This window comes from Lytechinus pictus, chromosome 15, assembly GCF_037042905.1.
Source record: "Lytechinus pictus isolate F3 Inbred chromosome 15, Lp3.0, whole genome shotgun sequence".
Classification (NCBI taxonomy): Eukaryota; Metazoa; Echinodermata; class Echinoidea; order Temnopleuroida; family Toxopneustidae; genus Lytechinus; species Lytechinus pictus.
Window position 1 is genome coordinate 16,609,309 of NC_087259.1, and position 144,179 is coordinate 16,753,487.

The 144,179-nt window shown below is 36.4% G+C and overlaps 4 protein-coding genes and 1 pseudogene across 10 annotated transcripts; 4 read left to right on the forward strand and 1 right to left on the reverse strand.

Moving 5' to 3' along the window:
• The first annotated feature begins 3,627 nt into the window (after positions 1-3,627).
• On the forward strand, positions 3,628-9,021 carry LOC135156760 (GTPase-activating protein and VPS9 domain-containing protein 1-like). The gene is made up of 3 exons (XM_064110005.1): positions 3,628-5,103; positions 7,493-7,624; positions 8,920-9,021. The coding sequence occupies exons 1-3, from the start codon at positions 3,964-3,966 to the stop codon at positions 9,019-9,021; spliced, it is 1,374 nt and encodes a 457-aa protein (XP_063966075.1). The 5' UTR covers positions 3,628-3,963.
• Positions 9,022-16,273: 7,252 nt separating this feature from the next.
• On the forward strand, positions 16,274-44,225 carry LOC129277822 (GTPase-activating protein and VPS9 domain-containing protein 1-like). Its single transcript, XM_064110006.1, has 17 exons — positions 16,274-16,297; positions 18,094-18,343; positions 21,358-21,551; positions 23,970-24,138; positions 24,958-25,185; positions 25,616-25,848; positions 26,539-26,715; positions 27,429-28,517; positions 29,228-29,309; positions 29,939-30,097; positions 31,838-31,960; positions 32,523-32,916; positions 33,668-33,802; positions 34,815-34,938; positions 35,594-35,660; positions 37,030-37,283; positions 37,904-44,225. Exons 1-17 carry the CDS (start codon positions 16,274-16,276, stop codon positions 38,204-38,206), a joined length of 4,005 nt encoding a protein of 1,334 aa, XP_063966076.1. The 3' UTR covers positions 38,207-44,225.
• Positions 44,226-45,641: 1,416 nt separating this feature from the next.
• Positions 45,642-57,584, reverse strand: LOC129277338 (homeobox protein EMX1-like). The gene is made up of 3 exons (XM_054913529.2): positions 56,665-57,584; positions 50,775-51,192; positions 45,642-46,966 (listed from the first exon to the last, which is right to left on the reverse strand). Exons 1-3 carry the CDS (start codon positions 56,819-56,821, stop codon positions 46,693-46,695), a joined length of 849 nt encoding a protein of 282 aa, XP_054769504.2. The 5' UTR covers positions 56,822-57,584; the 3' UTR covers positions 45,642-46,692.
• A 9,965-nt stretch (positions 57,585-67,549) lies between these two features.
• LOC129277823 (dynamin-1-like) lies at positions 67,550-120,415 on the forward strand. Of its 7 annotated transcripts, none has more exons than XM_054913997.2 (20): positions 67,550-67,798; positions 73,567-73,640; positions 76,173-76,322; positions 81,425-81,628; positions 81,928-82,026; positions 82,446-82,606; positions 83,654-83,796; positions 84,657-84,860; positions 86,865-87,003; positions 87,677-87,834; positions 90,784-90,832; positions 96,894-97,007; positions 98,376-98,488; positions 99,813-99,951; positions 100,762-100,911; positions 102,289-102,345; positions 103,366-103,538; positions 106,556-106,582; positions 109,505-109,669; positions 113,790-120,415. In XM_054913997.2, exons 1-20 carry the CDS (start codon positions 67,635-67,637, stop codon positions 113,860-113,862), a joined length of 2,556 nt encoding a protein of 851 aa, XP_054769972.1. In that variant the 5' UTR covers positions 67,550-67,634; the 3' UTR covers positions 113,863-120,415. The 7 variants fall into 7 exon arrangements, with proteins under 7 accessions (XP_054769972.1, XP_054769973.1, XP_054769970.1 ...); XM_054913998.2 differs by having other exon boundaries at positions 100,765-100,911; XM_054913995.2 differs by lacking the exon at positions 90,784-90,832 and adding an exon at positions 92,182-92,236.
• A 15,426-nt stretch (positions 120,416-135,841) lies between these two features.
• Positions 135,842-144,179, forward strand: part of LOC129278416 (uncharacterized) — a 20,179-nt pseudogene continuing 11,841 nt past the window's right edge.

Genomic DNA, 144,179 nt, shown 5'->3' on the forward strand with positions numbered 1-144,179 from the left:
ATGAGAATCTGCATTGACATCCTGTCCTTGATGGTGGCTGTGAGATCGAGTGTAATTGTAGTGTATTTTGGAGCAATGTTCACATGGGAATTCATATGTTTAACAAGGTCAGTTGTAAGATAAGATGTCAAATCATCTACATGTAATTGCGACCATTCGCCATCTTCATCATAAAGAATTAGCGAGTCCACATGCTGAGATTATGCAAAACTACAAAGTTAAAATACATGTACATGCCAAAGGTTGGGTGTTACTTTAATACATAATCAAAATGAATCACACTCTACAACTTTGGGTCACATACATGTAGGCGTATACGGGACACCTGCAACTTATAGTTTTTAACCAATTAACCCGTATTCTGAAGTCAGGTTTAAGTTTATTGGCCATGGTATATAACTCTATGCTAAAATTATGAGAAGCCAAAAATGTCAAGATTTTGTTTACATTGCAAACTTCTTTTGTTAATTTGCATTTGTTCTCCATGCCTTTAATTGTACATGTAATTGTATTAAAAGGATACTTCTCAAACACTTGTGCCTGATTTGAGTGCAAAATATAAAGCAGATGATTTCAACCAGCAGTCTCATAGACTTGTGTCATGTTTGGCTATCCATACATTTGTAGTTATACCACAACTTTAGACCAGATTTTGAATTAAATTCAAGTTCAGAATATGAGCCTATGGCCCGTATTCTGAAGTCAGGTTCAAGTTAGACCATGGTCTAACTCTGTACTAAAATTATGGAAAGCCAATAATGTCAAAATTTTGTTTACATTGCATGTTTCTTATGTGGTCTTTCCTAAGTTGTGAATGGTGAAGAAAGCTGTCTTAATTGTTCTTAAGAATGCTATTTATATGAGAGAAAAATGAGCGGATACATTGAAATTCTACTTTTAGAGATTTATGCCACTATTGGCTATCCATAGTTAAACCACAACTTTATACCAGAGTTATCTGAGTTCAGAATAAGGGCCATTGAGTCTAATTATCAGAACCAAAAATTGAAATGAATCAAATTTTACAAACTCACATGTGAACATTGCATATGATTTCCTCACGTGTGATTTCCTAGATATTATCTCAGGTTTATAAATATAATATTCTGTGGGTTAAGGGATTATTCAGAAGTGCTTCCTATTGTTCTATCATGTGACAGCTGTGTTATTTGTCCATGGGGCTTGCGTAATTGAATTGATTTCCAAACATTGGTGAAATAAAGTTTGGAAGCCTTTCTTGGTTCCTGTATGTTCAATACAGCCTAGCAATGGGCGAATTGTGACTGTATTACTGATACTTACAGTAGTTGCGTAAAACACAAGCTTGTAAACAGACGCAATAGTCTTCTAAATTCACAGATGCCCCTGAATTGGTAATTTATCATGAAGACAAGGGAAAATAAATCCTATATTGCTACTGGGCAAATAACATTTTACCTACTTTGTGCTCTGTTTCAGTATACTGGTATATAAAATATGTGCATGCACTTCAACTTTGTGTATAATACAATGTACATACATTGCCAGTCCTGTATTGATTTTGTTGACCTCGAATAGTGTGTTGATTACACAGCCCTTGAATATTGTTATTCTGCTCAGAACTCATTTAAAGTATATTTCATCAACTAATATTTTTGGAAGGATTTACTTAATAGGGTAAGTCATCCCCCCCAAAAAAATTAAAATAAATAAATAAATAAATGAATAAATAAATAAATAAATAAAATAAATAAATAAATAAACAAATAAATATATAAATAAAATAAGATTTAAAAAAAAAAAAAACCCTGCAGTTGATTGACCAGAGGGAAAAAATAATACACAACACTATTAAAAAATTCATCAAAATCAGATGTACAATATTAGAAGTGTGGCATTGTTAAATTTCACTTATTTTTCACAAGTGCAAGTGAGGGACCCTATGGTGTCATACATGTACAACCACTATTTATTTTGTGTTATAACCTGTATGATATTGATTTAATATTTCAATTATAAGGGATTTTATGATCAAATTAGCTCTTCACTAAATCATTATTGATTAATTTTAAAAATAGAGGAATAATATTTTGTTTTATATATTTTAAGAGAAAGAATTGAATTTTTTCATGTGATGTTAAAAAAAAAGGTATGGTGAGTGTGTGACTGTCCCACACCTCATCATCACTTTCACTTTTTCATTCCCTCCATGATGTGAATATCACTTGGAAAAGTTGTAACTTTCTTGTTTTTTATTAATTATACTTTAATATGTAGTGCTTAACACCTCTGTATTGATATCAGATGTGTCTCAAGCATTTATTTTTATTTTGTTCATGTTTTATTTATAAACATAATCGATAAAAACAGTGAAAAAATACACGGGGGCGTGGAGGGTACATGTAGTTCGGTTCAGTTAAAAAACTGCTTTACAACAAAGCCCTCCATAATAAAAGAACATAAACATGGTAAAATAAATAGCAGAACATAAACATGGTAAATGAATAGATAACCGAAAATGAATATGATGAAATAACATAAATCAAAGTCTGAAAACATAAGCAAAAACATAAATATAAACCATAATTACGTGCAGCTGCAAGTGGTATACACCCCCCCCCCCCCTCCCAGGGGTGTGAGAGTTCAGATTTTTTTGTTTTGATTTTCAGCTTAATTTCAGCTTATTTTTGACCTTCCTCTGTACAAAAAGTATGGGAGCTCTTTCTATTTCAGACTTTTTCAACACTCTTCAGCTTTTTTCAGATCTTTTTATTTGTGACCACTTACACCCCTGCCCTCCCAAACTGGGCCAGGTTGTAAAGTTAGAGCATGTGAAAGTTTTGCAAAGTTTTTTTTAGTTATTTAAAGGGACTTAGAGTTCTGTACAGACAATGGTAATTTATTGAATATAGAATTTGCAGTGAATGAGAATGATCTTTTTTTGTATTCAGATTTAGGGTATTGGTATTTGTAGACGATTTTGGGCGGAATGTCTAGTATTATAAACAATTGGTTATATGATAGATAATGGTTTCAAGTATGTTGGTGCAGAATCATTCCAAATTTTGTACATTAGAATACATGCAGCATAATATTAATAATATTGATAATCATACTTGCTTTATAATATAAGCATTTAGCACAGCTTACTTTATCAGAAGTCTCTATAAAGCATTCTACAATGAATGCAGCATGATTACCCTGGCTTTAGCATAATTGCTTTTGTGTGCTCAACGTTTTCAAGGAATAAATTCCTGCCAGATCCCCATTTACATGTACCTCACTTAGGTCGAGAATAGCACAATATGGATGAATTTCTTGCTGATGGAAATTCATGTAATGCCTGGAGTAGGATTTGAACCCATGACCCTTTCATAAAGAGAATCGATGGGAGTCAGAACAACTACTAAATGATGCCTCGATTATATCCAATTTTGATGAAACTGTCAGTGTTAAACTTTTTTAATTATTCAAGACATTCAACTAAACTTCTGTAGGATGGACTTGACCCTGAGTTACCTGTAGTTAAGGACTTTGTTTGGTGCTATTTCAGGTGGTTGTGGGTAAAAATAAAAAAACCTATCCCTTCCTGGCCTTTTTACAGAACTAATGAAGATTTATTCTGTTTTCATTTTGTCTCCTATTACAGAGCATCTTTTAAGTGTCGGCTGTTCTGACTTCAGCAAGAGATGACGTCACCTGATAATACACGCAGGCTAGTCACATGACTTCCATGTGGTAGCAAATCTAATAGAAACTGTCTTTATGTTACCCCCGTGCATGAACATTGAGGAGGAATAGTGCTTCTACATGTACTGTACGAGACTGTACAGTACAAACTTCCTGTGCAAAGCCAACGAAAATTGATATATAATGTAATCAAATGGCAATGAATGAAAGGTATTTGTGCAAACTTTGTACTTTGAAATCTTGATTGAGCTTGAGAGTTGTCAACAAAAACCGTATCCGATGACTTGATTAAAGATGGCAGTTACAATGAACAGCACCCTTGAGCTGCTGTCACTGGCCCAGCGGCTCAAGGAGGAGAGACTGTACATCCAGTCTGAGAAGAACCTGCTCCAGGGACTCCACGAGGAGGTAACCCAGACCTCGGACAAGCTCCACCGTGTAGCATGGATCACCCAACAACAGCGTCAGACCCTCAATAGCCTCGTCAGGGCCAGCTCCAACTCCCCTCCTGCTGCATGTTGCTATCGCGCCAATGCCCTGGAGCGGGTCGGTTTTGTCGATGGGTACAAGCAGCTCGGATTCCAGGATGCATTGTATGGGGATGTCCTGAACTATCTGAGAGAAAACCCATCAGTCATGGCCCAGATCCTGGCTCAAGGAGAGAAGACAAACACTGATAGGGCACCAGGGTTGGTACACTCTGTTATCTCTGGCATCTACGGAAATTGTGTCGTGGATGACGATGAGCAGCACTTCTTAATTTTCATTCAATCGCTCATGAAGCACCAGCTTGCAGAAAGTGATGATCCCCGTCGATTACTGAGGAGAGGGCGCTGCGCTTTCTCGATAGCTTTTAAAGTGTTCACAGAGGCTCTATTTAGTGGGAAATTGTACTTAACAGCTGCGTTACATGAACCTGTCATGGCTGTACTAATGAATGACGAAGTTTGCTTAGAAACGGACGTCCAAAAGGCGATGGACCACTTTTCCCCGGAGGAGAGGAAACAGCGATTTGGAACCCCAGGAACCCCCGCGTATGAACAAAGTGTCCAGAAACACATGAACGGCATAATGGACCAACTTGTGGGACTGTGTAACAAATTCATTGTTGGACTTCACAGTAACATCTACTGTTTCCCTCCTAGTCTTGATTGGATTATCAGCCAACTCCATAAGATTCTGGTAGATGCAGGTCAAGTGGACTCAGCCGATATCCGCATCATGTGTGCTGATCTGCTGTTGACGTGCTTCGTCGGACCTGCGATCATTGATCCTGAACCCTACGGCATCACATCGGACATCCTGGTGAGTGAGACCGCTCGGTTCAACTTGATGCAGGTTGCTCAGATCCTGCAGGGTCTGGCTCTCCAGACATCAACGACCAGCAAGGAATCCTCCGCTAGGGTACCAGATATCTACTCAAGGTTTCCAAAGGTGAGTCCAGGGCCCCATTTTATGAAAGTAGTAACATTGCCATCCAATGGTAACTTTTTAAAATGGAATCCTTGATTTTGATTTTGGCTGTTGAGCATCGTTACCATGGACCCAAAGTCAAATACTTCTCTTCATCAATATTCCAAGGATGGCTTGGCTGTGGAATTCACCCCCCCCCAACACATTCCAAATAGTGTGGACAGATTTAAGAATATAGTGTTAATTCATATTTAATTAGCTTGATGTAAGACCTTGTACTTTTAATTTAATTATGGTTTTTACGTGGCAGTCATGGGCCACTTTTCATCATTAATGATGGCAACATCAGGCCCAAAGAACAATCTAAAAAAAAAGGCAAAGCTACCATTTGGGTTCCTTTTATGCAACATCATCCTGCTGTGCAAATTCAGTTTATTGTAATTGTGATGAAAGATAATTTTACCAACTTGATATCAATTGAGAGGCAAATGTGTATCATCAAGTTCTTTGGCTATTAAACCCTTTCTGAGTCTGAACGGATGCATTTTAGATATTTTTCCAGCTTTTTGTATACACATGCCTATTTAAACTTCTAGGCCTACTCGTCACCCATGATATAGACAATATTTGTTTCTATGCGGTTTTTATCAAGTCATGAACTGTTTCCGCATGGTGATTATTGCACTTTTTTACACACATTTTCACACCATTATGAATGGCTGTTGATTGGAAATTAAGTTCTCCTATTCATTCAAAATTTAGATTTTAAATAGTCAAACCTTCAGAGAATTTTATTAATTTTCAAATTTTTTTCAAAAAAATCTATTGTTTCATTCAGTTCCACTTTATGATGTTAATAGCGAATCATGTGCACATATACCAAAGGCTTAAAAATAAACAAGAAATCAATGAAATAAAGAGAAGTTCAAAATTACACCATGCTCATGTACATGTACATGTATGTCATCAGCGAGGGGGAAAAATCAAAGTCACATGGTCTTTACTACATGTATATGTACAGTATGCCTCAGGGTGTTTTGGAATAGAATAAGAAACATTCATTTAAAATGTGCATTGAGGTTGTGCACATGCTCACTGTAGAAGTTATCAATTCTTCTTGATGATGTGGCATTTTATATTTCTCTCAATTTTTCCCCTGCTTTGCAACCCCTTTTTTTTATTTTAAAGCACATTCTTATAGGGATATATTAATGGAGAATGTTATTGTAACTGAGATTAACTTTACATTATTTTTAATAGTTCAATGTACATATAATTAATGTAAAGTTTAAGAAGGGTTAAATATACACAGACAACTTTATGGAATCAATCAAATTATGTTGAAATACAGTACAACTTTTATTTGTGCAATGCAAAGAATGAGGTACATGTTGACGTTGTTATACGCCATGTTTAAGAAAATGTTCTTCATTTTTCCAGTCAGCTCTTAAATTACCCTAGAACCACTTTAGTAAACACAGCAATTTTGCCAGATGCTCTGTTGCTAGGCAATGAGATCATCATCCTACGCCATCGGTCTGGGAAGAGTGTTTTCTTCAAATTCATGTTTAAAGGGGATAATAACAGGCAAACAGATCTTGAATTTGATATCTTACATGAACATGTACTTGTTTTTTATGGATATTTTGCCTTAATAAATGTACTGTTGCTCTCCATATTTTTCATTTGTCAATTTCGCTTCTCGATTACATGTACATTAAAAACATGTAGGCTAAAACCGCCACCAAATTTTTTAGTGTAATACTCAACCCTCTGACCCTATGAAATGGGGCTGACCGATCATAGTTTTGTATTCCACAACCAAAACATGTTGAAATTGAATATTGCACTTTAAAAGCTGAAGTCTTCAAAAAGTGAATACATGAAATATGGCTGCTGACAACTTAAAAAATGCTTGAGATCGCTTCCAATACCTCTGGTTGTTTTTTGTTAATGTGTGTATGTAAAGTTACCAACTGACCCTATTTTTATTTACAAATTTCATTAATTTTACAACTACACAACTCTTCTCTTTTTTCTGAGAGGGGGGGGGGGGGCCTTATGCTCATCTGTAGTCATCCTTCATTCAATAAGTAGATTAATGAATAAAATATTTTAGGGACCAGAACATGGCGTATGGAGGGGAGGGGGGGGGGGTCTAAACAGTTGCGAGAAAGAAAATCTCGCGAGTGAAAAAAATTTCTTTTGAACCAAATATTGAAAACTTTTAAAGAATTACATGTAAACCCATAAAAACATCCTGCATTTTACATATAATTCCTAAAACCGTATATCGTTTTCTTAAAGATTTTGGGGAAAGACACAGTAATACATGTATTGCTATGGATTTATATCAGGTAGTAATAGCATACGGTACATGTATTTATTCCATAATCTGTTTTATTTGAAGGGCTGCATGTCAAGCTACTTGGATGCATTGATTGATAACCTGAGCTCTTCTGACATACCGCCAATCACCAGTCAGCTCAGAGGAATGACAAGAAGTTCTACCTTCATTACAGAGACAGAGTTGCATAGCTTGGTGAGTACACCCCCTGTTCACTCTCCGGCCCAAATAGAAGGTTCCATGACATTTGCTCTGGCGACAATTGCTCCGCTATGAATTTTACGCACTAATCGAGTGACCACCTTCAACCTAATCCTTAACCTACAGCTGTATTAAACAAAACCCTATTACAATCCTAGCAGTACATGTACATCTTAGATGAAATTAAAGCCCGGATCAATTGTTGGAGGAGCAAAGGTCGTGTCACCAAATTCAGATAAGCAAGGTGGTTAAAATGGACTGCATGTACATGCATGTTGCAAGTCACTTGCCTATTTGTTTTTGCCTTGTACTGTACATGTACATGCACATCCCATTGACTTTATAGTAGTCTGCAATTTGACACTTTTAACCAACACCATGTCTAGAGTGAAGACTAGACTCCAAACTCTGACTGTGGAGCCAGCCACAGTACATAGTGAATCTAGTCTCACTTATTCAGACTCTGCATTGTGCACTATGCGGATTGGGAAACCAAGGGTCTGTGCCTGCAGCCTATTGACAAGCCAGTTCGTAGTTCCTTTCTGCGCATGAGCAAAAGATTCTACGCATGATCAGAGGAAGGTCATTTGTACTAAAGTGATATGGTGGTTTAAAATCTAATGAGATAAGCACCAACTTTGATGTCTTGATTTTTCATATATTCTTTTGAATTGTGGTTTTCATTTACATTCACAAAAAACAACAATGCGTCCACAAACGACTGGTATTTCACAGTTTGCCAAGTACATTACAGTGCAACATGCTATGATATGCATTCAAAGTAGGAATGCAACAAATACAGTACCTTCATAAAGTGTTCATCGGTGTGCTATTCTAATCACCTGGTCTATTTAATTTCTTCATCCTGCTATGTAAGGCAAGCTCACGTAATATCTCGCTTTGAAATCTGCCTATCATAATGAAAGAAATGAAAGGTCATTTGACCAAAATTGTCCATAAGGAACTACGAACTGGGCTCCGTAACACAAAGGTTTGCGATGAATCGCAAATATGAAAGAACCGCACTGATTGGTCCCTGGTCAGTATTTTAAACCGACTGCGCGTGTAACATTGATATTGATTGGTCAGTTCATTTAGCGATTGATCGCTAATCTTTGTGTTACGGAGCCCAGGTCTATTGACTTTGTTTGAGAAATATCGCTATATTACTTTAGCTACATAGGGCAATTTCTGAATGAGCCTTACAATGTATGTCAGTTTGCGATATATATGAATATTGTAGTTGCGATTTTTATTAAACAAATAATATTTGTTCTAGCATTCTGTAGATCTTTACTCCAATGAGGGCATACTGTCAAAAAGCCTCTGAATGGACACAGGTCGTGTGGTCCAGTGGTCAGAGCATTGGACTCGTAATCGCAAGGTTGTGAGTTCGAATCCCAACTCTGCCATTGTCTCCACTTTGATAAAAGGCCCGAGAGTGATATCTGTCGTCTACATGTATAACGTCAGCCACTATGACTGATTAACCTATACGTAAAATGTTTCCTAGGTAATTGGTTTGTATACCAGCTTGGCGTTTACCAGCAAAATGCTGTCCTACCGAGTTCCTACGGGAGTTACCACAAACAGAAACAAACAGAATTTTAATTTTAAACCCCAAATGAAGTAGTCAAATTTCAGTCGCACTAGTTCAGACCTTCATTTGTTCTGGGATATCACAGGGATCTCTTCTTTTAATTAAGTACATTACCATAGCCATACAGATGGACATGAGGACAAGACGTGGATGATTATGAAACCTCTGGCTCTTATTTAGCATTGGAAAGTTTCAATCACTTACAACCACTCACTGTGTTCTATTTTTATTTTTTTTTACTTTCATCTCTTTTGTAATTTTTCTGTCATTCAATGAGTTCTGAGATGCTGGGTCTTTCTTGAGAGGTTGAATAATACTTACATGTACATGTACCGGTACTTTCCCATTTACTATTAAAGATAAATTCCATTTGTGGGAACGATCTCAAAATAACTTTTTACAGAATTTAATATAATGATCACCAAAGTGTCTGTTTGTATGAATAAAAAATATGTGCCAAAGGATTCTGGAAGAAATTGTGTAATTGCTGAGAAATAAGCAAAATAAGCGCGGATTCGGTCACTTCCGTCGGGTCTTTATTCCAGCAATAATAATACACTGTCCCACGTGTGCCTATATATCTGTGTAGGCGATCTTCAGTGTGATCGATTTTTAGCTTTCACAAAGTTCAGTTTATGTAACTGTACCAGATCGAGATCCACGATGATATATCAATACTTTACCTTGGTTTTACAGACTTTCTCACGAAATCAGTATCAATACTTTACCTTGGTTTTACAGTCTTTCTCACGAAATCAGTACTGCAACTACGTTCATTTAGCTTTAAAATTGGCTTGATTGCCCTTCAAGATCATCTTGCTCCCGAAAGATATTGTTTCACCGAAAAGCGGGGATTTAATCAGTTTCGTTCTTTTTTATTCATACACGTAAAGTCCATGTGATTATTGGCACAGTACACATTTTCCCGGGGGGGGGGGGGGGCACTTACCATGCACAACCAAAAAAACATGTAAAAGGATGTCTTTTTCAAGATAGGGCACGTTACGTACGTAACGTAATAAGGGTGTCAAAAACACTAAAAGTAATGAAAAAAGGGTATCTATATCCAAGGCTCGACATTAGCGGTGGCCCGGGGCCACCAGAAATTCACCTCGGGCAACCATTATTGAAAAAATATTAAGTTTTGGTGGCCCGAATCGGGCAACCAATAATTCTCAGAATAGCGCAATTTTTCTCCCCATTTTGCACGCATATATCAACTTTCTACAGTTCAAATTGCAAGCCAGTTCGTCATGCGCCCTTTTTGTTGATCTACACACAAACACACACACAAAGTTGGCCTACCGCTATAGCATTAAGTAGCTTTTATCCAACCGGCCGCGCCGGCCGGCTGGCTTAAGCTTGAGCTTTGCATATGCTTGAAGCAGCTGTGCGCGCGTTAGCAGCCTATTCAGACTCAGGGAGCTGCAATACGAAATGTTGCTGCTAAGAAATCTTCCACAGAACTGTGAAAATCCAAGTCAAAGTCACATTTTACACCAATGAAATGCCCTTCTACAGACCTTTTTGCTAAAATCTGGTGTATCCTGATTATTTGCAAGCATTAAAAAGAGGAATCATGACCTCTCTTTTGACTCAAAAAGACCGATTTCCAAATGAAAATAATACACATAAAAACACATAGGTGAGTACATCACAGTCCCACATGTGCATTTGTATGTATGTTGTTACTTGGTTTCTTTCGAAGCTGTGTCTTTTCCGGTCTTTTCTAGCCAAAAATAAACAGACAGTTACTTTCATTCTTTCTTGTTTATAAATGACTTCTTAAACAACTCTTGAGAAAGTAAATACTTTGGGAGGGCATTTCATTAATATGAAATGTGAATTTTTCCAACATTTTGGCAAATTTAGGGAAGGAATTTTCTTACACTTTTTTTTGCCCTTTTATTATTTTCTTTCATTTTTTTTGACAGTGGTTAAACCATTTATACCCATTTATTAATTTTTAATGTTTTTCTTTATATTTTTCGGGCCACCAAACTTTAATATCGGGCCACCAAAAAAAATTATTTGAAGGTTTTGGTGGCCCGAACGGGCCACCACCAAAAAAAGTTAATGTGGAGCCTTGCTATATCACTAGGAAAGCTACGTGTTTAGGGTCATATTTGCGAGGGTAAAAAGACTAAATATAAAGGATATACTTTTTGCCCCAACAGTCAACACTATGTCCGATGAGTCCGATTTGCCCGAGGTGTTGGAGGTGGGGACGTACTAAGCCCCGATGATGTAGGTAAAGGTAAAACCGACATCCGTGACATTAAAACATCGCTGTACTTGTTTAGGGGTTCAATTCAGGGAATACTTGCCAAGGGTATCGTTTTGTTTCCAATACTTGTTAAGGGAAGGGTGTCACACGCCAATACTTGTTAAGGGGTGTATTTTCAGAGTATGAAAAATACTTGTTTTGGGTGCTTTTTAGGACCCCATGGTCGTGCATGGTATCCAATGTAGATCATTATTTTGATATTACGTAGTTTTCGATTAATACATGTACCTCTGTCACTATTGCTCTACAGCAGCTGGATGGCGAGCTGAAGACAGCCGTTTTATTCATTTTTATTCAAGCCACCTAAAAAAAACTGTAGCTGGTACAAAATAATGTTAAAACGGCTGTTTTCGACATGCCGTTTCGACATGCCGTAAGGCCGTCGTAGAGCCAATGTGACTGAGCTATCAATGAGATCATTATTGCTGAATTGTCTCTCCGATTGCAAAATGTTTCCCCTGCATGTCACAAAAATAATGTGACGCTCAATGGTTTTATGTATACATGTACATGTATTTGCTCGCTAGATGTAAAATTGCACCGCCAAGTTTACATGTAGGCTGGCTTATGCACGTCATGATGTCTTGGGACTAGCATAGAGTGGTTCCAGAGACAGGCTGCATCTGCACTGCAGTAGTGCCCTGGTCGTGCATTTAACGTCATTCTTGCATTCAAACAAGGAATGTCCATCATACATGTACATTGTAATTGGTCACCTGCTGTATAACGGTGACAATTTCCTTCCTCTTCCTGTCATATTTGACCAAACCCTTCATAGGTTTTGCAAACTACATGAAGGCCTACACATATCACCCTGTTCACATCCTGGGCCCCGTTTCACAAAGAGGTACGATTGATCTAATCAATCTCAACTCTATGGAAATCCATCTATACCACAATTTTTTTCTGCAGGAAATTTGCACAATCTCCTCGGTAAACAAAGAGAATCACACTGGATCTTCAAGAAAACGATTAATGTACATCATATCGAGAATTTTTTTTTATTAACAAACATGCATTTTATATGGTGACCTTGCTGGCCTTCCATAGTTGAGTTTGATCGGATCAATTGCAACTCTTTGTGAGACGGGGCCCTGGTAATCTGGAGCCACATCCACCAGGCTGTTTGTGTATAAAGATTTTTTTTAAAGAATATTACACATTTAGGACAAAAGTCCCAGATTTTATTTTAGTACAATATTTGGACATCATACACGAGCACTGAGAAGTGGGTGAACATTAAATCTTTTCAATATATAGTTCCCTTTTCCAGACTTTATGACGGCACATATGTAAACTGGCCTGGCTTCCAAAATTAACTATCAGATATTCAGATCATGTCTAGAACATGTTAAAAAATAATTGAGTAACATGTACAATGTACATTAAAGAACGAACCAGCCTATCAGATGGCCAAATAGAACATGGGCTATCAACATGTACATATACCTGTACATGACCCTATCTTGTGTGTAATTTATATCCCTGAATTCAATACTAAAGTCCCAAAATGAATGAAACTGACCAAAATCCTCATTGGAAATGCACCAAGATTGTCCTGTTTTTCTTGATTTTTAATACTTGAATAAATTACAGTGTATTGATCAGGGAATTGTTGGTCGTTCTTTCATTTCATGTACTCAAAGTTTGTTAAACGTGTTTTGGAGTTTTGGGGCTGTCTGAACAGGGGATTCTCACTAAAATTATTCCCTTTGTCTGAATACTCCCATGCATGTACAGTGTATGAATGTAAAATTTTATGGCCTGGTTTGAGTTCAGATCGAGTGAGATCTTTCGGATGTAGAGTTTCCTCTTCGTTCTTCCACCTTTACATCATGCACTAGTGAAGACAATGGGCATAGTCACTTCCCTTGAAATCAGATATGAATTTTCATTTTAGTACCCACTTGTATTTCTTCATTAAAGTTCAAGGGAAAGTCCACCCCAATAAAAAAGGTTATTTGAATCTTACGAGAAAAATCAAAGAAGCTTACAGCTGAAAATTTCTTCAAAAAATCGAAGGTTATACTAAAAATATAGTAAATTTAAAATTTGCATAATTTTGCAAAACATGAGGGAACAGATGACGTCACCCACTCACTATTTCTTTTGTATTCATTATACGAAATATATAAAATATTTCAATTTTCTCCTCATGATATTAAGGTAAATGAAGTTTGATTTCTTCCTGGACATGCTTTGATTACAAGTCTCCTTATCATCAAATCTACAATTCAAACAATAAAATACAAAAAAGTGATTGAATTAAGTGACATCATCGTCTCTCTCAGTTGCATACAGTAGTAGCAATGTGAGGACTGTGCTTATATAGTGCATACAGTGTACATATGAACATTTTACTTTACTTTGGATTTCAATTAAATTTTCAGCAATTTACATGTATGCTTGTTTGATTTGTCTTATTTTATTCAAATAATCTTTTGAGAGGTGAACTTGCCCTGTAATACTGCTGATATTTTTCCAAAAAAATAGAAAAAGTTTTGAAATACTTGCCTCTTTTAATTTGTCTGGACTGAGTTTGGAGTCTGTAGCGGGAGTGGCATTTGTGAAAATTTTCATGAATGATTTTCACTAACAACTGTCGTAAGTTTATTACTGAAATCCTTGTATCTGATTGGCTGAGAGCATATTTTCTAACGAAAATCACTGATTAGATGTTTCATGAATCATGGTGACTTTCACGGATAACTGTTATACTGAAATCCTTGCATCTGATTGGCTAAGAGCATATTTGCTAATGAAAAATCACTGATTAGATTCTTCATGATGGTGACTTTCACGGATAACTGTTATAAGTTACTGTGGGGAACTAGTTTGTACATTATTCAAGTTTATTGCAGTTTTGTTTGTTCATTTCAGTTTTGGTTACAAGTTCATTACTTTTAAGCCAGAGTTCACAGAGTTCGTTAACCCCTCTCTCATTTTCAGGACATTGCTCTACTCCAAAGTAACCCTAATTTACTTTCCCCTTTTCTTCAGTCTCCATCAGCATTCTTGCCTTTTATCCTCATTTATCTTTGTTATCCCCATCTCCTTTAGGGCCGTCTGCACCATCCCGAGTTTTCAAATTAGCGCGCTATTTCTGATCTGGCGAATTATCCTGATCTGAACAATCTCGAGATTATTTGCAATGGAGACGCAATTATCGCGCTAGTTCGTAGGATTAATCTCGAGATTGCAATCCCAAGTCAACTTGGGATTATTTGCAAAATAGCGCGCTATTTTACAAATTATCGTGCTAATTCGTAGGTGCAGACGCACTCGGGATTATTTATTCACGGCGTCAGACCATAATGCATCGATGCCTCGCTCGAGCAGGAATCACTCTTCTTGCGATGGTGGAGACGGGGTTTCTTGAATCTCGAGATTAATCACGAAGAGGGCCAATCGGGCTAAAATCTCGAGATTGAGCAAACTTGGGATGGTGCAGCACCGCCTTTTGTTACCCTCATCCATCGTTCATTCCTTGCATCCCACACTTGACCATTCCTTTTGTTATCACATTCCTTTATCTCTTGGTCCTCTCTTCAGCTATAGATGTTAATTACTCCCCTCTCTCTTGGTTGACTGAATCATGAATATTTATGTTGTAAGACTCCTTATGTGTGATTGGTTCTTATTCATGATGATGCGTTCCTTCTGTTATTGTCATCTTCCAAGTTAATTTGAATATGTATTGAAATCTAGTACCTTGTGCAAAGAAAGCCTAGAGAAGAAATGAAGAATAAAATATGCCCTGCCAAGCTCAGGCAGTTGAGCACAGACTTTCAAACCAGCAACATCTACATGTACCTCTTCATCTGTTCTTGTTCTGTGTTGGAAGAACCCGCGTATACTTAGCTCTAAATTAGAGCTAATAAAATATAAAATATAGCTCCTACATTACTGAAATCCTTGCATCTGATTGGCTGAGAGCATGTTTGTCAGTGTAAAATCATCGATTAGATGCTTCATGATGGTGACTTTCACGGATAAATGTTATAAAATACTGAAATCCTTGTATTGATTGGCTGAGAGCATGTTTGTCAGAGTAAAATCACTGATCAGAGCTTCATGATGGTGACTTTCACGGATAACTGTTATAAGTTACTGAAATTCTTGTATCTGATTAGCTGAGAGCATGTTTATTGGTGTAAATCACTGATGATGAAATGTACCTCAGAGTCAGACTGGAATCCTTTTTCCTTTCCTATCTTATACCTTCGTACCCCCCATGTCTTGGCAAAACAATGGGAAAAGTCACTTCCTGGTCCAAGTATAAACCTGCAGCTCTTGAAGCTGTTTTGAACGCCGCCGAGATACAAGTGTCATCGACTTCTCTCTTTAAAGGGCCAAGTTGAAAGGGTGTCTGCACTTCTTGAGTTTAGTGTATTTGAAAGTTCTGATGATAAAGGTGACTGTGTACATGTAAATTTGTGAGATTTATTTGGCTCATTCTTCGCTCTTCCCATTCTTTTCTTTTCTGTTCTTTTGTCCTTATCGCCCCATCTGCTTCTCCCCCTCTCCCTCTACATGTACCTCTCTCCCTCCCTTGCCCCTCCCTCTCTTGCCCCTCTCTCTCTCTTTCTCTTTCTCTCACTCTTCCCTCTTTAGCCTTTAGACAAGGCTTCATGTGTGTTATGATGTTTATATCATACGCCTAGTGCTGAAAAAAGAGTGACACGACATTATACTCTAGCGGCATTTGCTCCGGTCTTAACATTTCAGACGGCATATGGTTAGAGATAGGATTATAATGGTGTTTTTGGATCGGAACAATGTAAGGATTAGGATTTATTTAGTTTTGGAGGTTAGGTTTTATGTTTGGCTTAATGTGCAGAGCGAGAGCAAATGTCATGGAACCCAAAAAAAGACTGATCGCAAAAGGCTTGGTGAATGCAAGCTCAGCCACAGAGCTTTTATGAACCTGACTTTTTTTTGTTTCCGACTCGCAATTGAATCGCTAACTGAGAGGTAATGGCCAATCAATGAATGTATCGTTCGCATCGATGATCCCCGTACCACCGAAGCGAGCGTACCGGTACCATGACGTGATCAGCATGGATGGTGCAGATTGGCGCATCGCGGCATGCTCTTGAATAATTCATGTCAAGCAGTGAAAGCTAGAATTCAGAAACCCTCTCGACTGAAGTCGCTTGATGGTACATGTACGTTCACTCATGTCTCGCCAACTCTCTTCGACGGCCACTAGTCTCGTCTCAGCAACTACCTGGCAATAAACATTGCCTAGTCGTGAGGCCTTCTCAAAAGGCTACTGGCACTCACTCTCTTCTCTATCTCTCCCCCTCTCTCTTCCTCTCCCTCTCCTGACCTTTTCTTCTCATCTAGGCCAGCCATTCTTGCTGTAAATGACTCTGTATGTCTGATGACATAAACCTCAGATAGGGGATTTTTCGACATTCACCTTGAAAATGAAACAACTCTTCTTGACACAGCCAGGAAGGAAACCTCAAAATGGCTCTCAGCTGCTCCTCTATTCAGAGTTTAGGGAGAGGAAAAGGGGGTTGGGTACCTATGAGCAGTGCAATAAAAAACAGCTCTCAGTCTTGGCCCCTTTCACATTGTAATATTTATACTTTGGTTCTTTAAACCTGTCTTTTTTTACATCTCATTGATATTAGCTCGGGTGTGGCAGCCAACAATTAGGAATATGTCCGTATTATATATTTGAAGCAAAAGTAAATGAATTGATATAAAATGGGAAATTGATTTTTGGCTTTTGCAAGATGTAAACATTAATCCTTTAAGAGAAATGGCATGGTGTTCGGAAATACGAAATTTGATTTGTAAACATAACATGACGTCAACAATGAAAGACATTATAAGTTAATCCGTAGTAAAGAATTGCCATGTTTACTGTAAAACCTCTTGTTTGATGATGACAAGGTAATGTCTTGTATTACGCAGGGAATAATTTTGCTTTTTAATACCAAATTTGAATAGCATTTTTGGTCATAATAGAAAAGTGCTCTTTGGTCATGAGAGAAAAGCACTCAACTACAAAGTTTTGTATTAGAAATCTGCTTCTCAAAAGACTTGCTCAGTCTTTAATAAAAAAAAATGTGGAGTACATCTTGATGCGATTCCAGAAAAATTGGGAATATTCCCTGTTATGTGTCATTGAGTGAAATGAAACAGATTGAAATAACTTTAAATTTAATGAAATAACAGTGAGAAATGAGAGTATTAAAATGGAAATTGAAATGAAACCAAATAATGGCAATGCATTATTATTAATCAGAATGATATACACGTGTGGGACCAATATTCCTTCAACTAAAACCTTGTTTACCCTTTATTTTCTGATTTTTTTTTCTTTTAATAGAAGTATGTCTAATAGCAAAATGAAATGAGGATGAAAGGGGGGAGAAATGGAATGAAAGAGTAAAATAGAATAAAATGAGAGTAAATGAAATGGAATTGAAATAGATTAGAGGTTAAATGAAACAAGAATATATTGAAATGAAACTAGATTCTGAAAATACATTTTCAAAATAATTGTATTGTTCTGCCATACCATGCCAGCTAAAATCTCTTTCTTGCCTCTACTTTTAGATTTCCTATGTAAGAAATGTGCTCTCGGCTAACCCAGACCAAACACTCTTCAAAGAGCTAGAAGGTCACCTTGCCAGCTTGCCAGCCACCACCCCTCATGCTCCTTCAGGGGGGCAGAGGTCCACCCCTACCACCACCACCACTGGTCCTCAAGGTAGCCAGATCACCTCTCCCATAAAGCCGGGTATTCCCCCAGGGTCGTCATCCCCTAACCTGAGCGGTAGCTTCAAGGGGAATCTTGCTTCAATAGGTGAGTATGAAAGGGGTTGTAGAATAATAGATACTGAAAGCACAGAAATTTAAAGCGATTACCATGTAAAAGCGAATTATGCCAGAATTTATCATCTGGTATCGTCCCATCGTTATTGCTGCCATTTTGAAGTTTTAAACAAATATGGCTGCCATCATCAACGGGGACAATATTGTAACATTAGAAGCTAATAAATTCAAGCAAGAAAATTTAGAAATCCTGCACTTTTAGTCTTTTCCATACATGTACATGTAGTTCGAATTAAATTTTAATGTTTAAAATGTAATATTGTGAATATTCTGAATCTAATATGAATAGTAAAATGCATGAGATCTAAACTAGTTCAGATTTTCATTAATTTTTAAAATCCATGCAAAAAAAATACAGGGTTTGCAAAAATGACAGTTATAGCCTCCCTCTACATGTACTTAAAATATAGGACTTTAAGGCTCTTGGTAATAAATGATTTCTGTATAGAATTGATTACTAAACATCTACATGCATTGCTTGGCTTCAGGCCATGTCTGGCTAAATTTAGTATGGCTTTTCCGAATTCATGACATCGGAACTGAAATTCACCTTTGCAAGTATTTGCAAGTCAAAAGAAAAAATGAGGGAGAATGTTCATCCAGATCCTTTAATCTTGACATATTGCCAATAAAAGGAACGTAATGTATGATAATAAAGGTGACTTATTATTTGGAGGATATTTATAGGATGTTGTTCATAAATATGTTGTTTTAAGGTTTTTGGGACGTTGATAAGAACTCCCATTGTCATTTAATGATGCAAAACAAGGTCTATTAAGTTTCCATTGTTTGCTGTCTGTACCCTCACGGGTAAAACTAACTGAAATTATATGCATCGTCATAATGATTCTATAATAGTCATGACTTATTTCACATGATGTCATAATGATTTTATTATTATCGTGCCATTTTGAATGATGCCATGAGTTTATTGATCCAACTCTCTACTGCATGTTTTGCACAATTTTGGTTTATAGCACAAATCGTAAAGGAACATAAGTGGTTCGCAGGTTTAGTTTCGTACATCCAACGTTGCTATTAAAGCTATATAATAACTTAAGTGCGCCTTGTCTGAATGAGCCTCATCATGTTCATGGCTACATGTAAAGAGGTATCGTATTTTCAAGTGTCAGAATATATTCTTTACATGTTGGCTTTAAAGGAAAATATAACCTTTGGAACAAGATAGCTTGTGTGAAAACAGACAAATCAAAGAAACAGATCAACGAAAGTTTGAAAGAAATCAGACAAATAATGAGAAAGTTAAGAGCATTTGAATATTGAGATCACTAATGCTACATGGAGATCCTCCTCTTTGCAATGCAACAAAGATGTGTTATGTCACTTGTGAACAACTCTCCCTGTACTTTTTGTATATATTTCAGTTAAATTGCCTCTTGTATCACATCTATCAGTAGATCATGTGTTTTTTCTATAGGAGGGCATGTAATACAGATTTTCAAAGAATACATTATGGATTAAAGAGTTTGTATCACCATAAGAAAGAGCAAAAAGAGATATTTTGGGGGTATTTTATAGTCCACCAAAGGGAAAGTTGTTCACATGTGACATCACAATATTTGTCGCATTGCCAATGGGAGGATCTCCATAGCATTAGTGATCGCAATATTCGAATGCTCATAACTCTATCATATGTCTGTTTTTCTCAAATTTTCTTTGTTCTTATTCTTTGATTTTTCTGTATCCACACAAGTCCACATTTTCCAAAGGTTTCATTTCCCTTTAATAGATCAGTTTCATAATGATTAAAGGACAAGTCCACCCCAACAAAAAGTTGATTTGAAAAAAAGGAGAAAAATCCAACAAGCGAAACACTGAAAATTTCATCAAAATCGGATGTAAAATAAGAAAGTTATGACATTTAAAAGTTTCGCTTAATTTCACAAAACAGTTATATGCACATCCTGGTCAATATGCAAATTGGCAGACTGATGACGTCACCCACTCACTATTTCTTTTGTATGTTATTATATGAAATATGAAATATTCTGATTTTCTCCTCCTTGTCAAGTGAAACAAAGTTTTATTTCTCCCTGAACATGTGGAATTACCATTATTTTAACAGTTTATGGTTAAGTTAAGTTGGTCCTTATTGTCAAATCTGTAAAAATTGAAATATTGTATCATTCAAACAATAAAAAACAAAAGAAATAGTGAGTGATGGACATTATCGACTCTCTCATTTGCATATCGCTGAGTTGTGCATTCAACTGTTTTGTGAGAAATAAGCGAAACTTGAAAATGTCATAACTTTCTTACTTTACATCCGATTTCGATGAAATTTGCAGCGTTATGTTTGTTTGATTTTTCTCTATCGATTCAAATCAAAATTTTCTGGGGTGGACTTGACCTTTAAGTATACAGTTCAGTTTGATACTCTTCGCAGACTATGAGCCAAATTCACAAAGGGATTTATGAGATAAGCTGTGGTAAAACAAGCAGCGTCACGCAGCCAAGAAATTTATAATGCGTCCGTCAGTGTGAATAGTAATGTACATGTAGGCCTAAATGTAAAAATGTTAGCACTTCTTGAATTGAACTGTATTTTATTATTTTTATAAACATTGTCATCATAATTATCATAATTGTCATCTTTATCATCATCATCATCCGTCGTCATCATCGTCAACATCATCGTCATCATCATCACATCATGATTGGTTTATGTTGTTCACAGCAGGACCTGATGTAGAACTAGTACCAGAATCTGGGGCCCATTTCATAAAACTTATAACAAATTTGCAGCAAGAGTTTCAAATTTAATACTAAGATCATTCAATTTGATGTACAGTTTTTTTTTAATATGCCCTAATAGTAATACACTTGCTTTCTAGTGCTCGGGAATGTTGCATCATACATGTATACACAATTAAACAGTTACATGCACATGCCATTTGACAACAAAATTATTATATTTCATAATGACTAGAATCTTGAATTTGTTTAAAATTCTTTTCTGTCCAGTGTCGAGTAGTGTCGCCAAGAGGATGGGCAAGACAAGTGCGGTCAGTCCGCCTGGTGGTGGTGGTCAAGACGATGAGAGTCTGGAGATCATGGGTCAAGCTGAATGTGTAGTGGTCACTCAGCCAGAGGATGTATTGGTCATTGGTCTGAGTAATCAGGTCAATGAGTGTCCAGGGATGATGTCCGAGACAAAGGTTTGTTCTGATCATTTTTTTTTTTAATATCATTGGTAGGCTTCCTCCTAAACTAAATTTTATACCAATTGTGGTATTACATGTACATCTAAGAATACATGTAAGTTCAAATATTTCATTTCATTTATTTTCATATTTCTACATTAACATCTGATTCACATAAAAAGTAGCAACAATAATGCAAAACTATTAAATTATAAACAACTGAAGTATACAATAACAAACTGTAGTATATTGATACAATCAGTCGAAAATAAAGGAGAATGAAACTCTTGGATCAAGTTAGCTTTTGTGAAAGCAGAAAAATCAAAGAATAAGATCAACAAAAGTTTGAGTAAAACAGGACTAGCAATAGAAGAGTTATGAGCATTTGAATGTCGAGATCACTAATGCTATGGAGATCCTCCCATTGGCAATGCGACCAAGATCTATGATGTCACAGATGAACAACTCTCCCCTTTTGGACACTGAAAATATACCCCAAAACATCTCTTTTTGCTCATTCTAATCATATGACAAACGATTCATCAATGATATAATGTTGTGAAACCTCTGTACTTGTCCTCTCATAAACAGAACACCTCACCTTGTGATAGACTCTATAAAAGTGAAAATATAAGTGAAATAAATACTAAAGTAATGAGGGAGTTGTACGTGCGTGACATCACAGATCTTGGTCGCATTGCCAATGGGAGGATCTACATGTACATGGCATTAGTGATCTCAATATTCAAATGCTCATAACTTTTTTATTATTCATTCAATCTTCCTCAAACTTTCAACAATATGTTTCTTTGATTTTTCTCTTTGATATGGATTCAGCTGGTTTCAAGGGTTTCATTCTTCTTTAAGGTAAAAGCTTAATTTAAGTCAAAGAAATATGATGGGACCTACGTGAAAGCAAAGCAAGCTTTTAAAAATAGAATCCAATTAAACATAATCAAACATCTGCATGTATAATTAAACATATATACAAAAGGGGTCTGGTAGAAAAAGTGCAATTGCTGACAAATGGACAAAATAAACATAGCATTCTATCCAGATGCCATTCTTTTTCCAAGCAATAAATATAGTGTCCCATATGTGCTTATCTGTGTTGGTGATCTTTAGTGTGATCATGTCCAAGATTAGATTTCATATTTTGCAGAGTCAGTTTCATGCATAGTAACCAGATCTTGATTTATGATGATATGGTGACAATACACCGTGATAAAAGACTTGATAAATAATTGTTTGCTGCAACTACTTATACAGGTGAATAGCTTTAAAGGAAAATTTCGCCCTTTTTATCGAATAACTTGGTTTTGATTAGTACAGAATTATGAGATCAATTTATTGGTGAAGGTTTGAATGAAATCAAAGAATAAGAGAGTTATGATTTTTTTTTTAGTTTTTAATTTGTGGCATCATTATGCTAGCTCCACCATACATGTATATGAATTCCATTTATTTAATGGAACAAAAGTGATGAACAAGGTATTTTGCTTTATAGAAGGGTGTATATAATGGTACATGTATGTCTGATGATACTGCATATCCAATGCACTAACAGAAACACTTTCAAAATTGTGTGAAAATGCCATACTGTTGAATTTATATCACACCATATACTGTATGGAGGACCTGCTCGTTCAAAAACACTTGAAATCTGAAAGTCATAACTCTGAATATTTGATGGATTTTTTTTCAAACCTTCACCAATATTTTTATGCTTTTATTAAAACCAATTTTGTATTGTCAGGGTAAATTTCCCCTTTAATATAATTAATGAGGATAGCATTTTTATAAATATACATAATTCATTGGCTCCTGTTGCTGGAATTACTTTAATAACCACTTGTACATTTTTACGCGCACTTTCACTTTCAATCCCATGTACAGGTAAGTAAATAAGACTATGATTTATCTTTCTTCCGAAGGTAATGATCTATATAGTGGGCGTTATGATAAGGTAAAGAGTTTTCCTTATAGAATGGTAGAAAAAGAGACCAAAGTTCCCTGTACAAAATGAAGAGATACTAACCTGTGAATGCCAAAAAGAGCAGTATTTTTATTTGCACTGTTCAACGCTGCTACGTTTGATTATATCATACATGTACCTGTTGTGATGAATCCTTGGCTGCCTTTCAGGGAAAAATTACACCGCGGCTTGGGGCGATTATGCCCCAAAAATGGTCATAAGAGCCCCAGAAATGAAGGAAAGGATCCCCAGGAAATACCTATTCACTGCCAGGTTCAAGCTTGTCCAACAGATTTAGGCAGTTAAAAAAAATTGTGATAACAAATGATTTGTTGCCCGCGTCCTTTTAATTTGAATGCTTTTTGTAGCAAAAGCCGACATAAGCCAACAAAATCAGCATTGTGATACACCTCCCATAGTCCCTTTAAAAATAATCTTCATGTGGCTTTCCTGTGCAGGTTCTTAGTTCGCTACCCCAGAAGGCAAAGAAGACGAATTCCATCGACGCCTCTCAGATCCGGAGCGGTGGTAACCTGGCGTCCATCAGCGAGATGCCCGAGAAGCATCTGAGATTCTCAGCCGATGCGTCGGGGAACAGCGATAACATGATGGAGGCCATGTCTATAGGTATTGTGAGATGGCAAATCGGGTCCTGGGGAGTATTTCATAATCATACAGGCCTATATTCCGAGGTCTGGTTTTTATTTTCAACTCTGGTCTAAAGTTGTGGTTTTAATTATGGATAACCAATTGTGATTTATTAATCTCTGTAAAAATAGAGCTTCAGTATATCAGCCCACTTGACTCTCAGTTTGTACTTCAATGTCTGAGTAGGATGAATAATGGAGTTGTCTTCACCAGTGAAGAATTTGGAAAGAGCATGGTAAACATAGAAAACTGAAAATTTTGACATTTTTGGTTCCCCATAATTTAAGAGTTACATGTAGATCATGGTCTAAGTTACACCCTACTTTAGAATATGGGCCTTGTAGTCTGAAAATCTGACAGCTTACCTTCATTTTTGATTGGCTAAGAAACAGGGGTCCGACTGTTATCTATTCAAACTGTCGGATAATACCATATTCTTGCCAGTGCTAACAACACCCATAAAAATGATCCCTAAATGATTAGTTGAGAGTATATCTATTTTTTGCTTACACACAATTTTACTTTTGGTCAGCAATGAGGGGATTTCATGTAAGGAAAAAGTTTCCACATCATTGTTAATTCAACAAAATAATTATACATATCATTTTGTCCTCTATTTTATTGATTGCCCTACAATAAAACCTTTGAAACAGTCCAAACACCCTTCCAAAATGTGTTTGAACTCATTCATCCAGTCGTGCTTACTTTGAGAAATTAAATCAAAGAACTGAAAATCAATTTACTTGAAATTGTTCACCACAACTGGCATTTACCTTCACTTTTGATTTTGTTCATCAGGTGCATCCAATTCAGTCTACTCCATGGATCTAGAGGGGGAGAATGTCAGCAATCTGAGTGGACGGAACACCCCAAGGTCGGCCATCAGCATGGCCAGCAGCACTACGGAACACAACAGACCTGAAATCATTGACTCGACCCAGCTCCCAAACAATACAAACATCACAGACCAGTTTGGGAAGTTTGACATCGGCACCAACCTCCAAGATGTCAAGAATATGGTGCCAGGTGAAATATGATTGCGATGGTGGAGGGGGAAGGGGAGGGGGGTCAGGGAGAAAGGAGGAAAGGAAAAGGGAGGGAAAATTGGTTTTAGTTTGTTACATCTATCGCTATGGGGATCAAGCCTGTTACCATGGAACGTACCGTAACAACAAGGTTTCCATTCCTGTAGGTCCATTATGAAACAGGGTCGTGGTCTGGAAGTGATTGCATCATGTCTCCCATTCATTCCATCTCGTGCTACTCTAGTACTCATCTTTGAAACAAGATGGTATATATTCTTCTATGTTTTAACTTCCCTAACATAGCAGTCCCGTTCAGATGGTAGCACACTTAACCAACTTTAAAGGTTACACTCCTTCTTATAAGCAAAGTTGTATTAACTTTAACCCCGGTTTACTCAATCCCTACTGATTCAAACTCGCCCATTCCACAGAAACTTTCAGCGAGACGTGGAGCACGGACGTGATCGGCAGCGACACCTCGGAACCTCTCCCCAATGATCATCTCCAGGAGATAGCCGAGGAGGAGGCCAACCTTCAGGGAGCCACAGCTTCCTTCCTGGACGTCCATCCACCTCTCAATGATCCCCAGGAGACGGGCAGCGAGACCTGGAGCGTTGACGTCCTGCAGAGCGACTCGGAGCAAGTTGAAGATCGACTTCAAGAGGTGAGGCAGACGATGCTTTCAAGAATATTTCGGGAAATTCCTGTCATAGGGTAGAGATTGAAGATCGGCTTCAGCATACAAAAATGTAGATTGTGTTTGATGGTAACTTGGAACATTCCTTTGCTTATTTTGTAATTAAACACCTGGAGCATTGATATGCTTTAAAAAAGAACAGAGCTCATCAGAGATAACATCATCAGGTGAGTAATATAGAGTAAGACCAAAACAAATTTTCAGGAGATGATATTAACAGTTGCTTCTGGAGAAACCAGCTAAGAAAACAATCATAATGAAGCTCTACATATGGCCAACATCCACAGGTTCTTTCAGAATGATTCTAGACCAGTCCTTTGACAATGTAGGGATTTTCATGAAAAGTTTTTGTCAGGTATTGTCACCGACTTATTTGCTCTCAGGCGATCTGATGCAAGGTCTGCAGTAGCTTATAACTTCTGTCAGTGAAAGTCACTGAAAAGACTTTCATGAAACGGTCCACCGGATGTGTTTGTTCACACTCAGTATGATTGCACCACCTTGGTCCCATAAAAACCAAACTTAGCGATTGATCACGGGGCTGACTTCTACAATTGATCCTACATGATAATCAGTGCAATCAATCATAGAAACCAGCCCCACGATCAATCGCTAAGCTTTATGTTACGGGGCCCTGTACCCCTCTTTGTATTCCAGGTGGAAGATGGCCAGTTGGACTTGGCGGGTGTGATGACGGAGCACGAATCAGAGCAGCTCCTGGCTAAGGTTGGCACTGAGGCTGGTTCCAGGAGGAGCTCATCAGGAGAAAGCCATAGCGTCGGCAGGAGCTCCAGTAATGACAGCCCTAGCGTGGAGGAGTGTGCCAAGAAAGGGGTAAAGTCATAAACTGAAAGATGCTTCCTTTCCACCTATGGCTCCATGGCTTATTCTTTACCTTCTGGCTATTATTTTATTTGAATATGAATTTGAATTTGAATGATTGTCATTCAAACAAGCTGATTCAACAGACGAATTCAAATCCATGTTAAAAACCTTTTTTTTTTTTTTAATAGCCTTTTCCCTTAGCATCATAGCCCCTCAACTGTCTACAGTCTACTGTGAACTATACATGTATTACTTAAATTTTTTTGCTGAAATTCCTTCTCTAATTGTATTTTTCTTAAGCACTTTATAGAGACATGTTTGTGAGTAGCGCTGTACGAATACTGTAAATTATTATTATTGTATTCCAATGCTAATCCTAATTTCAAGTATGAATTTCGTAGTCAAACATTCTTACATATAAACCTTTTGCCTATTAAAGAATTTAGTAGTTAATTAATATAGCAATCTAGATACAGTTGAAGAGCTAATGAAATTATATAGCTAATTTGTAAATGCAATACAGATTTTCTATAATCAGAGGACGTTGCCCCAGGAATTACTACTGCTACTATTAGTAGCAATTGACTCTTATCTAAACTTTACCATTATTCAAGTTGTTAAATCTGTATTGAGTCCTTATTTGTTGTTTATTTTACGTGAACTGCAGGATGTTTATATTCTTGACTTATTAAAAGTTAAGTGGTTTTCATCATGTCATACAGGCAAACCTATCACTGGAGTCAACTAGTTCTAAGCTGGCTAATCTGTTTCCATCCGATGACATCACCTCAGGTCATCCACAGCGTCCTAGAGATCCTGCCATGTATGACCGGTCGGACAAGCCACCGACCATCCCTGCCCGACCACCTAAAACACTCCCAACGGCCAATATAGGAGGGTCTTATGATGCCATCCACACTGCCGGATATCCTGTCCAGAGGAATGGACATGGCCCAGACCTGACCAAGAGCACAAAGTCCTTGTCTGCTCTGGATGTGGACAGTGTCCTCCAGGACTTTGACCCTCTCAGCACCCCTTCACCGTCTACCAGCCCCTTTACCATGTCCATGAATGGGAACGTCCCAACGGTGAAGAGAACCAACCTGCCGCAAGGGGCCAAGCCCAAGGTTAGACCATCGCCTCAACCTGCTCAAGGGATGCCTGTCGGTGGCGGTGGAGCAAGGTATAGTGACAATCTAGGTTCATTTAATCCAATCTACGAGATGCATAATAAAGCATTCCAGCCTGCTACTGCCAATCAGGACAATCTCTTCAATGTCAACCCTAACAGTCAGTTCACCATCATAAATCATGGCTTCTCTGAACAGGGTATGCCTCAAAATACCCAGAGGGACTCCCACTACCTGTCAGGCTATGCCAACCCCTTAGCCAGCTTTGACACTCTGCCATCCTCAGGGTCACACCCCTCTCCCTTTGGACCGCCTTCCCAAGCGCAGTCGACCTCCTTCCCCGTCAGGAACTCCGTAGGAGGGTCAGACAGCGGAGTTACCTCTGGGGAATCCGCCTCCAACAGTGATCACTTCTCCAACCGAGCGGACAGTTCCATCAGTACAGCCAGCAGCGGAAGCATGTCACTCCTGATGGTGTCATCTGATAGCTTCAAACCTGTGGAAGCCAATCAGATGTCCAGTGGTGAATGGCCTATCATGGACAATCAGGGGAGCACCAACTTCCTTTCGTCGCCCAGCTCAAGCACTGGCGCGATCGTAGGAAGCTCGGAAGACAGCGATTCAAAGCTTGGGAGCACGCCCTCGTTTGACAGGTCTATCAGTAGTGACAGCTATGAGATGGTAAGCACACCAAGAATGACAATGTAGTTGATAAATATTAATGGAAATACTAGTCATGATTGGAAATTGCACTCAAGGAGACACACATTTGTTGCAGAAAGAGTTTTGTTCAAACTCAACTCAGAATATTGAATGTAAGTCCCAAACGTGCCATTCTGATTGGTTAAATATCAAGTTTCCTATATTCTCCCTAAATGTATGTTACCACATAAGTGTTTTCTTTGGGATAAAAAAAAATCTTAGATCAATGACATTATCAGATACAGTACATGTAATAAAGTAGAGTAAGCGCTTTGAGAGCAGGGGTCCGTTGCAGAAAGAGTTTGTTTTTAAACGCAAGTCAAAATATCAATCGCACGTCCCAAATGCGCGTTGTTGATTGGTTGAAAATCAAGTTGCGCATGGTTTCTAGAGTTGCGATTGATTGCAACTCTTTCTGCAACGGGCCACAGATCTGTTATTTGTTATATTATATTGTAAAGCACTGTGGTCATGTTGATATGGAAACCACTATATAAATGCTATCATAAATGCTAACATGTGTGTATGTATTCAAGCGGGGAAAAAAATCTCAAATGGCCTTCAGCGATTTTTTTTTTTTTCAATGTATTATTACAACTCTGTAATATAAATAATATCATCAGTATAAACTCTTTACTGCTACATGTTTGCTGCTCTCCCTTACACCTACATTTACAATTTGATTTCAGGAGGGAGGTCCTGACAGTCCAGATAAAGGCAGATCGTGGTTCAAGAAGAAAATCAAGCAAATCAACAGGTCCATAGGATCAGGTCTGCATATTGTCCTTATTTATAATAAATTTGTATTCATTAATTATTAAAAGAAAAATGGTGGGTTTTCTAGCCTTTAGAAATAAAAACCTTTTGAAAATGTTGGCAGCAGAGTAAGTACTAGTTTTAAATTGCTTGGTTAGAGATAGATCTGTCCATATTTGTTTTATGGTAAGGAAAATCGCTGCTTTTCTAGACTTTAGAAATAAAACCCTTTTGAAATTATTTGCAGCAAAGAAAACATTGACTTTAATTTGCTTGAAAAGAGATAGATATGCTCTAATTTGTATTATTTGTGAGAAAAATAGTTGTTTTTCTGGCAATTATACATAAAAATCTTATATTGAAAATGTTGGCAGCAAAAAAATATTGATTTTGAATTGCTTGAAAAGAGATAAATTTGTCCCAATTTGTATTACTTGTAAGAAAAATAGATGATTTTGTATTAAAAAAAAAGGGAAAAAAAGAATGTTACCAGCAAAGAAAATATTAATTTTAAATTGGTTGGAAAAAAGAGATAAATTTGCAAAATCATCTGACCCTTATAAATTAGGGCAATTTATATTTTAGGTCTTGCTGTCATTGGTCTTGATGTTTCAATAGTTATTTAATTTTTTTCCTTTTTCCAGCCCGTGCTAAATCACAAAAGGACAAGTCCGGCAATAGCAGAGAAGACACGGCCTGGTCATCACAGACCACGCAACTGACCGCCAAAGAAGCTAGAGGCTCATCAGATAATCTACAAATCATTCCAAACCCTGCTCTTGTACCAGACCTCTTTGATGCTGGTAAGCGAAAGATACAATATCGTTCATTTTGGTCTTTATAACCCATTGAACACTGGAACCAAATGGTCCTTTACAGATACTACATGTACATGTATAGGACTTTACAGTATAGTCAACTGGTTATTGTGGTCAGTTGTGGAGCGCTGTGGCCCAGTGGATTAGTCTCCGGACTTTGAAACAGAGGGTCGTGGGTTCAAATCCCAGCCTTCAGCAAGAAATTTATCCACATTGTGCTGCACTCAACCCAGGTGAGGTTAATGGGTACCTGGCAGGAATTTATTCCTTGAAATGCCGAGTGCTGGAAAGGCTGCTTGAGCTACAGCCGGGGTAATAATATCCAAGTCCTTTGGAAATGCATAGAGACGTTATTCATAATGTGTTATGGGCTATACAAGAACTGACTATTACTATTATTATTATTAGATTTTGTTTACAAAGAAGTTTGGTTTCTACTGGCAATTCCTGCATTCCATCATACATGCACACAAGGATGTCAGTGTTTTGCATTAAATTAAATGCCAGTTGTTGGAATGATCTCAAAATGAGTTGAAAGGAATCCAATGAAATGAACACAAAAGTATTTATATGTATGAATAATAAAAATATGTGCCAAATGATGCTGATAGAGAATGTGTAATTTCTGAGTAATAGACAAAACAAGCATGGTATTCCACACAGATTTCAGATTTTTTTTTTCCAAGTAATCATTATAGACTGTCCCGCATGTGCTTATCTGTGTTGGTGATCTCATGTGTGGTTTCTTTTTCAGCTTGGATTTCATGATTTTCACAGAAATTAATCCAGGGTCCCATAATTAATCGTACGCTTGATTTTCACGATTGTGTATTGTAGTCAATGGAATCAATCGTAAAAAAGTGTTTCTACGATCATTGCTAAGCTTTGTGTTACGGGCCCCAGGTCTAGATCTACCATGATATTGTGACAGTTGCCATGATTTTAAAGACTTTCTCATTTAATCATTGTTTGCTACAACTGGAGATGGTTATTTTTAATTGTCGGGGGGTGGGTTGAGTTAGCCAATTAAGACCGTAACGGAGCAAACTTTACAGATGCTACGGGACACCAGATCTGAGCTTCTTTGACTTTATTGAGGTTTGCCAAAACCAACAAAATGAAAGGAGTAACAAAACAACAACCCCAAAGTCAGAGGCTACTGGTGGTTACACACCACCTACATCACCCAGGATACCACAAAGGAGTAGCAGCTTCTACCATTATTCGAAATCTCAAGACTCGAGGAGGATCAAATGAGTCGGACCAGATCAGATCTTTCCCAGGCCTGCTTCGATTGCAGTCCGACCTGCACCAGAACCAGGACGTGCAATAATCTACCTAACGTAAAATGCCAACAAGCAGTGGAGTCACGGAACCACCCCAAAAAATATCATTCCGCTAAGGATTTGTTAAACTTTGAAACAGCCAATCTGAAAAAGATACAAGTATATATATTGTTTTCACTCATTACGAGAAAACAAATCCTTAAAATCCTTTAAAATACATAACAAGGATTAGAAAATAACTAGAATTGTATTTTTCGAGCGTACATACATCGATCATCCTAACCCTATCTAGTGATCCGGCCGATCAAGAGAATTCCAAACACCTGTACAAAAATAATATGCAAATTAGGCACATTCTTCTCGAGTAACCTAAATGAAAATTCCACTTTCCGACATAATCATCAAAGATCTGTCATTGTCTCTTTCTATCATTAAACAGAACAAAGCTTGAAGGATGGATCAGTACCGGAGACAAGCAGTGAGGATATTCTTAATAAGTACCGTGACCTTGGTAAAGGTCGTTCCACTGACCATTTAGAGGCCACCGAGGATAGCATTACTGGTAAGCTGATATGTCAGACATACATGTAACTGCTGCACTTTGAAATTGAAACAAATACTATGGGAAAATAACCATGCAAACTTGTTACTGATCAATGTTGATAGTACAGATATTGAAAGGATGCAGTGCATTCAAAATTGCACTGCCATGATCGTATTGAAAGTGCAGAAAGGTTTGGCAACTACTTTGTTGAAACAGCTGCATTGGTTGCCTGTTGATAAAAGAATTTCTTAAAAGGTTGCATTGATTGTTTATAGGTGTATACACAAATTTGAACCCAAATATATTTATGATATACTGTACGACTACTGTTGAGGTCATTCCTCCCCCTAACCTCCCCCATAAAAAATAATAAATCAGTGTTTTGTATCCTCTGGAAAAAGCACTGTATAAATCCAATTATTGTTATTTATTATTTCTTAAATCAATTAATTACTGAAATTTATTTAAATTTAATTTTAAAAAAATGAAATAAAATTAAATTAAGAATTAAGAAAAAGGAAAAAAAAAATAATAATAAATATGCTCTCCTCTGATCTTTATTTATTTCTTTGATTTCCAGATGGGACAAATGCAGACTCTTCCACTGAAGACGACTCCGGTAGCCATGGCGACAAACCCGACTCCAACAGCACCGAACCCAGTAGCTCTGCCGACTCTGAGAACTTGGAATCCACCTACGCATTCAACGACGCCAAGCGAAAGCTGCGGATCGTGCTCCGCTCGGCCGACCTCCACACCTTCTCCTCCCTGTCCAATCCCAGCGTGCATTGCAGGACGAGGGGCGGGGTCATGGGGGACATGGGAGATGGGAAGGAGATGTCCCGTTACCCCGAGAACGAATTAGTGGCTTTTCTGAAGGTCCAGCTTGCCGAAGCAATGAATCTCCAGGATAAAGCTCTGATTGCTCAGCTCAGAGAAACGCTCCGATGTGTGGGCAACTTTGATAATGAAGGGTGAGTAATCATACTTCTTTTGATATATAGAGTGATACAGAGTATAGGTGTCTTGGTCACCCAAAACCTGTTTGGTAAACCCGACAAAGCCTGATTGATTGATTGATTGATTGATTGATTGATTGATTGATTGACTGACTGACTGACTGACTGACTGACTGACTGACTGACTGACTGACTGACTGACTGACTGACTGACTGACTGACTGACTGACTGACTGACTGACTGACTGACTGACTGACTGACTGACTGACTGACTGACTGACTGACTGACTGACTGACTGACTGACTGACTGACTGACTGACTGACTGATCTTTATACCCTTATTAATTTCTTTCAACACATTTTAAAACATTAAAAATGAGTTAATTTTGTATGCATACATGTAATATATTTACATCAAGTTATTTTACTAAAACGAGGGTTATTATCATGTATTAAAAAAGTTATATGAACGTATTTAAAAAGTTATTTGAATAGATATAGAAATATGGAAGAACGTTTTGTCTCAAGAATCCTCAAGAAATTGGATAGAGGTACTGTATCACCACAATAGAATAGGGAATACTCTCAAGTGAATGATGCTCGCAATGTAGAGAGTGCTGGATGTGATGCCATTGATAGAAATTTCCAGTGTTCAGCTTATCACATTTGACTCTCTATGTTCAAGTCACATCACTGCCAGCCTGGAGTACCATACCACACCATTTTAATGTGAAATTATGTTTTTCCTTTTTCTTCTTTTAAAGATGTCGTAAGTTACTAGCAGTACTGCGTGAGGAATACGAGGCCAGGTCACCATATATAGCATACCTGGTGAGGTCTCGGAAAGGCTTAGCTCTCTCCAAGGCTCATCTTGAGAGACAACTTGAAAGAATTCAGAGGTAAGACCACACGGCTACTCCCGTACTTTGTCACCTGGGCCCTGTCATTCAAAGAGCTGCAATTGATCTGATCAATCACAACTATGGACGGCCAGCAATGTCAACATATAAGATGCAATTTTTTTCAAAATATTTTCTAGATATGATGTATATTCATACACTCATCATTCTTTTGAAGATTCAGTGTGATTCTCTTTGTGTACTAAGGAGATTGAGCAAATTTCCTGTAGAATTTTTTTTTGGTATGGATGGATTTCCATACAGTTGTGATTGATTGGATCAATCGTAACTCTATGGAAATCCATCGGTGTCATAATTTTTTCTACAGGAAATTTGCACAATGTCCTTTGTAAACAAAAGCAAACACACCAAATCATATCTAGATATTTTTTTCTAATAAACAAGCATTTTAGATGTTGGCGTTGCTGGCTTTCCAAAGTTGAGGTTGATCAGATCAATCGCAACTCTTTGTAAGACAGGGCCAAGGTCTACAGGCTATTTTACAATCATGTTTTTGTTTTGTGCATCATAAAAGTAAATATGAGTACTGTAATATCAAATCTACGATATGATGCTATTGTGTACTGCTGAGCAACTTGCAAGATATTTTTTAAAATAAAAATATAACATGTTTACTTTTCAAAATTGACCATATCTGGTATTTTAGGGCCAAAATAACTGTCCCCATTTCATTTTTTTCCCTCAAATTTTGAGCCCCCGCATCTGTATTATTAGCAATCGTAGGGCATTGTTTTACCAATCAGAATTTAACATTGAAATGCAATTATTTAAAAACTGAGAACCCCAAAAGCTACATATTATTTGATTCTTTTGACTTTTAGCCAAAAATGGGGTGCTAAATCTGTCCAATAATGTCTTCTTTGAATTCTGTGTTTTTAGACATCGTTAGACATTACTCGGGCCTATTTTAAAGCATTATAAAATGGATCCCTTTTTTTTTATCTAGAAATATTAACCAACAAAATTTAAATCCAATTGTGATCTGTTACAGGGACAAGGAGGTGGTGAATAAGTTCTTTACGATGGTGTGTGTAAGGTTCTTCTTAGAGAGACAGGAACAGACTATCATCAAGTTCATTACAGACTTCAAGGCTCTTACAGCTGCAGATGAAAAGGTTTGTTAAAGGGAATCCAGCCCAAATAAAAGGTTGTTTAAAAAAAAAGAATAAAATAAAAATAAGAAGCAAATACAGTATATTTTGGGCAATAAACCATGGCTATGTATAGACCGCACATTTGATTTCTGGCATTTTTTTTTACAAACGAACAAAAAATTGGCAGCCAATTGGTTAAGAACCATGGAGGATCAGAAAATATTATATATTTTTTTAATGGTTGCCTAATTTTGCACCATTTCTTTTCAGAGAAATGTCGATTATTTCTTTGTAAAATAACTAAGAAAGACTTTGAAACGGTGTGATTGAATAGGAACATAATTGTATAAAAAGAGGAAGAGAGTAAGTAAATACTTGAAAAAGAAAAGACAAGGAGGTATAGAGATGAAGAATAATGGAACAATTTGTTTCTTATATAATAATAATAAGTATAAAAATAATAATAGCATATTTTCCCAGGGTAGCCACTTCAGTTCTGAAAACTGTTCTCCAAGTGGGCCACGCTTAACATGATGGCATTTTAAAGATGTATTATTAGTATTATTATTATTATTACATGCATATTAAGGCATATAGAAAAAGAGGACTTTTATGCTTGGCTAGTTTGAAACATTCTACTAGAACTTGTATTTCTCTTTATGTTGTATCTCCACAGACCCACCTGGTTAAGTATTATCTTTCTACACTGAATGGCTGGATTCAACAAGATCCAATATGGCAAGGTATGGATACCCTGTCTGGTTTATTTCCAATTCGTCTAATGCCAATTCATCCAATTGCCAACTCATCTACTATCATTTGGTCTACCATCAGTTCATCCACTATTCATATGGTCCAATTGCCAATCCGTCCACTCACCATTTCCTCTAAAATCCAGTTGGTCCAATAGCCTTTTTGTCTATATACCATTTGGTCGAATTGGACTAAGTGTTAATGGTGCAAGATGAATGAAAATGAAATGGATATTAGACCAACTGTTTATGAGATGAAATGGTGATTAGATAAAGTGATGATTGGACCAAATGGTTGTGAGACGAAATGTTGATGAACGGAATGACATAAGACTAATGTAAGTAGACCGTGCGGTGAGTGGACGAGTTGGATGTAGACAAATTGGCAATTTACCCCCTCTCTTGGGGACAAAATGATAAGTAAACAATGGCCTGAATTCACAAAGGTGCTTTTGCATCTGTGGTTAGAAGCCATTGTTTATGCATATTTCATATTGGCCTGGTTCTTAATGATATGAATTAGGCAAAAATACATTGAATTCAATGGGGCTATTAATGTATTCATGAGGTCATATCTCGGGCTGCCATGGATCGATTCCCACCAAATTTTAGATATAAAGGTATTTCATCATGCTCTATCGAAATATGGCATTAGAAATCATGAAATTCCAAAGGATTTTTTTGTCACATCATCCCTCCGGTACTCTATTGAAGTTGCCAATTCAAAAAATAAACCTGGTGAAATATGGGTCAAATTTTTATTAACCCATTGATGTTGCCAATTTGTACAATAAAACCTGCTGTAAATAAGGAATGGATTGCCATGATTCATGTGAATTCATTTCTTTTATCCTCCCGCCTGCCAGTGAGTCACAGAAAGAGAATTCGGAGGTAGCCTTAGAGAGAGCAAAACTTGAATGAAATAACAAAACATTGATGTTGCCAATGAGAAGAATAAAGCCTGCTGAAATAATGATCAAATTATTATTTACCTGTTAATGTTGACAAATTAAGAAATAACATCTGCTGAATTAGGGATCAGATTGTTATTCACCCATTGCATTGATGTTGCCAATTTGAAAAGGAAAACCTGCTGAAATAAGGATCAGTGTCATTATCTCATTGATGTTGCCAATTTGAAGAATGAACCAGGTGAAATAATGATCAAAGTGTTATTATTGCTGAGGAAGGCTGCAGTTAGCAGCCAAAAATTTCGAGGTAATTCTTCTGATTTTTTCTGTGTTGAGAACAAAAGTTCATCTTTTCCTTGTTATTATCTCATTGATGTTGCCAATTGGAAGAATGAAACCTGCTGAAAAAAATGATAAAATATGCTACTTTATATCATTTATCCATCCAGCTGCCAGTGAGACCCAGAAACAAGATGCTGAGGTAGCCACCGAGAGAGCCATCATGAGCCGGATCTATAAGCTCGCCCTCTACCCCAACGGAGACGGCGATATCCTCCGAGATCAGCTCTTCAATCAACACATCCAGAGGCTCGGAAGAGTGGTGTCGGGATCCCACAAGGCCCTGCAGATCCCGGAGAAGTACAGGAGAGAGTCGCCCTGGCCGGCTGCGCAGGCAGAGATATTGAACATCAATGCTTATAAGGTAAGTGCTTTTGTTTATATTAACATGGTCTACAAGAAGTTGAAATACTTCTCAGGTGGTCTAAAACCACATTGGCTCATCCCTGTTGGTCTACCCTCAGTCTGATCTAATATGTGTTTAATCCAAATGTGACTTGGTACAGTACTTGCTTGGTCTGACTGTCCATTTCATCTCATGAACAGATGGCCTAGTTTCCATTTTGTTTGCTTATCATTTTGCAGTTTGTCAATTTTTTACATGCTTTGCTTTTGGAATTGATTATGACAGTGGCTTAGAAAGTTGAACTACAATCAGAAAATGGGCCTTACTCTTTAAGGTGCAGTGAAGAAGTTTTGTCATGTTGTTGTGGGTGTGGTCAAAACAAATCATTTGTAAAGTTGTAATTGTCATGCTTATAAGTAAACTTTGAATCCCAACATCTAGCTTGGCCAGCTGTTACCCTAAAGAATCAAAACTTTGGATTATTAAGTTATCTGAAGTGTTATTTGATACCACACAATCTAAACATGGTGCTGAATAAAGTTATGCTTGAAACTCATCAAACTTCTCTGACAGACCTCTCGAGCTTTTTTTCCCCCATAACTAGAAGTTTTACTCCTTTTTTTATTCTTCTCCCCCAGACTCCCAAGGACAAGGTGCAATGTGTTCTGAGATGCTGTACGATCATCATGAACCTGCTCAGCATGGCGGACGGTGCAGCACCTCCAGGTGCCGATGACTTTGTCCCAGTCCTCATGTTTGTTCTGATCAAAGCCAACCCCCCTAGTTTACTCTCTACCATCCAGTATGTCACCAGCTTCTACCTAGAAAGCGACCCCTACAGCGATAGCGACGGATCATCAGGCAGCGGAGAAGAGCGATACTGGTGGATGCAGTTCAATGCGGCCGTAGAGTACCTAAAGACTATTGATGATAGAAAATAATAATTGTACCTTGTAAAAGAATGGCTTGTTATCCCAACAGCGATAGCGACAGATCATCGGGCAGCGGAGAAGAGCGCTACTGATGGATGCAGATCTATGCGGATGTAGAGTATCTAGAGACTTATGATGATAGGAGGTAGTGCTTGTATCCGGAGAAAGACTGAACAAAGATTGGCTTCTTGATGATACTGACAGCAAAAGCAACAGGTCATGAGGCAACGGAGAAGAGTGCCACTAGTGGATGCAGTTCAACGTATCTGAAAACTATTGATGATAGGAAATAGTGCTTGTACCTCAAGAAAAAATTTCTTCTTGATGATTTGAGAATATCCCTTGCTGCTTGGCTTCTGCCTAGAAAACAATCCAGTCAATTTCAGTAGATATGTCTGGCATTGGCAGTTTTTAGAGGTATGCATCATCTCAAAGCAATTACAGAGAGGAACCCTTTTTCAATGATGTACTATAACAGCTGTATTATTATCTTCAGTCACCTTCTACCTTTATAAGCAGTTGTGTTGGAAGCTTTTCAATGAAGCTTGCCAGGATTTGTGTCATATATGTACTGTTTGGGATTTCTGTCACAATTGGTTATCCATAGTGAAACCACATTTTTATTCCAGAATCTGAATAAAACCAATGTTTCAGGATAAGGGCCTTTGTATTTAGCTGCCCTAGTACTTATTTTTTATTACTATTGGCCTTGTAAAACTACAGAATTATTGCTTTCTTACAACCAATTTGAATCATTAGGGGAAGATTTCATGAAGGAGGTTGACTTTGAGGGACAGAAGTTATAAGCTACTGAAATCACTGCATCTGATTTACCGAGATCAAATTTATAAGTTGAAATCACAAGGTGTTTTGTGAAACCTGCTCCCAGGCATGAATTGATATGATAATTTTATGACTGCTATTTGACTGAAATCTAATAACCTGAAATAAGTAGGTCATTGAACTCTTAATAATTATATGTTAACTTACATTAATCTGTAATTCAAAAGCAACTATGGCCTGCATAATATGCATGTAAAAGTTTTATTTCATATTGAAAATGAAACCGAATTCATTCAAAGTTTTTTGATGATACAGAAGTTTGTTTATTTTTGGAATGGATTTTATCTTTCAAAATCTGGAGACTTATCCACTAAAGCCACAACGCCCCTTATGATGTATTTACAATTTTTATGAAGTATTTAAATGACTTTATATAGCATTTTGATTTTTTCACTCTAAAGTATTATTGCTTGGTTACTATTTTCATCGCATTTTTAAAACATGCATAGTGGAATACCTGACTACTGGGTATTAATTTCATTCACAGTCAGTAGTCAGTCAATAGTTTCAGAACTTTAACTCTCTGATCTCTATATTAAGAAAACTGGATATCTCTTGGGCACTTTTTTGTGATGTGACAGACCCACCATGTTGCTACTCCTACTCAGAAGAGCCACTTCACATACTTAGTCTGTATGGCCCGTATTCTGAAGTCAGGTTTAACTTAGACCATGGTCTAACTCTGTGCTAAAATTATGGGGAGCGAAAAGTTCAAAAATTATGTTAATATTGTATATTTGTTATGTTTACTATTTTGTTTCCTTTTGCTTTTATAATGAAGAAAAAAACTTAAGTTATCATTTCCAGACAATTATGAACAATTTGGGTGTCATATGAGTCAATAAATTGAATGTATACTGTAAGGGATTTGTGCTCCAATTGGCTATCCATAGCTAAACCACAACTTCAAACCATGGTTTAATTTAAACGTGACTTCAGAATACGGCCTATTGTGTTTCGGATTCTACTCCTACATGTAAACCCCGGTTCAAATTTGATTCAAAGTCAGCTGTACACTGTCCATGTATGTATCATCAGGCCCCGTCTTACAAAGAGTTATGATTGATCCAATCAATCGTCACTCTACGGAAATCCATCAGTGTCATAATTTTTTATACAGGACATTTGTAAAATGTCCTTTGTATACAAAGAAGAACACACTAAATTGTCAAGAAATCAATGAATTTATGGATATACATACATATCTAGACATTTTTTTGAACAAACATGCACTTTATATGTTGACTTTGCTGGCTTTCCATAGTTGCGATTGATCGGATCAATCGCAACTCTTTGTAAGATGGGCACCAGTTTAAAGGGCTGTGGAACAATATTTGACTAATTATAAAGATAAGAAAGTATAAATGTTCATGTGAATGCAGAGAAAGGTTTTCAGCATATAGATGTCTGCCCACATCGGTGACATGTATTGCATGTATGATGTGGACGGGCCAGTGAGATCTTCAGGGGGTATTTTCACAAAGAGTTAAGTGCAACTTTATGCATTATATTATCACACGCAACTTAAAATTTTAGAATTTAAATCACACTTGACTCTTTATGAAAAACCACTTTGTATGCATTGGCGCTTAAACAGGAGTTTTGGTCATTTATAACTGCTTGTGAAATACCCTGTGTATGCGTTGGCGCTTAATAAGCATGACTTAACATCATTCTTAATTCCTTTTCAAATGCCTTCTGTACCCTGTCCCGTTGGTACATAAGCATGACTTAAGTGAGTCTTTAAGTCTAATTATAATAGCTTTCTTGACATTCAGGTCAGTTAATAGTTTACATACTAAAAAACTTACACAGTTTTGAAGTCTCAGATTGTATTTTTACATAGTCAAGAATGTGAAAAACATTCTTTTAAACAAGTTCTTAGTTATTAGATATATGTTCGTTTTTAATTACATATTTTTTTATTCAATCTCATTGCCTAAAAATGTTTGATGTTGAAATAGGGGTTTAAATGGCTTTAAATATATTATACTTTTAGCACAAAGTGTATCTGCGTTACTGTGCTTATTTCTTTACTTCTGTCATCTTTTCGTTATGAAAACTAATGCACAAAATTGAAATTATCGGGCTTAAATGGTATGAAGATACTGTATGTATGGTGAAAACATGTACAAATTGTAAATGGAAATCTCTATGCGTGTGTTTCACATTTTCCAGCATTATCAATGTTTGAGTGCTATGTTATACATGTAGGTAAACTGTTGTGGTTTTTATTCTTTTGGTGTATTTTTCATGTAATCTGTAATACATCGCTGCTTCACATTCAGAATGTGAATTCTATTTCATTTATTTTTTATATTTGCTGTTATTGGACAAAGTGTAATTGCATTTTAATGAAAACAATGTGATGACAAGAATTTGAGATAAAATTTAGAGATTAAAGTAGTGCATGATTTCGTACTACTTTAGGAACACCAGCCTGGTGTTAATTGATTTTTTTTAATTACATTTTTATTCTGGTACAATGTACAATGCTTCCCCTCACTGGTAATAGATTGATTAGCTCATAGCCACTTGTTCTACGTCCACTTGGTCTGAATAATTCCAATATTGTCTAAACAGAATATGGTCAAAACAAAGTAAAGGGTATTAAATCTCATTCAAGTAATCGTGGCACACCAAGAAAACCGCATTTGATGAAGAAATTTGAAAATACCACGACTAAAAACATTGATTACTGCAAAACTGCCGTTTGTAAAATGCAAATGTGCTTTACCAGCTTCTCATAATTGATGTACCCTTTCAGACTAAAATAATTTTTGAAATCTCACTCGTCTTTTCATTGCTAGTCCTTTCAAATGCACGTTCATGAAAATAGTTCAAGAAATACACTTTATTCTTCTTTCCACTTCCAAGTGACTTTAATAAATAGTTCCTTGCAAAAGCAGTTACAGACACAGTGGCCCGTATTTTAATTGTACATTTGCAATGTTACAAAATCTATGGTTTATGCAGATTTCATGTATTATGGCACTTCAATTGTGCACTTTGCTAAAAGTGCACATTTGCTCAAAAGTGCACTTTGTAATTAGACTCCCCTTGGTGTTCGCGATGAAATAAGCGAAATTATGTACACTACCCTGCATAAACCATGGTTTTGTACCGTGGTGCAATTGAAACATCTTGTGTGAATAAGGACCAGAAAGTATGAGTGTGAAGTTTTTCATATCCATGTTCATATGAGTGAACATCAAACTCGGGATAAGAGAGAAAGATTTAATTTGTTAATTTGATTTCTTCTTTATTTACATCAGGGGTTTGTTACATAAAGCTTACCGATTGATCATGGGGCTGACATATACGACTGATTGCATTGATCAGTCGTAAATCAGTATTTGTAAATGTCATGTTACAGTGATTCAACATTGGCTGATTTCTACGATTGATTGCATTGATCCTTCGTAAAATCAGTATCTGTAATTGTACAACGCCTACTTAGCTTGTTGTACGCGAGCAAATGGGAGATTGAATGTCAAACATTCGTACCGTTGCACACAAGACATACCATCCAAAATGTACCGTTGCACGGCTTTAGGAGGTAACGTCACAATACGATTTAATTCATTGCGCTCAGCAAAAATGAAGATGCAATATGCATATAGCCTGCTGGCTAAATGTGCAACGCTGCCCAAGATCATGTGCACTTGTGGTATTTTGCTTTTCGCTCTCAATATTTTTGCTCCCTTTTCATAGATCACTACAGGGAAAAACTCTTTGTTTTTTTCATATTTTCGCTAGATTCCAAGGTGTTATACAACACAAATAGCGAATATTCCTATTCGTGCAATGTTGCGAGATTTTGCATTCGGTGATATAGATATGCTCTATTCAACTTGGTTAATGCCTCATTGAATAGAGCATCTTTCTTTCACCTCATGCCAAATCTCGCATTATCGCACTCATGCCTATTCGCTATTTGCATAATGCTATGTCACAATGATTCAACATTGGCTGATTTCTACAATTGATTGCATTAATCAGTCGTAAAATCAGCCGTACAATCAATCTCTAAACCTTAATGTGACAGGGCCCAAGTCTTTTCATTGTATAATTTCAAGTAGGGTGTTGGCGTTGGTGTTGAAATTTGGATTGCTTCCCCTAGCTCCAAAACTTATTCAGAGTTTGTAAAACTGATCCAGATCACATTATTGACATCTCAACAAGTAGTGAGTGACTTTTTGAGACCATCTTCATTTTATGTTTGGTGTTATAATCGTGTAAAAATTGACCTAACACCCAACACCAAGAGGTCAACACTGAACTTGAAATCACCCATTGTATTTTACTAGTATGTGGCCGTGATTGTATGATTTCAAGCACGGTGTTGGCCTTGGTGTTGGTGTTGAAATTTGGATTGCTTCCCCTAGCTCCAAAACTTATTCAGAGTTTGTAAAACTGATCCAGATCACATTATTGACATCTCAACAAGTAGTGAGTGACTTTTCAGGACCATCTTCATTTTATGTTTGGTGTTATACTCGTGTAAAAATTGACCTAACACCCAACACCAAGAGGGCAACACTGAACTTGAAATCGCCCAAATTGTATTTTAATAGTATGTGGCCGTGATCAGAAATGACAAAATGACATGGCAACATTAGCAAAATTTCTTATAAATGGTCAAGTGTTTTATTGGTAATGTCTAGGCCCTCTTACACAAAGGTTTTTTATCAATCACAAAAATTACAGTGGCCAATGAAGGTCAATGTTTCAATATTATTTTCTTAAAAGCACTCATAGATATCAATCAGAAATGTCAATTTGCCAATTAGCAATCAATCTCAAACTTTTGTGATATTGTATTGTACCCTTGAATGCTTGGGTCCTAATTAGAGAGTTTCTATTCATTTTCATGTATTAACAACATATGTCATTTCTAAAAGTTATTTCATATTATGCCCTAAACATTAATCTTATTTTATATATAAAGTTATCTCGTTGTAAAGTTATACATTTTTTTCAAAGAATATTTTAAGTTTGGTCTCCAAATACGATGGGGCATTATTTACATTTCTATATTCCCATTTTAGTAACATTATACACGATGATATAATATTCAATTTATGAACAGTTACAAAATCTACCAAATTTACATAAACTCTTGAGTACTTTTTATATTTTTCTATTAATGAAGCATTCTTCAGATTTATTAAATTTTTTACCAATCTTCAGCCATATTTGTTTGCTGGTTTTTTTAAATGAGAATGTGATATTTGATAACTACTAAATAATGACAAAAATGATTTATTATTTTACTGCGATTTTTTAGCAGTTATTTTCAATGCTGATATGTATGTAACCTCAAGAATACCCAAAAAAAACATAGAGAAATACCATTTATCACTAATTTACAAACCATGACACTTCAATTTCTATGATTTTGGTCTTGAAAATAATTGATGCAGGGAAACCTGTATATAAATTCCAACCAAGTAAAGCATTCTTTATATAGAGGTGCATGGCGGTTCTTGCAAACATGTTCCTTCAGTACATGTAACATGGTGTGTCTCTTTCACTGAACACTATGCCCAGTATTCTGATGTCTGGTTTAATTTAAATTCTGGTCATAAGTTGTGGTTTATCTATGGATAGCCAATTGCAACATAAATTTTTGAAGAGTAGAGGTTCAACGAACCAGCTCATTTGACTCTAAATCTTTTTAACTGTCTGGCAAGGGTACAGAAGACAGTTGTCTTCACCATTAAAGGAACAAGCACAGTTAACAGAGGAACTGAGCATGCAGTGTAAACAAAATTTTGACATGTTTGGCTTCCCATAATTTTAACACAAAGTTAGACCATTGTCTTAAGTTAATCCTGCCTTTAGAATACAGACCTATCTGTAAGGGAAATATAGATACGAGGCCCATTTCATGAAAGCATGATGATAATAACAGGCATTTATATAGCGCCATCTATCTAGATATATTCTATTCCGAGGCGCGTTGTTGTTATCATTATTACCCCGGCTTTAGCTCGAGCTGCCTTTCACCTCACCTAGGTTGAGTGCAGCACAATGTGGATAAATTTCTTGCTGAAGGAAATTACGCCATGGCTGGGATTCGAATCCACGACTCTCTGTTTCAAAGTCAGAAGACTAATCCACTGGGCCACAACACTCCAAGCATCAGTATTCCAGGTTCATGCCATCTCCTATTGTTGATTGTCGTTCAGACTGAGCATGCATATATGTTGGGTGGCATGTATAAAAAATCAGTGACTGGTTGATTATGGTTTAACATCTATAAGCCATAGACATCACCCCATATTATTATACGTGCGCCCAGTCACAAAAGGGTTAATAGCAAGAATTGAGCTCTTGTAACATGGTCAATAAATGCTGCTTGATTTATAGTACAGGTTACGGTGTTTGTCACGTTATCCTAATTAGTCCATACACAATTGTAATATTGTAGGACGTGTATTTACCTTTTTTGGAGAAAAAAAATATATATATTACAAAGATATGTAACATAAGGTGTGTAATTACGGTAAAATGTATGGTCATATTAAAAGAAAAAGTTGCAAAGAGCACACTTAATGTTAGATTTCAACTCAAGTTGTTTAATGTTGGTCATATATTTGATGCAATTTGCAAGCATGTATAAAGAGCTGCCTTTGCTCATTATATATTATACTGCCCTGGTATTGTTTGGTGACACGACATTTGCTCCTGCGACATTTCCTCCTGTCTTAATATCTCAAACCGCATAGGGTTAAAGAAAGGAATGTAATAGAGTTAAATAGTGTAAAGATAAGGATAAGGGTTTATTAGTTTTGGAGGTTAGGTTTTTTGTTTGGCTTAATGTGCAGATTTTTCATCGGAGCAATTATCGCCGGAGCAAATGTCATGGAACCATTTTACAGTCGAGTTATCAACTTAAATCCAAGGTATTAACACGCAAAAGTTACGAGGCTGCTACAAATGTGTTGTGTAAAAAAAAAAGTATTGTGACCATTGCGTTTGAAATGTACAAAATCAAAGAGTGAAATATATTCTGTTCATTGATTAAAAAAGTATTATGATAAAAACATATATCCTGTTGTTTTGTGCATTTGGTGTATTGTCCTGATAAACTGCCACTTGGTCTATACCCGATTGGTCTACTTTCTCACCCCACATGGTCTAATCCTAGTTCATCTACAGTACAAACAGTTCTTCTACTAACTGTTTGGTCTAATCGCCATTTTGTCTAATTTCGAGTTTGACTAGACCCATTGTGTATAATATCCCATTGATCTGACACCACCCAGTCTTTCTGGTTAGATGAACTGTTCATGAATCAAATTTTCATTTGAGTGAGTGAAATTTAGTCCGTCTGGACATTGGACTAATTGGCAATTAGACTAAATGTGTATAAGACCAAGTACAGAGTAAAACACATAGTAATTAGAATAAATAGTACATGTACAATAGTATGAAAACATTAAATTGCTCAACGGCTTGAGTGCACTCCTGATTTGGATTAAATGATGATTTTCATTCTACTTTCACTCATAATAGTGAAAATTACTGCCACAAAAGCAAGAGCGGCACACCAGTTCTCAAAACTGGAAAAACAATAAATAGAGGTCTCGAGCAATATTGGATAAAACTACCCTCTTCCAAATCAGTCTAACTTTATCATGAAGTCAAGAGCAAACTTCCTCTTCATCTGCGGAATGAAAGCTTTCAGTTGAGCTTTCTTGAAATGTTGACAGCAGTCCATTCTCTGCTGAACTATTCTCCTCTCCTAATTGGTTGCTGTCGGGCGATGACGTCAAGGTCGTAGGACCAATCAGATCAGTGCCTACCACATCGCGAACGTGTTTGCGCATGCGGCCAGGGCAGCCGTCCTCGTTGCAAAAGTGATGACGTAATTCCTCCATCCTCTCCGCTGGGCCTGTCAGTCGCTTCCATTTTGTTCTGAAAGAGATGATAAGAGAGAGATAGTGAGAGGATGACAGAGTCAGAGAGAACAATAAATCGCCCGGATTTCTAGAGCCCATCTCGGTTATTTCTACCATCGCCTATAATAACAAACCGAACTGAATTAGCGCCCTATGTGGATCTGCAAGTCAATTTTGCAAGCCTGAGTTCGACCCGGCTTACTTTCTCTCCCAAAAATGCTTTTGTGAATGCAACGGCGGTCTTACAAGTAGCAGCAATTTGAATTACGTCAAAACTCAAATAGGCAGCTTTCGAGACACACAGCTCAGGCAATCATATTTCCCCCCCTGCAAAGCAGATCGAGACTTTTGCGCCGCTTTTTTTTCGACGAAAGGCGGCGTCGTCAACATTGAAATCTTATGATTAAGTCGGGGGTTAAGTTTTTGAAATGTCATCATAACTTAGAAAGTATAAGGGTAATCAAGTATCACTGAACATCATGCCTGAATATTTGTTGAAATGCCATCGTAATTTTGAAAGTTTATGGATCTAGTTCATGAAACTTGGACATAAATCAATTAAGTATCACTGAACATCCTGCCTGGGTTTCACGTCACGTGACCAAGGTCAAAGGTCATTTTGGGTCAATAAACTTAGACCATGTTGGGGGTATTTGTTGAAATGCCATTATAACTTTGACAGTTTGCGGATCTATTTCATGAAACCTGGACATAAATCAAGTATCACTGAACATCCTGCCTGAGTTTCACGTCACATGACCAAGGTCAAAGGTCATTTAGGGTCAATAAACTTAGACCAGTGTTGTTGAAATGCCATTATATCTTTGAAAGTTTATGGATCTAGTTCGTGAAAGGTGAACATAAACTCTCTGTCTTGCAAGAGTCTTTGGTCACGTGATCAGGGTAAAAGGTAACTTAGGGTCAATGAGACTAGCATTTTATTATCATATGAATGTTTTGGGGGTTAATAATTATTCATCTTATTTTTTTCAAATTTAACGCTGCTGTAATGCAGAAAAGTCTGCTAATGGCGTTCCACTTGTTATTCATTTAATTAGTCACAAAAATAATACTTTCTATTTTTTTTTCTTTTACTCAATTTTTTATCGCTTATCATTTCCTCCCAACTTGACCTTTTCTTCGGGATTTGAGAAATCTATCTTCCTTTATTCCGAAACGACAAACGATGAAAGCAGCTGCTTTCTGTAACATTGGTCAGAACATCCATCCGTCAAATTGAGCGCTATAAACGTCCGACTTTAATCCATCAACTTCTTAATGTTAGCACATTAGATCGAAGGAGAGAAGATGAGAGATGTTCATAAATACTAATAGCTTCTCTGGTGCCGGGCTAGTTTCACGGTCACAATTCACTCAGCACGCGTGTACCCTCACCCCCTGAGACGTACGTGTCAAAAGCCGTGCTGGGGGAGGTCGGAAAAGAAAAGGGGCTCGAGAAAAATAAGAAAAAGGGGGGTATAACATTGAGGGGCGGGAACGGGAAGTGAAGACATTTTGATACGAAACCTACTATAACTAACTTTTGAAGGAATTTTGCGAGAGGGGTAAAGAAGACTTAATAAGCATATCCTGGAAATTTTTTTTAAAAAGTCATCGAGTCTACTTTTTTATTTTTTCTTGGAAATTATTGAGTTGACATGTGTTCTTCAGAATTCTTCAGAAAAAAAATCATATTATCTCAAGAATCTAAATGTATACATAGTCCTACATCTATGATGTATTATTGTTATGTAGTATTCGTGTTGTCTTGAGTTTCATTTTCCGAATGAAGAAGAAGAAGAAGATCAGAAGAAGAAGAAGAAGGAGAGGAGGAGGAAGAAGAAGAATAATATTCAAAGGGAAGGTGTGGGGACATTTCATGCCTTTAAAGAAGTTTAAACTTTCAATATTCATCATTAGAGAAAGGCCATTAAAAAAATATGTGAAGCAAAATACATAATGTAGAAATCTACAATGCACAAAAACACACGTTTATTTTTTACAACTTTTATTCACTGCCTTAGGTCACTCAACTGAACATTACTCGCCACTTGTGAGGAAAAAAAAACCATTTAAATGGCAACCATTTAATTTGTTTATTTGAGAGGCAATTAACATTGGAAAGGGTGTGTGGTAGGATAAAAATGAGGGGATTTGGGATTTATAGCGGCATTGAACTGTCTGAATTGACCGTATATCGACAGTTTAATTCCCCGAGTGACGGTTCGTATTATCATGCTCCGAGTTACTGCTGATTTATATATTGTTATATGAACGTGCAAAATATATGCACAGAATTAAGTCTCTGAAAATTGTGTGAACACATTTTTCTCTTTTTTTATTCATCATTTAATTTATTCATTTATTCAGTCATTCATTATATTTTATGTTTCATAAAAACATGGTTCGAATCATCTTTTAGATACTTTAGAACTTATACAATGGGAACTTATTTCTTATCAAAATAATCTATAAAAATAAAACATTATACATTGCACATAATGAAATATACGTAAATAGTGATTATGTGACAATAATGGGGAACATCATTACATATTGTGGGTATAAACTTTTAAAAAAGACGATAATATTACTCATAGGTCGAGAGGACTAATTATACCCATATTCCATCTGTTGTGTTCCGAATTCAACAATCCTTCTTCAAAATATCTAACCACTCACAGTAATATGCCTACTGCTTAGTATTTTTTTTCAAGCCCTCTTCTAAATCATCGTCTATCAGGTTTTTTTTTTATCTGATTACAATATCATCATTTTCTTCAGTCTGTATTCATCATCATCATCAATATCAGAACCAACATTACCATCATCATCATCATGACCACCACCATCATTATCTGAATCACTATCACCATAGCCCTTAACACCACCACCACTACCATTATTGATATCATAATCACAGTCATTCGAATCATCATGATTGTTATCGCCGTCGTCATATTGTATTCATTGGCTTTACCGTCATTATCATAAACATTTAAATATCAATAGCTTCAAAATAAATCATTTTTACTGATAATTATAGAAATGTCTTGATATATACACAACTTCACATAATTATTACGACCCTATGTGACTAATCAAGACTAAGATTTTTTTTAATGAAAGTTTCCAAGCAGGTTATTTTGACATCGGCATCTCTCGTATAGCGTCGGGCCATATCAAACATAAGTAGCTTCGTCAACCACCTAGCCTGTATACATGCGGGCCCTACTATAATCACCATCATCATCATCATCATCGTCATCATCATCATCACCATCATCATCATCATCACCACTATCATCATCCCATCATCAATATCATCATCGTCATCATAATCATCATCACCATTGTCGATCATCATTATCCGCAGCAGAAACTCAAACCGTCACCATCATCATCATCATTATCATCATCATCATCATCATTATCATCATCATCATCATTATCATCATCATCATCATCATCATCATCATCACCATTATCATCATCACTGTCATCAATACCATCATCATCGCCATTCTACCATCACTGATATTACCACCATCTTCACCATTGTCTTCTTCAGCATTAGCCATCATATCCACCATGATCAGATTATCACAATCACCATCATTGCCATAACTGCCCGAACTACCAACACCACATTCCACAAAGACCTGCCCACCTGGTAAAGATGCTAAATTTTGGATATTTTTCAGCGAACAAAGACTTGGGCATGTTTTTTTGTTTTTTTAATCATATCCCCCTTCTTCCTCCTCCCCCCCCCCCCCCCTCCTACCGACCCTCCTCATCTTATTCATCCTGCTTAATCATCTTACCTTCTATTTTGATACCATGTCTTAATCTGAGTTTCATTCAAGCCTAGTCGGTCGGCCAACATGCCCCTCTCCGCAACGCTCAAATATTTCTGGCAGCGAAATTTCCTCTCCATGGCCGCCAGCTGCCCTGGAGTGAACGTCGTTCGTCGTCGCCTCGGTCTTCGCGGCTTGATCGGAAGAGTCGCGGGTAAATGAGCCTCAGCGGCCGACGCGGGGCGGCATCCATCGGGGAAATTCTGGCTATCTAGCGGTCTGTTATTGGGGTGATTTCTCGCCGGTGGTATGCTGGATGCGGAGTTGTGTTTGAGTAGATGAAGGTGAGGAGTGGGCGTGGCAGGGGCGTGGTGGTGGATTGGTATAGAGGGGGAATGAATCAGAGTTGGATACAAGATGTCGACTGCAAGATTTGCACCGATTCCTGAAAGAGAAAAGTTAATTAAATGATTTGAATAATAACAAGGCGTTAGTTCCAAACTTGAATAGTGGTCATCCGTCTATTCTTAATTGGGAAGGCCCTATATATGATTTAAGCAAAGACGATTTTGGCTTTACAATGGTGTGATTTGAAATATTAGCAAAAGGGTAACTTCAACATTTCATTTTATATGAATTAATTTTCATATTCATTAATCATATCGATTTGCCCCCAACAATTTTGACAAATGTGAAATTCGTAATATCAATGTAAATGTATGTTTTAAAAAGCAGTGGAAAGCACTCTAAAACCATTAAACTAGGCCTAAAGATACCGTTAAATATACAATATAGTCAATTATTCTGCGCGTTTCGCGTGCAAATTCTGTATGATAATTTTGGACTATTTGCCCCGCCCATCCGGAACATGGATCGATGCCCCTGTCTACAATAGAGTTTAATTCCTCGTAATTACACTCTTTTCAGATCAGATAACATTTATCGAATAACAGGAAAGTTCTTTATTTTGTATATGACAGAATTATTCTGTTATATACAAAATAAAGAACTTTCCTGTTTTTCGATAAATGTTATCTGATTTGAAAAGAGTGTAATTCAGAATTTTCGTTCATCACAAATATTAGGTTTGATATTTATCATGAATACAATTTAATATAAAAAAATGAAAATGGTAAAGATGTATAGATGCTAATTTTCAAGCACCATCTGCCAAAGTCGTATATTCTAAGAACTGATGACCATAATTAAGTTAAGCATGTTAAATATGGCAATATTCTTTTCATTTCTTTCTTTTTTTCGAAATGAATGTGCACCCCATAATTATGATACACTTTTAAAAATGTTGGGCAACATACTGTCAACACAACAATTGGTTAAAACTTTATCCAATTCTGGGTAGTTTTAAACCAATAATGTGTGCATTGGGTGAAAACTACCCAGAGTTGGATACATTTTTAACCAATTGTTGTGTTGACAGTATGTTGCCCAACTTTTTAAGAGTGTACTGTTGTAAAAACATTATGCATAAAATATGAACCCATAATTCGGCAGACCTTCTTGTTCTGAATTCGTAATTAATAAGGATAGGTTTCAGGAAAAGTTTTGTCAGTGATTTCCACAGATTAATTTGCTCTAAGCCAATCAGAGACGAGAATGTTCAGTAGCTTATAACAGTTATCAGTGAAGAACGACTAGCAAATCTCATCGTGAAATGCTATAGGGTACAGAAGTTGAACGATAATGGTAGACACAACAATATATAGTTGCTTATTATGGCAGCTACGGCTTCAAAATAACCGACAATCTTCTCCGCAAATATCACTTATAAAAAAAAAGGAAAATGTGTGTCCGGACAATCAATTCTTAAACAACGATAGGTAACGAGCAAAGTTACATGAGTTTTTAGTACAAAGTGTTATAGTAATCTAAAGACAAAAAAGGGAAGGCTTCAGAATTCTAAATTGTCCGGACACCCTACCCCCATCGTATAGCATGCAGTTCTCTTTAAGCAACGTGATACATAATGAAACCAACATTAATATTTACTTGTATTTACCAGTGCTAAGAGCCCCCCCCCCCTCCACTTTCCGGGGAAGGGGAACAACTCAAAATGTCCACATTGCAATATGATTGTTAAACACAATCTGATTCAGTAAGAAAATTACCAATTCTAACTTTCATTCGAATTCACGAAACAAAAATGTTTGGCAAGGGGGGGGGGCAAGCCTGACGCCATGCACAAGTAACTTAGATCTGAATTGAACTAAATAAAATATTCAAACTTACTATAAATTGACATTTTATTTGAGATTTTGTATGGATCCATCAGATTTATCCAGTAAGATGATTATAAAAGAATTGTTTTCCCTTTCCATTATTTTGTCGAGGAATAGAGGGCTCAAACAACGTACATTGAAAGAAGGCTTTCATCACATTTTTAGATGTGATCTTTAATAAATTTTAATGTCACTCTTCATAGTTCCGACATTTTCCTATATACCACAAGATTATATGATCACAAAAAGACTGACGTTTCTAAGTTAATGGTATAAGCCTAATGTATGTTATCAGTGTGCATTTAGACTTTGACAAGTTTAATGCAGAAATCGAGCAAAAGAACCTTGAGAAAAAAAAACTTTCATCCGGGAACCTTCTCGTCATCACCACCATCAATTATTTTGATCAAGTGCAAAAAGTCATGATTTTTAAGGACAAGGTGACTGATTAATCGCCTTTGAAAGGCGAGTTTAAATACATTCAATGTTTGCGTTTTGCTCTCGCTTGGTCGCAAATGCTGTCTGGGGAATGTTTACTTGTTAAAAAACAGAGCATGTATGTGATTATAAGACGGCCGTTAATTGAGCGTATCGATGGCGTTGAGATTGGCCGAAACGTCTCCGACCTGCGTGCCTGACATCCCCGCTACATCACTTAGCGGCTCCTAATTCGATAAAACCCATAGACAGTGTGACAGAGTCGTTATTAATAACTCCTACCACACGCGAGCAAGGAAAAATATTGAAACTAAGCCATATAAACAGAGCTTAAGTAAATGTATTACAAAAAAAATATACTTCTCTTTTTAAATGTAAGTGTTTTCAAATGGATGACATTTATAAAATAGGCCAAATTCAATTTCGTTATGATCTACCTCTTCCAGCTTTGCCCCAGAACAACTTACTGATATATAGATAACACAAATTCGTTAGTAAGAAAGACACAAGACTTTCTTTTTGTGTCTCTGACCTAATTTTGTAGAGCAAATGCAATGTTCGTGATTTGATCTGAACTTTTGTCGTATCGATCTCTTCAAATCTTTTTGGAAGAGACTTTGAAAGAAAGAGAATAAAGTTTATCTTTTAACCCGACTAAACAAGCAAAGAAAAGATCTGAGGAGAAATTGAATAAATGAATACAGAATGGACAAAAATAACACTTAGGGTAAGGATAGGATAGGATTCTAAAATGAATGTAGGAGGGAGATGGGGAGAGGAAGGATAAAACAGAGAGAGGGGTAGGAATAGCAGGAAAGGGGATGGGGAAAAGACATGTTTAAAATAAAAAAAAAATCGCAAGAAAATTAAAAAGAAAATAGATCAAGACATTGAAACATAATCATGATAATAGATTGAGAGATATAGATAGATAGATAGATAGATAGATAGATAGATAGATAGATAGATAGATAGATAGATAGATAGATAGATAGATAGATAGATAGATAGATAGATAGATAGATAGATAGATAGATAGATAGATGGATGGATGGATGGATGGATGGATGGATGGATGGATGGATGGATGGATGGATGGATGGATGGATGGAGGGAGGGAGTGAGAAAGGGAGGGGATAATGCAGGACAGACACAAAGAGAGAGAGACAGCTAGACAAAGATCGATTTTTTTTGTACTTTTATCATATATTAAGGTATGTAGAAGGACAAAAATATAATTATGAGAAAGTGAGGCTAAGAAGCGAGGGGTGGAATTATGGTCACATGATCACATGAGACTTTTATTTAAAAAAAACGATATTCAGAATGATAATAAACTAATACTTCAAATACATTTCAATATACATTTTTGTTTTAAACTATACAAGATTGATAAGTCGTGTTAAATCGAATACGTGGAGATCTACAAGATAATTTAATAAAATTCCAGTGCCAAATGAGAATCTCAAATCAACACAAACCACCTCTTAAGGAAAAAAAATTCTCGATAATTTCAAACTCGAGCTGACAGTAATACGATTAATAATGATTGAGCTTCACACTATTAATCCAGAAAAGTAAACACTCTGAATCGAATGGCATGATTAAACAGAAATCTTTAATCTTGTGTGTTTGGTCACGTGACTGAAAATAATAAAGCACCAAGAAGAGACTCAATATGTTTTCCTCAGTATTTCAGTCATGCTCACAAACGAAAACTACTCAAAATCGGTCATTGGAAATATCGTAATATCTGAGAATGGTCTAGCTGGCTGAGCTTTTGATGTTTTTGTCGTTCTGGTATTGCTAAAAGAACTTCTTAATTTTAGATTTCAGCTGTTAATTTCTACTTTAAAAATAGTATGGTCGCTTAAAAATTATGCTCTTTATCCAATAACAGCTGTAAGCTTTGGCATCGAAGTTTAGAATGGTAAACTGCTGCTCAAACAGTTTCATTGCTTTGTTTTTGTGAATGAGGCCTATTATGTAGCACTTAATTGATTTAACATGATTTGAGGACCCTTAACTTTGTAAATTCATATTAGGCCTATGTTTGATTATCAAACCATAATAGCATTAGGTAAATTTACCAAAGTAAAACACAGAAATGTCATTAAAATACTAATGTTATGTGTCTTCCCAAGAGACAGACATTGGAAACCTATACAATCGTCGGAAACAGTGGATGAATTTATTTATTAAAAATTCTACAATTTATTGACAGCATAAATCACATTTTAAACTGCAAACAAGTGTGTCAAAATTAAAGTACTTGTAGCTCAAAATATAATCGAGGAGTTATGAATATGAATATGAATATACAGCACCACTTCTTCGAAGATGTAAAAAAAAATCATAGTATTCAATCATTTTGAAATGAAAGGTAATTTTGCAATCAATACAGGATAATTAAAAAAACGAGTTTGATCTACGACATTACACGTGCAAATTTTCGATCCCCCCTATTAATAGGCCTACATGTATTTTTCTTCTCAATCATGATATTATTCAGCAGTAAAATTTACATAAAGATTAAGTTGTCTCCTTAACAATACTGATTGTACTAATATCGCACAAAATAAGTCTGTCTTATACTATAGCAGAGTCGTAACCATGGTAACGGGTCAAAAATGTTGAGACATTAATGGTGTAGTAAATTGATCAAGTAATTATCTGTTTTCAACTCATACTAAATTAACATTCTCCATTCCCTTTTCCCTCCGCCAACCCCTCCCCCCGCCCCCTTCCCTCTCTCTCTCTCCTTCTTATCAACGTATCATTCCCTTTCACTTTATGAATAGTAAAAATTATACAGTTGGCATAATAGGCTAATCAATCGTTTTCCTATCATCGGTATACGCAAATAGACCACTCGGTGGAAACAGATTTCTATTGAAGGAGTAGAGGGAAAGACGGGGAGAGAGAGGGTGGGAGAGAGAAGGAGAGGGTGGGGAAGGAAGGGAGAGGAGGATAGGCCTGAAAACATCGACTTAAACCCTTAAAATAGAACAAAAATGTTGTTTAGGTGAACCACCTGGGATTTTAAACTACGTGTACAGATAGATGAATTGTCTTTCTAAAGGCATCTTTCTCTCTCTGACTTTCCAGTTGTACATAGAACAAATTCTGTCTTGATTTACCCGAAATCAGATAAATAATCATCATTCTAATTTTATGGACAGCAATGTTTAAAAATAACATCTCATTGTGACGATTGAAACAACAATTTTTTTTGTTTTTACCTGAGGTTGTGTGGTAGCCCGTGTAGGCCTTCATCATAGCGGTATAACGACTCATGTTTGTCGGACAACCTAAGGCCCCGGCGGCGGGGTGACGAAATGCCGAAAAATTCTCACTCAAAATATCACAGATTAAAAACGATTTTCTCTTCGCCTCCATACTTGATGTCTAATTACAAACGAAAGAGGTAATAAAGTCAGTTGTTCAAGATGGCCAAGTCAAGTCTCTTCTCAACGACTGGATACGTAAATGTCAATGTCAACTTTTAAAAAAGGTGTGATGCAAGTTTCAAGAAGACTGAAGAGTTTATTTAACGCTATTAATGAAATCAATGGCACAATTTATCGTAGCATATTCTGGTATCATCGTGTTCATGAATAATTGTTCAAATGGTCACTCTGTCTTAATAATATATGCTAACCGTGATCATCGACTGAACATGATAGAAATTGGAATATACAATGGCTCCCGTGAAAAAGTTAAAATCCCCGTGATATCGGACCGGTTAAACACATTAGCCAGGAGCTGAAAGAGACATTCGCATAGTCACTATCGCTGTCAAGTTGTACTCAATGCTGACGTTTTACTCAAAACAAATGAACGGACAGAAAATAGCGAGATTTATAAAGCAATGCACTTTCGAATCGAAAATGGTCACTCTCCTTGTCCACCGCTTAATACAGGAGAAATTGTGGCAACTATGAAAGTCGATCAACAGTGCCGAAGCACTGACCGTCCGGTCGTTGATAAAGATTCATTGACGCTTCAGTAATAAAATTTTTCCAACCTCGATCCTCAGGTATCTACAAGAATGCTGACCAGGGCAACGTCCCAGCACCAAGCCTAGTATTGACGTGGGCGTCGATCTGGACGTTCGGTCACCTCGACCACGACCTCGACAGTCATACGAGCTAGCAGCTAGATGGCAAGGTGACGCCCGTATAACTAAGAAACAAAGTCAAAACTCTGCACTGGCAACCGGCGATGACTAGACATCAAAAGTTCGGAGAAAAAAATCGGAAAACTCTTGTCTCTTATATATCTCTTAATTCGTTTTCATAAAATCACAGTCGTTAGATTATGATTTTTTATACAGAGGCGTGATAAAGTGTGCACCCAAGCTTTGCACGAGCCCGCAAAACATTAACTAGCAGACGACATCAGACAGTCCACGAAGTCAAGTCAATGAACGACCGACCGTGACGCCTAGTGATCGCGAACACCTCGGCGCGCGAAAGACACACACCACTTCATCAATTTCTTGTCCTTTTTCACGAAACAGGGAGACCCCTGTGTCCAGGTATGCTGCACTCACACCAATGTACCCGACTCCAAATCGACCGATGGTTCGTCATTCGAAATTAATCGTAATAGCTTTGATCGGCCTCGGATGGGATCTCTTATTGTGACTGCAGCAGTTAGTCAGGAGGTCTCATACATCTCGACATGTGACCTTGGCGAATGTCGGTAAAGCCGGGGTATACACTGCTTCTTATCCGTCACCAGACTTCTCCCTTTTCAACTTTCCCTCTGTTCTCTACCCTTCTTCCTCACCTTTTACGCTGGTCGATTATCACAATTTGCCGATAAAAATTAGAAACCTGACCTTGCAGCTAACTGGCTCTTGTCACGTCGCCACCCAACTATAACTTTCAATCCTGCCATTTATGGACAAATTATAACATATCGTATGATTTTCACACCCTATTATTGCCATATTGATAGATTAATAGGCCTTCTCTCACCAGTACAAAACGGACTACTTAAAAGATTAATTTCCCTTTTCCAGCTATTTCTCTCTTCTTCTTCTTCTTCTTCTTCTTCTTCTCCTTCTTCTTCTTCTTCTTCTTCTCCTTCTTCTTTTTCTTCTTATTCTTATCCTTCATCTTCTTCCTCTTCCCTACCATTTTCAGGCACTTATTTCAATCCTTACAAGAAATATGAAAATTGCAAGGCTAATTGAAAGTTTACGACAATTTTTATTCGACTTCGTTCAAGATTTTTTTTCATTTTACCTTATTATCTGGACTCAAAAAAGTTTTACGACCAAGAAAGCAAAAAGAAAAAGGTGGAGAAAATGAAAGAAAAGACAATGAAAAGTGGTGCTATGATGTGATTTTCTTAATGATATGTAAAAGTTTATCTCAAAATCAGAAATTCGCTCTCTCGCTTCGCTTGCATGAGACATTTTGACTCATTACGTCAATGCTTATCAAATCCTCTTCTCTTCTTCCCTTTATATTACTTCGCAACCACTCCTATTTTTTTCTGTTGTTTTTCACATTTCTGGTAATCTCTGACCCTTATAGCATGTATATAACGTTCTTCCATCATTGTTCCTTTTTTATGATCGCGTTTCTCCTGCATACAATTTTTGGTTCTTTTTTCTACCACATTAAATCAAGTGCACCTCTTCGTGTACTCCAAAGAGCGCACGCACTTCATAAACACAGGCACGACCGTTCTGTCATCTTTTTTCATATATTCAACTCTCACGTCGATTATGGGAACTTCATATGACGCATTAACTCTTCCAAATCTTCTTCATTTTCTTCACCCCACTGTCTCCGTTGGCTTTCTTATTGCCGATTTGTCACCCTTTACGGGGCTCGGTGTCAAGAAGTTTATCGCCAGGGTCATGCCGGCACTTAGCAGCCAAGCCCTGGCTGACAATGGCCGAGGCTACAGCGGTGAAATATTACTTCGGTTCGCCCGTTTTTCTCCGCGAAGATCTCTGCTTTTATGCTCTTTTTCGTATCTTATTACATATCATATTCGCCAAAAATGAATCATTTCCATTCGCTAGTAATTTTGTGCTTTTTCATGATTCTTGTTCATTTCTAATAAAGACTCAAGTGCATGTATATCCTTTGAGCATGACAATGTATTGATATAAAGTTTAATTCTTCTATTAAAAAAAACTATAAGAACCTACTTTGAGGTAAAAACTTTGAAGTAAAGAGGCGAGCAACAGGGTCGGCGGAACGTATTTTCGCTTGTGGGGGAGGGCAAAGCCAAAAAGGGCACTTATAATTATGTCAAAGTTGGCAATTTGGTGCAAACGCATATTTTCACCATGAGATTATTATCTGCGTGAATTAGTTGTGTGATTGTATCTATTAAGTTGAGCAAAGCCTTTTTGAATTGATTTCTGATTGTGAGTGCGATTCGCGTGCTCAAACTTTTGGATATTTCATGCAATAAAATTAAATACCCCGAGCAGTTTTTGTTATCATGAAAAAGATGTGTATCTAACTAAAGAATTGGCGAGAGCGCGAAGCGCGAGCTGAAATTTTTGATATACTGACCAGAAAAGGAACCTGATAAGGACTGTATTTAGTGACTGATGAATAGAATATATATCTCACCAATCGAATAATGCGAGCGCGAAGCGCGAGCTGAAAATGGGTGATATATTCGAACCTGAAAACTGGACCTTCTAAGCACTTTTTGTAACCAAGAATAGAATGAATACCTTGCTAAAAAATAATTGATGGGAGCGCAAAAAGCGAACCAAGAATTTGTGATAATTCCAACTTGAAAACTGGATATTCTAAGCATTTTTGTAACCAAGGACAGAATGAGAACCTTACTAAACGACAATTGATGCGAAGCGCGAGCAAAAACTTTTGTTATTTTCTAACCTAAAATATATTATGTTTTAATTAAAAAAGGGTATTTCATTTAAAAAAGGGAACATTTCATTTGGAAAAAAGGGCACTTTCCATTTTGAAAAAAAGGTTATTTTTTCTTACGGGGAATGAATTCCCCGTACGGGGGGGGGGGGGGCAAGTGCCCACGAGGGGTTTTTAGTTCAGGGAGGCGATGATGTCTCACGCTAAAATAGGCATATCTAATAATATTGCATTACATTTTGTACAATTTAATTTGTTATTGATTTTTCTGCCACTTTTTCTTTTTATTAACCAAGAGTTGTACTGTCATCGTGTAAAATACTTTCAATTATTGTGATCCCTAATGATTTTTTTTTATTTAGAAGCTCAATTGTAAAGTAAAATGAATGAATGATTGATTACATAAATAATTAATGAATAAATAAATAAATAAATTAATTAATTGATCAATTAACAGGTTAATTAATTAATAGGACGAATCAATTAATCAATCGATAAACTCACCACCAACCAGCTATCGATTACTGAATAGATAAAATAAAAAAACTAATTTAGGGAGGATAAGGAGCGCAATAAAGAAGGGTGGTATCTATGCCCCATGGATTGGCACCCGATCACTAATGAGGTGCAACCAATGTCCCCCTCCACCAATCAAATGAAACGTTTAAAGACCTTTCTATCTCCAATAACTCATCGACGGTGGCGACCGTGTGACGTCTCATTCAATCCGTCTTGATGCAGAGAGTGATGAATTTTACGATCCCGTGATCGAAGCCCTTGAGCCTCATGGGACGTTCCCCGGGAGCGACTTGTCGTCACAGGCGTTTGATACAGATGGGGGATTCGGGGCCATGCGCCCCCCCCCCCATAAAACAAGAATAATCACAACCATGAAAAGAGGGGGAAAGAAAGGGAAAAGGTAAAATATGATATCATTTTCTGAATGCCAAAATCTATCGCATAATTAGATTATTGTATTAAAAATGTAAAATTCTTGCTCTCTCCCTTCGCTCGCTTTTGACCCCCCTCCCCACACGCCATGTATGGCCCTCTTAAGATTTTGGCTCACGACGCCACTTCTTGTCGAGACGGGCTTCGTCCAAAGATGAGTGAGGTAGATAGTGTCCATAATTATGAAAGAAAAACAAGAAGAAAATTATGTTAAACTTATTAATTTGAGTTTGGATTTATTTTTTGGTTTTATGTAACTTTCAAACGATCGAAAACTGTTATTACCAAAAGACTATTAAAAAACACTGATAATTGTGATTTGGAGAATAATTAGATAAAATTGTGATTTTTCTCACCACGTCGCAGCGCGGATTAAAGAACATAGTATGTACGTTGAGTGTAAGCTAAATAAGATATTCTTTTCTTATTTGACAACAGTAGCTAAGTTTGAATACAATGTCGACCTACAAATAACAGAACTGCATTTACTTAAGGCTCACAAAGAAACCAGACTTGATTCATTTCTTACAATTGCTTTTTGGTGCATTTATAAATGTATACTTATAAGAAACAAAACAGGAAAAGATTGTCGAGAATTTAATTTGGAATATTTGTTTGAAAAAGAAATATGTAAACATGTGATGTGATTTTGAATGTTCAACTATGTATATAATAAATGCCCATGGTGGGTTTAAAAAAAAAATGTACTGAAAATGCCCGTAAAATGAAAAAAAAACAAGGACTTGTAGAAAATTATTGGTGAACCTGGACAGCAGTTTCCTCCTAAGTTTCGGAGCCGATGAAAAATTGCAAATATATGTCGTTCTTTCAGAGTCCAGGACGAAACTGCTGTGCTTTGCTTCACAAATTTTCGACAAAGACTTTTTCTTGATTGCTCATTGTCATGAAGGGCATTTGACATTAAATGTTCTTCAGAAAGCGTTCTGCGTCGATCGCTGGGCGGAAAATTCCCTGTATTAGCGAGTTTTCCCAATCGCGACGGGAACGGATTCTACAACTACATAGAAAATCTATTGAAAATGCCCGTCAAATCACAACGAACAGTTGAGAGGTCTTTGTCGACACCGAGACAGCTGATCTTCGTAAGATTCTGAGCTGACAAAAAATTGCAAATTATGTAGTTTGTCGAGGGTCCAGGGGCGCGTTTCATCAACATATTCATCTGACAAGTTGTTAGATCTGGCAACTTTCCTTGATTTTGATTGGCTGAGAAGTGCAGTCCCTATGGAAACTATCGGATAAAACAGGACTTGTCGGATAAAACGTCTGACAAGTCCTTTCATGAAACGCTCTCCAGGACGTCACTGCTCTTTTGATTCATCGATTTTGGACAAAGACTTTTTCTTGGTTGTTCATTGTCATGAAGAGCATTTGACAATACATTTTCTATGTTCTTGAATCCGTTGTTCATGGTGGAACTACGGACGCAGGAACCCGTTACTGCCAGACTATCGCAGTCACATGCACCAAAGAAACCGACTTCAAACCGACCCATGGTATGAAAGTCGTAACAAAGTATCTAGCCGTGATCGTTCTGAAGTCAGTTTGATTAGTATGACTGCAACCTGGCCTATGAACTTGATATCGATGACATCTCAACAAGTCCAAGGGTGGGAGGGTGTATGTTTTTTTTTGGTTAATTCAGTTTCATCTGATTCCACTGCTTCGCTGTAGATTAATTTTATGTTATATTTTGTATTTTTAGACTAGGTATTTACCTAGTTCTTTTTTGGGCAATATTCTTTCAGATAATGTGTTATGTATATGTTTTTTAACTAAATGATTAATTCAATAAAAAAAAATATTATTACGAGCTTGTATAAATATGTCGAAATACTATATGATTTTTGTGCAATTTTCTGTATGATGAATAATTATTTGACTTTTGTGAACAGTGCTTTTGTTGAGAATGTCATTTTGTTAACATTTTGCAATTTAGTATTACTTGTATGATTTTGAACTGAATGATTTTAATAAATACTATTGCAAAACAAAAAAAACCTGTTTCAATCATAACCATGATGATGCAAGCGTAATTAAGACAGGCCTAGGTCCACTGGGGTATACAGGTGGTGGTATATATGTCAAAATCTGTCGCAAAATTAGATTTCTGGATATAAAAAAGTGTCAAATTTTTTACCATTAATATTCAGGAGCAGTCCTGCCATTATTATAAAAACCTTTTATTTTGTAAAGTTATGATATTTTGAATAATTGTAGAGTGTTCCTATTTAAAAAAAAACACAAAAAACTTGTGTTTAAAATTTAAGTGACAGCGTTCGTGTGGATCGTGTTCGAATCGGGGTTTTACGATATTTAATGCTTCTCTGGACTTGAGAAGGTACTAATTTGTTGATGGACAGCTCACACGTGTTTTCAGGCGTAGAAAGCAGTAATATGGAAAATTCGAAATGTTGTCTAATGGTTAATGGCCTTTCCAAAATCTGTCTGTTGTGTCTTAAAAATATTTTCAGTCAGCGCGCCAGCCAACCCCGTTCTTTATAAATTTTGATAAAGGCATTTAGATTACCTGGTGATAATGAATTAGATCAGAAATCATGTGTAGAAATACATTTATGTAGATCTATATGTATAGGCGTCATAAATTAAATCAGTATTGGGTTCGAATCCCACCGCTGCCACCATTTGTAAGACTTGGTTGTGCATAGGACTGCTGCAGCTTCTGTTCGTTTGGATTAGCCAGTAGTTAACTGGAGTGTTTAAGAAATACAAACATGTTACATAATTAGTTTTGAATTTATTTTGTATTGATCCATATTATATTTATGCATGATATTCAGTACAATTATAAATTTACTTAGCTACACTCTTAAAAATGTTGGGCAACGTACTGTCCACATAATAATTGGTTAAAACTTTATCCAATTCTGGGCAGTTTTAGACCAATATTGTGTGGTTTGGGTGAAAACTACACAGTATTGGTTGAAAACAAAAACTACCCAGAGTTGGATACATTTTTAACCAGTTGTTGTGTGAACAGTATGTTACCCAACATTTTAAGAGTGTATATAGCTAGAATATGTAATAGGCCTAGATTGAATATTTATTCACTCACGAAATGTCTCTCATTGCATGCTGAAACTAAAAACGATGACAATACTTTTTGAGGTTTTCATGTAGCAAAAATCTTTAAATGATGTTTCTATCATTTAGGGTTAATTATTCGTAGGGGCCAATCCCCCCCCCCCCGGTGTATAGGAACACCAAAGCTATAAACAAAAATGAAGCCATTGTCAATATATGTACAATTTTTATAACTATTTTGAAACTATTTTGGTATGTTTTTTGTTTCTGTATGTGATTGTTTCGCATTTTCATGAAATATCTGAAATCGCTTAAAGTTTAAACCCCTGATTCATCGGTGATAAAGCCATATTCTTCGTCAGAGAATTACAGCCGTAAAAGTCCGATTTCTGTCATAAATAACGGGCGTGAATAAGATTGATTGATCATAAGAAGTAAAAGGCACAAGAAATGGCCGTATTGACCCAAAATCCGGAGTCATTTTGAGAGGTGGAGCGTGAGGAAATCTTGAAAAGGTGTCGGCACTTTACAGGTTCCAGCTTGGGGTATGTTGATTATCCCATTCGGGTCAAAGGTCACCACTAAATTGTTTGATAAATCATCGAAAGTTGTCTCGTGAAAAGTACGAAGTGAGAGTCAATGGACAAGTTTCAGACCATTGACTTGGTATATAGGACTATTGAAAATTGGAGTATAAAAATTATTGTGTATAATTTGTACCATGACGTATATATTTATATTTACCGTGTGATTTAAAAAAAACTTGACACCTCACAAATTCACAATTCAAGGAAAAATATGTCATGAAGACATAATTATTATATATGGCGAGAAAGAGTATCTTCTCTCAAACAATTTGATACCATATATATATGGTATGTCTTCACACTTGGATAATCAGTAAATACTATTTGCAATAATGTAAATATTGATTTGCGCCAAAGTAAGGCATGACTGCAATGAATGAATCCATTGCAGATGTATATGTCATAACCCTACAAGGGTTTGCATTAATCTCAATTGCAAAACACATTTTCAATAATTAACATACTAATTGTTCAATAAACACTTTGTAGTATCAAGTTTCATGTTAATTTCATTGAAAGGGGAGATTTGCAGATATGTGTACTACATAATAATGCAAGAATATATACTTATATAAGATTATGACACCAATGACATCTGGGTTCATCCTTTGCAGCCATGCCTTACTTTGGCGCAAATCGAACTTTACATCACAGTAAAAAAAAACAAAAAAATCCTGATTACCCAAGCGTTAACAAATATCACATAAATATGGTATTTAATTATTTGGGAGAAGATACTCCTTCAGGCCATGTATAATAATGTTCGTGTCATATTTTACCCTTAAATTGGGGATTTGTGAGTTGGATTTTTTTTTACCCACACGGTATATGGGACTGGGCATGCTGGGTGTCAACCGCAATATATTTCTAAAAGTGTATAAAATAATGAGAAGGAGACAGAGAGAGAGAGAGAGCACCCAGATAATTTGAATGAATAAAGAATAAGCAGGCATGGACGCATGGTACAAATAATAATTTCATCTTAATTTTTTATACAGTATATGGTGTAAAAGCTTTAAGTTTTATCATGATCATCATCGTCATCAACATCATCATCGTCATCGTCATCACCATCATCATCATCATCAACGTCATCATCATCATTGTCATCATCATCATCCTCATCATCTTCCTCATCATCATCGTTGTCGTCATCGTTGTCATCATCATCATCACCATCACCACCACCACCAGCACCATTATTGTCATCACAATTCTTTATGAGTTAATATATGCATTAAAGGAATCTGAATCTCCATAATAATGCCATCATAGATACGTGAAACTTGAACGACCTTTTCTTTTATATGGGCTAGCGCCATCACTCGGTTTCTCTTAGCATTTCATTCCATTTCATTTGTTACGTTTTCAAATTGTTTTTTTTATACATCTTGATATACAAATTAAAAGCAATATAGCAGATTTCTAAGTAAAAAAAATAGTCAAGATTATAATACAAACGTTATTTATCAATGCAGCAATTTAAAATAATCTTTTCAAACATAAGAATTTCTGCCTTTAAGATATCTTTAAGATATAAGGTAAACACAATTAAATGGTCTTGTACTGAATAAGTCACGGTTTTTAATAAAACCAGGGACCGATGCTCAAGGTGATAGACAGCTGCTTGTGAGAGGAAAGATTCTCCCTCAAGTTACTGGAGGCAAGTTTTTTGTTTGAAAGTTTTTTTTTAATTGATTCTTTCAGTGACATTTACAAACAGCCGTGAAATGCAAACATAAACTGACAAATAACTTCCTAAATAATACACCAAGTTACCAGCAAAATAAGTTATTCATGAACATATACATAAATCTGTTAATCAATTAAACTGGTCCATTCATTTTCATAATTAGAGATTCGAAAAAAAAATACATTACCCCCCCCCCCCTCGCCTTCTTTAGTATAGCAGCCTGCACCGAAGTGGTGTGAGGAGAATCCCTTAATTTAACAAGCTCAGGTACAGGTGGCAAGGGGTGACTATTATAGTATTCCATTGTGGGACCAACATAAACCCTGCATGTGTTTTGGGAGCGTACTTACATGGTGTTCTGTTACTGTAATTAAAGTAACATTGTAAAGTGGGGCAGAGCCAAATACAATATATACAATCAGAAGAATATGAATATGACACCCATCAGGCGCAACCCCTGATTAAAATATCTAAAGGTCGACAATACGCTTACCTAGTTATGATTTATGTTCAAATAAGATTTTTTTAAAGGCAAATAACCCCCCCCCCCCCCCCAAATAAAAAAATGAGGAGAATTCCCATGATAGGGCAGGTGTATCACACTTCGAACTTTAATTTAGTGATTTCTTTCAGATATCAGGAAGCATGGAATTCACAATGCAACAACAAGGATATGAAACAAACGATTATTTCGCTTTCTATTTTAAGGGTTTCCATTCCTTGAGTGGAATGTGATTTCCTGGTAAGGATTTTTGTTTTGGGGCGAAGGAGGATGACACATAATGAATGACGTCATTGTAAACTTGCCTAATAGCAAATAGGTAGTAAAAGAAATCTGAATAGTGGAGCCAGAAGTTGTTGAATTCGTTGCTTATATGATCGCTGTGTATCGTAGCGTTCGTTTAGAACGTAAAATAAAAGGGTGCGCGAGTAAATTTGATACGGTTTACGTGCGCATGCGCGTGAAGGGGGGAGTCGGCCATCATAGGATTTTAATTTTGCAATAACATTTATGCGAAAAGAAAAATAAACTCGCAATCATGGCTGGGAATAAGGGAATGGAAGATCTTATTCCAGTTGTTAATCGACTGCAAGATGCATTTTCTGCCATTGGAGTAGGAGGTCTGCTGGATTTGCCACAAATTGCCGTCGTTGGCGGTCAGAGTGCAGGAAAAAGCAGTGTCCTCGAAAATTTTGTCGGGAGGTGAGTCGAGTGTAAATGAGCGCTGAGCTCTGTGCATTTGTGTTGGAAAAAACCGGCTCTCAATCTCACTCAATCAATAACTAATTGTGGTCTTTTATAGCACATCTTTTTCAATATAATCGCTTTAAATTCAATTTTCTGATTCTTAGGAATATGATATTAAACTATATTTTAGTTATTTACAATATATGAGGATCATATTAGCAAAAATGTAAAGGTATTGCTTTTAGGTCCAGAGCGGAAGCCGATCTCCTGCGGCTTAGACCCTGGTGGTGATTAGACGTAGCCCGATCGACCCGGCCCGAGCTACGCTGTTGATCCGCTCTGCACTGTAGACTGTGACTGTTCTGGCTTTGTGTGATCGACTGTGATTGCATTGTGGAATGGGTCGATCGAGCCGGGCTGAAATTGATGTATCTTTTCTTGTATCTTTTATCTTATCTTGATTCTTTAATCTTGCTCTTGGAAAGATGCTCGCAGATGTTTTAAAATAAAAAAATTGTTGCTTTTGGAGTTTTGACTTTTTGTTAGGGCCTATCTCTGAGCTGTTACCTGTGTTACTTGAGCATTAAAAAAAGATGTTTATCACTGGAAAAAATGCAAATTTTTAGGTTAACCTATTTTATAGATCAACTGTGTCTCTGGCCCGGGGGGGGGGGGGGTACTCAACCAAAAAAGTGGTGGGTATGTGCCGCGGGCGAGACAAAAACGGGGGCCTTGGAGCGGACTTATTGTAAAAAGGAGGGTCCTCGGAACTACAAATGTTTGTGAAAACGGGGGTCCTTGGAACGGGTCGCCTGCGTGTGCATCCCTATGGAGCGGGCATACGTGTATGCAGCTAACCCAGCGGCACGGGCACCGGGTGCGCTCGCGCAGAGGCGATGGTCGGACAGCACTCTGCGGCCGCTTTTCACCAAAATTGCAGTTCATTGTGGCGGATCAATGCGACCGGAACGGCGTAACGAAAAATATGCAAAGCTTTGGAGCGGATTTCTTTCTTTTCTCTCGATAAGAAGAAAATGCTATGCTTCGGAGCGGCTTTCTTAGTTCTTTTTCTCAATAAGATGAAAATGCTATGCCCTGGAACGGAAATTTGAGTGTAAAAATGGGGGTCCCCTTCGCGGCACATACCCATTATGCATTATATACTAAGTGCCCCCCCCCCCCCCGGGTCTCTGGTAAACTTTCAGTGCATTTTTGACATGAGGTGTATGAAAGGGGGCCCCGTGTCTGGGTATCTAAGAATTTAACTTAAGATTAAACATGAATTCTTTATTCAACAAAAATTGTCAGTTGATAACATACATACACTGTAACATTCCTATATTCTTATAAGTAAGTGTCAGAGTTGAGCTCAATTATGAAATTAATTACCTTTTTATGAGTAAATTGTAATCTTTGAAACTTGAGAAGAGTAATCCCTTTCAGCAGCTTCAAAGCTATCCCAGGATGAAAACGTTCTGTGTATCAGTGCGAGGTGCCATGTTGAAGTAATTTTAAATTTCACTTACATACATGTACCTGTATGTACATTAAAAGTGAGTGTGCACTGTGCAAATAAAAACTACCTCTTGGTTTACAGCAAGAGACCCAACAGGAGGCTGCTTAACTTTGTAATTCAAATTTTTGAAGGGAAAGTAATTATAATTGCAAAAAATTGTAATTGACTTCAATTTCTATGAATTAATTTTTTATTATGATGGGGGACCTAAAGCTACGCACATTGTTTACAAACGATAAAAACTATGCCAGTTTTAATATTTGAACAAATTATCTTTCACTAATTTGTGTATAATATTCTAAAGAAGAAAATATCACAAAACTCACTGATACGAAAATCCTGCCATGCCATGTTTTCCAAACACCTTGATTTTGCTGCCCGATGTACATAAGGGGTCCTTAATTTATCATGCAAAGAAATTCCTGTGCCTCAATTTCTAAAATATGCTATACATACATGTAACTTTAGGAAAATGTGAAATTAAAGTGAATATTACTCCCAAATTCCAAACAGTTGCTGGTTTTCTCCGCATTTAGTTATTTTGCAGCCTCTGTAGAAAAATTGAATAGGAATCATTTGTCTTCTGCAGTCGTACTTCACACGCACAGAGTGCCCATTTTGCCATTGAAATTACATGCGCGACGAGTGTTGCATAGCTTTAGGACCCCCTACCATTCATTGAATTACGGGTACTCTACAAAAAACTTGATTAATTTACTACATGTATGTTATAAATTTACTCTGGATTGCTCAATTTCTCTTTTCCCTACTGTAGTACTCTCTTGCATATCTGTATCCTTTCCCATGACGTGGAGAAAAGAGGGGCCGATTGCACGAAAGGGTCTTTCCAAGGACCGTCTTTCGTGTCGCCCATCTTTTATGATGCGCTATAAAGCGGGGTGTTTCTGAAATTTATGATAAACAAATAAAATTCGTAAGCTTGCTTTTAAATCAAATTTTATACAATTTCATGAGATATCACATCATTTTATAAACAAATATTTTGTTTATTTTAACGGACAAATAAAATATATTTGCAGATAATTTATTTGAAATGCGTTTCACATGGCGTATCATAAAAGATGGGCGACACGAAAGACGGTCCTTGGAAAGACCCTTTCGTGCAATCGGCCCATGGAGACACCATATGATACACGTAGGGATAAGAATGCTACTAATATATTAAAATCAAACTACACGTAGGCCAATATGTAATTATTCATACATGTACTAGCAAAAATTACATTTTTTGTAATCCCATGCAGTGTTAACAAACTTCACAAAATCTATAAATATTATGTACAACTTTTCCAAATGAGGATAACCTGGCAAAGAATAAATATGCAGCCTGAACTCATAATTTTGAAAAATTCACAAAAGTTTGCGTAAATGAACATTACTCTGCAAGTACACTGTAGACGTAGGCTCATGCGCTTTGTACATGTATGAAATCTCAGGCCCAGCTGCCCAGAACTTAAACAGACCTGCCAACCAGTACGTTTTAGCCGTATTTAGTACGTTTTTGCAACCAAAATACGGCAGTACGTTTTTTCTTTTTTAAAAAAAATATGTTTTTTTTTAATTTTTTTTAATAAAATCGTAATTTATTGAGAAAAATCATCTCTATATGTCTCTATTTCATAAAACGTACACAAATATGGTTATTAGATCAATGTAATTTCAGGTAACTTGTTTTTTTTTTTTTTCAATCATTTTGTAAAAACCAGGGTGAGATACTGTATACACAAGTTTCAATGGGTTTTTTTTCATCTGCAAGAGCAATGCGCATTTTAGCTTGCATGCAGCTTGAGCGCCGTGATGGGCGAGTGCGCCAAGCATTTTATTATGAAATACACTTTTTTGGGGGAAAATACAGTTTTTTGTATCACAGAATACAGTTTTTCATTCCCAGAGGTTGGCAGGTCTGCTTAAAGATCTGTGATGTAAAGTATGAAAATCCAAACTATCTGCGCTCTAACTGCAGCCATTGATTGAATATCCATAGTTACTGAAGCCAGCCAGCTCAGTGCAATTATGTAGTGCCGCTGCTACTATGCTTGACTAAAAAACAAAAACAAAAAGCATACTGATCTTCTTCAGCTTGTTCTTTGTGGGGGTGGACTTGTCCTGTTATTCCCTGTAGGGATTAAAATTGAACAGCTGATCTCATTGATATGATCCATGCTATTACACATGATTATTTATTAGCCTTGCCCTAGAGCTCTTGATAATATTACAGTGTAGCTTCATACTTGAGGACAGTGAGTTCAATGGGTAAAATATTGCCAATTGGTCTTTACCCGCTTTGTCTCCTTTCTGTTTTGTCTCTTTCCACATGGTCTAATGATTCAATCTCACTTCTACACATATATGGTTCATAGTAGGATGGGGGGTCGGTTGTCCAGACACTCCATATTTTTGAAGCCTTCTTTTTTGTCTTTCGATATGAATTCAATGGTTGTAATCATCTTCTATTTTGTTCTCTATAATATTTCCTAATATTTTGTACTAAAAATTAATGGAACTTCGCTTGTAAATTTTTCCTAATGACTTTCTAAAATTGATCGTCCGGACACACAACCTGTTCGTACATTTACAATGTTATAACATGCATATGTGGTTCATGATAGATGTGGTAATATAAGTCCTACATTCAGGACTACGATTCATTAATATTTTTGTCATGTTCCATCCATATCCTGGCTGGGTTCTCCTTGTTTTCACTTGAAACTTTTACAACATACCCCGGGGGGGGGGGGGGGGGGGGGGCACTTACATTGACGACTGGATACCATGCGCGACCAAAAAAACACGTAAAAAGGATGTCTTTTTCAAGGTAGGGCACGTTACGTATGTAACGTGATAAGGGTGTCAAAAACACTAAAATAATGAAAAAAGGGTATCTATTTTCGCCAGGAAAGCTACGTGTTTAGGATCAAATTTGCGAGATGGACAAAATTAAGACTAAAATGTTTTATAAAGGATGTACTTTTGCCCCAAGAGTCAACACTACGTGTTTAGAGTACGATTTGGGCGAGATGTGGGAGGTGGGGCTGTACTAAACCCAATGATGTGGGTGAAGGTAGGCCGACAACCGACATCCGTGACATAACAATAAAAATATCGCTGTACTTGTTTAGGGGGTCAATTCAGGGAACTAGCCAAGAGAATCGGTTTGTTTCCAATACTTGTTAAGGGTATGGTTTCACACGCCAATACTTGTTAAGGGGTGCATTTTCAGAAAATGGAAAATACGTGTTTACATGTAGGGTGCTTTTCGAGACCCCATGGTCGCGCATGGTATCCACTCGTCAATGGAAGTGGCCCCCCCGGGCAACATACCTCAGACACGGTTAACAATTCAGAACTGACAGCTCAGAGTCAAATCAATGCTATGCATTTTATAATCATTTAATACACAATCACATGGCCTGACCCTTTTGTAGAATTCCCTGATGAGTGATGATATTTACCAGCATACATGTAGGAAATACAGTGTACATAAGGGCAACAGGCAATTTCGCCCTCATCATGACAGCCCAAATTGTCCAGGCTAAAATTCCCCCAATGCATGCTTTGGGGCGGCCATTTCTAGAGTCACCCCAAGGTCTATTCCAAACAATATTCAAGATTATTTAGAAAATCAATATCATAACTGTGGCAGAAGAATGATATTTGCTTTTAACTGCTCAATTGATTTTTCCCCTAAAAAGTAGCCCTTCAAATGAAAGAAATAGCCCCCAACATTCTGCAATTGCCCCAATGTGGAAAAAAAAGATAGCCCCTAAAAATTATAATTAATTCCTACCCTGATATTTCCAAAGCTGGGTAGATGGGCCCACTCTCAGTTTTATTTTTTAATTAATTAATTAATTTCATCCACTTCAACAAGTTCCATTTTTCTTCTTTTTACTTTTTTTTTATAAATCAGTCATGATAGACTGCATATTGATTGATTGATTGGAAATGAATTTATTTCATTTAAAAATTTCAACAAAGTTACAAAGTAGAGCCAATTATAGTATAACGTAATGAAATGAAATAGAAACCTTCTGAAAAGCAAAGCTTGTTATTGAAGGATGTTATTGATATGAGGGTAATATTAAACAATTTCTTGGCAAAATTGGCATGTCATGAATCCTCTAACAAAATGTACAGTCATCTGATCAATACAGAAATTTCCATTTTTCCTTCCCTCTTTGTTTCATTTGTTTTTTTCATTATACCGTTACTACATGACTTTTGCCTTCATCTTTTTGATTTACAGAGATTTCCTTCCTCGTGGATCAGGTATTGTAACCAGACGTCCTCTTGTACTGCAACTGAACCATTCAAAAACAGGTATTTTCATCTCATTTTATATCTTTCTTCCATACACGTAGCCCACATTTATAATACACTACTGTATAATATGTATTTCATACATTGGAAGTAATTTTTTTTATTGTAAATATTTGTAATTTTTATTTAAATGTATTTGTGCATCTATTTATTTCTATTTTTTTAATTTAATTTGTATAAATTTTTATCATGGGGGATACTCATTGTATTTTATTTTTTTACAGTTCTGCTATTATTATTAACATGTGCAATACATACAGTATCTTGTCAAAACTAGCCCACGGATAAATTAGATATATTTACATACATGTATACATGTACTGTATGAATTCCACAAGCTCCTGCAAGTTACTTTTGTAAGCTATTCTTTGGAATGTATATGTACAATACATGTATGTACAAGGTATCATAAGTACTGATCATATCACATCATTATTAAATGCACCGGAAATATAATGGTATTAAGTAGGGCAGCACTCGGCATGTTAGCATTAGCAACCTGATATTTTCTGTGCCATAATCTGCACATGTGTTTCTACTCATGTTTATTTTTAGGGTCATGACTAGTTTAGACAGACTTATAGTTGCATTGATATAATCAATTGTGTTTATTTCAATTCAATAACTATTTTTAGTTATTTAGCAATCAATGATTCCTTTTGTGTTGGACAAATGTGCAGATGAATGCTTTGAATGTACTGTACATGTATATAAAGTTTGAATTTCCCATTCTTTAGAGTGTATGGTACTGTACATGTACATGTATATAGTTCTACCAATAAACAGTGAAAATTTATGAATAGATTTCTGTCACCATTTTATGTATATAATGTATGTACATGTAGGGGAGAGTGTGGTAAATAGGCCCCCTGTCCTGTATCTTATTAATGCATAGACATAGTGGATATATGTTTAGATGTCTGATACTAGTTCTACAGTAGAATACATTTAGAATCCAATAAAAATATGAGAACTAATCAATCTCATTTCATTTGCATATTAATGAGCATTAAACATTGTTGTCAGGGGGATCCATCGAAATGGGGCAAATGAGGCCCCTTGATTAAAAGATATTTTGTGTTTCTATATACTGTAGTAGAAAACAGTTCAGTTGGTTTGATAAAATCACTGGACATTTACTTGTAGTAATCACAGGATTAATAATTCATATTTTTCTCAAAGGCCCTCATTTAAGGATTTATTCATTAATCCTATTCAATATCATGAAAAGAATTATTGTTGGATTGTGTTTTTAACTACCACAGTTTATTACGTTTCTACATATATGTGTAATTTTCTACTGGTAATGACACTTTTAGTGTACATATAAAGCAGGTGTGGAGACACTGCATTTTTTTCATTTCAACAGATGTATCACACAGTGTTATTTATGTTTATAAAATCCGAGGGGCCTCATTTGCCCCATCGGACATGTTAAGTTCATACATGTACATGTAGGCTTCCAGTCAGAAAAAATGAGGGTCCAACTGGTGAATTTTACTACAGTACTGGTACCATAATACATGTACCTTTATACACAAGTAGACTACGATAAAAGTTAATACACATTACTGGGTTGGTGAGGTGCTGCTAGGTTTGTGTTCCTCCTGGCCATGTGCCCCGGGGGGGGGGGGGGGGCACTCGACCAAAAAAGTGGTAGGGGTGTGCCGCGGGCGAGACAAAAAACGGGGGCCTTGGAGCGGGCTCATTGTAAAAAGGAGGGTCCTCGGAACGGGCTTCGGAACTACAAATGTTTGTGAAAACGGGGGTCCTTGGAACGGGTCGCCTGCGTGCGAGTGCGTATGCATCCCTATGGAACGTACTTGCAGCTAGCCCGGCGGCACGACTGACGGGCGCGCTAGCGCAGAGGCGATGGTCGGACAGCGAGCTGCGACCGCTTTTCACCAAAATTGCGACCGGAACGGCGTAACGGAAAATATGCGAAAATATTTCTCGAGAAGAAGAAAATGCTATGCACTGGAGCGGCTTTCTTTGTTCTTTTTCTCAATAAGACAAAAATGCTATGCCTCGGAACGGAAATTTGAGTGTAAAAATGGGGGTCCCCTCCGCGGCACATACCCACTATGCATTATATACTGAGTGCCCCCCCCCCCCCCCCCCCCCCGGGCCATGTGCATTGGGCTATGAAACATTCCCCATACTCAAGATCTGTTTCAAACACCACACTTAACAGCAATCCCCTTGACACTGGTGAACTTGAGCAGTGAGCTAAAAACTATTAACTGGGGGCCTTATTTACCCCAGGGCCTCAATTACCCCACTCTCCCCTACTGTACATGTACATGTTTTCCAATCTTGTATTTGATTTTAATCCAAAGACCTTCCCAACAGATACATGCATATGATTTTATGATTAATGAATTAGTATTTTAAAAATATGTGATGACTACAAAATACATGTTCAGCGCAAAAAATTATAAGCAGATTTTTTTCTTTAGTGTACATGTACATGTAACTTTCACAAGAAAAATAATTTTTAAATCTGTGTCATAATTGATATCTTTCTTTTAGAATATGGAGAATTTTTACACTGCAAAGGGAAGAAATTCACCGACTTTGACGAGATTCGCAAGGAGATTGAAGCAGAGACCGATCGTGTTACCGGTAGCAACAAGGGAATCTCTAACGTCCCAATCAACCTTCGTGTTTACTCGCCCAACGGTAAGACCCATCAATGTTTCCCATCATTTGTTGATGTGTATTCTGATCCTGATTTGCACACACTGAAAGCAATGTCTCTAGAGGACTACAGTACCTGTATTGTAATATGTGCACATGCATGCAATCATGTGATTTACAGTCTGTGTGACTGGCAATTTACATTCTTTAATGCACATTTTGACATGCCTCAATTTAACTTAAAGCAATTTAGATATTTTTTTTTTAAGACAACCCTTTTTTGGTCCACAGTCACCAGACTCAAGACATTTTTTTTTCTATTTCTGTCCATACATGTACAGTAACTATAAACTCATATCCTTGTTGTACATTTCAGGTTTAGGGTTACACCCCTTTTGCTTGGAAAACTGATCATTTTGTGGAATTACAGTGTCAGAGTGCATGCACTGTTTAATACATATGTTTGTATGTACATATGATCAGGACTTGATGATTAAAGGAACTGATCATAAAATTAGTCACAAAAATACAATCTTGAGCCAAAATATTTGAGGTTAAAGATAAATTCCAGTTTTGGTAACGATCTAAAAATGACTTTTTACAGAATCTAATATAATGACCACCTAAGTGTCTGTTTGTATGAATAAAAAATATGTGCCAAAGGATTCTGGAAGAAATTGTGTAATTGCTGAGAAATAAGCAAAATAAGCGCGGATTCGGTCACTTCCGTCGGGTCTTTATTTTAGCAATAATAATACACTGTCCCACGTGTGCCTATCTGTGTTGGTGATCTTCAGTGTGAACATTTTTCAGCGTAGATTTCAAGATTTCACAAAGTTCAGTTTATGTAACTGTACCAGATCTAGATCCTCGATGATATACTGACAATTAAGCCTTGTTTTACAGACTTTCTCATGAAATCAGTGTTTACTGCAAATACTGGAATTTCTCTTTAATAGGGACAGGGAGGGGTGGGTGAATTGACTTGAATGGTGCGTGCACAATGGTGTGTTTGACTGCCCTTTTAATAGTGCCCTCTCATTGATGTTAGAGATTTTGGTGCCCTTTTCCTATTTTTCCAATTTTTAGCGTACAAGTAAAAAAGAAAAAGTGGCTTTGCCCTAAAGCATTGAAATATAAGGCCTAAAAACACCTTGTTTATAATGTACATGTAGGCCCCTAAATAGTATCAAATGATTATATTTTGATTTAGGTGTTTTAAATAAACAAGAGCATTTTAATGAGTGAAAACGACAGAATTATGACAATATTGAGAGAGCTAAGTAGGTTGCAAATTTGTGATTAATTTTAAGACCATTATCAGTAGTCGAAATGAATATCGTTCCCAATGAAAAATGTACACTATTTAATATAATAAAAACCTGTCTACAAAGACTTACCAGCTAAATAAATAAATAAAAAACTTTTCTAGTCTGCCTTTAGTGGTTTTGTACACAGGTTTCACTGTACTACCGGTACATATACATGTAGTTATCAAATTCTTGATAGTTTGTGTAAAAGAAGAGCAGTGTACAGAATAGATTAAAATGTCTGCAGCTTATGGAGGTGTGAGATGACCTTTTAATCAAGAGGGCCTTCTTGTTGGATCTGACATGTCTAACCCTAATCGAGAGCATCAACTGTTAAATCTATTTTAAGAAGTACATGTACATATGAAGAGCTCACTTGCAAAAGGGGTTAGTACATTGTAGGTCCATTTTTCATCAAATTTGATTTTTTTGGTCTCAATGTATAGATTTTTAGTAGCTCTATAAGATGATACCAAAGAAAAGTTGAAATTCCTATTTAAAAGTGAAAAAAAATGGCAAAGAAAAATCACTTTTTTTTCAAAAGGGGTTACATGTAGGTCCATTTCAGTTTAGTTGCAAAAGGTATTAGGTCCACACCGAATTTTTTTGGAAAAGAATATTTTAAAAAATATGAATAAAGGTAAATTTTATGTTGTCATGGTAGGGAATCTTGAAAATTTAGTTTCACATAAGAATATGCAATATAGGGGAATAAAAAGAATGATTTCTTGGAGTGGACCTAACCCCTTTTGCAAACAAACTCTTCTGAAGAGCTCATTTGTCAAAAGGGGTTAGGTCCATAAATTTTATTGTTTTCTGTCTCAAAACCTCTGAATTTTTAGTCGCTTTAATGAAAACAAAGAAAATTTGAAATTTACGTGACAACGTGAAAAAAAGGGGCAAAGAAAAATCACTTTTTTAATCAAAATAGATTGGATTCATTTCAGTTTACTTGCAAAAGGGCTTAGGTCCACAATGATAATTTTTTAAGAATTTATGGAAAAAAATTGAAGACAGGTAGATTTCTTTTATACCCAATTTTATGTTCACATGATAGGGTAGTACATCATGACAATTTGGTTTCTCATAAGAATATTGCAGTAAGTGAGAATAAAAAACATGGTTTTTCTCAGAATGGTCCAAAGTGGACCTAAACCCTTTTGCAACTAAACTCTTCATATACTGTTCATGTACCTACATGTATACTGTGTATGTACAATACATGCAACTTATTGTGCACACCGTGTACAAAAACCTGTATAAAATGGCACCCAAGAGAAACAGACATAGTGGTCACCAGAGATGGTGGCCTTTTATATCAGGTTGTAATTCTTTCAGATGGGAGATGATTTTGGTGGCTACTATTTGAAAACAAAATAGGTTTTTACTCTCGAGAGACAGGTTTGACTGTACTTGTATACATGTGTAGACCAAAAGTAAAATTTGAGGGAAAAGTTGCATGTGTTTCATAAAAAAAAAAACTTCTGGCCAATCTGATTGCAGCATTCCAAGAGTATACACACATGTACATGTACATGTATGATCAGCTTTTTGTATCTTGATACCAGTTGACACAAGTCTTATGATGCAAATGGCCCTGATTTTAGAAGTGAAATCAGGCACAGACAGCAAAAATGAATATCGCCCCTGCCCCCATGTATTTTTCCCTCTGCCCATATATGCTTATTTGTGTTAGTGATCCCTGGTGTTGTAATTTTCATCTTACATATACATGTAGATTTCAAAATTTCAGAGTTTACATGTACACTGTACATGTACATCTACATGTAGAAACATGTTTAATTGTTTATAATGTTACAACAAATAAACTAACATGTTTTGTACATCATACATGTAGATCTAGATCTACATGTACATGTACATGTACATGTACAATGTATGATGATGTGGTGGCAACCTCGAATTTAAAGACTTTTTCATTAGATCATTGTTTGCTAAGGACTCTGCTCCAGCTGTATTAATATGAAAGGAAGTTGAATATTATCTTGTGTCCTGAGAAATTGCCAAATAAGTACATTGATACAGGGACTGTCATAAATTTCATCTTTAATTCAGATAGTGTTTTGATGACATTTACAGATTTTCAGATTCACATGTGACTTGTCAAGTGAAAAAGATTCACTTGGCACTCTCATGAAAGTAAAACCTTCTGTACATGTTGTATTAATTTCATTTTCATTTCATTTATTGATTCAACCATTTTAAAGACGGTCAAAATTACATCAATATTTAAAGGTATAATCAATGATACAATTTAATTTTTTTTTTACACAAAAAATATGAGATGTGACATTATGTACAGTATGTTTTGTGAGCCTACAGTGTGCTGAGCTGAATATGCTCATGAATTGATACCTGGTAGGCCGGTACCTAAAGTTCAGCTATCACGTTGCAAATAATAGAAATAATCAATTCATTTTGTTGAGGATGCCACTGTGCCTGTAAGAAGTGTTGTATCAAGGTTCCAACCTTGTACAATATAGCCTACATGTACATGTACTGTGTGAGTGTGTGTGTGAATACACCAGTAATTTATAACATTTGTATAGTTCTTTTGGTGGTTCAATAATTTGAGTTAATAGTGAACAAGGACTTAAAAGTGAAATCTCCTTTGTTACGAACAGGAAATAAATAAACCTATACACGCACATGTATGTAGATCTTACTATGCAGATTTTTGTCTTCCTACACCGTACATACATTTGTGAAGCATACATACAGATGTAGATTATTGTTCCCCAATAATGAAAAAGGTTTCCCCAGTGCACCGGTTGTTCATGTATGTACTCTTCATGTACATGTATTTAACAAGAAAGTAAATGTTAAAAAATAAAATGCAGTTTGCTTGTTTTGTACATCGTACAAGTAGTTCTGGTTTTAAGGGATTTTGTCTGATATACATGTACATGTTTGAGACAGATTGCATGTCACCTTCGTATTAAAGTCAGTTTTAGTTTCAGTTATTTTCAAATTTACCAAGACAGAATTTAACATCATAAGGAATACTTGAATTAAAAACTTGTACATCATGTACATTGTAGGAAGATGATCATGATAGGTACATGTACGTGTATAAATTCAAAATGATATAAAGTGTTGTTGCAATATTAAGCAATGGAGGCGCGATAGCTCAGTCGGTAGAGCAGGGGATTCGTATTTCGGTGACCCGGGTTCGATTCCCACTTGGTGCGCTAGTGCCCTTTGGTAAGGCATTAATCTTCATTACCAGGTCCTTCGGAGAGGACCTTAAGCCGTCGGTCCTCTGGTTGCTTGCTTACAAGCATTCATGCTTTCTTAGCAATCGGGTAAAAAATCCCAATCAATCAATCAATGTACAATTACCATGTACCTGTACATGTATTGTATGAAACTGAAAATGAGGGATTAAAAAGCACCTTGGTAACAAAGACCATCTTTGACATAAAGTGGAGTAATGTACATGTAATAATCATTGATTATTGTTGAAATATGCATGAATCTATGGACACCACATTTGCATTGTAAATGCTCATTGATTAATCCACATTGTGCAGCACGTGACCCCAAATGGGTACCCAGAAGAAATTATTCCTTGAATTGTTTATATTACTTTATTATTATCATCATCATCATCATTATTATTTCATTATTATTATTATTATTTAAAAAAATCCATATTTTATTGTTCGAAATAGACATGAAATTAAATACTCGGAAAATTTGCTTTGCCCAATTGATCGTGGGCCTGGCAGCCACTGATCCGCTATAAGTTGCAATCATTAAAAATCTTGAATCTAATGTTTCTTTTTTCCATGTTTTGTTCTCCAAACACAGTACTTAACCTGACACTGATAGACTTGCCGGGTATGACGAAAATAGCCGTGGGAGATCAGCCCGTGGACATCGAGATGCAGATACGCAACATGGTGATGGAGTTTGTAACAAATGAAAGCACTCTTATCCTAGCCGTCTCTCCCGCCAACTCTGATCTGGCCAACTCAGATGCCCTCAAGATCGCCAAAGAAGTAGATCCAAAAGGTAAGAGCTGAGCCCCTTGTGTCACAAAGCTTAGAAATTGATCATAGAAGAATTTGCACAATGTCCTTTAGGTGCACTCTGAATTTTCAACAACAAAAAAGTGAATGTATGAAAATACATCATATCAAGACAATATTTGAACAAACATGATTTTTGCATTGCTGGCTTTCCATAGTTGTGGTTGATCGAATCAATCACAACTCTTTGTAAGACAGGGCCCTGATTTCATGCCTTTGTGGTATTGTGTATTGGAAAGTGATATCATTATTACCTTTGATTCTCCTGTCGCTATTGACCAGGTGTGCGTACCATCGGTGTCATCACAAAGCTGGATCTGATGGACGATGGAACAGATGCAAGTAACATCCTGGAAAATAAACTCCTTCCGCTGAGGAGAGGTCAGTCACTGATTATCACATTGATATTCCTGGAGCCATTTAAAAAAAAACCCTAATGAATCTTAATGTAAAGACATGTGTTGTGCACAAGGTCATGAAGAGAAGGTCAAGATTGATGTCCGATGCCAAGGACAAGACCTAGGACTAATGGCCAAAGTTATGAACCATATGAAATGATTTCAATGGGGCCTGTCACATATTCATTTGGCCTTCATTCATGGGGCACCATAAACCAACTCATGTCAAATTTGGTGTGTGGAGATTTTTCATCATGTTCTACAAAAAAAAGCTGAAAAGCGTTATATTTCACATGTGGAAAATGAAAGAAATGAAGGAAAGAAGGAAAGAAAGAAACATAAAAATAAAGTCTATTTGATACGTTAGTGTGTGCATAACATCTGATTGTTTTTTTCTGTCAGGTTACATTGGTGTTGTGAACAGGAGTCAGAGGGATATCGAAGGTAAGAAAGACATCAAGGCCGCCCTCGCTGCTGAACGCAAGTTCTTTCTCAGCCATCAATCCTACAGGCATATAGCTGACAAGATGGGTACTCCATTCCTTCAAAAAGTCCTAAATCAGGTAACTATACAAGATGCATGTATCTTTACTGGGGTGTTGGAGATCATGCATCAGAGTTCAAGAATTATGAGGGCAGCTAAGAAAAAGATGTACATGTATTCTAGACAGTGACGCGAGATTGCTCGTAGCTTTATTTCATCTAAGATATAGGGTTATGGTTAGGGCTTCAATAAGGTTTTATTCTAGGTTTAGGATAGGATATAGGATTTGAAATTGGTCATTCCACTAGGGTGCAGAATTTACAGCGGAGCAGTTGTCGCCAGAGGAAATGTCATGGAACCATTTTTAGACATATGGCAATGATTGTGACCTCATATTATCTGAAACTATTCGAAAGGAAAAAGAAGGTTGCTATATACAGATGTATATTTCATAACTCTAAAATCAAGCTATTACTGAGTGGCAGTTCTCAAAATATTCAGATTGTGAGATACAAGATCAAAAGACCCCAGCAATGATACGTTTTCCCAAAACAACACAAAGTTGATTTTGATATCTCAGCATCGTGGTCTAGTGGTTAAGACACTGGTCTTTCAATCTGAAGGATGTGGGTTCGATTTCAAGCCATGGCAGGTTTTCCTTAAGCAAGAAATTTACCCACATTGTACTGCACTCAACCCAGTTGAGGTAAATGGGTACCAGCAGTAATTCCTCAAAAAGCTGTGTGCACCGGAATCGGTAGACCAGCTTAGCCGGGGTAATATAGGAGCGCCTTGAGCACCTAGCTAGGTGGATATGTGTGCTATACAAATCCTATATTTATTATCCATGATCTCTTTCATTATTTTTATCTCAATTTCTAGATAAAATATGAACTATATGTCAGGTATAATACTTCTTGATGTAGAAAAAAAGAATCAAACAACCCTAAGTTTAATTGTCAAGCCAAAATTGAGGAATTTAATTAATTGGATATATTAATCTAATAGCTATGCCTTAAGGAATGATGGGAATCAAATTAAATTCAGTAAATTATATAAATCATACTGAAGGATCTTAAATGCATGACATTTTTTAACAAGTTTGTTGTCCTTGTTCATGTGACAGCAACTGACCAATCACATTCGAGATTCACTGCCCCAGCTTCGGAACAAACTGCAGGCTCAGGAGATGTCCCTGGAAAAGGAGGTTGCAGAATACAAGAATTTCAGCGCAGATGACCCAACCAGGAAAACAAAAGCTATGCTGCAGTAAGCCATACTCCTAGGATTCTAACGTACAATTCCGGTTGCGTTGGATTGTTTGATTGAAGAAGAATCCAACAATACGAAGATTCAGAGGGGTGTTTCACAAAGATTTAACAGTGATTTAGAGTCACGCTTGGATTCCAAGTTGTGTGCTGTAATAAAGGGATCACCACATTGGTCAAATCATACTCGGGGGATGTGCGCTACTGTGTATTAATCAATAAGATTGCACGATTTTATCACGTGTGCATCGCCCACAAGCATGACTCAAAGTCACACTTAAATCGATGTGAAACACCCCCAACTGTCATTTTAATCGGGATTATTGCTGATATGTTTGGTAATTGCCAATTCAGGCATTTCATAATACATGTGGACAAGTTACTCCTTTATTGTGGTGCCACTCCTCCTTGTTAATCCTGAGAATTTGGTGGACAACAGGTTACTCCACACTGTACATTAATCAGTGTTCCTCTTTTGAAAGTGATTACAAAGTTCACTTAACCCCAATACTCCGAGGGGAGTATTCATTTCATGAATAAATTAGCATGATTTTTTTCATAATAAAATAAAATATATAAATGTAGTGAATTCTAGCTATGCAACAATGAAAATTACTTAATTCTCTGCAATTGTTTTACTGCTAACTTCAATGAATTCATTATTTTTCTATTAATTGTTAAGTATCATTACCATGGTAATTACTTTTGGATTGCAAAGTTGCCATAGTAACATTTATGAATCAAGGCCCATGCAATTGTTTATAACTTACATGCACATACATGTAAGAAAAGGATGATATAAAAACAATGTAGATCCAGAGAATATAATACAAATTTTATACTGTTTGCATCCAACGACAGAATGGTCCAGCATTTTGGTGTGAACTTTGAGAAGCGAATTGAGGGTTCCGGGGATGAGATCAACACGAATGAGCTTTCAGGGGGAGCTCGAATCAACAGAATCTTTCACGAGAGGTTTCCCTTCGAGGTTGTCAAGATGGAATACGATGAGAAGGAGCTTAGGAGAGAGATCAGTTATGCTATCAAGAACATCCATGGTGTCAGGTAAAGACAAATCTTATTTGGAAATGAGAAAAATTTATAAACCTTGGTGATGTTCCTCAAAGAAAAAGATTGACTACAGATTGGAGCATTTGCTTGGAGTCCAATTTTACTTTCAGCATATCAGATATAAGAATTGCTCTGGATTCTTGACCCAGGCTATTTTTGAACTGTGCATAGCCAAACGACAAGGCAAAATAAGCCCTACCCAGATCTTAGTTGCTGACTGCACAACCGTGGTGAAAGTCAGCATGTGTGGTACCCACAACATAATTTACAACATTGTATATATATTTGGTTGTGCCAAAATAAGCTGTGTCAACTCTCTGTGCTTTGCATTATTTCAGCTGCGAATTCTTATCCAGGATATTAACCTCTCTAATGTTAGACTGCTATGATTGTTCGCCTGAACATTCTGAAATAAAATTATATGTATCAAACTTGTAGAGTATTTATGAGCTGATAATCATGTATAATTTAGATTGGAATACGATAGGGTGTTCATGTTTACAATACTTTTGTATTCTTATTCTCATTTCATCAGACATTCCCACCAAATTTTAGCACTCTCTATTTTGTTTATCATGTCAGTGAATTCACTGGCTGAGATAATTAGATGAGCCTTCCATCGATATTAAAACCTTATTAATATGACCACCCCCCCCCATAAAAGTGAAAAGAGGGAAGTAACTTTTGACCAGACCCCATTGTCTTTGATAAAAGCTCCTCTGTGTAGGTGCAATATAACTCACTAAAGCTCCTTGAACGATGAACCTGAACCTGGGTATTGTCTATGAGATGGGGTTGATTCCACCCCCCCCCCCCCTCTCTCTCTGTTTCAGTTAACTTCCTGGTATTGTGGTTATCTCATGGGTTTATTTCCAATTCGTCTGGAGCGAATTCGTCCAATTGCCAACTCGTCTACTATCATTTGGTCTACCATCAGTTCGTCCACTTACCACATGGTCTACTTTCATTTAGTCTAATGCCATTCCGTCTAATAACCAGTTGGTCCAATAGCCATTTAGTCCATTTACCATTTGGTCTAATTGGACTAAGTGTTAAATTGTGCAAAAATGAATGAAAATGAAATGGATATTAGACCTACTGATTTTGAGACAAAATGGTAATAGACGAAATGGTGATTAGACGTAGTGATAATTGGACCAAATGGTTAATGGACCAAATGTTGGTGGACGAAATGTTGATGGACGGAATGGCATTAGACTAAATGAAAGTAGACCATTTGGTTAGTGGACGAGTTGGCAGTAGACGAATTGGTTATTTACCATCTCATGGAGATGTGTTGATTTTTTTTTCTTATAAAGTGTATCATGCAATAGTTATGTTTTTGAAAGTGAATCAATCTATTAATGGAGGTACTTCCTATTGGACCTTAAATGAAATGAATCTACAGTACATGTTCATTGAACTGTGCATGGTGGCTCAGTGGTAGAAGAACACCAACCTCATTATTGGTAGTCATGGGTTTGAGCCCCAGCTGAGTCATACCAAGAACTTGTTTTCAGGCACTCGACATATTATAATGGAGAGGGGTAATTCTAAAAAAAATTCTAAAAAATCATTTTATGCAGGGCCAATTGGTTGATCAGATAATAGCTGAAGAGGCTACCCTGGATGACAATTCCATAAAATGATCAACCTTTTTGTACGTCCGACCCCCATTTTTCTCAAGTCTTACTTCACTTCATAAACTGGACAAGTTATGGTCCTTTGAGAACATTAAAGACTGTCAAAAGAACAAGAAATTAGAGACAGAAAGTTTCATGAAGGTCCCACATACAGGGGGTCGGTCGTACATATTTTATGGAATTGCCAAGAGTTATTTTTATTATTTATTATTACCTATAAAATAGGTCAATACATGTCCAGTGTACCTGTAGCACAAAATTCATACTATACTTGATAGGTTTGAAAGATCTAAGTTTCATTGCATTTACACTGTCACATTATGTTTACACAACTTGATGCTGCTTTGTTTTGCAGGGTGGGTCTGTTCACACCAGACATGGCATTTGAAGCAATCACCAAAAAACAAATCAACCGTCTGAAAGAACCCTCGGTCAAATGCGTTGATATGGTTGTCAACGAACTCAACAATGTAGTCAGGCACTCGGGGGAAGGGGTGAGTAGCATGGTTACTAGTAGTAGTACCTGCTGTCTTTATGTTAATCTAATTCTATGATATTAAGCTCAATTGTCATCTCATCATGTTAAATCTAAATCTCTTTTCTTTTACATATCCCTGTGAAGTCATGCATTCCAAGTTGAAAAGTTACCATACTGGAGATCACCAACACAGATAAGCACATGTGGGGCACTGTATCATAATTGCTTGAAAATTAAGGATTCAACATTTGGGTGGAATACCTTGCTTGTTTTGTCAATTTCTGAGCGATTGACGGATTTTCTACTAGAATCATTGGGCACATGTTAATTCATGTACCAGGGCTCGACATTAGCAGTGGCCTGGTGGCCCGGGGCAACCAAAATTGAGAGCCGGGCCACCAAAATTCTGTAAAAGCCCACAATTGGGGGCCCAGTCGGGCTACCAAAGTTTTGATAAATTTTAAATGTTTTCTATTGTTTTGGGGCCACCAAATTTGCTTTTCAGAAAAAAAGTTAATGTGGAGCCTTGCATGAACATATAAACACCTGGTGGTCATTTTATTGGATTATGTTTTGTAACCACAACTGACCTTTATGTTGGAGTTTTCCAGAAATAGATCATTATCTCCCGATTCATTATTTACCATAAGTTTTCATCCTTTTTATGATGCCTTGTTTCATTCCACCAGATGGCAAGGTATCCACGATTACGTGAGGAGACGGAGCGCATTGTCTGCACACATATTCGTGAGCGTGAGTCCAAGACCAAGGACCAGGTTCTCATGCTCATCAACATCCAACTAGCCTACATGAACACAAACCATGACGACTTCATCGGATTTGCCAAGTCAGTTCCCTTCTCTATATTCTTATCATTAATTTCTAATTTAAAAAATACAGAAAATTATGCTTCTTTCACTTTATTAAATTGATACACTAATTAGCATACCCAAAGAGGGTGGGGGAGGTAAGGGGGTGGGGTCCCTGAGGGGTGACATATTTGACAGCAACAAAATTTTAGAGGGCAAAATATTCAGTGTTTTGAATATGCCTGAGTTATACCAATGCCATATACAGGTTAAGTGATAATGATGCTTTGATTATTCTGAGCTACTTTGAGCAATAATGATTTGTGGATATATATAAGTGAATCCCAAAAAGTTGTTAGCACAGTTTCTTTTTCTTTCTTTTTGGATCCACTTACATTATCAAGTATTAAAATATGCAATGCAAATTATGAATTTGTTTGTGATTGGCCCAGTGTAATAAGCACTCAGTAGCTAACAACTGTTCAACTTTGTTTTTCTTTGAAGGGATGGTATACAAACAGTTTTAGTGCCAAAAAGGGCACACTTACCAGATAAATTGGTAGGCCGAAAATTCTTTTTGAATTAAAAGTGCACATATCCTTAAATGTGCCTCACCAGCAAAGCAAATGGAAAAATGCTTATTACAGTTCAATTTGAAATAAATTTGTTGAAAGAAGGCAAATCTACATGTACACTTAGCCTAATGCATGTTTCAGATAATGGACAAAAGTCCCCCTTTCACAACAAGAAATCTAGCCACTCACCTGATATAAGATTTTGATGGTGTTGCTTTCGAGATTTTTATAAAAGAACTTGGTTTTGTTTTCTTGCACCATAATGAAATAAATAGATGTTCACTTGATGAAAATAAAGTACTGTAATGCAGGAATATGCTATATCTGATACACATGCATGTTAGGAGAAGTCTATATAATTTGCTCTCAATGCCTGCTCACCAAAATGAAAATAAGACTATTCTTTTGATGATACAGAAGAGGAAATACTTTTGTTGTAACGGGTTGGAAGATATAACCATGAAAGGCAGGGGCCTTCCACTCCCTCCATCCCCTGACCCTTTTTGAGGTATGCCAGATTTTCCAAGAGATATGTCAGTGGGTGTTTCAGTTCAGTGTTGACCTTTTGGTGTTGGTGTTAGGTCAATTTTTACACGAATATAACACCAAACATAAAATGAAGATGGTCTCGAAAAGTCACTCACTAGTTGTTGAGATGTCAATTATATGATCTGGATCAGTTTTACAAACTCTGAATAAGTTTTGGAGCTAGGGGAAGCAATCCAAATTCCAACACCAAAGCCAACACCGGTCTTGACATCACCCAATATCGAAAGGGGGGGGGGGGATACCAAATCTATAATCTTAATACATGTTAATTTTTACCTCTTTGTCTTCAAATTTTGATTCAGTTTTATATCTTTAATTATTTATGTTACATATGATTTTCTTCTGAGATTAATTGATTTTTAAACTATTTTTTTTACTCAATTATTTCTCAAACAGCCTCGTTAAAAGATTCTTTTGTCTGAATTTTCAGAAGTCTTCTTTATTTTGATAGGAAACCAAAATATAATTTACAAAACATTTATAGTATTTCTTTAATAATAATTTCATGTCTTTATTAAAAGTACAAGACTTCCAATGTTAATTGCATAGATCTGTATATTTTAAAGAAGTATGCTCCTTAATTTTCATATGTATGAAATGTTTTGGTTGTTTTCATGAGACACTTATTCTTTCAGTATATGGATTCAGTCTCCACATATAACATGATACATCTACATGTATGTTACCAGCAGTGTCTTAATGCTTTTTCATATTTTATGTTAAACACTCTTCTTTCCATGCAACTTTTCATGATTTTGATATTCTTTTCATCTATTAATTTTGTATGACTTTTTTTTCTGTCAGTTTAATAATGATTTCCTCTTCACAACACCCATACCAACTTACATTTTATAACTTTGGTCATGTCTTGTCATCAAGATCAAAATAATTCAATGTGGGGATGCCATTGGCCATCTAATCTCCATCAGTCCATTCTTTAAGAAATTGAAATTAAGTCAGACATTGTAATTTTACATTTGTTTCAATATTTGTTCCAACATTTTCTATCTATGAATTAACTCATAGGTTGTACATCTTTTATAGTCTGTACTTTCTTTGAAATCCAACATTTTTTGGCAAATAATTTGCTATTATTGTTTGTATTAAGTGGTATCTCACCTTTACCCCCCCCCCCAAAAAAAAAAAAAAAAAATCATTTTTTGTTTCGTTTGATGGCTAGATTGACATGTATTTCTGTTTGCATCTGCTGTTTTAGCAGAATGAATTAACAATTAGTCAGTGTAGAGTGATTAAAGCATTGTCAGAAAGTGATAACTCACTTTACAGTTTCAGTTTCCAATTAAGTGGTTATAAAAGTACTTTTAAATAAATGAGGAAGGAAAAAAAATTATTTTACCTTATTTACAAATTCATTTGTGGGTAAATGAATCCTTGTATTTGATTTTGACATCATGAATAGGATTTTAGCATTTAGGGTTCAGTGACTAAAATATACATTGCTCTTGATAATATGGTGATGATCATAATGATAAAATTACATTGTATGTTGGCAGTGATAATATAACATTAATAAAGCAATCAGTGAGAATGAGTGGTCCAACAACAATACAGAATTGAAATTATAGTACTACAGCATTATGTTTACATGTAATCAATAATGGTACTATGGTAGACACAAGAAATATGAAGAGTAAGTGTCTAAACAAATCAATCAAATTGAAAATGATGTTTACATTACTGTATTTTTAAATGACAATTGGAGCCAAATTGTGAATTCCAATTTCTTAGCATTTTTAGCCATTGTTAAACTTCAGTGATAAAATGTGTTTTAATTTTGTGTAATTATTCATGATGCATGCATATTACCATCTTACATCCTGTTTCTTGTTATCGTGACATCAGTGCGCAGAATAAAACTGATGGATCTCAGAAAAAGAAACTGGGAAACCAGGTAAAAATTTGAAGAAAAAAAACTGTTGATATGTCATCGACAGTTTGCTTTTTTTGCTTCCTAACAAACCTTGTGTCAAACATTTATTTCCATACTTTATATCACTATTGCTGTGTTGAAAAATAATCTTACTTTGTTTTGTAATTGTGCATTTTCTGTTCTATCTTATTTATATTTTTGTTTGCTTTATATAACCCTGGCTAACCCTACCTTTGACTTTATGTTATTTTTGTATGATTTCATTTTCTTATTCCCATCTTTGTTTTGTTGGATTCTGTTAAAAAGTTCTCGTGCATCTGTCACTAATGGTGTTTCAAAGGAGCTTGCTCACATCCATCCACCAGCTACGGTGGTATGTGAAATTGCGCACCCACACTCTTCTTTACGATCTCATCCATCCTTAGCCTGTACCTCTTGTTGCAAATTGTCTCACATCCTTAACTCAATGGCCCGTATTCTGAAGTCAGGTTTAACTTAGACCACAGTCTAACTCTGTGCTTAAACTATGGAAAGCCAAAAATGTCAAAATTTTACTTACATTGTATGTTTTTTTAATGTTTACTGTGCTCTTTGTTAATTTGTGAATGGTGATGAAAGCTATCTTATTTATCCTTCCAAAACAGTTAAGAATTATTTTAGAGAAAAATGAGCTGATACACTGACATTCTACTGTAAGAGGTTTAAGCCACTATTGGCTATCCATAGTTGAACCACAACTTTAGAGCAGAGTTAAAATTAAACCCGACTTCAGAATATGGGCCAATATGTCAGATGGGGTGTCAATGAATGCCTTGTAGACACAAAGAAATCAGTTAATTATGTTTAAACATGGTACATGTTTTTCTTTTTTCTTGACAAAATCATTGCCATGCTGACATTTTCTCAAATTCAACTACCAAAGTTCTCCTTATTAGATATGTAGATTCTACTTCATGGTAACTTCTTTTCTTGTTTTTAAACCTTTCTACCAAAAGAGGCCTACCCCAAACCATTATGCATTTTGCAACTTTCTATCAAAGATATTCGATTTGTAAAGTATTGTCCTTGCACTACAATTACAAAGCTTTTTTTTTTTAAATGTCCACAAACTGTCCACGATCATTGCATTAATGCCCAAGCTGACAAAATTGCTTCTTTTCTGTCATCTCACTAATTCATTTCCATAATGTCATGATACCAATCTTGCTTTTGTTTCAGCCATGTTTTGTCTTGTTTTCTATTAATATCAAACATAACTATGGAGCTTATTCATACATGGGTAGTTGCAAAATTTTATGTAGTCCCAAGTATAGAAGTTGATGTGATGTTACTAATTTGATGTGATGTGTCCCCCCTGCATGTTTTTCCAGTGCTGCTAAAGCCAAGAGGACTGGCCGAGATCAGCAAAAAAAGATTCCCAATCAGGTATAGCGTCTGCTAGCTTCTACAATGTACTTGTTGATAAGAAGAAAGATAACTATGTTGTATAAGAGGAAAACTAACAAGACTTGCATCAAAATATTAAATAACATTGCATCTATTATACCTTAACTGAGCTTTTAACAAAGGATATCAATGTTAAGCCGCCTAATGTCATGATCAGGTGGGGATTATCAACAATAAGCCCCCCTCCCCTAAAAATGAATAAATGTATGAAAATTTGTTAATAATAATTATACTGATGGTAATGGTGTTGATAATAATGGTAATTATCATTTTAATAATGATAATGAAATAATACTAATAATACAAAATAAATGAATTAATTTATTTTTTGTTTGTTCCTTTAGAATATATACTTTTGGGGATTTACACATAGAAATATGTAAAAGTTTATCCAGGCCATTTTAATTAGACTTTAAGATTAAAATGTTAATAGTATTGAAAATTATGATAGACCTTCTCTCCATTGCCATTTGATTTATTCATTTTACAGTTCCTTTTTGGAAAATACAGTCAGCATTGGTTTTCTTTTCCTGTTAAGAAAATCATTTTACAGTATTTTACTTTTACTTTTGCTTTCCCTTTCATGTAATTGGTTAACAGTTCCCCTTAGTAGATTCTTTGACTTAAAAAAAAACAATGTTTTTTTGAAAAAAAATGTGAAAATGATTTTGATAATCATAGTTTTGCTCTTTTGATGTTTAAGTTTTTGCTATTGTGACCAACTAACACCCATGACCTGAGTGATAACTAGTATGCAAGCTTAATAATATGGTTTTGATACTGTTGCTTTCTAACACTTGAATCCAAGCTCGCAAACTCACAGCACTGCTGTTATTGAAATATACAAAACAAAACAGCATGATTTTGCCTTATTATGTTAATTTTGTCAACAAGAGGTTCAAAAATAATATCGATGGGATTTCTTTTCTCTGGTATGTTATATGTAGTTAATCAAATTCCCAAATAAAAAAGCAAAATATTGAAAATTGGCACGAATTTGACTATTTTAACTTATACTATCTCAAAGCTTTCTTTTGAAAGACACACATTTATTTTCTATCAGCGGGATACTTTAGGTTTGCACTAGAAATCATTGTTTACCTTTTGTACTTCTTGACAGCAAAGATTTGACAAAATTGTTTTGATGAAATACACGTTTAATTTCTGACAAATTTACATGTTGGAAAATGAATCAGGATATAAAATATACTTTCAGACATTGTAGGAGTTTATTGAATATAATGCGGAATGAAAGAAAACACAAAAGCTGTAGTGCATAAAAATTATAAAATGCCCAATTTTGAATTGTGCAGCATGGGGGCTGGTTTCAATATTATTTTTATATTAAATTACAATTTGATTTGATGTAGATCATAGATGCATGACAAAAATTTAACAATAACAATTTGAAGTTGTCAATAATCTTGATATTTGTTATCAAGGAGAATATTTGCACTTGTTGGAAAAAATACAAAAGTACTCCCTGATACATCTGTATACAGCAATATTTTCATATTGATTAACAATTCTTTTATACTGTCTCTGTTTATGTCATGTATTGTTACTTTAATGCTACCAACCTAATTTTATGTCTTTTGGAATATCTATCTACCCATGGAAGAATGCTAATGACCTGTTGGTCTACAGTGTATATATTCAATATATACATGTGTACACATAAGGAGCTTTTAAAAATGAGCGGTTATAGTTTTACAGTTTATACAGTGCATGTTTATAGGGTGTGTCCATCGTAAACAAATTAAGGTATTTTAGCGTTCAAGGCCCTTGTGGGGAAAATTTATTCGTGGTGCAAGATTTTAATCAGTGTCAAATACATGTAAGGCCCAGTCAGTTGTTAGAGGTACCAGTAAAATACATTTCTAGGAATTCACAAACAGCTACATGTAAACCTAGGGAAAGCCAATGCATACCAAGGTGATACACTTTTGGGGCATATGAATTAAAATATAGAACTTTACAATATAATTTTATTAATGAATATGTTTGAAGATACATAAAATTGAAAAAATAAGTGAATGAAAGGGTATACATAAAAAGAATAAGAAAATCAGAAATGTTTAATTTAAGGTCTCCAAATAAAATCAAGAATTTGAAAGGAATGCAAGGAATGCAAGAATTTAATACATACATTGTAAGGAGTAAGGACTTAGGAAAATAAGGAAGATGAAAACAAAATTCCTCTAATGTACAATATCTACTCAACAGATAACGAAAGCAGTAAATTGAGTCGGGTTTTCTGATAAGTAGTGACTTTAAAATTTAAATAGCTTATTTTACTTTCTCCCAGTTTTGTGTAATAAAAACAGTTTCAATTTAGTTTTATAAGAAAATTAATTAATATTCATGTAAACAACTATTCTATGCAAAAATAATGTTAGCAACTAAAATGTAATGCACATGTAATATATCTGGGGTTTTAAAAAGGAGATACAGTGTGTTCCTATGTATCGTAAAGCTTTTAATAGCAATTGATTTGGGGGAGGGGATTTCTATGATTGATTGCATTAATTATTGTATAAGATCAATCGTAAAAACCAGCCATAAGTTCATTTCTGATTTTGTTAACCTTTGACCCAGACAGTCACATCCCTGCATGTTATCCTTGCACTCAATACTTGAATTTGCCTGTTGATGTTACATAATGCACATGGCCTCTATGCTGTAAAAATGCTGTTTAAAATTTTAAGCATGTTCCTTTATAAAAACCCATCACTCTAACAACTTATGGATTTAAGCAACTTGTTTAAAATTTTAAACCTGTTTAAATGGTGAAGTAACTTGTTTAAAAGTTTTAACAGTATTTGTGAGAGTAACAGGCTTAAACAACATGCTTATCTTGAACAGCGTTTTTGCAGTGTATACATGTATAGCATGAATAGCCACAGGATATTCGGGCTAAGTTAAGACAGTGCATATCAGAAAAAAATTGGCTATTTTATTGGCAATTTGTCAAAAGTCTGTGGCTTGTCTTTTTCGCTGGAATCATGCAAGCTGCTTTTCAAATCGTCACAGTCACCATAGTCAAAATAATGAGGACTGCTGGAAAGCTGCAATGGAAAGATCCAAAGTATCATTATAGAAGGATTCCTGCTTTAAAAAAATAAGTGGCTCAGACTTTTGGCCACTTTTTGTGTTTCCCTGTGTTGGCCATGGCCGTAATAGATTAGTTTGACAATATTTCCCAAAAAGTATAACTTTAGGTTAAGATAACGTCCAAACCTGCAGAATAGGAGTGATATCATTAGGCACCTAATTGATAGGGTTGTGGGTTTAGAAAAATATTCAATTCCAGAAAAACTGTTGCCAGATTTGGTTGGATGTGACTATTATTCTTTTTCCATTCGAGAAAACATGTACAGTATTACTGTATTGCAAAGTACAGCATTTTACTATGATTAAATTAGAAAGAGTTTTTAAAATTGGAATACATGTACACATAAATTTGGAGTGGAGATACGTGTATCTGTTTAAAGTAGCTCAAGTGATCCCATACATGTAGTTGTTTAAATAACAATTTGTGAATTTTAGAAATGTAGTAAATTTCTCTTGACAAAACAATCATTTTAGAAAATATATTTGATTTGAAAGGAAGAGCCTTGAGTAGTTACATGTAATTGCATGTGCATGTACACTAATATGCATGTCATGTAGGGGTCACATTTTGATTTTTTTTAAATCTATTTTTGTATTTATAAATGGTAACAAAAATAGGCGGACAAAAATGACAAAGATATGCTAATGACATTCTGTAATTTTATCTATGTGTGATTTTTTCTATGATGGTGACAAATAGGTTATTTAAATCTACCCCAAATTGATTGCAATATTTATAAGAAGAGTTTTTTTTTAATAAAAAAATCAAGTAATCATGTTAGTTTTCATGTTGTATCTAAATTATCTAAATTGATATTCCATGCTACTCATTTTTATAGGACTCTAAGCAAACATTTATGAGAAGTAAAAATTTAACTCCATGATTTTCATAGTTCCATAATTACTTTTGCAAATTTCTCTACATACTCCTGCTGTAATTGAACAAGTATATCAAATTCTTTCTTTTATTATTAGCTGAATAAGTGTTACTGTCTGATAAATCATTCATATTGTCAACCTCATTGTAGCAAAATACCATTTCAAGATTTTATTTAAATGATTATAAAATAAGGGACATGCAAAATTCATTCAAAATAGAAATCCAATCATAAAAGCATTTCTCAGTACCTATCTCAAATCAATAAAATATGAGTAGAGCTGTGTTTTTTATTGGCAGGAATTATTTTATGATCAATCGCGTACACTGTACTTTACAAGTGGCCCCATGCAATTCAGATAAGTTTAAAAAACAGAATTTATGTCTAGTGTGGTATTAAATTCTGGTATGAGCATAATCATAAATTATTCAATGAATGATTAATGAATGGCTAATGAATAATGAATGATTAATAAATAATGAATGATTAATAAATAATGAATAATTGATGAATAATGAATGATTAATGATTAATGAATGATTAATGAATAATCGATGAATAATGAATGATTAATGAATAATCGATGAATAATGAATGATTACCGGTAATGAATAATTTATGAATACTGTGTTTATTTTGATCAGGTGATTAGGAAAGGCTGGATGAATCTGCATAACATCAGTTTCATGAAGGGAGGAGCTAAAGATTACTGGTTTGTTCTCACTGCCGAATCCCTAGGATGGTTCAAAGATGAAGAGGCAAGTCCGGACAAAAATTTGATCTCTTTATTTTTGCGGGGCCCCTTTCCACAACTGATTGCCAAAATCTGTAACATTAGACAAACTTTGACAGCAGCGAATGGGAATTTTTTGGGGGCCGCTGTTGTCATTTTTCAGGGCTACTTTTGAGCTTTTTCGGTGGCAATATCACCCCGTAGTCCTCGCATAATATTTTCCCCTGGGTAAGTATAGAACTCTTGTGTGACGCGTGCCTCATTTACATTTGATCTACATATACATGTAGGATCATGATGGGGTGCCTGAAGGGTGATCGTACAGTCTCTCTTTAGGGTGGCATGCAACGATCATGTGGTTTTGTATTGATTAACAGTCATTTTCAGGTATATGATTTTCTTTAGTGCAGAGTGATACAAATTTTCAGAATTGTAAGATCATAGCTTGAACACAACTTAAAAGCATCATGCGATCAGCATCGGGACATTGTGCGATTCCTGTATGATCTGTGTACGGATTTTGAGAGGCTTTGTGTTTGCTCAACACATGAAATATTTTGATGGCCATGAATAATGTAAACATGAAAATCAGAATCCATATCCCCGAAAAACATAAACTCATCCATTGTATGATGATCAAAGCGAATGTGAACAAGGCACAGTGGCCCGTATTCTGAAGTCACGTTTAACTTAGACCATGGTCTGACTCTGTGCTAAAATTATGGGGAGCCAAAAAATAAAAAATTATGTTTATATTGTATATTTCTTATGTTTACTATTTTGTTTCATTTTGCTTTCATAACAAAGAAAAATACTTCAGTTACCATTCCCAGACAATTATGAACAATTTGGGTTTCAAATGAGTAAATAAATAAAATGTGTACTGTAAGGGATTTGTGCTCCAATTGGCTCTCCATAGTTAAACCACAACTTTAAACCAGGGTTTAAATGGAACTTGAGTTCAGAATACAGGCCTATGGATTGAAATGTTCCCACTGCCAAGTATGTAAGATACATGTATGTATGTAAGGTACATGTACACTCTACACTGTATAGCCCATAGACCTCTCATAAGCTTATAGAGAGAAAGATTCATGAAGAATTAAATTTTGGGTTGTTTCACTGCTAAATAAGAATTTTCATATATTGAGAGGTACATGTATATGATATCTTGTATTTTTCATTTTTAGATAAAAATATGCATTCATTTAAGATATAGGCATGAGAAAATACTGAGTGCTGACACTTTGACACTTCATAGTTCACTCATTCCTAACATTGATCATGAATTGATGAACACCTCATACCTTTAATCATGAAATAATAGCTCTTTCTTTTTCTTTGGATCAAAATTGTGATTGATAATATGACTTTTTTTTCTTCATATCCGCAGGAAAAAGAAAACAAGTACATGATGAATCTTGATGGCTTGAAGCTGAGGGATGGAGAAGCTGGATTTATGTCAAGGAAACATGCATTTTCTCTCTTCAATCCTGAAAATCAAAAGTAAGAAACTTAATATGTATTCATATTTATTGTTTAAATTTATTTTTGAATTTACTGTACAATTTTGCAGATTACATCATCAGTGACATGTCATTTTTTGCCAGAGATTTATATCAACAGCAAAGGAAATATCGGTGGGGGGGGGGGGGGGGTTACCGTTGCCATCATCCCTCTATCAGTCAAGTGGGGGATGGGGGAACACATGTACATGTAATCCCAATCTGTTTCTGTGTCCCCTCCCCCCATGATATTGGCCTCTAGCGGGGGTGACTCTGTATCAATTATTGGAAATAGGAAGTATTTGTTATTTATAGTTATTATTATTATAATTTTTCCATCAAAGAGAACACTTTTAAGCAGGTATCGTTACTCACTGCTTAAGGAAACATGCATACCTCACCCCAATGTACATGTAGTAAACAGCATAGCATTCATAGGGAATGTATGTCAGTTCTAGTCTAGAGTAACTTGACAGGATATGGAATGTAACCTTGATCATTTCCTAATTGCAAAGGTTATATGATTGATCTGCTACCTTCAGTTTCCTCACAATTAGGCTAAATATAGGGAGAGTCTTGATATTTTCAAAGCCTGAAATAATGTTCAAGGATATTGTAATCTTGAATTTTGAGTGGGATGTATATCGGTAGTTAGAATTAAAAGAGTGGAATTAAATTGAAAGATTGGAATTTGGTATTTCAGTAAGTTGTGTATTACTGTAGTACAAGTAGAAGTTGAGGTGGTGGTGGTAGTAGTAGTAGTAGTAGTAGTAGTAGTAGTAGTAGTAGTAGTAGTAGTAGTAGTAGTAGTAGTAGTAGTAGTAGTAGTAGCAGCAGCAGCAGTAGCAGCAGCAGCAGCAGTAATAAAGTTCAGAACTATGAATGCAGTTCAGATACACTACATCCATCAGAAAGTATGCTGGTCTGTTGGTCATACAGAAAAGTTGTTAGCCTAACAGAGCAATTAAAGTAGGCCCAGTCCCATTTTTCAGATGGTAATGTCAAACGTTGATCCAAGGTAAATAATGCATTGTTGTGACATCAAGCATCTCTGTAATATTACCAGTTGTAACAAGAGCCCCAGTCTTCTAGTGCCTTATATAAAGCGCTAGCAACTTTTTTCTGCGGCCAGTTCGGAGAGTCACAGCCCATGCACATTAAAACCACTGCACTATTTGTAAAATACAAGGTCGTTCACTTGGTGTATTGCACCTGTCTCCGGTCAATCTTCAACTGTCATAATCAGTACTGTTATTGTGGGCATCAACATGAAGACAAGATAAGTCAAGACATTGAAGACAATACAATAATTCCTATCCTTGCAGTCGTAATATCTACAAGGACCACAAGACCCTGGAGCTGTCCTGTCAGACGTCAGAAGAGGTTGATAGTTGGAAGGCATCGTTCCTTAGAGCTGGAGTCTATCCTGAAAGAATCAAAGACAACGATGACGAGGAAGATCAGGTCTGTTTAAGTTATTGCCAATCTCATTTGAAAGCGGTAAAAATATGGAATTATTTTCAGCATTGATAAAACATAACCAAGATGTGAATCTTTTCAATGGTAGGTAAACTTCTCCTATTTTGGATTTGATTTTACACTTTGAAATCGTAACTAAAACTTCCAAATATATTTCACTGGTTGGTGAATTTCTCCTATGTATGGGTTTATTTTTAAACATTAAAAAATCATAACTAACATTTGACATGATGACAATCGTTTTCAATGGGTTGTAAATTTCTTGTAAATAATTTTACATTTAGTTTGACATCACTTGATTGATAATGTTTTTGTTGATAACCCTCATATACATGTATATGCTGCAAACTTAGAAATGCACACTTTACCCACATCCTCTTATTTTTCAGACAGGTCACATTCCAAAGTTGACCGACCAATTTCTGTCCAAAAGTGTCCTCTCAGAAAATTCCTGACAGCAAAATAGTCAGCAACCTTATGCCTCCCAATCTAAGATGAATATAATTTAATCTGTTTGCTGTACACACACCAAATGATCAACCTTTTTGTACGTTCGACCCCCACTTTTCTCACTTCATATACTGACCGTCATGTACCTTTGAGAACATTGCTGCATACTATCAAAAGAACAAGAAATCAGAGAAAGGTAATTTCATGAAGGTCCCACATTTAGGGGGTCGGATGTACATATTTTATGGAATTGCCCTTCAGTCAAATGAAACAGCTGGGTTACCCTCACTGTAAAACAATAAACAAGATACCCTAACAGTCTCATTGTCATTCAATTTATACTAGAAGGCCAGTGATAGCGCTGTATCGATGGATCCTCAACTAGAGAGACAAGTGGAAACAATCAGAAATCTAGTCGACTCCTATATGAGCATCATCAGCAAACAGATCCGAGACCTGGTACCAAAGACATGTATGGCTCTCATGATTAATGATGTAAGTGACAAGTAGATTTCAGTTGCTGTATAATTGGGGTTTTGAGTTTTGGTAAACTTATAGAGTGTGTTTGGGACTGTCCATGTACTCCTAAGTCAGCAAACAGATCCAAGACCTGGTACTAAAGACATGTATGGCTCTCATGATTAACAATGTAAGTGTGATAAGGAGAGAAGAGTTCAGTTGGGATATAATTAGGGTTTAGAGCTCATCTTGTAGAGTTGTAAAAACAATCAGAAATCTAGTCGACTCCTATATGAGCATCATCAGCAAACAGATCCGAGACCTGGTACCAAAGACATGTATGGCTCTCATGATTAACAATGTAAGTGATAAGAAGAGAAGAGTTCAGTTGGGGTATGATTAGTGTTTAGAGCTCAACTTGTAGAGTTGTAAAAACAATCAGGCATCTAGGCGACTCCTATATGAGCATCATCAGCAAACAGATCCAAGACCTGGTACCAAAGACATGTATGGCTCTCATGATTAACAATGTAAGTGATAAGAAGAGAAGAGTTCAGTTGGGGTATGATTAGTGTTTAGAGCTCAACTTGTAGAGTTGTAAAAACAATCAGGCATCTAGGCGACTCCTATATGAGCATCATCAGCAAACAGATCTGAGACCTGGTACTAAAGACATGTATGGCTCTCATGTTTAACGATGTAAGTGATAGGAAGAGAAGAGTTCAGTTGGGATATAATTAGGGTTTAGAGCTCATCTTGTAGAGTTGTAAAAACAATCAGAAATCTAGTCGACTCCTATATGAGCATCATCAGCAAACAGATCCAAGACCTGGTACCAAAGACATGTATGGCTCTCATGATTAACGATGTAAGTGATAGGAAGAGAAGAGTTCAGTTGGGGTATGATTAGTGTTTAGAGCTCAACTTGTAGAGTTGTAAAAACAATCAGAAATCTAGTTCACTCCTGTATGAGCATCACCATTGGATAAGTCCATTGACCAGTACATGAGCATCATTAGCAAACAGATCCAAGTCTTGTATAGGTAGCAAAGACGTAAAGCTCTCGTGATTAACAATATAACTTACAGGAAGTTTTCAGTTGATAAGGGCCAGACACACAATAGTTTGATTATATTATTGAATTGCCCAAATGATATGTATTTAGTTTTGCCAACTTTAATCAAGTACTTCAATTATACTCCCCTCTCTGCCTCTTATTTTTGTGTTATCTTTACTTTTATTTCCTTTTGAAAACCCCGCCTATTGTGAATTATGATTTATGCACCTCGAAATTGAATATTTCTAGGTATATGGTGCTATTTAAATTACTACTATCTTTATTTTATTTATTTTTTCTTATGATTATTATTATAATCATTGTTTTTGTTCCTTCTATCTTTTTATCTCCATCAGACCAAGGATTTCATTCTAGCTGAGATGTTGGCTCATTTATATTCAACAGGAGATCAGGTAAATATGTTTTACTCTCATATCCATTCATTGAATCTTCATTCCAATTATATGAGAGAGCATAAGGTTAAAGCTAGGTGCCTTTAGTTACAGCAAACACTGATTTCATGAGAAATTCTGTAAGATCAAGGTTAATTGTCACCATATCATAGTAGAGCTAGATCTGGTTTATTTACATAAACATAAATCTGTGAAATCAGGAAATCTAAGCTGAAAATTTATCACACTGATAATAATAATAATGATATAGGTATATTTACCCAGGGAAGCCACTTCAGTTCTGAAAACTGTTCTCCCAGCGTGCCCTGCTATTATTATTACCCCGGCTTTAGCTGGGCTGCCTAGGCGCTCAAGCATTCAAGGAATTTCTTCCTACCGGATACCCATTCACCTCACCTGGGTTGAGTGCTGAAAGGAAATTACGCCATGGCTGGGATTCAAACCCACAACCCTCTTTCTGAGAGTCAGAAGACTAATCCACTGGGCCACAACGCTCCATCGATAAGCACATGTGGAGCATTGAGATATTATTTTTTTTGGGAAAAGACCAGACACCTGGCTGGAATGCCATGCTTATTTTGTTCACTTCTCAGCAATTACATCTGGCACATATTTTGTATGTTAAAATGCAAACATATACAGTTTTGCTCAAAATTTAGTGACCCCACCACAAAATGCACCCCTTCATGCTGAGTGTTGAATGTAGACAACAACGCTACAATGTTCGGAGAGCCCAGAGAAACAAACTTAATTGAATATAATACTTTTTCCACTGGGTTTAACGATTTGATATCTAAAATATGGCAGAACTTGAACACTTACTTTCCTTTTCTGGTGGGGTTCACTAACTTTTGAGCACCACTGTAATTAGTAATTTTATTAGATCTTTATCAAACTTATTTTACCACAACTGGCATTGCCAGTCATTGCTAATTTTAGGAGTGAAAAGTGCTTAATATTGATTAATTGTGATCATGAAATTTGAGAAGTTTGATGAGTTTCATTTTGTCTCATTATTAGGCATCATTGATGGAGGAAAGTGCAGACGAAGCGCAGCGTCGGGATGAAATGCTAAGGATGTACCAAGCTACCAAAGAGGCTCTACGTATCATAGGAGATATCAACATGTCCACCAAATCAACGCCATTACCTCCTCCGGTCCAAAATGACGACCTCATCAAACCATTCAATGGGTATGTTCCTATCCAAAACGATGTCGATATTAGTGATGATTTTAAAGATGGCAAAGTAGAAATCGTTGTTGTTGATAATAGTTTGCCGTTACCTGGGAGGCGAAAAGCACACTGAATCACTGTGACCTGCAGATCTCTCCTCCTGATATAACTTATCAGGGATGTGCAGGTAGACCAATACACCTTATACGGTTGCAAATCCAAGTACTCTTGTTTGGTTTATTTTCCCCCTTTTCCCCTCCATCTATTTCCTCGTCCACTTCATCAACCCTTTCCCCTCTTCCCCACTTTCTTCTCTCCTTTTTCTTTTCCTATTTCCTTTCCTTCATTCCCCTCCACTGTTCCACATTTAGTATAATTTACGCCCCTCCCCTCTTTCCCCTTCCACTTCATCAACCCTTTCCCCTCTTCCCCACTTTCTTCTCTCTTTTCTTTTCCTCTTCTCTAACCTTCATTCAATTCCCATATTTAGTGTAATTTACGCCCCCCCCCCTTCCCCTCCCATTTATTACTTCTTACACCTCACACCTCATCTATCTTTTCACCTTTTTCTGACATTATCCCCCTGTAATTTTTCCCCTTTTAATTCCATTTCACTGATTTTTCACTCACCCCCCAAGCCCTCCGCCTCCCCGTTTCAGAGTAAGAAGTTAATTGAACAGGTGCTGCATAACAACAGTCACCGAATTTTGTTTAAACTTCTGAAAATAGAAGGGATTGAGAAAATACATATTGCAATCGTCAAATACGACAAAAATATAATTCTAAAACAAATGTCTGCCATGTTTCATTTGACAATGTTTTGAATGCATGATGACGATGCATGGGCCTTGTTATGTAGCCATTCGTAACTTTTTATATACCTGTAAGTGTACGTGTATTTTAACTGACCCATTGTACATATATTTCAAATGTATTTGGCACGTAGGTAGCATTTACCGTCAACGTAAATTATTTTCCCCACGTGAGCATAATACGCATGTACTATATTGCACCAGGATAATAGTAATATAGGATGTGCACTGCATCTCGAGTTTATTGGTGTGGCTTACTTCAAACAGTTGGGTGTCTGTATCTTGGTCATAATGTAATCTGGTGACACAAACTTTTGTGAAAACACAGTATTTGTGAAAGATCAGGGGCCCGTTTCACAAAGGACTTGCAACTGTTGTAACTTTGCCATTATGGCAACTACCATGGAAACCTTGATTATGATTGGCTGGTGAGCCCTGTTACCATGGTAGTTGCCATTATGGCAAAGTTTCAACAGTATCAAGTCCTTTATGAAACGGGCCCCTGGTCCACCATTTTGGAAACATACCTAAAAGTCATGAATGGTCGGGTCTATTAACAGTATGCTTTGTAAAAATCATTGGGCAAATATACAATGAGTGGTATTATTCATGAAGAGATCAGATCATTAATATCTTAAAGGGGTACTCAAGTGAATCTGCTTAAGTCAAATCTGTTTGATTTAGGTGTCTGAAATTCAACCTAGAAGATGAGTATTTCCATAATATAACCAACCATTTTATAAGTCCAACACCCGCTTTTCTCTACTTTCACTTCCCGAACTGCTCAAGCCATAATAATTTGAGAGCATTACAACTTTTCATATACGAGCAACATAGACAATTAACTTTAAAAAGACCTGCATTATAGGAGATTTAACGTATTTAATGTACTTCATGGAATCTATCCAGGTGTATATGCATGCTTTGCCTGTTCTGGGGCCCTTAACACAAATCTTAGCAGTCATCGTAGAACATGTTTATATGATTAATTGCATTGACTACAATGATTAATCAAATCGTGAAAATCAAGCGTATGATTAACCGCTAACCTTTGTATTACGGGACCCTGGTCTGAAAAATTCCTTCCTCTTGCCGATTGTTTGACTTGAAGAAGGTCAAGCTTTAATAGGCAGACTTAACTGTATTTTCCAAATGGGTGGACCAACCTTTTTGCAAATAACATTGTAACATTTTCACTTGATCAGATCATCACCCGATTGGTTTGAAGTCAGGCAATTAATGCTACTTTCACACCCCTTCATTTTGAGCTGATTATACCCATTAATAGGACATCATTTTATCAGGCATGAAGATGGTTTCATTTTAGTAAAAACAGTAGCTACACAAGAGAAATTTCTTAGCACACTAACTTTGCAAATCTCGATAAGGTGGAATTGTACTAATATTTCTCGCCTTTTTAAGGCAGGTTCACGCCTTATACAGTGCCAAAATAATGATGTCACACAATGGTTTTTTATAATTCAGCGGTTTTGTTGTCATATTTTGTTGGAGCATGATGAAACCATCTACAATCCACATTTGGTTGGGAATCACTTCATGGGGACTGTGTCTGTTTTAATACGTACTTGAAATCGGTGTAAATTGGCTTGCTTTATGGGGCCTGGGGCCTACCAGGCTATCACTTGGCCCCATACCTTAGGCCACCCCAAAAACCGGGTCATGTTATATTTGATGTGTGGAGGTTTGTCATCTTGCCCTACCAAAATATGGTCAGGAAAATGCCAAAATTAAAAAAAGAAATTGATGGCGCCAACCTTTGGTACTATGTTGTAGGCCTATTTGTGTTATGCATTAAAAAAAACATTTTTTTTTTCATTTTATCACTGGTGTCTATGAGCCATTATATCTGCACCTGTTTTGCAAAGGCATGTATATCATTATGAATAGGAGTATTGGGTTTAATTCTCCATGTATGATTACACAAACACATATCACTTGTTACACTTTGCACTAAAATGTACTAGGGAGAATTTTCGGTGGAATATATTCTCACTGTTACTTTTTCAACTTGAGCATATAGTTGCAACTGGAACATAAATTTTGAATGAGAAGTAAAAACGTTCAATAACTCAAATCAATCAACTGCATGCTTTTAATAACGAGTATGAATGTTAATGTGTTGATTTTAAACCTTTTCCCTTTGATTATGATTTTGTTTTGACTTTCTGTTGTGCTTTTTATTTATGCCTGTTTTTACCCCAGTCCCAGTGTACCTATCCCATCAAAAAGGTAAACTAGATAGATTTGTTTTTGTGTGTTTCTTATCTATCACCCTTTCTCTCACATATGTACACATGTATTTTCATCACTTGCTTTGAAGATTGTAGCACTGGTTGTGATTTCAAGTATGGTCTTAGTGTTTTTGTTTTTGACTGGCCTTTAATAATCTGTTCTATACATCTCCAGATAGATTGAGGAAGGGGGGCAGAAAAACGGACTTGCAGACAGAGAGGGACAGAGAGAGGAGGGGGGGGGGGTACAGACAGACGGATTTGGAGGTTTGGTAGAAGGGGAGGAATTTATGTCATTATGAACTTCAAATGCAAGAATGTATTTATGTTATGTCTGATTTAGATTTTTAAAAGATCAACATTAGCATGATATTTTGTCCCTTTTACCTCAAATCGACTGGATATTGGGGTGAATGTGACATTTAACACTTGAATTTTTGTGGTATCCTACACTTGTGCTCAAAAGTTAGTGAACCCCAATACGAAATGCACTCCTTCATGCTGAGTGTTGATCATAGACAACAACAGTACTTTGGCGAGCCCAGAGAAACAATTATTACATGAAACATGACAAAACTAGAACACCTTTTATAGATACATGTATGTCCATATTTTGGTGGGGTTCACTAACTTTTAAGCAACACTGTACACTTACATGTATCTCCCACATAATCTTGAATTTCATAGTATAATTTTCACTCTGAAAATACTAATACCAAACTTGAAGTCACCCATGAACATAATCTTATAACCTACATACATGTAGCGTCAAATTTATCACAGTATCTGTAATGTTGTTTTGATGATATTCTTTATAATTCTCAACCTGGTGAGTGTTTCATGAGGCAATAGTCGTTGATTTTCACTGACGAATTTGCTGTTAGCCAATCAGATGTAATGATTTCAGTAGCTTATAACAAATAGTCTGTTAAAACCAGTGACTAATTGTTTCATAAAATGCTCACTCCTGTTTGCTGTGTCGTTCTGCTGTTATCTCATAATTTGAATTGGCTTGAATAGCTTGTTAACATTAGAAAGTCATATTTTCGTCATTCTTTTCAGAAAGTTCCAAGTTTGTAGATGCTAGAAGTAAGGAGGTTCATGACCTACATTAGAGACACCCTGTATATCATATGACAAAATCACATTTTATAGATTTATTTAATTTGACTGGAAATACAGACTGGTCATTTTGTTGATTAAGAAAAATCTTATTGCAATACTATGAAGCTAGTCCAGGATATTAACTGAAGACAATCAGTGTCTTTTTGTTTTGTTTCTGCTTTAACTTAAATGTAAGGGTAACTTCCTTCAAATGCACTCAAACCACTTTGTCCACTAAATAAAAAGTTACACAAAAAATACTTTTTGGGTGAAAGCCAGGGCAAAGTTCATTCCTTGTAGTATAATAAGAAAAATATATGCATATTTTTAATGAACTTAAAATACCTATTATTATCACTAATCATCATATCAGATTTCTCTTTTCAAACACCTTTTATGCAGCATTGAATAGATGTCATTCATCTCCTTTTGTTGCATCATTCTGTGATGTAAACATTTGTTCAAACATTTGATGTAAACATTTGTTGTAAACATTGTGCATGTACATCAAATCATTGTTTCTAGTTGATTTGAAAGTGTGAATTTTTCTATTTGTAAGAATTTAATAAATTTTATATTTGATGTCTTGGTGATGTTACAGATCATCAAGTGTTTACCTAGTTTTCATAAACCTGTTTGCACCATTCTCTCCACAAAATATTATATGGTCATAATGCTTTACAAGTATCATCACAAAACCTTTAAGAAAGGGATATTCACTTCTTCACTTCTCACTCTCTCTCTTCTTCTCCTCTGCACATATGAATTTAGTTATCTTGTTCACTCCCAAGACATGTTTGTGCTTCTTAAATGTATTTTCAGTTTGATTATGTACATGTATAAACATCCCATTTCAGGGGAGTGTCATGAAAGACATTGTTTTATTATCCATCAGTTACCATGGTAACATTTGGACCCCCTGTGCTTCTAAGCCATTCAAAACCAAGGAAATTTCCAGATCTGGCAAATTATCAGACAATGTTGATGAAATGCTCTTCATGCTTTCAGTGTTTCTTTTGATCTGAAAATTTTTCATTTGCCTTTTTATATCTCCTAAAAATCCATGAAAGGCACATAGTAGTGCTCTGAATAAAGCATTTTTCCAGTGTATTTGTCTCTTTCTAATCATATATTGATTGTAATTTCTAGCAGCCATGATAAAGATAGATTGCAAAAGTCATTTTGTCGCGAAGTATTAAAAGGGATGAATAAATTGAATACTGCAGAAGATTTGTCTACTACAGAGTCTGTATAGAATGTTTATCTTTGCAGGTCTATATCCACTCGGCTTGCAAGCATTTGATCTATTTCACATAAAGTCTTAAACCACATAGGCTAAACCCGTTTGGTCTACTGTCAATTTGGTCTACAACCAATTTGGTCCAATTGCTGTTTGGTCTACACTGCAATTGGTCCTATACTCACTTAGTCTAATTCTCATTTAGTGTAATGCACAGGTGGATGAATTTCCACTTTGGCTACTCATTATTTTCTACTTCACCAATAGTACATTTGTTCTATAAACAGTTCATCTTATCATATACAGACATAATAGTGTTAGACCAAGAGGACATGAAACGAAATGGGTGTAGCCTATAAACTGGACACAAGACAAAATGGTAAATGGGCCGCAAGTATTAGGAATTAGACCAAATGGTTTAGTAGATACTAGACAAACTGGTTGTAGACGGCTTAGACCCCGTTGGACAGTACCAAACGGATTTAGGTGAAGTGGTTAATAGACCAAGTGGCTATTCTCCTATCCAGACATATGAGATGAGGTTGATGATATCTTTGTGCATTGTGTTCTTTATAGAGCGACCCCAGCCCCATCGTCGGGCGGTATTAGACGGCCTAACCCAGGTAGGCCTGTCGGGAACAATGCAGCACCGGGTCCACCTGCAGGCGGATCCAGACCAGGACAGCCCAATATACCAGGTAGACCAGACATGCCAAATAGACCAGCTCCTTCTGTTCCAAGGTGAGTTCTAAGATTTCCTGGCTTAAGCAGTGCTATGCTCCTGGTAGGTGCTTCATAAAGGAACGTTACAAGTGGCTATACAAATGACTGGTGATCCTTTCTTGTGGTGAATTATACACACCAGCTTTTTCATTTTAGTTCCTGGAACGCACATTCTGTAAGAAATAAAACTACGTATGTTACCGAATATGTTAATGAATATAATATTGATGTTATGTGCATTACAGAAACCTGGTTAAGTAATCAGGATAATGTATCAATAGGGGAGTGCACTCCTATAGGATATACATTCATTAACTCTCCAAGAGACGCAAGTAAACGTGGAGGAGGGATTGGAGTACTGTATAAAAGTATTCTCAAATTAAAGATTAAGAACATAGATTTCAAGTTTGCCACATTTGAATGCGCTCATATTACCGATTTGTCAAGCTCTATCCATTTTTTCATTGTGTATAGACCACCCCCTTCTTCAGCAAATAGATTCACAAGTTCTGACTTCTTGAAGGAATTTGATGAATACATATGTGAGATATCACTATGTCCAGGAAAATTGGTGTTATTAGGTGATTTCAACGTCCATTGGGAAGATATGAATAAAAATGATGTGCTTCACATGAGGAACACCATTTCTTCGGCTGGGCTCATTCAGCATGTCCAAGGTCCAACACACAATCTTGGTCATACTTTAGATCTAGTTTTTACCAGAGATGACTCAGTTATCTTACAGTGTCACACATTCGACACTTGTATTTCTGATCATTATATGATTCGTTTTTTATTGGCTCATCAGAAATCAGAGCCAGTCTCTGTTACTTCTTCCTTACGTAATTATCGCAAGATTGATAAAGCTCAATTCAGTAATGCTTTACTTGACTTAGTTTCATCTCAACCAGAAGATTTAGATAATGTGTCTCTTTTTGACTGGTATGTTTCTGGCGTCACTAAGGTACTCGATACCTGTGCACCATCTTCAACCAAGTCCCGCCCTCTGAAGCGACGTAGACCCTGGTTTAATCAGTCTGTACTTGTTGCTCGCCAGCACCGACGTAAAGCAGAACGTAAATGGCGTAAAACACGACTAGATTCAGATCGCACATTGTTCATAGAAGCTAATAGGAATGTATGCCAAATCATTGATACCGCTAAAGAAGATTTCTTGAAAGAAAAGTTAGGTTCGTGTTCTGTCAAGGAGGTATATCAACAAGAACAAGAAGTCGAATCAACTTCCCTTATACGAATCTGCAACCAGATTAGCTCATCAATTCTCTTTGTTTTTTGTCAACAAGATAAGGAGAATAAGAGCTGAACTTGATGCATGTACTGTACCTGTTAACATTCAGTTTAGTGATACTGAAAATCAAAATATTCCACTTTTCGCAGAATTTCAGGTGCTTTCTCAGTCAAATGTATCCAGAATCATTATGTCTTCGGCTACTAAATCCTCCCGACTTGACCCGATTCCTACATGGTTTTTGAAAGAAAACATTGTTCATTTATTACCATTGCTCACAAATGTAATCAATCAATCTCTTTCTACAGGTATTTTCCCTGATCAAGCACATTCAGCAATCATCAAACCTTTTTTGAAGAAATCAGGGTTGGACGTAAATGACATCAGTAATTATAGACCGGTCTCAAACTTAACATTTCTAGGTAAACTCATCGAGAAGGCGGCATGTACTCAACTAGCTGATCATATTGAATCTAATAATATTTTTGATCCTCTCCAATCTGCATATAGGCCAGGTCACAGCACCGAGTCAGCTCTGATCAAAGTAAAAAATGATATCATGTTTTCTCTCGACTCAAATAATGTAGTTTTTATGGTGCTGTTAGATTTATCTGCCGCGTTTGATACAATAGATCATAACATTTTCATATCTCGGTTATTCAATAGAATAGGCGTTAGGTCCAAAGTCTTATCCTGGTTCCAATCATACCTGTCTGGATGGACTTCGCAAGTTGATATTGACGGCACATTGTCAAATCCCATAACTCTAGAATTTGGACTCCCTCAGGGGTCAATAGTCGGACCCATAGGCTACTCAATATATACTCTTCCAGTTGGCGACATCATCCGAAATCACTGTATCAATTATCATTTTTATGCTGACGACATACAACTATACGTTTCTTTTGATCCGAAGACTACTGGAGCTCTCAATAATGCACTGGTTAAACTCCAGAATTGTATATCAGATATAAGACAGTGGATGATAGTGAATAAGCTAAAATTAAATGACAAAAAAAATGAATTTTTTGTTGCGGCCTCTACTTATAACTTGCGCAATCTTCCAAATGTTCAACTTGATGTTGATGGTACACTCTTTAGACCATCAGAAAAAATAAGAAACCTTGGTGTCATATTTGATTCCCGCATGTCAATGTCGTACCATATCTCTCATATCTGTAGCACAGTCACTTTTTATTTAAGGAACATTTCTAGAATCAGAAGGTTCATTGACCAGTCTGCCTGTCACAATGCTGTTCGTTCATTGGTTCTGTCTTGTATTGATTATTGCAATGGGCTCCTTTCTACAATTCCCTCTAATCAATTAATTCGTATTCAACGACTACAAAATTGGGCAGCACGATTAATTTTACAGGTTTCCCGAGATCATCCTTCCCAACCACTCTTTAATTCTCTTCACTGGCTTCCTTTTAAACAGAGAATTACGTTCAAATTACTCTTGATTGTCTACAAAACACTGAATAAACAGGCTCCACAGTATTTAAGTAACTGCTTGAATCTGTATACACCAACTAGAGCACTTAGGTCGGCCAGTGATCACCTTCGCCTCACATATTCATTAACTCGTACATTAGCTGGTGACAGAACTTTTACAGTGTCGGCTTCAAAATCCTGGAACGACCTGCCACTAATAATTAGACAGTCTCCAACATTAGCAATTTTCAAAAAGTCATTAAAAACTCATCTCTTTCGTACTTTGTAGTTTTTAAAATATTACATCTAATTAATTCATTGTAAGCGCTTTGGGCCTAATGGGAAAAGCGCAGTACAAATAATAAGTAATAATAATAAGAATAAGAAGAAAGAGTCACTAGTCGTTTGTAAAGGTGTTTCTAACTTACAAACATCTTTATGGAAACACGTAACAGGAGGTCTTTGCTTAAGTGGTCTTTTGCTAAATTGTCTTTGGTCTCTGATGTCTAGTCCTTGACCTTGTCCTTGGCCTCGGCTTTATGAAGAAACGTTGATCCTTGGGCATCTCAACAAGAGTTAGACCTTATGGCCTGAATTCACAAAGGTGGTTTTGAAAACCCACGGTTGAATCCATGGTTTATGCAGATTTCCTGTATAAATTACGCTTAATTTAGCGCGTATTGGGCGCGTGTATAAAAAATTTCAATGCTGATGCGCGCTTTTGTCACAGTGCGCCAAATTGACGCATGTTACCATGGTAATATACGCTATTTTATTCATGAGTCCACTGTTTGAAGAGTGGACTCATTAATTCAAAAGAGTGGACTCATGAAAAGAATAGCGTGGATAACAACGGCAACAGTCAATTTGGCGCACTGGGACAAAAGCGCGCATCAGCATTAAACATTTTATAATATACGCAGTAAAATAAGCGTAATTTATACAGGAAATCTGCATAAACCGTGGGTTTTCGAAACCACCTTTATGAATTCGGGCCAATAATTTCAGCAGGAATCCTGGTCAGCTTCTTCTCCTTTCTAATCTTCTTCCAAATTCAAATTCAAAGTTTATCCATTTCCAACAGGAGCATAGGTAACATGACATTTTCTCCTGCAACAATTACTCCTTTCCTACTTTCTCTAAAGATATGAGATTAGCATTGTTGTATGTTTGTTGTTGTTGTTATGAATGTGAGGATTAAGGTTAGGGTTAATTATGAATTTCATGTTTATGTTTGGCACAATGTGTGGATTTTTAGTAGGAGCAACTGTCACAGGAGAAACTGATTTGGAACAAAAACAAAATACAAAATCATCACATATGTTTCCAATTGATAATAGAATTATCATATAAAAAATGTACAAAACATACATGTAAAATTATAATTTGTAAGATTTTTTTCCTTCTCATTTATGATTTTTATGTTTACATCTGCCCTTTTTTCTCTTCTTACAGGCGTCCTGAGGCTCCCACAAGGCCCAGCCCTCCCATACCAGATAGGCCTGCAGTACCTTCTAGACCATATTAGGTTCTACGGTCACTCAGATCTGTGGTCCTCTTATCAAGGATGTGTGTCATATTTTTTAGGACAATATAGCAGTATATAATAGTATGTCAAAGGTCATATTGAGAAGAGTTGAGGATCATTTTGTTCAAAAACATCAAGGCTATGTACATGTAATACATTTATTCCATATATTCGCAGCAGAGTAGCTCTTCCAGAAACCGCTCAGAACATCTGTGAACTCTGCTAAGAAGTTCATGTAGGTCCAAGACTAGTCGTGAAGGAGAAGATGATAGTTATGGTCAATGTCTGGCCTGTTAAGATACTAGTAGCATGTCTGGTGTCATTAGGCAGAGTCGCCTGGCAAAGAAGAGCATTGTATGGAGCCATTAAAGACCACCATGGACCATTTCTTCCTCTGAAAATAGTAAATTTTCCGAGAGGCAAAATCAAGCACAAGTTCATCACAGCGTTAAAAGATCATGAAATTGTCTTGGCAGATGTTTCATTATCGTTTGTCTGCCACTTACTGTTGGTGTGGTCAAAATTTGAGATTGACGATTGGCCGAGAGGCACTCGTCTCTGAATGTTACCATGGCAACTGCCAGAGAATGACTTCTTCCTGGTGCTGACAACCTTCCAGATTGCAGGATGGAACAGCACCATGTCAATCATCATTGTACCATCATTCATTGTGTGGTCAGGTCCAAAAATGGTTTTGTCCAGAATTTGTTTCTGATACTGCTTTTCTCATGCTTCAGAGAACTATGTGAATGATGAATAAAAGCTCACAGTGATCCGAAGGGCATTCTTTATTTTTTGTTAAGGTTACTGACCATGCCTCTTCGCCCTTCTCAGAAAATATGCTTGGTGATAACACTGCTCCCTGGGTTACACCATAGAAATATACTCAATTTTACCACTGATAAAAAAACCTACAGTGTGAGATATGAAATGGGAAAGAATAAAATGGATGTGAATACCAATGTGATAAATGATATATCGGGGGAAATTCAAGTGTGTATCATCTCCAAACAGACTCATATGCACATGTATGTAATGTACATTGTTCACTTTAATAGACTAGTGTATATTGTCTGTGAAAAAATGTATGTTTACCAAATGATCCACCACGATATTATAGCTGTATATATATATATATTCCCTTTTATTTGATGCAAATTTGATTAATTATGATATGAAGCCTACTATGTACACTGAATTTTTTTATAAATCTTCTTTTTAGTGCATATACTGTATAAATTCCTGAAGATTGTTAATGCAGTATGCACCTAAAAGTCATATATTATGGACTGTCTGACATCGCTGTTGCCAAAGTTTAATATGATATTTTATCCCTCTGATTATTATTGGTTGTTACATCACATATGAAAAATAATTTGGTGTTGCTATGTAAGGGCGTCACGGAAGTGTTAGAAGTAGGGGAACATTTTTTTTAAAATAGAGGTAATTGGAACTCTGTGACTGGTCTGTGTTGTGATAGTGTATTTAAACTTTCAAGGCAGCGTTAATGTTGTTGGTAAAGTGGCGGCAGTTAATGGAAATTGAAAGGATGTGGTTGGCTATAGATTGATTCTTTTTGGGAGGCATTAAACTACATGTGCCACTCTCCACCCAGGGAGGGGGGAATGTTTCACAAAGAGTTAACTTGACTTAAAGTCACAATGAAATTCCCATTTTGTGCAGTATAAAAGGCTTCACTGTGTTGGTCAAATCATGCTAAGAGGACGCATGCCAGTGCACATTAATGTTAAATGTGCACATCTACCCCCCCCCCCAAATGTTATTCCCCAGGGAATGGAGAATGTACGCATATTTTATGTAGGCAAGCCTGATTGTATTAAATCATGACCCTCATATGGGTATTAAATCTGTAAAAAACGTTCAGGGGCTGTTTCACGGAAGTCTTACAATGTTTACTTGTGATTACCATGGTAACATGGCTCAGCAGCCAATCAAAATCAAGGATTCCTCAATAATTACCATATCATCTAAGTAACAATAATTGCGAGTCTCTTTGAAACAGGGTCCTGATAGATTAAAGTTGTATGATCAGAGTCACATTTCACAAAGAATTGCACAATTTCTATTACAAATTTACATGTACTATCAGCCAATCAGATTGAAGGATTTCAGTAGCTTTTAACTGTTATTGCATATTTGTTATTATAACAAGTTTTATAAAAGAGGGACCTGGATAAAAAGAAGACTTGAAAGTCATCCAAGAGAGCTTGGCAAGAGACGGTCCATTGTCCTGTATGAGATGATCCATTGTCCATTTGAAGGCAGTCATTAAATTTGTATAGTTTTGAATGGATATTCAGCAAAATTCATTTGCAGATTATATTGTATTTGTGCTCTGAAGTAGAAAGTAAAACTGAGATGACATTCTAACCAAGTTGGAAAAAGAGAGAAAAGTTGAGCAATCGATTTAACGATGACTTTACGCCTACGTGAGACTGTAAAAAACCATGATATATACTTGTAACTGTGCAAATATTTGTAAGACCCCTTTTAAAACTTGTGATAATACGAAGTGATTGTTTTAGACCTACATAACCCAAGAACATAAACTATAATTGATTGTCAATTATCAATTTGTAACCTCCATTTCCAATGGCATGGGAATTTGTGGATGAAAGGCATTTGTGTAACAAACAAAATCATTGTCTTTCAATTGAATGTTTTCCTATTTTATTTACGATATCTATTATTGATTTTTGTTATTGTATACATTGCTATTTCATTGTTTTAGTTATGAACTACGTATTTGTTAGTCCATTTCAATAATGGCATTGTGGTTTATTTGTGTGGCTTCTTTACAAATTCAACGTTTACAGGAGACTTCTGGTTTGTAATGTAATTAAAAAGATTCCTTTTCGCTGTTTGGCCATAGCTTACTACCGCAGGAAAAATAGGAAATTATTACTTAGTAGCCCGCATTGAAATTACACATTTATTTGATTTATTTTTCTTGTTCTTCAAAATGTGACATAAAGCATTGTGGTTGATCAGAGGGCTGGTTTTCATGTTTAATGACATTGATTATTTTGTGCATTCAAGCATATAAAAATCAAGTTTACGATCAATTGTTAAGCTCTGTGAAACAAACCCCTGGGCCCTATCTTATAAAGAGCTGCGATTGATCTGATAAACCACACCTATGGAAGGACAGCAACGTAGACATCTAAGATGCATGTTTGTTCAAAATATTTTCTAGATACGATGTGTTTTCATACCTGTACATTCATCATTTTTTTAAAATTCAGTATGCTTCTCTTTGTTTACAAAGGACATAGTGCATATTTCTTGTAGGAAATATTATGACACTGATGGATTTCCATATAGTCGAGGTTGATTGGATCAATCATAACTCTTTGTAAGACAGGACCCTGTTCTAATTATTTTTGTTCATTTTCAACAGTTTTGAGATCATTGGTTTATGACACTTTTATAATAGTTCTCGACTACTCTGTGTTTAGATGCTTTTGTGAATGTACTATAGGTAATCAAAACAAAATGTGCCCAGAATCCAATAGTCCGTCGCTATTTCACATTGGTTGATTTCAAGCTCGGTGTTGATAAGTGTTGATCCAATGTGTACACCAGACAAAAGCACAGAATTTGGTGTTGAGCTACTGTTGTGTATGTGAATTCACATTTGGTATTGGGTCAGGTAGCATGGTCATTGCTTCCAACACCAACACCCAACACTAACACCAAACTTGAAATCATCCTATATCATCAGTATTCAGTTTGCAGGGATTTTATATGGTGTCTTTAATGTTCATATGTGGAAAATTTTACAGTGATGTAAAGATCAAAGTCCACACTCTTATTTAGTTCATGTGGGGATGATGATGCTTTTGTGTTTGTTTATATTTTGTAACTCTTTTTAACCGACAGTTTGTTGTCTCTATTTAGCAGTTTATATCTGTAGTGATATAAATATATATAGGCCTATGAAAGGGATATGGTCTGCTTTGATCAATATGATGTCACAGTTTCATAGGCATGTTGTGATGTTTAAGTGAGGGATAGATACCTTAAATGTATGAAATATTTATCATGTGTATCATTGCTAAGTGGTATTGGAGGAATTGTGTTTAAGTGTTGGAATGGATATTTATAAAAGCATTAGCTCTTCCTGTCATGTGATATGATTACGGCCCACTCCTTTATACATTCTCTCTCCACAAATCCTCTTCGCTTATTCCCTCTTCCCCCTCCCAATCCCTCCATCCATCTACCCCCTCATTCTCCCCCTCTCCCCTCCCAATCCCCATCCCTCATATCCTTCTATCCATCTACCCCCTAACTCTCCCCTCTACTCATTCTTCTCTCTCCCTCATCTGGCTCTTCCTATCAATTTCAATCTCCATCTCCCTTCCCCTCTTCCTTCTCTCTCTTTCCACCATCTATCTCTTCCCTTCCCTCATCCATCTCTTCCCATCCTTCTCCTCCCACTTCCTCTCCCCTTTTCGATCCCCTCTCCTCTTTTTCCTCTCTTCCCCCTCCCCTGCCCCCACTCTCCCTGTGACACCCCTATATTGGTCTTGCCCCATCAAAATCCTTCTTCATATTTGTGCGATATTGTCAACTTGTGCAAATTTCTAGTGAACATGAACTTACATATGAATATTAATTATATCTGAATGATGTCCATGTCTATCCCCATATGTGATAACATTAGAATTGATATTATTTATCATTTCAATTAGTGCTGATGCAATTGCATTATTTCAGTCTTGTGGCCATTGCTTTCATTTTCAAGTCCTTATGCGGTAGAGCAATATAGACATTTTCTGTTCACCAATTATTTAAAATCCAACCATTTATTATTGCATATAGTATTTCAAACTTCTTGTCATTCCAAACAAAATGCTTTTCACTTTTTTTTGCTTTGTACAGGAATGATAAAAATATGATTCACATTTGTGCAGGGATTATTTAGTAGGAATTTGAGACAGAAGAGGGAATTTGTTTAAGAAATTGTAACTTTGGGGCTTTTGTAGTGAAGGAGATATTTGTAATCCAATGAGGAAAGACAAAAAATTGTGAGGGAAGTTGTAAGCATTGTTACACCACTTTGATATTTTTTTTTACCATGAACATATTTTTGTCTTATCTTTCTACATTTCATCAGAAGTTGTGATATTTGCAATATTAATGACAGAAACACATGTTTACTTTATCAATTGTATTTTCTTTTGCTGCAATGCATTTTATCAGAAACTTCAATAGATGGGCATGGTCATGATGTGGTATCATCAGTCAATTACAGTAGTAGTACTTAAACAACTTCCAAGATCCTGTGACACAAAGCCTAGCGATCATCGTAGAAGAATATCTTTACAATTGATTGCATTGACTACAATGTACAATCCATGGTGGAAATCAAGCGCACAATGTGTCACTAACCTTTGCGTTACAGGATTCAGAAGTGCAAAGTAGGATTGCTTCCTACGTCTTTTCTCCCTCTCTTCTCTTTCTGTCTTTCTCTCCACTCTCATCTCATCTGTCTCTATGCCTTTTTTTTCTTTTCTTCTCTAATCTCTTCCTCTTCCAACATGGATTTCAGAAAGACATGTACATTTCATTGATTAGAATTAGTTTTTTTTAGCCAACAAATTTACAAATATAAGAAATAGCATTTAATCATGTTTTACATGGAATTAAGAAACAGTGAACAAAAATGAAGAAGTTACATGATGTGATTAAGAGATAACACAAATATTTGATATTAGTTATTACTGCAATAGTTGTCCAATCTTGGAAGGAAACAATTATCAGTTTGTTCTTTTGTTAGTTCTTTCATAGTCAATTTTTAAAAACACTTGTTGGTATTCTCAAGCATTAATTAAGGTTAAAGTTTGTGTGCACTGTTGTGAAGTGCCATTTGTTAGGAACTTCACAGATTATAGATTATTTCAGTCATCTACTGAAAAGCTTTAAAAAAAGGAGATGTTTTTAATGAAATGAGGGAAAAACAATAAGACAAAATGAGTGTTGTTAATAAATTTCATTAAGAAAGATTTTGGTACATTCTGGAAGCCCTGAAATAATTATTGAATAAGGAGGATGAATCGTGGCATTCCATAGAAGTATGGAATAAAAGTCTGGACTTAAACCCCTGGTTATCTTTGAAAGCAACCCAAATTCTGAGGAATGATGTAACAATTTGCTATTTTACTGAAGAATAAACAATATAATTTTGTTATGTTTTTATTGAGACATCGTGAATATACGCCCTTATTAGTTATTAGAGGCAGATGAAAGAATGAATATGAAGATTATTCATAATCTCAATTGATAGGTAGTTATTCTTTTTATCATAAGTTGAATGTTTTAAATAGATGCACCCCATTGTAGAGATCCTACACTTTGGCATTTTGTATAGTTATCATTATTATTATTATATATTATAAATGAGCTAAGCAATAATGGTCTAAGCATCCGATGATGATTATTTATGTTCAGATATGTCTATTAGATGTACCTACTGTTGTAATGAGAATGTGTGGAGAAATAAAATTATATGTACCGTGCAGTCGAATTCGGCATTTGTGAGTGTCCTTCAATTTAGTTGGTTGAAGATTTCGAGAGAGTATTATTGAATTAATACTTCATGAATTGTAGAATATTTCAGTATTTGCTGATTTGGTAATAAGGACCCCTCTTGAATGAATCACATCAATAAAAAAGAACAGTTTTTGTATACCACATTACACCTTACAAAGGTCTCAATGCGCATTAGGAAGAAGAAGGAAGAAAGAATGAGGGGAAAACTGCTGGTAATGCTATATTATTTTCAGTTAAATAAATATGTTTTCAATAATATTGTTAGCACTATGAGGTGACAAAAATTCAGTATAGGGCCCTTGCCCCTATAAAGTAACTGATGGCAAAGTACAATTTCAAAAAAACACATCAAGTAACATCTTCAAATTACATCAAGCAAGTCTTTTGCAAATTGACCATATAAATCATAAAACTTTTTTTTTTGAAAGAAAGACAAATAGGTGTGAAATCAAAACTTACATGCAGCAGATATATTATTCACAGGTAAAATAGTGAAAATAATAGTACTGCTTATTTCCTCTTCTTCTCTTTTCCTCTTCTAGTTTTGTTCTTTTATTATAAAGTAATCTCCCATTGTCTGTCAGCAACGCTCATGTTGCCATTCATTCCATGTTGACCATAGGTGGACATCTGTTCACCAGACACCTAGCACAGAGATAGATTGAAAGTGGAGTAAAGGGGGGGGGATGGGGTGGTAAAGGGCAAATGAGAGAGGGGGAGCTAAGAGAGATGAGGGGAGGAGAGGGGTTAAAGAATGGGAAAGGGGAGAGAGAGGAAAGAAGGGGGGGGGGGTAAAAGGGCGAATGAGAGAGGGGAGAGATGAACGGAGGAGAGGGGTTAAAGAGTGGGAAATAAAAGGGAGGAGAGACAATGGAGAATAAGCGTTAGGAAAGGGAGAGAGGAGGACGGTGAGGAGAGTGAAAATGGGAGAGATGAGGTGAGAGAAAGATTTGGGTGGTGGTTGTAAAGTAAGAAATAAGATAGACAATGCCATTAATAATTCGCTTTTTTATTATTTTGGGGTAAAGGTTGACACAAAATCATTGTGTTCAAATACAACAGGTAAAGACTGAACAAATGTGAATAATATTTAATACCTAGGAAGAGCTATAGTGATGTTTAAAAAAAAACACTTGCAAACGTTTGAATGATTAAACTGGTTTTCATTGGTTTCTAATATTGGGGTGAATGAGAGGAAAAACGATGCTTCAAATTATTTGGTTACTTTGACTAAGTATGAACTTTTTTTTTTTTTTTTTACAATATATGAATGACAGAATTTGTTTTTTTTTACAAATTCGGTTTTATGAAGACGATAGATATATTTTTCTACGTCGCTTTTATGTATCAAATTTGATACTAAATGAATGTGTCTTCAACCTCTACTTATCAAAAAGAAAATGAGACAAAATTAAATTATTACGATTAGATGAGAGCAAACTTATTTCAGTTTTTATTGATTTTGTCAAATATATTTTGCTTGACTCAATGAATAGTCTATTTCATGGTTAATAAGTTTAACTTAACTATAACTAGTTCCCATCTTTTAAACCTTATATTTTATCATTATACAATTTTTGATAAAACCTCACCATACACTTGCCTCATCTCATCTTATGTTGTCCTCCATATATATCTGTACTATCTCCTCTTTTGAAAAAACCTCACTGTACACTTGCCTCATCTCATCTTACATTGTCCTCCATATATATCTGTACTATCTCCTCTTTTGAAAAAACCTCACTGCACATTTGCCTCATCTCATCTTACATTGTCCTCCATATATATCTGTACCATCTCCTCTTTTGAAAAAACCTCACTGTACACTTGCCTCATCTCATCTTACATTGTCCTCCATATATATCTGTACTATCTCCTCTTTTGAAAAAACCTCACTGCACATTTGCCTCATCTCATCTTACATTGTCCTCCATATATATCTGTACCATCTCCTCTTTTGAAAAAACCTCACTGTACACTTGCCTCATCTCATCTTACATTGTCCTCCATATATATCTGTACTATCTCCTCTTTTGAAAAAACCTCACTGCACATTTGCCTCATCTCATCTTACATTGTCCTCCATATATCTCCTCTTTTGAAAAAACCTCACTGCATGCACACTTGCCTCAGCTCATCTTACATTGTCCTCCACATATATTTTATCATTATACAATTTTTGATAAAACCTCACTGTACACTTGCCTCATCTCATCTTACATTGTCCTCTATATATATTTTATCATTATACAATTTTTGATAAAACCTCACCGTACACTTGCCTCATCTCATCTTACATTGTCCTCCATATATATCTGTACTATCTCCTCTTTTGAAAAAACCTCACTGCATGCACACTTGCCTCAGCTCATCTTACATTGTCCTCTACATATATTCTATCATTATACAATTTTTGATAAAACCTCACCGTACACTTGCCTCATCTCATCTTACATTGCTTCCATATATATCTGTACTATCTCCTCTTTTGAAAAAACCTCACTGCACATTTGCCTCATCTCATCTTACATTGTCCTCCATATATATCTGTACTATCTCCTCTTTTGAAAAAACCTCACTGCACATATGCCTCATCTCATCTTACATTGTCCTCCATATATCTTCTCTTTTGAAAAAACCTCACTGCACACTTGCCTCAGCTCATCTTACATTGTCCTCCACATATATTTTATCATTATACAATTTTTTTATAAAACCTCACTGTACACTTGCCTCATCTCATCTTACATTGTCCTCTATATATCTGTACTATATCTTCTTTTGAAAAAACCTCACTGTACACTTGCCTCATCTCATCTTACATTGTCCTCCATAATATATTTGTATTATCTCCTCTTCTGAAAAAAACCTCACTGCACACTTGCCTCTACCTCATCTTCCATTGTCCTCCATATATTTATATTATATCCTCTTATCCCCTCTTATGTAAAAACTTCATCAAACACTTTCGGTATACACACACACGCACACGACCACGATCTAATGAATATTCATCGGCGAACCGTCGGACGGATAGTGACGTAGAGCTGGACATTTTATCGCCCCTCGCTGTACTACTTTGTCCTCAAAAGGAATTGCCTAGTGAAACGGAGTAAAGTCACACAACAAACCGCAGGGCCTACCCTTGTATTATCTGTTTATTCCGAGTGATTCTACATGGTGGCAGCGTCGTGATGAACAATGGAGAGTTCAAGTTTACCATTGCCAAACAGTTTTGACAAAGTAGGAGGACTGAATCAAGCTGAACAATGGCCAAAATGGGCACGACGATTTGAACGCTATCGCACGGCATCGGGCCTGGCGGCCAAACCCGACGGGGCCGGGGAACAGCTACAGGTCAGTATACCTAGCTAGCTAGGAGGCTTCTCGAGAGTAAAAATCATTTACTAACGTAAGGTTACTCTCATACGAAGCCAGGAATGTTTATCCATATACGTGCGTGTAGGCCGCCAAAACCTGAAACTTTCGCCCCCAAGATTTCTACTTTCCTTCTAAGTTAAGATCTAGCCCTAAACAGGGCTCGGAGCCACATAGACCAAAAGCTTCGGTCTCTGTTATGTTGGTTGTTCAGCTGAACTCCGTTGGCTTCACTCACCAAATACAGAGACCGAAGTTCTAGCGCGATCTGTACAGGGGACTCAATGGCCATATGTTTATGTACTTAAGATCGGATAAAACGGGGAAGTGAATTTGTGCGACAGCCGAGGTAAGTCACTGTTTTTGTTCTTTTTAACTTGATTTTTCTCCGTTTTTTGGCAATTAATGCCAAGAGGGAATATTAATTTGCATTTTGGTCGGGTTAATTTTCAAATTTTTTATTCATTAAAGACAAAAATTGAAGAGCCCCGATGGGGGGATTTTGCATTGCAAGTCCCCTAATGGTGGCTGCACGCTAGCGAGCCGTCTGTGTATGAGGAGAAATTAAAAAAAAAAAAAAAAAAGTTAAAAAACTCCTCGAAACAGACGGCTGCCAGCTGTCTAGGAGCCACACTAACCCATTTTTTCTACTGGTCAGACCAGTAGATACCCAGTTTTTCAAATTTTTACTGGTCCGAACCTAAAATCTACTGGTCCCAAAAAATAAAGAAAACATAAAAAAGGGTGCAAGTTTATTTTTCTTTCCTTTCGTTCCCCCCAAAAAAAATAAAATGAAGGAATGAAGGACAAAAAGAAAGCAAGAAAGAAAGAAAAGAAAGAAAGAAATAAAGGACGGAAGGAAGAAAGAAAAAAGAAAAGGTAAAGAAAGGATAGATGTGAAGGAAGGAAAAAAGAAAGAACTAAAGAAGGAAAGGAAGGAATAAAGAAGGAACAAAAATAAAGAAAGAAAAAAAAAAGAAATGAAGGAAAGAAAGAAATTAAGCAAGCAATACAGAAAGAAAGAACAAATCCAGTAGGTAGTAAAGAAAGGAAAGAAGAAGCAATAAAAAAGAAAGGGTAAAAGGAGAGATGGAAAGAAGGACAAAAGAAAGAAAGAGGGGAAGGAAGGATTGAAAGAAGGAAGAAAGGAATTAAGGAAGAAATAAAGGAAAGGTAAAATGATAAATAGAAGGAAAGAAATAAATAAAGGAAGGGAAGGAAAGAAGCAATATAAAAAAAGAATAGATGAAAGGAAGAAAAAAAGAAAGACTGAGAGACAAAGAAAGGAAGGATTGAAAGAATAAAGGAGAGAAAGGAAGCAAGCAGTCAAAAAAAAAGGAAAGGTTAAAGGATAGATTTAACAAAGGGAAAAAAGGAAAGGACAAGACAGATATAAGAAAGGAAGGAATGAATGTAAGAAAGAGAGAAAGGGCTGGAAGAAGGAAGAAATAAAAAAAAAACAAGAAAGGGTAAATAAATGATGGATGGAAGGAAGAAAGAAACAAAGAAAGTAACAAAGAATGAAGGAAAGAAAAGGGTAAAAAGAAGGAAAGAAAGGAATGAGAGAAGAGATGAATATAGGATGGATGGACTCAAGAATTAAAGAAAGAAAAATATTTAAAAAAAGAAAGGAAGGAAGGAAGGAAGAAAGAAAGGAAAAAAGAAAGAAAGGAAGGAAGAAGAAAGAAAGAAAGAAAGAAAGAAAGAAAGAGAAAAAAGAAATAGAGAAAAATATTTTTTTAAAGGAAAGAAAGAATGAAAGAACAAATTAAAGAAAATAGGGAAAATAAAAAAGAAAGACAGTAACAAAAAAATGAAAGAGGGAAGAAACAAAGAAAGATTGAAAAGAAAGAAAGAAAGAAAGATAGGAAAAAAACAGAGGAAGAAAGCTAAAACTATCATCAAATAATTTATGAGTTTCTTTTTGGCTCAATTAAAATAGCTACGAAAGAAAGTCAGAAACCAAGTGTATCAACACACACAAAAATGCATATGTGGGGCTATTATGTATTCAGATGATATCACCCGAAACCCGATCTGTTTGAACCAAAATAGAAGTGAAAATTTCTCCTTTTACTGCTTACAAATGACAGAGTTACTCAATTTTTTAAAGGAAATATGGACATTATAAGAGCCTTTCATGAGTATGAACCGTGAATTTTGACAGTTCTGTGAGAGATTTCTGCCAGAGTTTAGCCAAGCTTCGTTCGCGCAGCCAGTAGAGAATTTACCACGTGGGTTGTGTGGCTGGCTACATGTACACTGTATGATACTCTAGTGTGTGTATTTTGTGTGTGAATGACAGAATTTAACGGGGGAAGTGGTTTGCAGTGAATTTGACCATTTCTGAAAAAGTTATTGGCCCAACAATGGATTTTATTACTGGTCATGTCGGACCCTTAAATCTTGCTATTTTTGGAAATACTGGCCCGACAATGATATTTTTTACTGGTCATGTCGGACCAGTAAATCTTCCTATTTCTGAAAATCTACTGGCCCGACAGCGATTTTTACCGGTCTGGGACCGTCGGACCGCCGCTAGTGTCGAGCCCTGCCCTAAATCATGTACATGGGATGCAACTTCATTTCCGACATTTATGCGCCATCGATTTTATTTTTAATGAAGAATTCATTTTTAAAAAATGAGAAAAATACCATGACAAGACGGAAGAGACTTGCCCGATGTTTACGCCGCCATCTTGTTCCCTTTTGTTCTTCGCCAATGTTACAGACGCGTGCGTCGGGTAACGTTGGCGAAGAACAAAAGGAAAGGCAGAAATAGAGAAAGAAATAGTCAAATCTAATGCCGAAATGGAAGAAATTGAGGAATGGAATGCAAAAATGGAGAAAGAAATTGAGGAATCCAATGCCAAAATGGAGAAAGAAATAGATGAGTCTGACACAGAAATGGAGAAAGAAATGGACAAATTCAATGGAGAAATGGAGAACATAATGAAGGAGTCTGATTTAGAAATGGAGAAAGAAATAGACACATCTCATGCAGAAAAGGAGAAAGAAATATACGAATCTGACACAGAAATTGAGAAAGAAATAGACAAGTTCAATGCCGAAATGGATAAAGAAATAAAGGAACCTGATGTAGAAATGGAGAACAAATTTGTCAAAACTGATGAAGAAATGGAGAAAGAGACAGACATATCCAATGCGAAGATGGAAAAGGAAATCGAGGAATCTGATGCAGTAATTGAAAAAGAAATAGATGATTCCAATGCTGAAGAAATAGAGGACTTTAAGGCAGAAATAGAGAAAGAAATAGTCAAATCTAATGCCAAAATGGAAGAAATTGAGGAATGGAATGCAAAAATGGAGAAAGAAATAGATGAGTCTGACACAGAAATGGAGAAAGAAATGGACAAATTCAGTGGAGAAATGGAGAACATAATGAAGGAGTCTGATTTAGAAATAGAGAAAGAAATAGACAAGTCAGATGCCAAAGTTGAGAAATTCATACATGTAGACAATTGTGGCACAGAAATGGAGAAAGAAATTGAGGGGTCGGACGCAGAAATGGAGAAAGAAATAGACAAATCCAATGCCAAAATGGAAAAAATAGACAAATTCAATGCAAAAATAGAGAAAGAAATGGAGGAGTCTGATGCAGAAATGGAGAAAGAAATTGTCAAATTTGATGCAGAAGTAAAGAAAGATATAGTCAAAACTCACGCAAAACTAGAAGAATTTTATGTAGAAATGGAGACAGAAATTAACATATCTCTTGCAGAAATGGAGAAAGAAATTGAGGAATGTAGAGCAAAAACAGATAAAGAAATTGAGGAATCTGAAGCAGATATGGAGGAAGAAATTGAGGAGTTTGTTGCAGAAAACGAGAAAGAAATAGACAAAACTGATGAAGAAATGGAGAAAGATATAGAGGAATCCAATGCAAAAAGAAACACTGAGGAAATGGACTTTGATTTTAAAGACACAGATATTGGAGAAATCCTTTCAAATGATGCATGTACTGAACACGACACACTTGTTGACACTTCTTATGATAGTGAAACTCATGCAAATACTGCAGAAAGTGGAGATCTTAAATCTGACATTCCAAACACAGAAATTAGAGAAATAGACTCAGACCCTGTGGATGTACATATAGATGACCATGATGCAGACAGAGAGATTGAGGAAACTGTCTCAAATGGGTCAGAAAGTGGAGATGACTCTGATATTGCAAATAAAGTAATAAGAGAAATTGACTCAGATAACACTGATACAGATGATGAGGGAATTAGCTATGAAGAAGCAGATACAGAGGATGGAGAAACTGATGATAATTCAGAAATAGAAGGAGAAACTGACTCTGATGATTCTGAAACAGAAGCTGAAGACAAATCTAATGAGATGCACTGGAATAATGATGATACAATAACTGAAGAAGAGTTTGATGAGGTGCACAGAAAAGCTGGTGTAGACTCCATCATTGGACATTTGAAAATTTTGTATACCAATAGCGACTGTCTACTTAACAAACTGGATGAACTCTCCCTGCTTCTGGAACAATGTACAGCTGATATCATTGTCATCTGTGAATGCCTACCCCAAAATTATGATATCAAGCCGACTATGCAAAATTATCAGCTTGAAGACTATGTCCAATTTTCAAACATTGACAAAGAAGATGTAAGAGGAGTCTTGTTGTATGTACACAAACACTATGCTAGTTTGGTCAAGGAATTAAGTTTTGAGTCAAACTTCGATGACTGTGTGTGGGTAAATATGAGGCTGAAAGGAATGGACTCATTAATTCTTGGAGGCATCTACCGCAGTCCAACTTCTAACAGAGATAGTTTGAGTACTGATATGGTGACTGAGCTGCTGTATAAAGTTGCAGATAGCAATCCTTCGCACCTGATCATCGTTGGTGACTTTAATTACCCAAACATCAACTGGGAGAACTGGACATCTCATCATTCACATGAACAGAAGTTTATTGACTGCTTGAGTGACTGTTTCCTCCATCAGCATATAGATGAGTACACACGATACCGGACAGGACAACAACCACATATACTGGACCTCTTGATCACCAATGAGGAAGTAATGATTGGAAATGTATCTTACCTGCCTGGCCTAGGTTTAAGTGATCATCAGTGTATCCTTATTGATGTAAACTTATACGCAGAACAAACATTGAGAAAAGAGGAAAGGTATCGATACCATAAAGGTGACTACCTGGCAATAAATGATACCATAGTTGACACAGATTGGTATAGTGAATTGGAGTCTATGAATGCAGATGAGTCGTGGAACTTCTTCTCAATCACCTATCAAGCAGCAATAGACTGCCACATCCCTAAGACCACAAGGGTTAGACTAAAGAAGAATGACAAAAGAAGCTCTCAGACAACAAAAGAAGAAACATAGATCTTGGAAATTTTTTTGTAAAAGTGGCGATGATGTAGACTACCTGCGATCAAGAGAAGAAGCCATTAAACTTCGAAAGATGACAAGGAATCTTCGCAGGAAATTTGAAAAGGACATTGCCGACAATATCAAGTCTAACCCCAAAGCATTCTGGAGATATGCAAATAGCTCACGGAAATGCAGAGCTAATTTTGGGGTCATGAAAAATCAAAACGGAATCACTGCGGAGAATGATGAGGACAAAGCTGAACTCTTTAACCTTTTTTTCAACAGTGTATTTACAGATGAAAATGTGCAGCAGATTCCAACTTTGGTAGACAGACATAAAGGTAATCTCTTAACTGATTTGGACATTACCACAAGTGCTGTGAAGAACAAGCTGAAATTACTGAAGTGTTCAAAATCAGCTGGGCCTGATGGATTTCACCCAAGAGTTCTCAAAGAAACTGCTGGAACAATTTGCACACCTCTTGCGCTTAAATGTATCTTCAGAAAGTCCCTGAAAGAAGGGTATCTTCCACAATCATGGAAAGATGCAAATATCACACCAATACATAAGAAAGGAAAGAAAGATGCTGTCGAAAACTATAGACCAATAAGTCTGACTTCACTTATTGGAAAGATCATGGAATCTATTGTGCGTGATGCCATTCTCAAACAATTGATTCAGAATGATTTACTGTGTGATGCACAACATGGATTTCTTCCGGGAAGGTCTTGTGTCACACAACTGCTTGAAGTCATGGAATTGTGGACTGCCTCTCTTGATGAAGGACATGAAGTTGATTGCATCTACCTTGATTTCTGTAAAGCTTTTAATTCCGTGCCCCATGAAAGACTGATGAACAAACTCAGATCCTATGGTATCACAGGTAGTCTGGGGAAATGGCTTTACAGCTTCTTGACCCATCGGAGGCAGAGAGTCGTCATTAATGGAAAAACTTCACAGTGGTTACCTGTTAGAAGTGGAGTGCCTCAAGGTAGTGTCCTCGGACCGACAGTGTTTGTTGTATTTATCAACGATCTGCCTGAGGTAGCAAGCAGTATAGTAAAGATATACGCTGACGACACCAAACTTTTCAGAGAGATCAGAATGAAGGATGACTGTGACAGGCTGCAAGCTGACTTAGACAACTTAGCTGAGTGGTCCAAGAAGTGGCAGCTTCAGTTCAATACAGCAAAGTGCAGATCCCTCTATCTCGGTCATCAAAATTCCCGTCATCAGTATCAGCTAAATGGAGACGTGCTTGAAGAAGTGTCAGAGGAAAGAGACTTGGTAGTCGTCATGGACTCTCAACTTAAATTCCACTCCCAAGTAGCCAGCGCAGTCTTGAAAGCAAACCGTGTGCTTGCTATGATTCGACGAACCTTTGTGCATAGAGACAAAGACAACATCAAGAGGTTATAATACAAGTCACTTGTGAGACCAATTCTGGAATATGCGAATGGGATATGGTACCCAAGATATACCTCTGACCTGAAGGCTATTGAGAAAGTCCAGCGACGAGAAACCAAGCTAGTACCATCCCTAAAGGAAATGGACTATGGCAGAAGGCTACATGCAATGAAATTACCATCCATCAAGTACAGACTGCGAAGAGGTGACATGATTCAAGTCTATAAGATAATCCACGGCATTGATGATGTGAATAGAGACCTGTTCTTCACATCAGCTTCCACTCAAGCAACCTGTGGCCATCCTTACAAGCTTTTTCTGAAAAGGAGTAGGTTGAGTGTAAGGCAAAACACCTTCAGTGTTAGAGTGGTGAGCGACTGGAATTCTTTGCCTGCTGAAGTAGTCACAGCATCAACAGTCAATCACTTCAAAACAAAACTAGACAAGTTTTGGTCTGCGTGGCATTATGTTCACGCATGGGATTAGTAGTCACTGCATTGGCACAGCAAAGCACAAATAGCACAGATAGCAACTTATCCAAGCTAGGAAGACAATGTACAGTACAAGATAGACCTGGAAACTTGACTGCAGACACAACTGTATTTTTCCAGTAGATGCGGTATAAACGGTATGAACGAAACAAGATGGCGGCGTAAACATCGGGCAAGTCTCTTCCGTCTTGTCATGGTATTTTTCTCATTTTTTTAAAATGAATTCTTCATTAAAAATTAAATCGATGGCGCATAAATGTCGGAAATGAAGTTGCATCCCATGTACATAATTTAGGGCTAGATCTTTTAGAAGGAAAGTAGAAATCTCGGGGGCGAAAGTTTAAGGTTTTGGCGGCCTTCACGCACGTATATGGATAAAGATTCCTGGCTTCGTATGAGAGTAACCTTACGTTAGTAAATGATTTTTACTCTCTAGAAGCCTCCTGGCTAAGTATACCCATGTTGTGTGTCCGGACAGGTTGTGTGTCCGGACGATCAGTTTTAGAAAGTCATTTGGAAAAATTTACAAGCAAAGTTTCATTAAAATGTTTAGTACGAAATGTTATGTAATATTATTGAGAACAAAACAGAAGATGATTACATTGTATTGAATTCGTATTTTTAGTGTAATCCAAAGACAAAAAAGAATGCTTCAAAAATATTAAGTGTCCGGACACCCCACCCCCCATCCTACACTTAGCCAGGAGGCTTCTACTACTTAAAAATCATTTACTAACGTATACGAAGCCAGGTATCCCTATCCATACACGTGCGTGTAGGCCGCCAAAACCTGAAACTTTCGCCCCCGAGATTTCTACTTTCCTTCTAAAAGATCTAGCCCTAAATCATGTACATGGGATGCAACTTCATTTCGGACATTTCTGCGCCATCAATTTTATTTTTAAAGAAGAATTCATCAAAAAATGAGAAAAATATCATGATCAGACGGTAGAGACTTGCCCAATGTTTACGCTGCCATCTTGTTTCCTTTTGTTCTTCGCCAACATTACAGACGTTGGCGAAGAACAATAGGAAACAAGATGGCAGCTATCTCTCCGACATCAGATCAGGCGCGGAGGTCGTCCGCTAGTTTATCCTTGACATTTTTCTTCCCGTGGTTATCCTTTATTTCATACCCTGACATCGTTTACATGATCATAAAATAGGTTCAGACGTCGGACGATGTCAACGCTATCTCTCTGACATCAGATCAGGCGCGGAGGTCGTCCGCTAGTTTATCCTTGACATTTTTCTTCTCGTGGTTATCCTTTATTTCATACCCTGACATCGTTTAAATGATCATAAAATAGGTTCCGACGTCAGAGAACTTCACGATGTTGGCGCTATCTCTACGACATCGGATCAGGCGCGGAGGTCGTCCGCTAGTTTATCCTTGACATTTTTCTTCCCGTGGTCATCCTTTATTTCATACCCTGACATCGTTTACATGATCATGAAATAGGTTATGACGCAGAGAGCTTGACGATTTGGGGAAGGGGGGGGGGGCTTTGAGGCCGATATTCTATACTTCAGTTTTACAACTTTATTTCATATCGAGAAGCATCAAGAAGAAGAGATTGTGGGAGGATAGATAGTAAATCGCGCAATTATATCAATCTGATTATTCCCTCCTTTAATTATTCAGAATTACGCTCATTGACAATCATCTTTTAATTTAATATCCTAGTACAGTTAAACCTTCATTTTTTATGCCGTGTCGGATCGATAAAAGGCGAGAATCATATTTGGTTGGAAGATAATGATTTTAATTCACAATGCAAATTGCATAATAAGCTCTGATGTCTTTTAAACATATAAGCCTCCGATGTCGGAGTAAGAATTTATCAATACAGCAATGTCGAATTTTAGGGGGTTTGGGGAAAATGGTTTCATTCAATATCAATCAAAATTACGAAAATCACAAGCAAAACAAAAATTGGTCACAATGATATGCCTATATATAAATGAGTGATCATCACTCCTACTCCCTCGTTATTTTCATGATCGTATACTTTATCATTATTGTGATTCATCATGCTCAAATATATTCGACCCCCCCCCCCCCCCCACTGGATTAGAAGCTCTGTTAATACCTTAACAGTTCTGACCCGAATCCGCGTCAAAAGGGATTTACGTTCGCTCAAACAATAACATACACTTTGATGTCATTCATACCTTAAGAATCACTCCGGGGGTTAATCCCCGGCCGCGGCACCTATGCCCGTCAGCAAGGCATTTAATCCGCAGTGTTCTTTTATCCTGCATTCAAATAAAGGGTGAATCGCCTTTAAAAGTATGGTATTGTTCAAGTTTTTAAGTGTCAAGAATTTAAAAGAGCAAAGTTTATCGTTTAGTAGAAGTTATTTTGCGACATTTATCGAGTCAGAAGGGATGTCTAAACTTTGATGCTACCCGATATGAAATTAATGTTTAAAACTGAGGTATACTGTAGAAAACAACCTCAAAGCCCCCCCCCCCCTCATCCCTCTCGCTCTTTTTCTCTCCATCCATAGACCCCACCTCTCCCTCCCTCTCTCAAACTCCTAACTTTATTGGTGCCCAAATTTTTCTTATCACAGTTCAATATTTATAAACATTGCAGAAAACACGTGGTTTCATCGTGGAAAAAGGTCAATCTCTCAGTTCATGTCAATCAAATCCAGTTGTGGATTGCGCAATAGAAAACAATGGTGTTGCAATCATTGAGCCTCGGTGTGCTCTGTGTGAGAATAAATAATTTCGAAAGGTATAGGTTAAAAATCGTTGGAAGTATCAAATAACAATTTAAAACCTTTTTAGGTCAATATTCGTTTCATGGCGGAGCGGATAAAAATGAAGCAAATATTCGATGTTATTGGAAGATATAATTACTAAAGGTGAACCCGGAAGGTGAATTATATTGATATGATTATGTCCATCTCGAAATTCTTCAAAATTATGCTCATTGACGATCATCTTTGAGTTTAGTATTCTAAACTGAAATCAAATAAAGGGATGAGTTTGAGAATAGTAGGAAAGTCAACAGTTGGAGAGATAGAACGAGAGAAAGATATATATAGGGGGGGGGGGGGGGAGAGAGCGACTTTTGCGCCTGATGTTGTAGAGATATAGCCGACATCGTTAAGTTTTCTGACGTCAGAACCTATTAAACGATCATGTAAATAATGTCAGAGTATGAAATAAATAATGACCACGAGAAGAAAAATGTCAAGGATAGAATAGCGGACGACCTCCGCGCCTGATCCGATGTCGTAGAGATAGCGCCAACATCGTGAAGTTCTCTGACGTCAGAACATATTTAACGATCATGTAAACGATGTTAGGGTGTGAAATAAATGATTACCACAGGAAAAATGTCAAGGATAGAAAAGCGGACGACCTCCACGCCTGATCCGATGTCGTAGAGATAGCGTCAACATCGTGAAGTTTTCTGATGTCAAAATCTATTTCATGATCATGTAAACGATGTTAGGGTGTGAAATAAATGATTACCACGGGGAAAAAATGTCAAGGATAAAATAGCGGACGACCTCCGCGCCCAACCTGATGTTGGAGAGATAGCGTTGGCGATCGTTAAGTTATCTGACGTCAGAACTTGTTTATGATCATGTAAACGATGTCAGGGTATGAAATAAAGGATGTCCACGGGAAGAAAAATGTAAAGGATAAACTAGCGGACGACTTCCGCGCTTGATCTGATGTCGAAGAGATAGCGCCGACATCGTCAAGTTCTCTGACGATTAACGAAATACGTTCGTCAAAGTTAAAAAGCGCAAAGTTTGAACATCCCTTCTGACTCCAGAAATGTCTTTAAATTATTGTTAGACGATTTGTAACGAATCTCTAATTTATTGACTTTCAATATAAATGAAAAAAAAAAAAAATATATATATATATATATATCGTCCGTCAAAATTAAAAAGCGCAAAGTTTGGACATCCCTTCACACACGGGAAATTTCTTATCATTAGCGCAAAACATCTGTACTTGATCACCTTTTAATATAAATGAAGAAATACGTCCTTCAGAATTAAAATGCGGGAAGTTTTGACTCGGGATATTTCTTAAAATGATCGCCAAACGATCTGCATCGAGTCTCAATTCCATACATCGGCAAACTGTTTTTTTTTTTGGTCACTTTGATCACTTGGGGAAAATCCCCCTGGACCCGGCTGTAGCTGTTTCTAGCTGAGCAGAACCATTCTACGTTCTGAACGGAGTACTTAAGCGCTTTCTATTGACTCCTTTGTTATTAGTAATCCTTGCGTTCGTAGGTATCCTGAACGGAGTACTTCAGCGCTTTCTATTGACTTCTTTGTTAACAATAATCCTTGCGTTCGGGTGTATGCAGGGGGCATTACAAATGCATTCGTGATGGGGATTAGCAAGACAATAGAGCATACCGAACGCGCACGAACTTAAGTGATATTAAATCTCTTGTGCCTTAGCCATGTACATTTAGGATGTAGGAAAGCTGTTGTGAAAGACACAACATCTTTATTCCGTGACTACTGCCAAAGGACTTTTGTTAAGCCATCTAGGTAATTCCATATTAAAGACGATCAATCTTTTTGTAAGTTTTACTTCACTTCATAGACTAACCAAGTCATGGTCCTTTGAGAGCATTACAGACTGTCATAAGAACAAGAAATCAGAGACAGAAAATTTCATGAAGGTACTACACAAGGGGTCGGACGTATGTATTTTGTGGAATCTGTAATTGATTATTATTGATTAGTCATAATTTTCCATTTTTTTCTCTTTATTCAAATTTGATTCATTTCCACAGATTTACTCCGGGGTCAGACTTTCTTTTATCAGGGACATCATGATTCTTCAGGGGACAGCACAGGAGAAACAAGGAGATCTGAGTGATTTGAAGAAGACAACTGCAGAACTGATTGATTTATTAGCCCGGCAGGAGAAGCTACTAGCAAATACATGTAGGTATGCTATGAATATGTAAACTTACATTAAATACAATGTAGTCAAGTTTCCACAATTTGAATTTTCACCCAATCCAAAGCAAATTTTTAGATCAGATTATACAAAATATGCTTTATAACTCTAATTCAAATTTCTCCTATGTCAAACAGATTTCTTTGATTTAAAATCTCATCAATTTTTTTTTCTATGTTGTGTACAATGTATGTTATGATGATGTTTTACTTATGTATGTTATGTAAGCTCGTTAGCATCTTTCTCAAATCTTGACATGTATTTTTTTTTATTAAGGATGTAACTAAATTGAATTGAATTGATTTGTAATGCCTGAATGAGGCAAAACTATATATTTACTTTTTTCAGATTTGAAAAATTTGATTGACAGGTCTGAGCCCTGTTACATAAAAATTTACTGTTATGATAATGTAACCATTCACTGGTGCCTTCCATGCAGTCATTGTTTGTGATAGGCTATTGAGCATTGTTGCTATGGTACTTAATATTTGATGACAGAGCTACCATGCAAGAGGGTCCAGTGGCATGTATAACATGATGCTTAGCGATTGACCATGCAGTTGATTTCTGCACTTTTGATTGACCTACTGAACGAGTATGAAATTATGAAAAAATTAATGTGATGTTCATGGTAGAACTATTATTACCTTTGCATAAAATCTTTAATCTAATGTATCCAATCATGTATATATCTGAATGGGCATATGAATAAAAGTAGATTGAAAACTTATTTAATTCTATTCATTTTATATATTACCAGAAATTTCCTGATGCGATTACAGGACAAGGGGGGAAAAGTGGAAAACCTTGCTGAGAAATTGAGGTTTAATACTGATAAAGGAGCGTGAAGAGGTGGACAAAGCTGCAAGACTCTTTGAAAAAATGGACATCAGTCAAGAGGATTCAACTCTAACTCATGTGACAGAGAGAGCGGTAATCGACCAATCTAAAACCAGTGTAACAGGGACGGTTAAGAAAAGTAACGTCTCTGATTCAAGCGTTGTGAAGCGAGAAAATAGAGACAAATTCAAACCGAACAAGGACTTGAAGTCGACTGCGATACCCGATGGCTTGCCACGACCTTCTATAGAGTCTTCTCCGTTGAGAGGTCAGGGATCACATGAAAGGTCGTCGATAGATCAGAGGGATGCTGACCTGTCATCAGCGAAGATCCCATCACTGAAGAATCAAGAAGCCCAGGTTGTAGAATTCAGCGAGTCTGCCAAATAACTTGAGGAACAGAAGAAACATGCAGAGGTCAGTATAATGAAGTCTATATTTCATTAAAGGAGAATGAAACCCTTGAAACCAGCTGAATCCATATCAAAGAGAAAAATCAAAGAAACATATTGTTGAAAGTTTGAGGAAGATTGAATGAATAATAAGAAAGTTATGAGCATTTGAATATTGAGATCACTAATGCCATGTAGATCCTCCCATTGGCAATGCGACCAAGATCTGTGATGTCACACACGTACAACTCCCTCATTACTTTAGTACTTATTTCACTTATAATCTCACTTTTATAGAGTCTTTCACAAGGTGAGGTGTTCTCTTTATGAGAGGACAAGTACAGAGGTTTCACAACATTATATCATTGATGAATCGTTTGTCATATGATTAGAATGAGCAAAAAGAGATGTTTTGGGGTATATTTTCAGTGTCCAAAAGGGGAGAGTTGTTCATCTGTGACATCATAGATCTTGGTCGCATTGCCAATAGGAGGATCTCCATAGCATTAGTGATCTCGACATTCAAATGCTCATAACTCTTCTATTGCTAGTCCTATTTTACTCAAACTTTTGTTGATCTTATTCTTTGATTTTTTTGCTTTCACAAAAGCTAACTTGCTCCAAGAGTTTCATTCTCCTTTAAAGCAAATACAAAGCAGCAGTCTGAATAGAGCTACCTCGAATCCATAACTATTCACATCTACCCAGAATCCTAACCCATAATCCAACATTTTGAGCGGTTAGTCAGGTACCGCAAGTAACGGACTATAAACCGCACCCCCAACTTTGGACTAATCACAAAAAATATATCATCAGTTTTTCACACCCTCTTTCTAAATTTTTCTCACATTTACATGCATATTTGAGGTACCTAGAAAGGAAAATTAAGTTAAAGGTTTCAAGTATCAAAAGAGATTACCGGTATACGGAAATCTGCTGTTCCTGATCAATTCATCTACAAATGATAGCAAGAAAGAAAGGTTCCGACATTATTGGCCACTTACACACTCACCTCACAGTATTACCCCCCCACACACACAGCACTCCCATTCTGGTACATTGCAAAGTACGATGCAGTTCATCACATTACGATATCATCAAATTATGCTACTGTGTCTTTCCCGGCATAGGAGAGGAAGAAACATTCAAATTTCCTGCATCACAACCTCACTATCACTTTCAGAATTTGTCTAGCATTTGATGTCTTAGCATGAATTTTGGATACAAGATTACAGGAAGCTTCAAGAAACAAAGAAATAATTGGCAATTTTTTCAGTTGTTTTTTACGGCTTCGTGCCATCTCTCGTGTATGGTGGTATCTTATGAAAAGCAAATAAGAAAGAAAAAAACAAAGCTGGCGCGCGGGCAGTAATTTCATATGGCACTTCGGGGGGGGGGGGGGATAAAATAAATACCGCCAGCTAGCATAAGTTGCACTATAACCACAACGCAAGCTCCCACTCTCGCTCGGCTGTGACAAAATATTACCGAACTATGCTTTAATATGAGATATGAAGGCATAAGTGATATGCTGGGGATCGAGCTGACAAAATGAATTTTTGTTTTTATCCAGACTCTGGACAAGTACTGTGCACTTTTTGTCTTTTCTCCCTGTACTGATGTAGGCTTTGGTTGCCAAGCAAGCAGCTGAGAGATTGACAGAAAGGCTCCATATCCAAATGGGTGATTTCATCCCTGAAGTTCAACAAGTTAGGTATGGCTGATGAATCATTTGTCTATAAAATTAGAGGTTGAACATTAGGATTTTTTCCATGGGCTACTACAGTATGTCGATTGTGATTTTTTTTCAGCTTGTACAGTGAGAATGATCATCCAATATAACTAGCCTATTTTGGCCAAGGGTGCTAAATTACACTTTGTTGCTATGGTTTTGTACTGCCGCTCATATAAATTAGCATACAACATATTTTGATCAATTGACTTAAACCATGCTGCAAAGCCATAGCAACAAGCATGGATTTAGTACAATTTGCAAAAGTGCCCAATAATTACTGGACCTTTCTCAGAATACACGTACCTGCTGCATTTAGTGTGACACATAAAATTTGTATACCTTAGTTCATAGTTTAGACCCTTTTTGAGCATTATGGCCATTGGGTTTGCATTTTTTGTGTAATTAGGGGGAAGTGTAAATGTACATGTAGAAGTCAAATATAACCAAGTCTATACTCTTCAACTTCTTATATTAAGCCTTTAAGACAAACGAACACGGTGTTAACTAACATGTATCATGTCTTTTTTAATTGATTTCCAGCTTTTTTAATGCTTTTTTTCAGTAACCGAGGCGGTGAAATTGATATGATGATGAGGGATCGGAAGGATGAGATAATGAAGGATCGGATGATGAAGGAGAGGGTGATGGTGATTGAGGGCGCTTTGTTCCTACAAGAGGCATCTCTTTCAGTCAGTAGTGCTATATATCAGGCAATGGAAGTAATAGAAGGCAAGTGTGCATGATAACTTCCCACTGAGTTCCCAGTGAATACTTATTCCATTATTTTGCCAAGGGATAGGATGTTGAATGTGGCTCAATGGATACATAAGCCTCTAGACCTCGAACCACAAGATCTGGGGTTCAAATCCCACTGCGGCACCTGTGTCCTTTTGGAAAGGTGCTTATATGTATTGGAGTTGCCACTCTCCACCCAGGTGAAGAAAATGAAAATGAGTATCCGGTAGGAAGGAATTCCTTGAATGCTTGAACCTCTGATCAGGGAAGCTGTACTTAGTCCGGGTAACAGTATACATCGCTTAAATATGGTATTATAGATGTTACATATAAAGTATTATCATTATTAATAATTACTGTCCAAACAAATTGTTTTTGTACACATGTATATTGCAGACTGATCTAAATACCACACTTTCACCCTTTTGTTGTTTAATAGGTTCAAGTGCTTGAATTTACGCCAGTAAACAGGTGTTGCAATTCCTTATCATAGATATTAGGGGGTATTCTGATACTTTATAAAGGCATGGTCCGGGCTGAAAATATTTATCTTAATACATCGAGTAGAATTCCCTGAGAAAAAATGCAGAAAATTTCATTAAAATCTGAATAACAAATAATAAAGTTATTGAAGTTTAAACTTTAGCAATGTTTAGTGAAAACAGTCATCATGAATATTCATTAGGTGGGCTGATGATGTCACAGGGTAAATCTTAATTATTTCTTGAAACATTTAATTAATTGTTAATCATTTGTTATTATTTTATTAATTTATTATTTCTTGAAACCATATTGACACAAATACAAATACGTTGTTTATTTCAATAAAGCTGTAGAAAAATGAAATTAACTGTTGAACCATATGATTAAAAAGAAGTAAACATTTTTGTTTCCTTTGAATCTGAGACACTAGAGCCAAAACAAAATGTATACAATTTAGAAAAAGATGTACTGCCTATCATTATTAACTCATTATGCAGTATGTTCTGCCTAACCAGCAACCCCCATCTTTCTTACACCCTTACATGTTTCTCCCCCTTCTCCTCTCTCTCCCTCTTCCCATTCCTCTTTCTCGCCTGTTTAAAAATATATTAGAACCCCCCCCAAAAAAAAAAAAAAAAAAAGAGAGAGAGAGAGAGAAGACAAAGTTCCTCCACCAAGAATGAATAGAAAAGGGGGAAAAGATGGAGTAAATGTGATATTATTTTCTTAACATATTGTCACAATCTATCACAAAATTAGCTTTTCTTGTAGCAAGAGGGTGAAGAATTTTGTTCGCTAGCTCGCTTCAATCGCTTTCATTTTTTTTTGGGGGGGGGCAGAAATTTTGCTCTATATGCCATGCTTGGCCCCTCAAAATGTTTGGCTCATCATGCCATTGACATAGCCCATTTGGATATGACAAAATTGAAGAATGTGTTCAAGTTTACCAAATCTTTTCAGAATATTAAGACTTGAAACATTCTTGTTGGCTAAAGAAATAATACAAGGAAAATCCTTATGGAATAGAAATCAACCTTGGTATAAACCGTTCTAGAGTTAGCTATGTTTAAAGTATGAAAATTGTCGAAATTGCAGTCAGATCTGTCAGAATTATTCCTGTCATCAAAGCACTATAATCTTGATCATAATCATTATTGCTGTCATTATTATAATTATTATTATTAATATTGCCATTATCATCATTAGTCATGATTACAACACATTACCAATATTATAACCTTATTTTTCATCACTGCTGTTTTCTTTATTACTTATTTGATGAGAATTCTTGATAATGATTCAATAATTACAATTGATGACACTGCTAGTACACTTACTACTGCTGCTGTTACTGGTGACTGGTAGTATTGAACCATTAGTGTCATTGAATATACAGAACAATTAAAACATTTATAATTACTTGTATAAAAACAAATGAAAGTACAAAATACAAAATGCCTTGAAAATGCCTTGAAATTTCAAGGCTCAAATCCTCAAGGCCAAGGGCTTGAATTTACAAGGCCAAGGCTTTGAAAAAATAGGCCTTAAAGGTCAAGTCCACCTCAGAAAAATGTTGATTTGAATCAATAGAGAAAAATCAGACCAGCACAATGCTGAAAATTTCATCAAAATCGGATGTAAAATAAGAAAGTTATGACATTTCAAAGTTTCGTTTATTTTTCACAAAATAAATGAATGAACAAGCCAGTTACATCCAAATGAGAGAGTCGATGATGTCACTCACTCACTATTTCTTATGTTTTTTATTGTTTGAATTGTACAATATTTCAATTTTTACGTTTTTGACGATTAGGACCTCCTTGCCTGAAGCACAAAATGTTAAAATAATGGAGTTCCACGTGTTCAGGGAGGAATGCAACTTTATTTCACATGACAATGACGAGAAAATAAAAATATTTCATATAATAAAATACAAAATAAATAGTGAGTGAGTGATGTCATCAGTTCCTCATTTGCATACCGACTGAGATGTGCATATAACTGTTTTGTGAAATGAAGCGAAACTTTAAAATGCAATAACTTTCTTATTTTTTTTTTTTTTAACATCCGATTTTGATGAAATTTTCAGTGTTATGCTTGTTGAATTTTTCTCTTTATTGAAATCAAGTTTTTGTTGGGGTGGACTCGTCCTTTAAATTGCCTTAAGGCCAAGGCCGAGCATCAAGGCACTTCAACACTGCTGTATATTAAATTGTTCATGAGTCATTGCTTTCCTGTATATGCAAGACCATGATTCCTCCATGTTAAACCTATGAGAACTGGTCCAATGACATCATAGGCCACAGTATTTGGCTGAAATTGAGGCTTTGCCCATAATTTGATTTTGGAATTTAAGATCTCCACCAAGAAATTTATTAGTTGAAAATGTCTACGTGTAAACCTCAATTTCAATGCCTTCATTTAGGTTTTCCAATTAATTCAATTCATGGATGCTGCTCTTTGGAGAAGGAACATTTTCAGGACATTTTACAATTGCCAGTTTATGATTACCATGTTCAGATATGCTTTGGACTTCATCAGGAAAAGAAAGTCCCTCTTTGGCAAAATTGTATGCATGTTATTCTAATGCTATTTATTTCCAGAAAATTTTCAATGAATTTTGGTGTATATGATATTAGCATGGTTCCCAGGAAGCCTATTGAGTTTTAGGTCAAAAGGTCAAAGGTCAAGGTCACACAGACATGTTTTCATCTTACCCTTCTGACATCTTTGTAAACACGATAACTTCAGTTTAACTTAATCTAGGCTTATACAATTTGGTGTGTGTGATACTGGCATAGATCCCAGGAATTCTATCTATTTTGAGGTCAGACAGTCAAAGGTGAAGTCGCCACCTTCCATTTTTTCTTGCTTGATCAATAACTCCATTTTCTGCGTTACAGGCGGGCGTATTATGTGCTCGCCTTAGCGACACTCTTGTTCAAACATGATCCTGAACCTGACTTCAAACATAATCTTGAACCCAAAGTTATCCTCATATTATCCTACACCAAACTCATTCACAACCTTTAATCCTATGTCATCCGCGAGACTTAGATGGGAGTGATATGTCTTATAATAGTAAAAGTTCGGTCAGTCATTTTTGTCTCGCCTGCGTAGCGGAGCGAGACATAGGTATCACTATTTCCGGCGTCGGCGTCGTCGTAGCCGTCGTCGTCGTCGTCAACAATTGTGTTGTACACCAAATAACTTTCTATAGCTTCGAGGTGGGATCACCAAATTCATACCAGAGGTCCATCTCGGGAAGGCACAGGTCAAGTTCGAATATGAGTTGAAATGTGAATAAGGTCAAAGGTCAATGAATTTTCAATGACTGGCAATGTGCTACGTTGTACACCCAATAACTTTCTATAGCTTTGAGGTGGGATCACCAAATTCATACCAGAGGTCCATCTCCTGAAGGCACAGGTCAAGTTCGAATATGAGTCGAAATGTGAATAAGGTCAAAGGTCAAAGGTCAATGAACTTTCCATGACTGGCACTGTGCTACATGTACGTTGTACACCCAATAACTTTCTATAGCTTTGAGGTGGGATCACCAAATTCATACCAGAGGTCCATCTCCTGAAGGCACAGGTCAAGTTCGAATATGAGTCGAATGTGAATAAGGTCAAAGGTCAATGAACTTTCCATGACTGGCACTGTGCTATGTTGTACACATGATAACTTTCTATATCTTCAAGGTGGGATCACCAATTTCATACCAGAGGTCCATCTCCTGAAGGCACAGGTCAAGTTCGAATATGAGTCGAAATGTGAATAAGGTCAAAGGTCAAATGTCAATGAACTTTCCATGACTGGCACTGTGCTATGTTGTGCACACAATAACTTTCTATAGCTTCGAGTTGGGATCACCAAATTCATACCAGAGGTCCATCTCCTGAAGGCACAGGTCAAGTTCGAATATGAGTCGAAATGTG

Excerpts from the sequence above, each read along its gene's own strand:
- LOC135156760 (XM_064110005.1), top strand. The coding sequence starts at position 3,964 with ATGGCAGTTACAATGAACAGCACCCTTGAGCTGCTGTCACTGGCCCAG. Across the intron at positions 5,104-7,492 it reads TCTACTCAAGGTTTCCAAAG|GGCTGCATGTCAAGCTACTT; the intron begins GTGAGTCCAGGG and ends TTTTATTTGAAG. Across the intron at positions 7,625-8,919 it reads AGACAGAGTTGCATAGCTTG|ATCTTTACTCCAATGAGGGC; the intron begins GTGAGTACACCC and ends AGCATTCTGTAG.
- LOC129277822 (XM_064110006.1), top strand. The coding sequence starts at position 16,274 with ATGGTGTTTTTGGATCGGAACAAT. Across the intron at positions 25,186-25,615 it reads TGTCAAGAATATGGTGCCAG|AAACTTTCAGCGAGACGTGG; the intron begins GTGAAATATGAT and ends CCCATTCCACAG. Across the intron at positions 35,661-37,029 it reads ACAAGATCCAATATGGCAAG|CTGCCAGTGAGACCCAGAAA; the intron begins GTATGGATACCC and ends TTATCCATCCAG.
- LOC129277338 (XM_054913529.2), bottom strand. The coding sequence starts at position 56,821 with ATGGAGGCGAAGAGAAAATCGTTTTTAATCTGTGATATTTTGAGTGAG. Across the intron at positions 51,193-56,664 it reads GGGCTACCACACAACCTCAG|GAATCGGTGCAAATCTTGCA; the intron begins GTAAAAACAAAA and ends TTTCTCTTTCAG. Across the intron at positions 46,967-50,774 it reads ACATGGTATCAAAATAGAAG|AACAAAATGGAAGCGACTGA; the intron begins GTAAGATGATTA and ends CATCTCTTTCAG.
- LOC129277823 (XM_054913995.2), top strand. The coding sequence starts at position 67,635 with ATGGCTGGGAATAAGGGAATGGAAGATCTTATTCCAGTTGTTAATCGA. Across the intron at positions 100,912-102,288 it reads TGGCTCTCATGATTAATGAT|ACCAAGGATTTCATTCTAGC; the intron begins GTAAGTGACAAG and ends TATCTCCATCAG. Across the intron at positions 109,670-113,789 it reads CCAGCTCCTTCTGTTCCAAG|GCGTCCTGAGGCTCCCACAA; the intron begins GTGAGTTCTAAG and ends CTCTTCTTACAG.